General features: G+C 48.9%; 3 protein-coding genes, 1 long non-coding RNA gene and 3 pseudogenes across 9 annotated transcripts; 5 read left to right on the top strand and 2 right to left on the bottom strand.

Annotated features, from left to right (window-relative positions):
* Nucleotides 1-5,711: 5,711 nt before the first annotated feature.
* Nucleotides 5,712-9,524, top strand: LOC133628662 (uncharacterized). The gene is made up of 3 exons (XR_009820784.1): nucleotides 5,712-5,884; nucleotides 5,980-6,619; nucleotides 7,523-9,524. It is a non-coding gene; the product is annotated as an uncharacterized LOC133628662 (long non-coding RNA).
* Nucleotides 9,525-30,216: 20,692 nt separating this feature from the next.
* On the top strand, nucleotides 30,217-43,107 carry LOC133628404 (bifunctional coenzyme A synthase-like). The gene is made up of 6 exons (XM_062016566.1): nucleotides 30,217-30,232; nucleotides 30,700-30,743; nucleotides 39,630-39,749; nucleotides 39,999-40,188; nucleotides 40,649-40,713; nucleotides 42,850-43,107. Exons 1-6 carry the CDS (start codon nucleotides 30,217-30,219, stop codon nucleotides 43,105-43,107), a joined length of 693 nt encoding a protein of 230 aa, XP_061872550.1.
* A 1,973-nt stretch (nucleotides 43,108-45,080) lies between these two features.
* On the top strand, nucleotides 45,081-50,189 carry LOC133628665 (max-like protein X). Of its 2 annotated transcripts, XM_062017090.1 has the most exons (8): nucleotides 45,086-45,148; nucleotides 45,419-45,455; nucleotides 45,602-45,691; nucleotides 46,075-46,181; nucleotides 46,384-46,483; nucleotides 46,760-46,859; nucleotides 48,003-48,204; nucleotides 48,665-50,189. In XM_062017090.1, exons 1-8 carry the CDS (start codon nucleotides 45,104-45,106, stop codon nucleotides 48,719-48,721), a joined length of 738 nt encoding a protein of 245 aa, XP_061873074.1. In that variant the 5' UTR covers nucleotides 45,086-45,103; the 3' UTR covers nucleotides 48,722-50,189. The 2 variants fall into 2 exon arrangements, with proteins under 2 accessions (XP_061873075.1, XP_061873074.1); XM_062017091.1 differs by lacking the exon at nucleotides 45,419-45,455 and having other exon boundaries at nucleotides 45,081-45,148.
* Nucleotides 50,190-51,606: 1,417 nt separating this feature from the next.
* On the bottom strand, nucleotides 51,607-64,160 carry LOC133628664 (reticulophagy regulator 3-like). 5 transcript variants are annotated; one of them, XR_009820790.1, is made up of 11 exons: nucleotides 63,867-64,160; nucleotides 62,156-62,262; nucleotides 59,121-59,151; nucleotides 57,826-57,952; nucleotides 57,073-57,157; nucleotides 56,524-56,661; nucleotides 56,011-56,090; nucleotides 55,530-55,662; nucleotides 54,406-54,925; nucleotides 52,844-54,298; nucleotides 51,607-52,396 (listed from the first exon to the last, which is right to left on the bottom strand). XR_009820790.1 is itself a non-coding variant. In XM_062017089.1 (9 exons), exons 1-9 carry the CDS (start codon nucleotides 64,022-64,024, stop codon nucleotides 54,495-54,497), a joined length of 1,290 nt encoding a protein of 429 aa, XP_061873073.1. In that variant the 5' UTR covers nucleotides 64,025-64,160; the 3' UTR covers nucleotides 51,607-54,494. The 5 variants fall into 5 exon arrangements, 1 of the variants encoding a protein (XP_061873073.1); XR_009820789.1 differs by having other exon boundaries at nucleotides 51,607-52,989; nucleotides 53,118-54,298; XR_009820788.1 differs by having other exon boundaries at nucleotides 51,607-54,298.
* Nucleotides 64,161-75,265: 11,105 nt separating this feature from the next.
* Nucleotides 75,266-80,407, top strand: LOC133628572 (tubulin gamma-1 chain-like; annotated as a pseudogene).
* A 2,460-nt stretch (nucleotides 80,408-82,867) lies between these two features.
* LOC133628403 (pleckstrin homology domain-containing family H member 3-like) lies at nucleotides 82,868-90,662 on the bottom strand (annotated as a pseudogene).
* Nucleotides 90,663-107,835: 17,173 nt separating this feature from the next.
* On the top strand, nucleotides 107,836-111,320 carry LOC133628402 (contactin-associated protein 1-like; annotated as a pseudogene).
* Nucleotides 111,321-133,930: the final 22,610 nt, after the last annotated feature.

The following is a 133,930-nucleotide window of genomic DNA, read 5'->3' as shown; positions in this document are numbered from 1 at the left end:
AAAAAAAAAAAAAAAAAAAAGAAAGAAATCAGCCTTTTTGCATTTTGCTGATGCTTCTGGGAAAGGAAGACTTTGTCCTTTTGCCCTCCCTTTTGGCACTTAGTGGAGTGCAGGCTGGAGTGTGCTGCAGCACCTGGATCTTTGTAGCTCGAGTTAGTTGAGCTTCACCCAGGGATTCAGAGGTGTAGCCATTTTGTGCTGAGGGAGCCCAGGGGGGCGAAAATGGCTGCTGGATAGTGCTTTTGTTTTTCCTGGCATCCAGTCTAGAAATCTTCATACCAGTCACTTGAACTTCTTGCTGACTGGCTAGTGTTTCCTCATCCTGCTGTCACTGTACAACACAGTAGCATCAGTGTGAAAAAAAGGAGCTCTGCAGACCCTGCCTGGTGTTACTGCTAGCAGTCTGAGAGGAGCAGGGAGGGAGCAGCACTCTGGTTTTGATCTGCAATTACATGTGCATTAGTGGATTTTCAAAGTCTTGTTCTTTCTCTGCACTTACAGTGCTGCATGGCACATTTCTGAGCAATAACAGATGAACAGTTCTGAATGTCTTCTTGGCAGGCTGTGTTTTCCTTTTTACCCAAAGAAATTGGCTCAGATAAGAAAGCTTTTTTTTTTTTTTTTCCCCCCCCTGGAGATACCTGTCTCGTGTTAACAACTACAAACTGCATGTGCAGATACCACTCACAGAGCACCCTGGAACAAGTGCAAACTGGAGGCTGCAGCTCAGCCAAGAGATGGCTTTTCACACTGCCAGGCTATCTCTAAAGGACGATTAAAAATATTGTCTGGAAACATGTCAAGGGAAGATGTGTGTCACTGAAATGAAAAACAGAGAAACCCAGCTGGGCAACAGCAGTAAGCACATGGACCCCTGTTGCACTGCAAACCAGTGCAAGGCACTTCCTGGGGAACTGCAGAACTGAAGCTCTTAATGAAGTGATATTTTTCCCTAAAAATAATTTCAAACTTGTAAAACTGTTGAAGCTCAGAGTCTGAAAAGCAATTTTAAGGCAGTGTTTCAGCCTGCAAATCATCTGCTGAAATTATTTGGGTTTAGTTGGATTTTTCTTATCACAGTGGAGAGGAAGGCACCTGTAATTGTTCAGAAGAACATATTGTTAACATTCCTTCTTGCTTCTGAACATGAAATCAGGGTGTTTCTAATAGTAGATGTTCCCTTTTTAGAAGAGAGGGGGAGAGGTGTCAAATACAGCTGTCCTGGGACAAGCAGATTGGATTTTCTGGCTGTGAGAGAAGAGTCACCTATCAGGAATTCTGAAGGTGTGGGTGGTTCAGCCTTCCTGGAAAGGAGGAAGAATTTAGCATGTGTCTTACTGGTGGGTTAAAAAGCACAGATTGTTCAATGTGCTCTGCCCGTCAGTCCCAAATGAGGAAGATTTAGTTTGTGCTTCTTCAAAAAGGATGCATTTTTTCACCAGTTTGGGTTTTTCTGGGGTGGAAGAAGCACTCTTGAGTGCTGCCAAGATCGCAAGATCTGGGAGCTCAGTAGCTGTCTGTTAACTCCTTTCACTGTAACATCACTGCTCTGAAATTTTTTACCTCTCTATTTACTTTTCGGTAATGTAACTTGACATTAATGTTTAGGTTAAAGTAGATTACTTTTTTTTTTTAAAGGTCAATTCTTCTAATGTGAGCAAACAGACTATGCCCAAAAGGAGTAGTTTGTAACTTGGATTCAAGGAGTAGTTTGTAACTTGGATCATGGGTTGATGCAGGAATACGGTTCCAGTGGAGCTGTTTTCCTGTATAAAGCAGCATTTTAGGCTCAGTTTTAAGCCTGATTTGGAACCAGAAGCTATTCTCCTGTTGTGGTTTTGCCCAGCCAGCAATGAAGCACCATGACAGTCTCTTGCTCACTGTCCCCCATCCACTCCCACACTTCTTAGGATGGCAGAGGCCCCAGCGAGATGGGAGGAAAAAGATAACCAAGGATGTTGTGGATTGAGACAAGGGCAGGGAGGGCTCGCTGCCAATTACGGTTCCAGGCAAAACAGACTCCAGTACTCGACTGAGAGCAAAACCAGAGCAGGATGATGAGAAAATTACAACCAGCACTTGGATCTCCCTCCCCCATCCCTCCTTTCTTCCTGGGCCCAGCTCACTGCTATATCTCTACCTCCTTCCCCTTCAATGGCTCGGGGAGGGGGGGTGGGGGTAGGGAATGGGTGGATGTGGTCAGTCTCTCACTGATGGGCTCTGCCGCTTTTCTCAGAAGAGAATGACTCCTTGCATTCTTCACTTGCTCCAATACACAGTCCTTAACGAACTGCTCTGGTGTCGGTACTTCCCCACAGTTACAGCTTCTGTGAGTATGGGGTCCCTCCCACGGGACACAGCCTCCTCTGGCCATAGTCACTGCCCCTGATGCGGGGTCTTTTACAAAGTGCCAACAAATCACAGCTTCACCAATCCTCTCGACAGAATGCAGGGGAGTCTCTGCTCCAGCACACCTCCTTCTCTCTTTCCTCACTGAACTTGGAGTCTGCATGATTGCTTCTCTCTCTCTCTCCCAACTCCTTGCACCACCACCAGCCAGAAAAGAAGGGACAGAAGAAGGAAGGAACAGGAAGAAGCCTCCTCTTCTGGCTTCTTCTTAAAAAGTGATTGTGGAGGCGTCTAATTGGCTCAGCCTCAGAAGTGGGTCTGGCTCAGAGCTGGGGAGATATTTGAGCAACTTCTTACAGGAGCCATCTTTACAGCCCCTTCCCCCTTACCAGAAATGGCTCCACACAAAACCATGACATCTCCCTAGGATATGTCCCAAGCCCAGGTCACAGCTAGAAAGAATGGGTAGCAGCAGGCATAATACAAAGCAAATCAGGTTAATTCAGAGTTGTGAAGGTTAGAGTTTGTATTGCTCTGTAGGAGAGAGGTTGGTGCTAAATGAGTAGGGGGTTCAGTTCCAGAACTGGGAGCAGTCAAACCAGGTTGTTCAGACTTGGCCCTGCTTCCCCAAGTGCTTCTCAGCCAGTCTCCCACCCCTAGTCCACCTCCATTAGCGTGGAGAACGTGAGTCCTGGCCATACGTGACAACAGATTTGGCAAGCACAGATCACCAAAAGCTATGGTGGTCTGCTCTGGGAAAAGATTTCAGTATGTTCTCTCCTTTGGGTGTAGCATCAGTAGCTTCCTCTATTAGATAGGTGCACTTCACAGAATCATAGAATGGTAGGGGTTGGAAGGGCCCTCCAGAGCTCATCCAGCCCAACCTCCTGCTAAAGCAGGTTCCCCGCCATCAGGGGACACAGGAATGTGTCCAGGTGGGTTTGGAAACCTCCCGAGAAGGAGCCTCCACACCCTCCCTGGACAGCCTGTGCCAGTAAAGGCGTTTTTCCTTGTGTTTAAGTGGAACTTTTTGTGTTCCATCTTATGTCCATTACCCCTTGTCCCTGTACACTAGAGAAAAAAAGTGTTACCTTGTCAGACAGAGCACCACAGAGAAATGATAGACACCAATATGGTTAAGGTCATAACTCAAATTTTACTAACAAGCAACAGAGTTTTATAATCAGCAGCAAAGCTAGCATATTTACATTACTTCTAATTGTTCCTTTCTCTAAAAGCCAGCTGCGCTTTCTGAGATAAGCCTTGCAGTTTCACATACTGCTTCAGCCTCTGCCTTGCTCAAGCTTGTTATCATGTAGGAATTCTTTCTTCTTTTCTCACAGTCGAGAAGGGCTCAAGGACAATCCGCACATTAGTTCTCAAAGCATGGGTTGTTCACTGTTACCAGGCCATGGCCTCTTTCAGACAGAAATTCTTCCACATTACCTCATCCTCTTGACATTCACCCTTTAGGTACTTAGAAGAGTTGATGTGGTCCTCTCTCAACCTTCTCTTCTCCAGGCTAAACAGCCCCAAATCCCACAGCCTTTCCTCATCAGAAAGATGTTCTAGTCCCCTGATCATCTTGGTAGCCCTTCATGGGCTTGAGACAGACACAAATGTGGGTTTTTTTTATTGTGGGTTGCCTGAGCTGTTCGCCACTGGTCCATAAACATCCCTAGAAGGAGCTCAGACGTGTAGAGGCAGTGAGGTGGATCAGCAGCAGTGCTGTTAGGGGCAGCTGAAGGCAGGGAGCTCACACCATGTCTGGTTCTGAACAGCCAAGTTGGAGAGTGCTGAGGGTCTATGTGGGGACACTGAAATAGATTTCAACCACAAAAAAGGTGGTCAGTCCCCTACCACCCTGCAGAATACAGAAAAAGCAGCAATTGAGGCACTTTGTGGACAGCTGTTCTCATCTGTAAGCTGAGAATGGGCAGGCAGACCCTGCCCAGGCAGAGCTCCTGGCCTGTGGTCACCCAATGGGGAAGGCTGTTTTTCCACAGGTGTGGGCGTGCTGGACCCCCTCCCCACCTGCTTGCCAGAACTTTTCAATTGGAAAGGTCATCAGCCAGAGCTTGTCTTTAGTGCAGCCATAAGAGCATGCTGCTGCTCTAAAAGGCAGTCTCCTGTAAGCACTGGACAAGATCACTCACAGTGCTGTCCTTTTTGGGAAAGACCAACTGAAACAACCTCTGCACAAACATCCCGAATCACAGCCAACCCCTATTGTTGGCACACACTGTTCAGAACACAAGCACTGAGGAGACATTTGTATTCACGCTAAAGGAAAGTTAAAGTTCCTGCTCAGTGACTGTCTCTGCAGTTGTTTCACACAGGACTGGGTTCTGACTTGTTTTCCAGACAATGTGGGTGTTCTATGGCTCTGTTGGGTTGGAAAATCCACTGAACTACAACAAATACTTAAGCTCATTATTAATAATAATGAAAGAAAAAAAAAGCTGAAGAGAGGATTTTCTTTAATGCTGACTGGCAGAAAGCTTTCTAGACTGTTTATTTAGAGTGCAGTGCTAACTGTCTGGTAAATTCTTCTGCAGAACTTAATTCCTGATGGGTGACACACACTGCAAAGTTTAGCAGCAGAGTTGTCATAGTCAGCAATCCTGGAAAGAGCAATGTCTCACAAAAGGACCTTGGATCCTGGATGATCTTATGGCTTGAGTGTTCTGTGTTTCTGTCTATGATTATTTGGTTAAATAAGTCTTTTCACCAGTTCCCTAACTTTACAACAGCTTCTGCTTGAGCTTTAGGCATCCAGTTGTGGCCAGTTGTAACCGAGTGTGTCCAAAAGGAGCTTTCAGTTGTCAGGGCCAGCTGGAACAGTTAATCATCAGGGTTAAAATTTCATTTACAGTAGGTTCTGTGTGACTCAGATACCTAACCCTCTGCCTCTGATTTCCCTTTGCTTACAGAATAGTCACTTAATCACAGGATACTTATGGAGATTATCAGGGTTCCTGAAAAACTGGAGCATGTTGGCAAGGAGCCCATCCTCCCACACGGAAAATCCTGCTTATCCCAGGGATTCCTCTGCAGGGAAGTCTGTGTATCTGCATGGGCAAGTAGCAGAAGAGAGGAGTAGAAAGCTCTTTTTCTGAATGTCTCCCTCCTGAGCTCTTTTGGGAAATTGCTATTTTTGCCAGCTGAAATACCAGCATCTCTGGAGTTTGTCGTGATTCCTTTTTGTGCTTCATAAAACTATTTCTCCTGAATCATATTAAATTGATCTACAGATTGCTGACACTAGATTCCTACAGAGACTTTGATTTTTTTTAGTGGATCAGGCAATGGAAAGTGTTTCTTGTGAGGCTCCTGAAACACTGTGCTTGTTTGTACTGTGAATCATGGGATTATTTTTTTTTTCTTTCCTTATTTGACTGTTGCTGCCCATTGGGCAGTTCTCTAGAATGATTCTTTTTTTAAACAGAGTGTTGTAGGCGCCCAGAAGATCTCGGGCTGTAATGCGAGAGGCAGAGAGTACAGAAGAGGCAGGCACGGGGCAGAGTGAAAGGAGGTGCTTGTGTTAGCAGATAAAAGCACATGGCACAAGCAATAAAGCTGGAACAAAGCATCATCCATACTGAGTATGCATTGATCTTGTCCCCTCAGCAGTCGATGACCTGAGTGATCCATGCAGGCGGCCTGGTGATATTGCTGGTAACGGCAACATATGGTGATCCTGACGTGATTGGTGGAATGCGAGACATCCATGGCCATGACACAGATGGAACAAGTGATTAAGGTACTCAAGGCAGCAGTGCTTGAGGTGGGTGTGCAGGTTCACTGAGCACCCACGGCTGCTTGCATCCTATGGATGCGGAGGCGGAGTGTGGTACAGGCACCCATGGAGTTGTTAAGTGTCCAGATTTGGATGACGGTAGAGGAGGAGATGCTGCAGGCTACCTTGGTGGGGACCAAGGGGATGGACCAGCATCTTAGGACTCTGTCTAAGGCAGCAGAGGAGAAACAGTTCTGGTTGTCGGTGCAGGAAACTATCCATGGGGAGGGGCGGAAAGCGTGGACAGAGGAGAGAGTTTGTAGCGATCAGAAGGCTCAAACGAGTGTGGAAGTGGATAATCTGGGGGCGCAGATGGGTCCGTCGCTATGTGGGGGCTCGGAATGTGATAAACTTGACAGAGAGGAGGAGAGGGGTGTGGCCCCAGAGCAGAGCCCCTGCGGGAGAGCTGCTTCCCAGTCGAGCCCAGCCTGACAGAATACCTCTGGGATGAGTTGCGGGGGATGCCGAGCGGTAGGAGTCGGGCGGGGGTGTGCCACAGGATGGTCAGGGGAGAGTGGGGGAGCATGACCCCGTGTTAGACTGGGCACTATCGGGCATGCGGGGGGAGACAAAGAAAAAGAAAACGCAGGAGAAAGGAATGCTGACTGCGCCGCCGGCGCCGGGGATGGCGCTGGGGCGGGCGGTGCCGAGCGGGGAGAAATATCAGCTGCGCCATGAGCCACCAAAGATGGCGCCTGAAGGAAGTGGAGGCGGGGGGGGGGGTGATGCGGATACGTGGGGCCAATGGCATTCATCGTTACCAAATTTGGAATAATTGTCTGAAGAGGAGGAGGAGGGGACAGAGTACGGGGAGGATGTCGAGATGCATTCAATAGGCGAGCATGGTAGCATGCAGCCGCGAAGAGAAAAGGGGTTGGGCTATGCTGAGATGGTGTAGACAGGAGGGGGACGCGGTAGGCTGGCAGCGTTGCTAAACCAACTACAGGAAGTGATTGCTGATGCCGAGAAGGTAGTCCAGGAAACGCAGTTGATTAACGATGCAGCCAAGGGAGGGAGCCAACTGTTTACAGACTGACATCTGATAGCAAAAAATTGCCTTTTAGATGGAGTTAAATTTGAGCATGTACCAATAGTGATTCCAGTTCAAATGACCAATGGGGGGAGATATGAATGGGCTCCCCTAGAAACAACGGTTGTGAAGGAGCTGCATGGGACCGTAAAGACACATGGACTTAGCAGTCCAGAGTCCCTGGTGCTACTGGAATGCGTCTTCCAGCAGCCTATGTTGCCTCATGATTGCACACAGCGAAGGCTATTCTATCAGGGCCCTTATATTAGGGAACGCTTATCACAAAAAGGCAAGTGAGAGTGCAGAAATCGTTGGTAATTGACCAGATAACTTCGCTACAACAGGCACAACAGATAGTGGGGACCCTACAGTGGCTGCGATCATTCGTACTGATCACCCAGGATGAGATGCAGATATTTAACCCACTTCTCAGAGGTGAGCTGGTAGCGCAAGCCCAAAGGACGCTATCTGACTGCCAGAAAGCATGGCACAAGCAATAAGCTGGAATAAAGCATCATCCATACTGAGTATGTTGTGATCTTATCCCCTCAGCGTTCGGTGAGCTGAATGATCCATGCGGGCGGCCTGCTGATGTTGCCAGTAGCGGCAACAAATGGATGTCACAATTAATGAGCCCTTTCGCCCCAACAATCACCTCCATGTCACCATTGACACCTGCAGTGGCTACATACTAGCTACCCCCATGCACCGAGCCACAGAGCGCCACGCGATCAGGCACTGGCTACAATGTATAGCAGTCCTAGGATGTCCTGAACAAATCAAAACTGACAATGGGCCTTGTTACACCTCCCATGTGACAGAGGAATTCTGTCAAACTTGGCAGATTAAATTGGTGCATGGCATCCCTTACAATAGCCAGGGACAGGCAATCATTGAACGTACTCATGCTACTCTTAAAGTACAACTCAGTCAGGAAGGGGGAGAGCATGGGACATAGAACTCCCCCCGATAGGCGACAAGATATTTTAATGAGCTGTCTATACGTCCTTAACCACTTTGTTCGAGGGTCCGGACCCATACCAGCGCAAGCACACTTTAGGGAGCAAGAACCAGTAGCAGTAGATGAATTACCGTCATTCAAATTATGGCAAATTGACACTGGGGAGTGGGAGTCAGAATGGAGGCTTAGATGCCTGGGCCGAGGGTATGCTTGTGTAGAAAAGGAGGGAACCCAGCAGTGGGTCCCGGTGAAACGAATATGGCCAGAAATACAAGTCTAACAGTCTACTGAGTTTCTCTTGCAGGTTGGCGTGCTCTTCGGAGCACTTGCCGCAATGCAGATCCAGCTGGGGTCACCCAACTATCGCTGAGATTGGACAGTGGAGTGGAACATGACCAGCAGCTGTTTATCTTCCCACAATTGGCTCAGCTAGCATGTGTGCTGGGCAGACACGTTATGTAACAGCCCATGCCACAAGATGCTGGAGTCGTCGAGCTTAGGAAGGGGGAGATGTTGTAGGCACCCGGAAGATCTTGGGCTGTGATGGGAGAGGCAGAGAGTACTGAAGAGGTGGGCACGGGGCAAAGTGAAAGGAGCTGCTTGTGTTAGCAGATAAAAATGCATGGCACAAGCAATAAAGCTGGAATAAAGGGGAAATGCTGCATGCGCTCAGCTCCTGACTCAGCGGCCCTGATACCCGCACCGTTGCTGATGTTTTTGGTGGCATTAAGGGGCAATAAGTAGGTGACTGCAATTCAGAATCTGGAGCAGCTGACACCCCACTTGTATTGTCAATAGTAAGTTGCAAGATCGATTTATTAGAGTCATTAGAGTCATTATTCTTGGTAAGTTTTTCCTCCCTTGGTGGACGTTTGGGGTCAGAGGGAGATTTTAGTGTCATCGGAGGAGGAGGAGACTGCTCCATTTCTCCCAGAGAGGAAGATAACGGTGGCACCAATGATGTGGACAGAGTGGCAGCAACGACATGGGCTGCTGGTCCTGATATGCGAACCTCCTCAAATATTAACACACTCCCCTTTTTCTCCCCAGAAGTTATAGCTGCAAAGGCATCAGTGGCAGCTTTGCGTTCAGCCTTGTAAAGTCTCTTTGATTAATTGCCAAGTGGTAGCAAAGCACTGTGCCTCCCGTGATCCTAGGCTCACCTTTTCCCACAGAGCACTGTCAAGTTTTTCCCAGCTGGTGAGATCAAATGCTGTAGCTGCATCAGTTATTATTCCCTTTTCCCGACTCCACAGCAACAATCGGCATAAAGTCAGTTCGTCATATTTAAGTTCTCTCTTAGAGAGCACATGTTGGAGGAGATTTGCTACCGCTTCTTCTTCTTTACTTAATTTTGTTTCCATACTCCTCCCTCCCATCCGCTCATCTCTATTTCAGGTGTTCCTCTGTGCAGCGTTTTTCTTCTCGAGTCGCTCCCCGGCTGTTTGCCTCCGACTCCGAGACTCTGTTGGTCTGTCACCGGTTGGACTTTCCCATTTTTTCTCTCGCTCTCATCTTCTTCTTTAATTATTTAGTAAGTTCAATATGAACCTTAAAAAAGTTGGTGGGGTCCCTGTTCGGGCGCCACTTGCAGGGACCACCTTGCAGGACAGAATTCATGGACCACACATCAGACCAATATGATCAATGCAGAAGCCATTTATTTTAGCATTCAATCACATTATATGTGTTATTCTTTTCTAAATACATTATATATTCTATTATGATTGGATAGCTCAGTCTATAATGCTCTGTTCACGTACCTAATAGCAGAATATGATTTGTTAAGCTTAACTATGCTAGTATTTTGATAGTAGCAGTTTCTACATTTTTTTTACCTAATTCTTTCTCTATCTAATTTTTATTCTTAGCTTACACAGTTTCTTTCCCACATGCACAGCTGCCTTCATATCTACATTCTAATAAGCAACTTGTCCTTGACTATTCTTTAGGCCCACTGTTCACTGTCTGATATAGCTAAAGTCTGAGGCCTGTGTCTGAGCCTCATGCAGCTTACGGTTTCATATAACCAAAGTCTGGGTGGGCCACATGTCCATTTTCCTTCAGGTACATTGCTACGCTTGCTGAGGGCTGCTGCCCTGCTCCAGCCCCCCTGAGGTGGGGAATGTGGGGAGGGACCTGTTTATTTAGGCCTTTCCTGCAGGCCTGGAGCTGCCTGAGGGTTTTTTTTCCACATGTACAGGAAGGGAGATTTCTGCAGGGGTTTGGTGATTGTGTTTCTGAGATTGTTGCAGCCCACCGTTTCCCATCTCTTGATGTCCCTGGGAGGGTGAGGAGCCAGTGGGTGCTGCCCCTTGTCCTCCTGCATCCCTCTGATGAGGGGCCAGACCCCCACTGCTGTTGGTGCCAGCTGTGGCCAGGGGGCGCTCTCTCCTTTCACCCCCCTTTCCCTGCTCTCTTGCACCAATCCTGTGTGCAATCATAGTATTTCTGCCTGTTTCCATGGCTCTCCTTGGTGGCTTTCAGGGCTCTGGGGCCACACAGGCAGCCCTGGTTGCTGGCAGCAGAGCAGGACCCCCACACACACATTTCATGAGCTGTTCTGGGTGGGGAAACCCCTAAGATCACCCTTTCTTCCTGCACCCGAGGAGGTGTCAGGGCCCACCTCTGTCCTGGACAGTGGTCACAAACCCTCCTGCAGCCAAGAGATCTTGCACATCCCAGACAAGGCCCTGCCCCTTTGGAGTAGGAGGTCACGTTTGTGCCCTCCCAGCAGCTCCATGCAGGGGTCCGGCCGCACTTGCGGGACTTCTGCTGCCTCCCATTGTCGACCATTCCTATGACTGAGGCCTCCCTACCCATACCCCATCTGCCTTCACTGAGGGAGGGGAAACTCATCTGTTGGAATCCGGGGGTACAAACCAGCTGCTGGATGGGTGGATGGCGGCGAGGAGGGGAGCGGGGAGGGGGTGCAGCAGCCTCCGGTCGGGCTTCCTCCCCCAGGGGCCTGCACCTGCCTCCAACATGGACCCTGCCTGCGCCCCGGGGCCTGGGGCAGCCAGGGCGGGGCTGGGGCTGCCAGGAACTCCCGGGCCACTCCTCCCGCGCCCCCTCCTTGTACTCCTGGTGGGACTGGGCATGTTGGATGCGGGAGATAGACTGGATGGGGCTGAGTGGCATCAACCTAGCACCGGTCTTTGCAGGGCAGGAGGCAGCCTGGCAGTGGGTTGAGTATTGGAGTGGGTGGGAGCAGGCAGGGTGGCAGGGGGGCCTGTGGGGCCGGCTGAGACCCCCACCCTGTGCAAGTGTACCACTCCCTGGGGTTCAACCAGTCCGAGATCGACACATACTTCACCAGGCCGCCATTCCTGTCCTGAAACAGGATGAGAAACCTCCACCACTGGGCAGGGCCACTGCCACCGGCCTGGCACCTCAAACAGCTTTACCTGCAGATAGCAGGGGCTCCAGGGAGCCAAAATCAACTCGCTTAGAAAGGGAAAAAACTCCAATTACAAAGGGGGAGGAGGGAGAAACTGATGCAGGACCATCAAAAGGTAGGTAGAAGTTATGAACGAGACGATTACCACCTGATCCCTATCCCTGAGTGAGTTGCGAGACATACGAAAGGACTTCAGCCGTCACCCAGGGGAGCACATTGTCACCTGGCTGCTCTGATGCTGGGATAATGGGGCCAGTAGCCTGTAACTGGAGGGCAGAAAAGCCAAACAACTGGGCTCTCTGTCTAGGGAAGGAGGGATTGACAAAGCAATTGGAAAAAGGACACAAGTATGCAGCCTTTGGAAGTGACTTCTCTCGGGTGTAAGAGAAACGTATCCATTCAAGGAAGACATCACATGTCACCCAGGCAAGTGGGCTACCATGGAGAAAGGTATCCAGTACTTGAGGGAACTGGCTGTACTAGAAGTCATTTATCATGATCCAGACAATGTGCAGTTATACATCGACCCAGATGAGGCCCAGTGCACAGCCCTTGTTGTAGGCACCCGGTGGAGAATACAGAAGAGGCGGGCACGGGGTGGAGTGAAGGGAGGTGCTTGTGTTAGCAGATAAAAGTGCATGGCCTGTGAGAAACAAAACAAGCTTTCTCCCGAAAGACTCAGGTCAGACTCTGCAGTGAAGCACTTTTATTAAGTGTTCTTGCAAGAGCGGGTGTCCTAGCTAGTAGGCACACCTGACAGGTACAACATTTGGCTTTTTATTCCCTATCCCGGCCGCAAGGTCCCTCCCTTGTTTCCCCATTGATTAGGTACTCCAAGATTTACAACTTTTTAAGGCACCTAAAATCCTCCCCAGAGGATGTCTGGTTTTTGTATTCCCCCCCACAATCCTAAGATTTAAACTCTAATTAACATTACAAACAACCAGATAACAGTCTCATGGTTAGTCCACTGATTTACACTACACAGAGGCAGATAACAGTCATGGTTAGTCCACTGATTTATATTACACAGAGGCAGACAGCCGTCAAAATTCCTTGTCTTAATTTCTTTCTGATTCTGCAAAAGCAACATCAATATTTCTCACAAATTCCCCCTTTTCTTTTTTTTATTCATTTGTTGCCTTTTGCAATGACTCTTCTAGGTTAGACAACATTATTTCACAGTTATTCTTTAATTCTATCTCTTCTTGATCTTCTTCCTGCTCCTTAAGGAGAAACATTTTCTCATGGTAGGGAGGCGGGTCTAAGGGCATTTGTTTGAATATCGCAGTTTCAATTAATCTTTGTACAAGCCCCCTAACACATGGGATTATACAGCATCCAACTGCTGTTAATATCCCTGCAACTACTATTAGAGATGTAACCACAGATATTACCATTTCTTTCCATTTCCCGAACCATGATTCCAACCATCCTGTAATAGAGTTATCTATCCCTGAATTCTCAGCCAATTCCTCTGCTAGTGTGGTAAGTCCCTGTAATGCTCTGGTTACGGTTCCATCTGGTGCTGTATTGTTTGGTATGAAAGTGCAACATTTGTCTCCTAACATTACACAGACCCCTCCTTTTTCTGCCAATATCATATCTAGAACTATTCTATTCTCCCATGCCATTCTGCTAGTGGCATCTAGTTGTTCTGTGATTCCTCTGATTGCATCTCTGGTGTAATTTATAAACCGCTGCTGATTGTAATAAATATAGTTTATCCAATCCACATTCTTATTTATTGTTACCCACCAAAACAGAGAGGATTCAAACCCTGCTGCTATTTGATTCCGTGCTTTATGTTCATCAGGAACCCCCCTGGGAACTCCAATTGAATCAATATAGATCCTGTCATCAAATGACACCCCCAGATTTCTTTTCATTCTTTTCCCCGAAATACATGATTCTCTTTCAAATGCCAGGGTAAATGGAATAGTCAATTGAACAAGGGCACATGTGCCTTTCCAATTTGGAGGGAGCACAGGCCTCAGGATTTTTCCTCCACAATACCACTATAGATCTGCCCTGGGGATACTCACAGCCGAGTAATTTCCTGCTTTATCCTCAGTCACGTTCAGTGACTCAGTGCACATTTCCAGGTCTCCGAGATACCCAGTAGCCCCTCCACCCTGTCGTGAGAGACAAGCTGTGTGGTTACCGGCCACTGTAGAGAAAACAGGAGGTACTTTGCTCTGCAGAGCAGAGAATAACAGTGAGAGAGACTCGCAGCTCTCTTTTCCCCATGCAGTCTTTTCTTGGTATAGGGCAGTCATACATCTCGTTCCCTGTGGTTCTTTATCCTAAAGGAAAGGGAACCACTTGTGCAGTAGGTCTTCCTGAGGCACATGCATAGCAATTACTATGATTCAGGCTTTACACTGTATATTTAAACCCATTCAATCCAGGCATTTGCATCTCCATATCCTGCTTCAGTCTCAAATGTTTACATTAAATTATTTACTTCAGTTATAGTTACAATCTTTGGGTCATTTGGTGGGTCTCATGGTTTTATTTTAGGTAATTTAGTAGGAGTTGCTATCCTTTGGCTCAGTCCCGTCTTTGATTTCTACACTACAATCCTGAATCCCTTCCATTTATATCCACTCCAAGTTCATAGGTTCTATCTGACAAGCATTAAACTGTATAGTTTGTGGAGCCTCCCTGTTAGTTACATTTATCCATAGTTTAACCAAATACTACTTTGTCCCCATGATGCTGTCCCCTGGATTTCCAACAAACAATAGCCCATAATTACAATGATCTCCCTCATTTTCAACAATTAATGACATTTCTATTACTACCACCTCATCAGTTAGTGTCCTTGTTTCCATTGGATTCTTATTGCTTCTTTAGTTTAAGACACAAGGGGTTTGTAGTCTGACATACATGCCACTGTCCATCCTCGAGTGGAGAGTCCCATTAGTCCTCCGAGTCTGATGTAATAAATCCAGTCTTTTTTTTTTTAAGCCGTTCTTACTGCTGTCTCAGTGGTCAGTAACACCTGGAACAGGCCTTCAGGCTGGATGGTGTGGGCTGCAAACTCGAGAGGTGTTGTTTGGGCCAAAAGTCCTTTTTCCTGAGGAAAGAAAATAAAACCCCAGTATCTAATTCTTTTAATAAATATTTTTGGTTTAAAGGGCCTTAGGCCAGGTTCTCTCCTTCCTGGGGGTTATTTCCTCAGGACCTTTTTTTTTTTTTTTTTTTTTTTTTTTTTACAAATCACACATCATTCACAAATCTGTTTGGCAACTGTGTACATTCCTACACATACATATTTTCTTAAAGCTAAATCACACTTTGCTTGCATACCCCAGTGACTTCCTTGATGTAAAATAGCCATTATTTCCCTCATAGCTTGTTCATTTAACATCTCTTTTTCTGTGAACACAGGAGTTGCCTTTGGTGCAGGTACCTAGGAGGTGAGATTATACATACTCACAATCTCATGGCTTAATGTTGCCTCTTTGGCTGTTTCATTGGCCAATCTGTTTCCCCTGGCCCTAAAAGAATTCCTTTTTTGATGCCCATTCACACAGACCACAGCAATCTCATTGGAAGTGATAAATTCTTTAATACTTGTTTAATTACTTCTCCATGTACTAATACTTTTCCCTTGCTATTGAGTAATCCTCTTCTCATGCCTTTCCAAAAGTTTATACCACTTCAGAGGCATACCTTGAATCAATATAAAATGTTCATCTTTTCCTTCTCACAGTTGTAAGGTTCTGTTTAAAGCATATAATTCACATGTCTGGGCTGACCAGGTATTTGGTGATCGCCCTGCTTCTTTTGGCTCTTGACTCATTCCTTCAATAATTGCATAGCCATTATGCTTTTTGCCTTGAATTACTCTCAAGGCCTGTATGTAAAGGTATTTCTTTCAATTCAGGTCACACTGATACTCTATTATATCTTAAACAATTGTGTTCAAAGTTTTCACATGTCATGACTCCCTTCCATAGGGAAGTGGATGGATTAAGGCATGGGCTGGTAATCAAGATTAAAGTTGAGAACATTGTCTTTTATATCAGTATTCTAGAATGGGTTAGCCACCTTTCAGCTTTTTGAGTTTTCACTTATTGGGAGGTATTTATTACTAATATCACGCCAAACTTTAGTTTTCTGCTTTCCTCTACTAAGAGGGCAGTGGCAGCTTTTGCCTGTACACATTCTGGTCATCCCCTCAATATGGGATCCAGAAGTTTGGATATATATGTTCTATTGATTGTCATTCACCCCCCCCCCCCCCCCCCATTCTTGAGTTAACACTCCCTTATCTACTGTGACAAACAGAACAAGCAGTTTACCTAAGGATGACAGTGCTAACACAGGAGTGGTGATTATACTTTATTTTAATTCCTGGTTTGGCTTTTCTTCTCCTTCTGTCCAAGTTAAAACATTTGTCTCTTCATTTAGCAATTTTGAATCTAACCCATTTGTTTTCTGTGCATAAAAGTTTTACCTACAGAGGGCCATAGTTAGTTAATCACAAACATTTTCTTAATTCCTTTTTGTTTGCTTGTTTGCAAGAAGAGCAATTCCACAACTCCCTTTATTCTCTCTGGATTCATTCTGTGTTTCCCTTCACAAATAAAATGTCCAAAATATCTAACTTCCTTTTTGACAGATTGCAATTTGGATTTTGATACTTCTCGCTCTCCTAAAAAGTTTAATAATCAACAAAACAAACAAACAATCTGTGGCTTCTTTTACCACACTGTTTTCTTTGCCCAAAATTAAAAAGTCAACAATATACTGAAGTAAAATAACATCAGAAGAAGGACTATAATATTTATTTGTTCTTATATTCTTTCTTAATCTTAATAACATCAGTTTAAACATAAGGAAAGAAAATCTCTCTCCTATAATTCCCGAGAGTTTTATTTGTTGATAACTTTGCCCCATAGAGTATAAAGTTTAATGAGATTCTGGCAGTTCCCGTGCCAACAAAGAGGACCACCTCTTCTTCCTGGGATCCCACCTTTAGATTTATCAAGGGCTCCCAATGGGACTTCTAATTACGAAACCCCAGACCTCTCCATTCAGTATCTTCAAAAGACAGTAATGACATCACCTTTTCTTTTTCCTTCCACTTGGGGCATTCTCTCTCAAAGTGCCCCGCTTCCCCACACTTAAAACATCCCGCTGGGGAGGAAACATCTACATTGCCTGCCCAGGCTGTCCTTTAACTTCCCCCAACATTTCTTCCCCTGACTCCTTTCGTGCCTCTTTCTTTATTCCATTCAATACACTCCCGTCTTCCTTCACATTCCAATCACACATATCAAATTTCCAACCATTATCCAACAAACTCTATCCATTTGCTCAACTTCCATAATCCCAGCCTAAAGTCATTCTGAGGCTAAATTAAAATTTCATCCCACATTCCTGTGAATTATCTTTTCTTTCTCTTCAAACAAAATAAGTTTCACATACATTTTAACATCAACTTTAGATTATACCCTGAACATCAAAAAAAAAAAATAACACACACTGACTTCCTCACACACACATAGTATATCAAGGGGTCAAAAACCTTCCACAAAAACTCACTCACTGATTGCAAAACATTTTACACAAACACACTCCTCGTACATACAGTGCAGAGACCAGCTCTGCAGGCGCCTTTAGTTAAGAGCACACACAAAATTCCTGCAGCTTAATTTTTTTCTTTTTCCTCTAATATTTATAGCATACAACCTGAACTGCAGCTTTTTTGGCTACAGTCTGATAAGTGTTTAACTTATCAGAAAACAATTTGTTTTGAGATTGCGATATTACAATTTGACTTTACAAATCTCATTGTCATTCTATATGAGTGTTTTAATAACACCTTCTCCTTTTGTTGGAGCTGGTTTCACTATGCTGTTAACAAAATCAATTCCTGTCTTCCTCAGCCCACAAGATCCTTTTCTATTTCAATAGACAATTTTAATTTTTCTTTTTTTCCTTATTCAGGAACGTTACGTTGAACTGATGCGTTTAGTTTATAAAACAATCCTCTCTGTGACACTACATTTATTTTGTCAAATGACAGGGACAACGAGAAAGACGCAGACATCAACAAAAAGACCAGTCCCACTTTACTCTCTACGTCAAAATGTCACAGAAAACAAGACAATGCATTCAGCCACCACAAAAAGTCCACTACACTCTGAGCAACAACAACAAAAAACAAAACAAAATGACAAAACAAAACAACACACGTAATCATTTATATATTATGAAAGTTTTCAGGTGAGCTCACTCGATGTCAATAATTGGATGCTTGGAGGCAACAAAATCTAAGGTCCACAAACACTCATGCTGCCAAAACTTGTTTCCTCATCTCTTTAGACCACATAAAACAGCAGTACTGTATCCTGAGTACCCGACATGTCTTCTCAGCTTTCAACATCCTCCCAACGGACTATCTGGAGGAATGTTCCCGGGACCCTTTACCTCGTCCCTTTTATTTTCCTCAGGCCTGGCACTTCTATTTCCCATTCTGACTTCCCGAGACTTTTACTGTCACTCTATGCTTTTGCTTCGTCCTTCTCCGGCTGTTTTCCTCGCGGAACAACAGAACCGCGGATCCGGACTCTGCACTCACTTCGTACCTGTGGTACGTCTCAAGCACACACACGCACACAGAAAGTCTCTCGGAATGCCCCATCCAGGTAATACTTAATAGTCAATTTTCTTACCATGGATACCCGACCACCAAAGTAATACTTAATGGTCAATTTTCTTACCTTGGTCCGTGCACAGAGTTTCCTGGTCGATACGATTGTGCCTACTATTCCTATCCTCCCCCCTGTGGTTCACTGGGTCTGCCTTTAAAACTTGGTCTCAGGATCCGGTCGGTTTCCTCTGGAACCCCTGTCGATGATTCACGGGACCGTTGAAATCAACGGGACGCGTCTTCCCGTCCTTCAGCGACAGAGGTCCCCAAGGAAGACGACTTCATATCCTGGATGAGCCCCCAACTGTGAGAAACAAAACAAGCTTTCTCCCGAAAGACTCAGGTCAGACTCTGCAGTGAAGCATTTTTATTAAGCATTCTTGCAAGAGCGGGTGTCCTAGCTAGTAGGCACACCCGATGGATACAACATTTGGCTTTTTATTCCCTATCCCGGCTGCAAGGTCCCTCCCTTGTTTCCCCATTGATTAGGTACTCCAAGATTTACAACTTCTCCAGGCGCCTAAAATCCTCCCCAGAGGGTGTCTGGTTTTTGTATCTTATCGTGGATTTCCCCCCCCCAAATCCTAAGATTTAAACTCTAATTAACATTACAAACAAACAGATAACAGTCTCATGGTTAGTCCACTGATTTACACTACACAGAGGCAGATAACAGTCATGGTTAGTCCACTGATTTACACTACACAGAGGCAGACAGCCGTCAAAATTCCTTGTCTTAATTTCTTTCTGATTCTACAAAAGCAACATCAATATTTCTCACATGGCGCAAGCAATAAGCTGGAATAAAGCATCATCCATACTGAGTATGCAGTGATCTTGTCGGCGGTGGCGCTTGAGGTGGACGAGCAGATTCATCACGCAGGCACGTCTGCATGCATACTATGAATGCGAAGGCGAGGTGTGGTACAGGCACCCACAGAGTTATTAAGTGTCCAGATATGGACGGTGGTAGAGGAAGAGATGTTACAGGCTGCCTTAGCAGGGACCAAGAGGATGGATCAGCATCTTAAAGCGTGGGGGGAGATTAAGATTAAGAGGACTCTGTCTAAAGCAGCAGAGGAGAAACAGTTCTGGTTGTCGGTGCAGGAAGCTATACAGGGGGAGGGGCGGAAAGCGCAGACAGGAGAGTTTGTAGCGATCAGGAGGCTCAAACAAGCCTGGAAGTGGAGAGTCTGGGGTCACAGACGGGTCCGTCTCTGTGTGGGGATATGGAATGTGATAAACTTGACAGCGAGGAGAGTGAGGGGTGCGGCTCCAGAGCAGAGCCCCCACGGGAGAGCTGCTTCCCAGTTGAGCTTAGCCCGCCGGGTTACTCCGGGACGAGTTGCAGAGGATGCGGATGAGGAATGCCGAGCGGGCGGAGTCGGGCAGGGGTATGGCGCAGGATGGTCAGGGGAGAGTGGGGAGGCGCGACCCCGTTTTAGACTGGGCTCCATCGAGCACGCGGGGGAGACAAAGAAAAAGAAAACGCAGGAGAGAGTAATACTGTCTGCGCCGCCGGGGATGGCGCCAGGGCGGGCGGTGCCGAGAAAGGAGAAAAATCAGCTGCGTCACTAATCACCAAAGATGGCACCTGAAGTAAGTGGGGACAGGAGAAATAAGAGCTGGAGAACGGGGGGCGGTGCGGATACCTGGGGCCAATGGCGTTCATCAATACCAAATTTGGAAAAATTGTCTGAAGAGGAGGAGGAGGGGACAGAGTACGGAGAGGATGTTGAGATGCATTCGATAAGCAAGCGTGATAGCATGCAGCCGCGAAGAGAAAAGGGGTTGGGCTATGCCAAGACGGTGCAGACAGGAGGGGGCAACGGTAGACTGGCAATGCTGTTAAACCGACTGCAGGAAGTGATTCTCGGCTAATGCCGAGAAGGTAGTCCAGGAAACGCAGTTGATTAAGGATGCAGCCGGGGGAGGGAGCCAACCACTTACAGACTTGGCGTCTGATAACAAAAAAATGCCACTTAGATTCGAGGAAAGGCTGCGGTACTGGGGTTGTTTAGTCTAGAGAAGAAGAGACTGAGAGGAGATCTTATTAACATTTACAAATATCTAAATGGTAGGTGTCGAGAGGTTGGGGCATCTTTTTTCTATTGTAGCTAGCAACAGGAAAAAGGGTGGTGGGAAGAAGCTGGAACACAGAGTGTTCCATGTAAATAAAAAAAACCAAACCCAAAAACAAACAAACAAACAAACAAACCAAAAACCCAAAACCAAGGATGACGGAGCAGTGGCGCAGGCTGCCCAGGGGGGGTTGTGGAGCATCCTCCCTTGGAGGTCATCAGGACCCGCCTGGGCATGTTCCTATGTGACCTGATCTGGGTGAACCTGCTTCTACGGGGGGGGGGGGGGGGGGGGGATTGGACTGGGTGATCTCTGGGGGTCCCTTCCAACTCCTACCATTCTATGATTCCATGATTCTATGATACTATGATTCAATGACCGATGGGGGCAGATATGAATGGACTCCCCTAGAAACAAAGGTTGTGAAGGAGCTGCATGGGACACATGGACTTAGCAGTCCAGAGTCCCTGGTGCTAATGGAATGCATCTTCCAGCGGCCTATGTTGCCGCATGATTGCACATAATTAGCAAAGGCTATTCTATCAGGGCCCTTATTTCTGTTGTGGAAGGAAGAGTGGCATACCATAAATCAGACCATATGTACGGAAGCGCAAGGCAATCCCCAGCATCATCTGCACGGGGTAACCATCGAATGGTTAATGGGAGAGGGCCGGTGGATCAGTGGACTGTGCTACCCCAAGGCATGAAAAACTCACCAATGTTGTGCCAATTGGCAGTTGGCATTGCCCTACGACGCATTCGTCATAAATGGTTACAAGCGAAAATAGTCCACTATATGGATGATCTTGTTGAGCTTGCCCAGCAGCGGTGAGCTCCGCCAACTCCACCAGGAAATAGTGGAGGAATTAGCTAAACATGGACTAAATATTGAACCTAGTAAGACCCAGTGGGGTAGCGGGATAAAATATTTAGGGATGCTTATCACAAAAAGGCAAGTGAGAGCACAGAAATTTTTGTTAATTGACCAGATAACTTCGCTACAACAGGCGCAACAGTTAGTGGGGACCCTACAGTGGCTGTGATCATTCGTACTGATAACCCAGGATGAGATGCAGATATTTTACTCACTTCTCAGAGGCGAGCAGGCAGCACAAGCCCCAAGGACACTGTCAGACTGCCAGAAAGCATTACTGGCGAATATTATCGACCGTGTACAGAGTCATGCCTTGACCAGATGGCAACCAGGTCAGCCATTGGTCACCGCTATCCATTTGGTTCCACAAGGAGAGCACGGTTTCCTGGGGCAACTTGATGGTAGTCGTCGTCTCACCATCTTGCAGTGGATCTATCAGAGCCACGAAAAGGTGACCACACCATTTTGGACTCGAGTATGCGTGACCATGATTAGGCGGGTAAGACAGCGTACATGGCAACTGTTGGGAATGGACCCAACCGTCCTTATGTTGCCTATTTCAGTTGCACAATTGAAAAAAATGTTCGAGATGGAGTGGGAGCTCCAAAATGCCTTAGCGGATTTTACCGGTTAGCTCTCCGGTGTTGCACTTGCTGCAGAACGTTCAGTGCACACCTGACATGCAGTTGTCCATGGCACCAGTGCAAGGCCCCACTGTCTTTACGGATGCCTCATCAAAGACCAATACAGTGGCAGTGGTGTGGAAACAGGGAGACAGATGGGAGAAAATCTTGCATACTGATGCCACAAAATCGGTGCAATATCTGGAGGACATACTAGCTACCCCCATGCGCCAAGCCACAGCACGCCACGTGATTAGGCACTGACTACAATGTATAGCTGTCCTAAGATGTCCTGAACAAATCAAAACTGACAATGGGCCTTGTTACACCTCCCATATGACACAGGAATTCTGTCTAACCTGGCAGATTAAATTGGTGCACGGCATCCCTTACAATAGCCAGGGACAAGCAATCATTGAACGCGCTCACGCTACTCTTAAAGTACAGCTCAGTTGTCTTAGGGAGGGGGAGAACATGGGACATAGAACTCCCCCTGATAGGCAACACGATATTTTAATGTACTGTCTGTACATCCTTAACCATTTTGTTCAAGGGTCAGGACCCATACTGGCACAAGCACACTTTAGGGAGCAAGAACTGGTAGCAGTAGATAAATTACCAGCAGTCAAATCAATACTGGGAAGTGGGAGTCAGGATGGAGACTTAGATGCCCGGGCTGAGGGTATGCTTGTGTAGAAAAGGAGGGAACCCAGCAGTGGGTCCTGGAAAAATGAATACGACCAGAAATACGAGTCTAACGGTCTACTGAGTTTCTTTTGCAGGTTGATGTGTTCTTCGGAGTGCTCGCTGTGACACAGATCCAGCTGGGGTCACTCAACTATTGGTGAGATTGGGCAGTGATGTGGAACACAACCAGCACCTGTTTATATCTTCCCGCAACTGCCTCAGCTAGCATGTGTGCTGGGCAGACACGTTATGTATCAGCCCTTGCCACAGGATGCTGGAGTCATTGAGCATAGGGAGGGGGAGATGTTGTAGGCAGCCGGAAGATCTTGGGTTGTAATGCGAGAGGTGGATGGTATAGAAGAGGCAGGCACGGGGTGGAGTGAAAGGAGGTGCTTGTGTTAGCAGATAAAAGCGCATGGCGCAAGTAATAAGCTGGAATAAAGCATCATCCATACTGAGTATGCAGTGATCTTGTCCCCTCAGTAGTCAGTGAGCTGAGTAATCCATGCGGGCGGCCTGATGATGTTGCTGGTAGTGGCAACAACGCCTCATGTGGCAGAAGTTTCTCTGGAGTGCACCACCATCATATGCCAACTCATTGACTGTCATCTCATGGAAAGAAGGTGAGGGGAAAACCATGGATGAAGTGGTCAGCCAATTCCAGCAGTATGAAGGAAACCTTTCTTCTTCTTTACAATCCCGTGTGTCTGCTGTGGAGAAAGTATCCCATGAGTTCCAACAATTTAAGAAAGATATCTCCTGCTCTCTTCCTATATGGGCCCATATCTCCGCTATTAGGAAGAAGCGTTCTTCTGATTAAGAGAGGAGATACAGAGGGTACACACACTGGGGCAATCTGTGGTTCTATCTACGCAGTAAGGGAGAGGACATGAGGAGGTGGGATGGAAAACCTACCGTGGCCCTAGAGACAAGAGTCTGGGAACTACAAGCAAAAACAGAAAGGGACTCCTCGTGGAAAAATGCTGCCCCAGTTTCTAGTGAGCAGCTCCTCAGAGACTTGGTGCTTAATCTTGCTTCTGATCCTCTCAAAGGGACCTCTAGTTCCTTCCCACAGGAAGTGTGTGATACACATAACAATCAATATTAGAGGGGCCCTGCCTCCAGCCAGGAGGAGGACAGGGACAACAGGATCTGCTGGTCTATGTGGATCCAATGGTCTGGCACATCAGATCCACAAGAGTAGAAGGTTCTTGTGGATACTGGAGCCCAATGCACTTTGTTCCCATCAGGTTATAAAGGAGATGAACACATTTCTATTTCCGGAGTGACAGGAGGATCCCAACAGCTCACTGTGGTGGAAGCAGAAGTGAGTGTGACGGGAAACAGAAGGCAAAAGCACCCCATTGTGACAGACCCAGAAGATCCATGTATCTTGTGAATAGATTACCTAAAGAGAGGGTATTTCAAGGACCCAAAAGGGTATCAGTGGGCTTTTGGTGTAGCTGCCTTGGAGACAGAAGAAGCTGAACAGCTGTCCAGCCTGCCTGGCCTCTCAGAGGACCCTTCTGCTGTGGGGTTGCTGAGAGTTGAAGACCAACAAGTGCCAGTTGCAACCACAACAGTGCACCGGTGACAATATCGGACTAACCGTGACACTCTAATTCCTATCTACAAACTTATCTGCCAATTGGAGAGTCGAGGGGTGATCAGCAGGACTCAGTCACCCTTTAACAGCCCCATATGGCCAGTACAAAAGTCTAGTGGAGACTGACAGTAGACTATCGTGGCCTGAATGAAGTCACGCTGCTGCTGAATGTTGCTGTGCCGGACATGCTGGAACTCCAATACGAACTGGAGTCCAAGGCAGCCAGATGGCAGGCTACCATCGACATTGCTAATGCATTCTTTTCAATTCCATTGGCAGACGAGTGCAGGCCCCAGTTTGCCTTCACCTGGAAAGGCATTCAGTATACTTGGAATCGATTACCCCAGGGGTGAAAGCACAGCCCTACCATTTGCCATGGCCTGATCCAGGCTATGCTGGAAAAGGGTGGGGCCCCCAAACACCTACAATATATTGATGACATTTTTGTGTGGGACAATTCAGCAAAAGAAGTTTTTGAAAAAGGAAAGAAAATAGTTAAAATCCTACTGAATACCAGCTTTGCCATAAAACAAAGCAAAGGGCCTGCACAAGAGATCCAATTCTTAGGAATAAAATGGCAAGATGGTCGCCAGCATATCCCAATGAATATTGTCAACAAGATTACTGCAATGTCTCCACCAACCAGTAAGGGAGAAACCCAGGCTTTCTTAGGCACTGCGGGTTTTTGGAGGATGCATATTCCGAACTACAGTATGATTGTAAATCCTCTCTATCAAGTCACTCGGAAGAAAAATGACTTTAAATGGGGACCTGAACAACAGCAAAGCTTTCGACAGATAAAACAAGAAATTGCTCAGGCAGTAGCCCTTGGGCCAGTTTGAACAGGACCAGATATGAAAAATGTGCTTTACACTGCAGCAGGAGAGAATGGCCCTACCTGGAGCCTCTGGCAAAAAGGACCTGGTGAGACTCGAGGCTGACTCGAGGGGATACAAAGGATCTGAGGCCCGATACACTCCAACTGAGAAAGAGATATTGGCAGCATATGAAGGAGTCTGCGCTGCCTCAGAAGTACATCTCCTGTTAGCACCCCGACTGCCAGTACTGGGCTGGATGTTCAAAAGGAGAATCTCCTCCACACATCATGCGACTGATGCCATGTGGAGTAAGTGGGTTGCCTTGATCACATAATGAGCTCGTATAGGAAATCCCAGTTGTCCAGGTGTCCTGGAAGTGATCGCCAACTGGCCAGAGGGCAAAGACTTTGGAATATTGCCTGAAAAAGTGACACACACTGAAGAGGCCCCACCATACAATAAGCTGTCAGAAAATGACAAGCAATATGCTTTGTTCACTGATGAGTCCTGCCATATTGTGGGAAAATATTGAAGGTGGAAAGCGGCTGTGTGGAGTCCACTACAACAAGTTGCTGAAGCTGCAGAAGGAGAAGGTAAATCAAGTCAGTTTGCAGAGGTGAAAGCCATCCAGCTGGCTTTAGACATCGGCGAACGAGAAAAATGGCCAATACTATACCTCTATACTGACTCATGGATGGTGGCAAATGCTTTGTGGGGATGGCTGCAACAATGGAAGCAGAATAACTGGCAACACTGGGGCAAACCCATCTGGGCTGCTTCACTGTGGCAAGACACTGCTGCCCACCCGGAGAAGCTGGTTGTGAAGGTGCGACATGTAGATGCCCACATACCCAAGAACCGGGACAATGAAGAACATCAACACAACGAGGAGGTGGACCAAGCCACCAAAATTCAAGTGACTGAGGTGGATTTAGACTGACAGCATAAAGGTGAACTGTTTGTAGCTCGGTGGGCCCATGATGCCTCAGGATATCAAGGAAGAGATGCCACCTATAGATGGGTTCGAGATCAAGGAGTGGACTTGACCTTGGATGCTGTGGCATAGGTAATTCATGAATGTGAGATATGTGCTGCTATCAAACAGGCCAAATGGATGAAGCCTCTGTGGTATGAAGGATGATGGCTCAAGTATAAATATGTAGAGGCCTAGCAGATTGATTACATTACACTGCCACTGACTTGCCAAGGCAAGCACTACATCCTCACCATGGTGGAAGCAACCACTGGATGACTAGAAACATATCCTGTGCCTCATGCCACCACCCAGAACACCATCCTGGGCCTTGAAAGGCAAGTCCTATGGCGACATGGCACTCCAGAAAGAATCGAGTCAGACAATGGGACACATTTCAAAAACAACATTATAGATACCTGGCTGAAAGAGCACGGCACCAGCTTCTGGGAAAATTGAACAGTACAATGGACTATTAAAGACCACTTTAAGAGCGATGGGAGGTTGGACCTTCAAACACTGGGACACTCATCTAGCAAAGGCGACCTGGATAGTCAATACAAGGGGATCTGTCAATAGAGCTGGCCCTGCTGAATCAGAACTCCTACACACTGTAGAAGGGGATAAAGTCCCTGCAGTGCGTATGAAAAATCTGTTAGGTCAATCCTGCCTCAGGCAAAGGCAATCCCATCCAGGGGATCGTTTTTGCCCAAGGACCTGGATATACTTGGTGGGTGAAGCAGAAGGATGGGGAATTTTGATGTGTACCCCAGGGGGATTTGATTTTGGGTGAGACTAGCCCTTAAACTAAATGGTATTAGTCACTGAATATCTTCCTGCCTTGAGCATGCTCTTCAGGAAGAGGTGATCTCATACAAGAACATGCACCCCGAGCTGTGACCAGAGAAGCTGAAGCGGCAGGTTGATATCATCTGAGCAGAAACCTGGAAGACTGCGATGAGAGATGGAGTCCTGAAGTCATGGACTAAATTAACGGCCCATAGACTAAGGGAATAATATCTGTATCAATGACATGAAAATGTTTAAAAATGTGCCTTATCTGAGCATGACTTACATGGAATAGAATAAGGGGTGAATAATGTCCTGGGTTTAGCCAGGATAGAGTTAACTCTCCCCAGCCACCATCAGGGGGCGTGGCCAGGCTATTCAATCCCATGTGATGTCAAGCTCAGGATATAAGGGCAGCAGCTGGGCTGTGAAGGCACTATGGTCAGTGTCTGCGGCTGCATCTCTGCCATCTTTCTGAGGCCAGTGAGCAGTTACACTGGGCATTGCTTTGTTTTTCTGTGTCCTTTGGCCATCATCATAACTACCTACTTTTTGTGGTGTTCTATTAAACTGTCCTTATCTCAACCCAGAAAGTTCTAGAACTCTCTCTCTTGATTCTCCTCCCCATCCTGCTGAGTTGGGGAGGAGTGAGTAACTAGGTGGTTCAGTTATTGTCCAGCTAGGGCTAAACCACCACAGTGTTTTTGGTGCCCAACGTGGGGCTCGAAGGGTTGAGATAAAGACTGATCTGACAAAGAGTGTGTTGAGATTTGGTATACAGTTTTCTTATATTGACCATACAACTGATCACAATGCTCACTCAGTTGCTTACATGGTGGTTATTGTTCAGCTAGGGCTAAACCACCACATCATCTTGAGCTGGGGAGCCCAGAACTGGACACAGGACTCCAGATGAGGCCTCACCAGGGCAGAGTAGAGGGGGAGCAGAACCTCCCTCGACCTGCTGCCCACACTCTTCTTGATGCATCCCAAGATGCCATTGGGCTTCTTGGCCACAAGGCCACATTGCTGGCTCATGGTTTATTGTTGACTAGGACTCCCAGGTCTAATACTTTGAATTGTAGGCTATACATATTACCATGTTTATATATCTATCTATTTCCTAGTTAACTTCTGAATTAAAATATTGTCATGGTTTGACATGACAGCTGTTTTTGGTAAGGGGGAAGGGGCTGTAAAGATGGCTTCTGTAAGAAGTTGCTCAAAACTTTCCCTAGCTCTGAGCCAGACCCACTTCTGGGGATGAGCCAATTAGATGCCTCCACAATCACTTTTTAAGAAGAAGCCGGAAGAGGAGGCTTCTTCCTGTTCCTTCCTTCTTCTGTCCCTTCTTTTTTGACTGGTGGTGGTGCAAGGAGTTGGGAGAGAGAGAAGTGACCATGCGAACCCCAAGGTCAGTGATGAAAGAGAGGAGGAGGTGTGCTGGACTCCCTTGCATCCTGTGGAGAGGAGTGGTGAAACGGAGATTTGGCACTTTGTAAAAGAACCTGCATCAGGGGCAGTGACTATGGCCAGAGGAGGCCATGTCCGGTGGGAGGGACCCTGTATCGGCAGAAGCCGCAGTTTCTGGGAAGAACCCACACCAGACAAGTTCGTTAAGGACTTGTGTCCCGGGGGAGGGACCCCGTATCAGAGTAGGGGAAGAATGCCAGGAGTCGTCCTCATCTGAGAAGAGAGAAGCGGCAGAGATCATCTGTGAGAGACTGACCACATCCTCCATTCCCTACCTCCCGGAGCCGTTGAAGAGGGAGAAGGTAGAGATATCGGGAGCAGTGAGCTGGGCCAGGGAAGAAAGGAGGGATGGAGGAGGGAGATCTTCAAGTGTTGATTGTATTTTTCTCATCATCCTGCTCGGTTTTTGGCTTTTGTTCTTGTCATGGTTTAGCAAGGAGCCACTTTTGCTTGGTTACAGGGGGAAGTGATTGCAGTAAAGACCCGGTAAAGAGTTCTTGGACTCTCCCCCGGCTCTTAGGTTCAGACCCACCACCAGCCTGGCTGGGCCAATTTGGCGCCTCTGCCAGCACTATTTAAGGATGGGAATTTGAAGTGCTTGGGAGAAGGCATAAGAGTGGTACAACCACGCAGACCCCACAGTCAGAGAAGGAGGAAGGAAGGAGGAGCACCAGAACAAAAACCCCTCTGCAACCCGAGGTGAGGATGAAGCTGTACCCCTGCAACTCATGGAGGGCAATGGCAGGACTGAGCCACCAGCAGTGAGACTGTGTGAGGAGGCAGCCATGGCACTGGCCACAGAGCAGACCCACACGAGAGGCAGAGACAAGATGCAGGCTTTGGGATGAATGGACATTGGAACTGCCCACGCATAGCTGCCCAGTGTGTGAGGTATCCCGCGGAGGTGCAGGGAGGACTGATGTGGAGCCCACCTGCCCTGAGGAAAGGCAAATGGCAGAAACCATGGAAAATAGACTGAATGAAACCCCCATTCCCTGCCCCTCTGAGCCGTTCAGTGGGGGAGGAGATAAAGACACTGGGACTAGGGCTCTGAACCCAGGAAGAGGGGAGGAGTGGGGAGAAGATGTTCTTAAAGGGCTGGTTGTACTCTTCATCGTTGTACTATTCTGTGTTGTTTTGTTGGTTATGTTTTGGATTTTTATGGTTATGCTTTAGTTGATGTTGGATTAAATTATTTTCTGTTTTCTTCCCCAAGCTGAGTAGTCTGATCTGTTTTGTCCTGGACCATAAGTAGCAATTAAGCCCTCCCTGCCCTTTGGCAATTCTCAGGTCTTTGGTTCTTGAGGCTAATCGTGGTCTTTTGTTCCCCTCCCCACCCCCCCCCCCCCCCCCCCCCCGATGGACCTAAACCAGGACAGTTCTGTTCTGTTTCTTTGTAGGCTGTAGAATAAACTTACTGTAATTTACAGCGAGCCCTCCCTGCCATTGTCTCAATCCCCAGCAACCTGGGTTATCTTTTTCCTCCCATTTCACTAGGGCCTCTGACTTGGGGAAACAGACTCCATAACTCAAAGAGTTATAAAGAAGGTATAATTTATTTGGCGCCAGGTGCACAGGGGATCGCTCCACCACAAATGTGTGCACCGGACTTGACAACTTGCTTGACTTATATTTGTTACAGAATTACAAAATCATATGATGACATTATCCACCTATACAAAGACACAACCTGTCCGTGCTTTCACGTGTAAATTAGGTCTTCTCTTCCTTTCATTTGCATGATGTCTCCCAGTGATGGTTGTAGGGGGCCTTGGGGGATGAAGGCTTGATAGTCTTGAGTCTTTCTCATCCCTAATCTTTGCAACTTCAGATATCACTTGGCCCCTAGTGGAATAGATTTCACTAGCTTTTCTGCCTCCAAGGAAGTTGGAGGACCCCGGAGGTATTGTATAAGCAGATAAGTATGACCCTTTTACAGCTCATGTGTACAGATAGTTTTGTCTGTATGAGATAGAAGCTTAAACAGTTAAATTTTATACTACTGCAATAAGTTAGTATAAGGTTTATTAATACATGTCAGTATAAAGCTCCACATCACCTCCGCCATCCTAACGAGGGTGGATGGAGCGAGAGACTGGTGCTTCTTTGCTAGCTGGGCCAAACCAGGACAAAGTATGAGAGGCATGGAGTATGCTTATCTCGCTGACTAAGTCGAAAGTAATCAGGATTTAGGATGTTGCTATCTCCCTGCTGTTAAATAGATTGTTTAACCTGTCCCAAAACCTTCTAATTAAGGTAGATATTTTTGAAAGACATCTGAAATTTACTGAACATCTGCTACAGATAACAGAACTTCATTTTTCTGCTGCCAGAATCTCATTAAACTTTATACCCTGAGGGGCAAAGTTATCAAATCAACAAATAACACTCTCAGGAGTTAAAAGAGAGAGATTTTCTTTCCTTATGTTTAAACAAATAAATCTAATAGTCCTTCTTCTGATGTTATTTTACTTCAGTATATTGTTGACTTTTTAATTTTGGGCAAAGAAAACAATGTGGTTAAAGAAACCACAGATTTTTTGTTGTTGTTATTAAACTTTTTAGGAGAGCAAGTATCAAAATCCAAATTGCAATCTGTCAAAAAGGAAGTTAGATATTTTGGACATTTTATTTGTGAAGGGAAACACAGAATGAATCCAGAGAGAATAAAGGGAGTTGTGGAATTGCTCTTCTTGCAAACAAGCAAACAAAAAGGAATTAAGAAAGTGTTTGTGATTAACTAACTATGGCCCTCTGTGGGTAAACTTTTATGCACAGAAAACAAATGGGTTAGATTCAATATTACTAAATGAAGAGCCAAATGTTTTAACTTATCCTGAAGGAGAAGAAAAGCCAAACCAGGAATTAAAATAAAGTATAATCACCACTCTTGTGTTAGCACTGTCATCCTTAGGTAAACTGCTTGTTTTGTTTGTCACAGTAGATAAGGGAGTGTCAACTCAAGAATGGGAGGGGGAGATGAATGACAACCAATAGCACATATATATCTAAACTTCTGGATCCTGTATTGAGGGGATGACCAGAATGTGTACAGGCAAAAGCTGCCACTGCCCTCTTAGTAGAGGAAAGCAGAAAACTAACGTTCGGAGGGGTATTAGTAATAAATACCTCCCAATAAGTGAAAACAATTTTAGCTCAAAAAACTGAAAGGTGGCTAAACCCATTCTAGGATATTGATATAAAAGACAATGTTAAAAAAAAAAAAAAAAGAACTTTTCGAAAAATCTCAACTTTAATCTTGATTACCAGCCCATGCCTTAATCCAGACACCTCCCTATGGAAGGGAGACATGAAATGTGAAAACTTCGAACACAATTATAAAGATATAACTGAGTATCAGTGTGACCTGAATTGAAAGAAATACCTTTACATATAGGCCTTGAGAGTAATTCAAGGCAAAAAGCATAATGGCTATGCAATTATTGAAGGAATGAGTCAAGAGCCAAAAGAAGCAGGGCGATTACCAAATACCTGGTCAGCCCAGACATGTGAATTATATGCTTTAAACAGAACCTTACAACTGTGAGAAGGAAAAGATGAACATTTTATATTGATTCAAGGTATGCCTCTGAAGTGGTATAAACTTTTGGAAAGGCGTGGGAAGAGGTTTACTCAATAGCAAGGGAAAAGTATTAGTATATGAAGAATTAATTAAACAGGTATTAAAGAATCTATCACTTCCAAATGAGATTGTGGTGGTGTAGTGGGTCTGGGACGGTAGTGATTTTCCACAGCAGCTCCTGCAGTGCTGTGCTTACTGTTGATATCAATATTATGACTACCGCTTGCACAACATCGGGGCTGTCCCTCCAGCATTCCTTCCTCCACCTTCACCAATAGCTGTGAGTGGGCATGATCTTGGGAGGGACTATGGCCAGGACAGCTGACCCAGGCTGACCAAGGAGATATTCCATACCATATGACGTCAGCTCAGGAATATAAACTGGGGGAAAGGAGCAGGAAGAGGAGGCGAGATTCATTTCTGGCCTTCCCAAAGCAACCGCTACGCGTACTGAAGCCCTGCTTCTCGGGAGGTGGCCAGACATCGCTGCTGATGGGAAGTAGAGAGTAACAGCTTATCTGCTTCTGCTTTGCTTCCCGCGCGCGCGGCTTTGCTGCTTATTTATTAAACTGCTTTTATCTCAACCCACAAGATTCCCATCTTATTTTCTCCCCTTCCCTGGCTTGCTGAGGAGGTGGGGGGTAAAGCGGTGTGGTGGGCACCTGGCATCCAGCCAGGCTCAAACTACCACAGCCCTTTTGGCGCCCAACGTGGGGCGAGATAATAGCAGATTTACATTAACTGCATTGCAATTACAGTAAACCAATGAGAGCAAAGTTCCTGTGCTGGTCACGGAGCCTTGCTGTTATGCAGCTTATCTTACACTTTCTAATGTTTGGGAACATGATGCTCCTAACATTGACTCTCGGCTGTGCTTTAACCTTAATAGCTTTGCTAAGCTGGCTATATAATTTTGTGAAGAGGATGAAAGGGCCTGGGAACATGATGGCCCAAATAATAATAGCAAGTCTCATTCTGTTACTGATGAATTTAGTGTGCTGTGGGAGCTATCTTGTGGAGGCCATGGGGCAAAGCACCTCTTTCTCCTCAGCTCGGACTGATCTAGACAATTCTGTTACACAGACTTCCCAGGTCCTTAGTCACCCTTATACGAGAGTTTTAATATTACTAATTAACATGGTTGGTATATTATATATCTTGTGGAATCTGGAGTCATCTGGGTATCAGAGAGTACAAATTTGCGATGGAAACATGTTAAAATGCCCCCTGAAGCGGCCAGTCCCTGGGTGGCAGGGTATGTGGATGAATTTAGGCAAATTCCTAGGACGGTTATCACCTCCTGTAATCTGGGATTTTACATCTGAACAGATAAAAAACCCTGCTTTACTGACACGCTACCTGATAGAAGGGTGTCTTACCTACCCTAATGAGGCCCATCAGGTTCAGGCATTATACTGGGGCCTAGCCTCTGCCTACCGAGCTGCATTCCAGTCCTCTCAGAGAACTGTAATTGAAATGGAAACTCAAACGGTACCTGAGACCAACATAGTTGAGTCAGTCGCAGTCCAGCCCTCTCAGAGAACTATGGCCGAGGTGGAAATTCAAACTATACCTGAGACCAACATAGTTGAGTCAGTCGCAGTCCAGCCCTCTCAGAGAACTATGGCCGAGGTGGAAATTCAAACTATACCTGAGACTACCATGGTTGAGTCAGGGAACCAAACAACAACCACAGTGGTTGCCCCAGTAGTGAAAAAGAAGCAGTGGGATAAAAATTTAGCAGAAGCCACTTGGCTGGTCAATAGCAGAGGTTCAACTAACCGTCCTGGTCCTGCCCAAACAAAACCACTACATACTGTGGGAGGAGATAAGGTCCCCGTAGTGCACCCAGGGAAATGGCTGGGGAAGGCAGTATGGGTCGCACCTCCCATGGGAAAAGGCAAACCCATTCGTGGGATTGTCTTTGCTCAAGGGCCTGGCTGTACTTGGTGGGTGATGAGAAAGGATGGGGAAACTCGATGTGTACCTCAAGGAGACTTAACCTTGGGGGAAAAATAACCTGTTATGTGAGTTATCTGTTGTAGATGAACTTTGCAAGAAAAACCGAACAAGTGGACAAACCAAGCCGGTGCTGGTGCCCAACACTGAACATACTGTTTCCCCTGGCCTGGATATTCATCTTGATGGATGAGACAGAAGTTATGACCTGCTCCAGTGAACATCTACAGAGGATGAAAGATATAAGAATGTTGTTTGTTTGTTTGATGCAAGATGCAAGAGGGAATACAAGAATGATGTTTGTCTGTTGAAGAGTGGGGGTACGGGTTAATGAGAGTATATAAGAATGTATATGGATTGTTAAGATGGTTTGTCTGAGCATGACATAAATGGTATGGAACAAGGGGTGGAGACTGTAGTGGGTCTGGGACGGTAGTGATTTTCCACAGCAGCTCCTGCAGTGCTGTGCTTACTGTTGATATCAATATTATGACTACCGCTTGCACAACATCGGGGCTGTCCCTCCAGCATTCCTTCCTCCACCTTCACCAATAGCTGTGAGTGGGCATGATCTTGGGAGGGACTATGGCCAGGACAGCTGACCCAGGCTGACCAAGGAGATATTCCATACCATATGACGTCAGCTCAGGAATATAAACTGGGGGAAAGGAGCAGGAAGAGGAGGCGAGATTCATTTCTGGCCTTCCCAAAGCAACCGCTACCCGTACTGAAGCCCTGCTTCTCGGGAGGTGGCCGGACATCGCTGCTGATGGGAAGTAGAGAGTAACAGCTTATCTGCTTCTGCTTTGCTTCCCGCGCGCGCGGCTTTGCTGCTTATTTATTAAACTGCTTTTATCTCAACCCACAAGATTCCCATCTTATTTTCTCCCCTTCCCTGGCTTGCTGAGGAGGTGGGGGGTAAAGCGGTGTGGTGGGCACCTGGCATCCAGCCAGGCTCAAACTACCACAGGTGGTTCATGTGAATGGGCAACAAAAAGGGAATTATTTTAGGGCCAGGAGAAACAGACTGGCCGATGAAGCAGCCAAAGAGGCAACATTAAGCCATTAGATTGTGAGTATGTATAATCTCGCCCCCAGGTGCCTGCACCAAAGGCAACTCCTGTATTTACAGAAAAAGGGAATGAAACATTAAGAGTTGGGGAACATTGAGACAGAGGGGAGGTGGATTCTCCCAGATGGAAAAGAAATGTTAAATGAACAAGCTATGAGGGAAATAATGGCTATTTTACATCAAGGAAGTCACTGGGGAATGCAAGCAATGTGTGATTTAGTTTTAAGAAAATATGTATGTGTAGGAATGTATACAAATAAATTTGTGAATGATGTGTGATTTGTAAGGAAAAAAAAAAAGGTCCCAAGGAAACAGCCCCCAGGAAGGAGAGAACCTGGCCAAAGGCCCTTTAAACCAAAGATATTTATTAAAAGAATTAGATACTGGGGTTTTATTTTGTCTTTCCTCAGGAAAAAGGACTTTTGGCCCAAACACCACTTCTCGAGTTTGCAGCCCACACCATCCAGCTTGAAGGGCAAATCCTGATCAAGTCCTGAAAAGAAACTGAACTGCAACCCAAATGGGAAGGCCTGTTCCAGGTGTTACTGACCACTGAGACAGCAGTAAGAATGACTGAAAAAGACTGGACTCATTGCACCAGACTCAGAGGACCAATGGCCTCTCCACTCGAGGATAGACAATGACATGTATGTCAGACTACAAACCCCTTGTGTCTTAAACTCCTACTAAATTACCCAAAATAAAACCAAGGGACCCATCAAATGGCCCAAAGTTTGTAACTATAACTGAAGTAAATAACGCAAACATTTGAGACTGAAGCAGGATATGGAGATGCAAATGTCTGGATTGAATGGGTTAAATATACGGTTCAAAGCCTGAATCACAGTAATTGTTATGCATGTGCTTCAGGGAGACCCACTGCACAAGTGATTCCCTTTACATTAGGATGGAGTAAAGGACCACAGGGAATGAGATGTATGATTGCCTATACCAAGAAAATACTGCATGGGGAAAAGAGAGCTGTGAACCTCTCTCAGTTATTCCCTGCTCTGCAGAGCAAAGACGTCAAAGTACCTCCTGTTTTCTCTACAGTGGCCAGTAACCACACAGCTTGTCTCTCACGACAGGGTGGAGGGGCTACCGGGTATCTCAGAGACCTGGAAATGTGTACTGAGTCATTGAACGTGACTGAGGATAAAGTAGGAAATTACTCCTCTGTGAGTATCCCCAGGGCAGATCTGTGGTGGTATTGTTGAGGAAAAATCCTGAGGCCCATGCTCCCTCCAAATTGGAAAGGCACATGTTCAATTGGCTATTCCATTTACCCTGGCATTTGAAAGAGAATCATGTATTTCAGGGAAAAGAATGAAAAGAAATCTGGGGGTGTCATTCGATGACAGGATCTATATTGATTCAATTGGAGTTCCCAGGGGGGTATCTGATGAACATAAAGCACGGAATCAAATAGCAGCAGGGTTTGAATCCTCTCTGTTTTGGTGGGTAACAATAAATAAGAATGTGGATTGGATAAACTATATTTATTACAATCAGCAGCGGTTTATAAATTACACCAGAGATGCAATCAAAAGAATCGCAAAACAACTAGATGCCAGGGATCCACATCACGAAAAACTTATCTACACAAGAATGCAGATAAGGAGGCACTTCTTTATTATGCAGCGCTGGGAAAACATGGGGGGGGGGGGGATAGCTCCTCCATAGGTGCTTCGTTGTTAGTTACCATTTTCAGGGTTTTTATACAGCTCAAACAAAGAATCACATTTGCCAACACAAGCATGCGTAAAATGTCCCTCTATCAATTTAGCCCTTCACCTTGATTGGTTCCCAACAAACACAAAATTTCCAAAATCACAGTGATTGGTCAAAAAAAAGATATCAGTCCCTTTGTTTTAGTAACAACTAAGGTAACAGCTAAAGTAACCTAACACGTTACCAGGTTACCTAACTCTTGCAGTTTGATCCTTATGTGATTCAAATGAATATTTACTTAAATCAATAGGTGTTTGAGTTATTTGCAAGTGCTTAGCTAATTGATTGAACTATTACTAGGTGATTAACAAGTGCTTAACAAGTGCTTGACTACTTATTGTGATGATAAGTTGTTAAATAAAATAATTGTGTATCTGCAACACTTCCCCCCTTTGAAAGTATTGATAATCACATTCCAATACTTTCACTCTTGTATTTCTGTTGTCTCCATAACAAAACCATGATTGTCATATGGTGGTGGATCACCTTTGAACTGATCATTGTCTCTTGACAATGCTGTAAAGATTCTATTGCTTCATCACGTTCTTTGTATTATTTCTCTTTTGATGCAATGATATGCCAAATAGATTGCCAGAAACATTATAATCAATAGCAGAAGTGTTTCAATCAGTGACTTTATCCAGGATTTTAGGTCCAGGCCGAGTCTCTCAAAAACTTTATCTATCCAGGCTGTATTCATGTCTTACCTAATTTCCTGGTATTGGAATTACCTGTTCCGAGTCTATTTCTGTTTGGACTGGAGTCTAGGCCTGAACATTCAATACGAATCGATTTGACCATCCAATTTTGATCCATGTTTCCACCACTATAGACTGAAAAACCAACAAAAAACGAAAACTTAGTCATGTTTCAGAGTTAACTTCAGTATCTCAAGATCTCCTACAACTCTTCCACTTCCATGGGCTTGATGGTATCTTCTTCACTCGAGTGTAGTGGATCCAGGCATCTGATTCGGCAATCTTGATTGCAGTGAAGGTGGTCAGCAACACCTGGTACGGTCCCTTCCACCTTCCTTTCAGAGGTTCTTCATTCCAGGTCTTTATGTAGACATAATCTCCAGGCAGGATGTTGTGTACTGGATTTTTCCAAAGTCAGAGGTCAATTCTACACTACTGCACTTCGGAGCCTGTTCAGGGCTTTTCCAAGAGAAAGCAAATAGTTATACCCATCTTGTTTTCCCATCACATGCATGCTTGGATTAGGTTCAGGAACCTCATAGGGTTTTCCATACATTATCCCATAGGGCCTTCCTGACATTCCACTTCAAGGTTTCACTCTTATTTTGTAGCAATGCAAGTAGAAGTGCCTGAGGCCATTTTAATTTAGCCTCCTGACAAATTTTGCTAATTTGTCTTTTTAGGGTCCGATTAATTCTTTCCACTTTTCCACTTGATTGCAGTCTGCAAGGGTCATGTAAATCCCAGGAAATTCCTGGGACTTTGCTTACCTCTTGTACCACATTGTACCACATGTGGTCCTCTGTCTGAAGATATTCCAAATGGAACTCCAAACCTTGGAATAATTTCTTGCAGGAGCCATTTAACTGTTTCCTTAGCCTGATTGGTACGACAGAGAAAGGCTTCTGGCCATCCTGAAAAGGTGTCAACCCCAACCAACACATATTTATATCCATTGCATTTAGGTAATTCTGTAAAATCAATTTGCCAATAATCTCCTGGTTCCACTCCAGTTTTTATTTTGCTCATCTGTACCCTTTTTTTTGTACTATTGGATTGTTCTTTAAACAAATATCACATTTTGCCATTACCAATTTGGCCATTTCCAACATTTGTATTGATATTACACTTCTCAGAAGCTGAGTCATAACTTCTGCACCCCAATGACACTCCCTATGCTTTGTTTGCAAAATCTCTCTCATGATTAAGGGAGGCAATACTAGCTGACCTGTACTTGTCGTCCACCATCCTTCTGAATTTTTCTCTGCATTTAGTAACAGCCAATTTTTCATCCTCCCCTGAATATTTTGGTGGCTCCTTAGGAAGTGCTACTGTTCTGGTGGGGATGATTGCCATTTGTGAGACTGTGTGTTGTGCTATTTTACTATCTTTGAGTTCCCTGTCTGATGTGCTTTACAGTGCATGATTGCCACTTGAACTGGTTCCTGCACTGCCACTAGCAGTTGCAAGATTTCCTTTTGATGCTTAATGTTTGTTCCCTGGGAGGACAGTAGTCCTCTTTCTTTCCACAGGGTGCCATGGACATGGACTACTCCAAAAGCATATTTTGAATCAGTCCAAATATTAACTCCTTTTCCTTTACTTAAGGGGGGACATTGGTTATCCCCGAGCCAAATGATGAAATACCGGGTAATTCTCACTGAGCAGGATAATGTAGTGTTGAAAACAACTAACCTTCTAAATCCTGCAGTGTTTCTGAGTACTTCACAGGAAAAGCAACAACTGGAACACAACTGTGTTGCAACCATTGAACATACATATTCCAGCAGAGGGGACCTGAAGGATGATCCTCTTGAAATCCCTGAATGGGAACTGTTCGCAGATGGCAGCAGCTTCGTCGCGAATGGAACGTGCCACGCAGGATATGCGGTAAGAACTGAAAATTCGGTAATAGAAGCAAATGCATTGCCAAGTACAACTTCTGCATAGAAGGCAGAACTGATTGCATTGACATGTGCTTTGGAATTAAGTAAAGGAAAACGAGTTAATATTTGGACTGATTCAAAATATGCTTTTGGAGTAGCCCATGTCACATGGCCCCATGTGAGCTGCTGCAGCTGTCTTGTGCCCCAGCATAGATTTGAGGGCAGGATGCCAGTGCATGGGTCTGCTGGCACCCCTCAGATGTGTCCTTTGTGCTGAGCTGCCCCTGGCCATGTGCACTGCGATGGTAGTCTGCAACGTGGCACAACCCCAGGAAGCATTGCCAGCTCCGCACACGCAGAAGGTTAGGGTCAGATGGCAGCTCTGTGGCTCTCTTCTCCTCGAAGGAGAGCTGCCCCGTGGGGATGCTGAGGGTGGATGCAGCCTCATTTGTGCTGCTTCATTTGGGCCTTGACCTCCTGCTGAGCCCCTTTCCCTCTGCTTTGTCCCCACAGCTGCCAGGGCTGATGGCCCCGGGGCTCTCTTCTCTCATCAGGGGTTCCTTGAGCTGTCTCTCTACAAGATCCTGTTGATGAAGGATCTGGAGCACAGTCAGGATGAGGAGGAGAAGATCAGCTCCTCCAGCCTCCAGCAGAGGCTGCTGGGGATGCTACTTCAGCCCCCTCAGGTGATGGGGTGATCAGAGGCTGTGTTGGGGATGGTGTGGCTGGGAGGAGGGGTGACAGCCTCAGGAGTCAAAGGACCAGCACATTCCTCTGCTGAAGGGAGGCAGATTTTGGAGGCTTGCCTGCCTGGCTGCTTATGGCACTGGTACTGACAGGAGCGGGCTCCTGTTCTGCAGGGCTGGGACCTTTCATGTCCATCTTGTCTTGCCTGTCCTCTTGTCTATTGCCAACAGCTTTCCTTCTTCCCATAGCACAACGGTTCCTTGCCCTCGCACCTTTACATTATCAGCCTGACTGGAGGAAGTGGGAGTGGGAAAACCTCAATTGCCAACCTCCTGGGGCACCTGGGAACATTCCTCATCGATGCCGACAAGCTGGGCCACAGCATCTACGTCCCTGGTGGCCCTGCCTACGAGCAGGTGGTGGCAGCTTTTGGGGTAGGTAGAGCCACTAAAAGCTGCGGGGAAGACTGGGAGGAGGAAGAAGAGGGAGGGGAGTGCCATCGTCCTAGTATTCCAGGGAGCTGTTGCTGGCCTGTACTCCCTTCCCTCCCCATGGGTTTTGGGCTATACACCACTCAGATGGAGCTTGGTAGCTGATTCCAGTGATGACTGGGCCCAAGCAGGACAAACAACCGCTTTCCCCAGGTCCTGCATGTCCCTTGTCAGAGCCACTGAGAACTGGCTGATGTGGAAGGCTAAACCAGACTGCTGCTGGTTTAGGAAAAGCTCTTCCCTGTCCTTATCTGGAGTAAGGTGAATAGCTGCCAGGTCAGGTGTTGCAGCTCCCTTCTGGAACCCTTTGAGAGCTCTGTGCTGAAATCCTGTTCCTCTGGCCCAGACTTGCCACAGAAGCATGTTGGATTTATTCCTCCCAAGCCTGTTCTGCTTCTGTCTTGCAGAAATCTTGAATGAAGATGGGACAATTAACAGGAAAGTCCTTGGGGCCAAAGTGTTTGGAAACCAGGTAAGAGCAGCTCAGAGACTGTCAATATTTAACCTCGTGAGTGGGGAGCTCTCCATCTGTGCTGAGGCTTTTTGTTTTCAGCCTTTGAGCTGATGATCCCATCCTGACTGTACTTTGTGGCAGTGGCATATGGACAGGGCAGGGCAGGGAGATCTTGTCTCTGTTGACAAGTTGGCAGCCATGCTGGACACATTCGTTTTGCCCTAGCAGCCACTGCTGTCTCCCCATCCCCTCTGTCCCAGGGGGAGCAACAGCCCCAACATATGGAGCTGCTGCTCCAGCCCAAAGCCTCAAGGAGTTCCTCCGAGATGGGGGGATCTTGTGTGGGTGCTGCTGCAACGGGAGCTCACTGTGGTATGGGGGGAGGTCTCTGCAAAGCACCTCTTGCAGCAGAGATGGAGGTTCTGCGGTGACTGGCAGAGCAAGGGAAATAATGGGGAAAAGAGCCTCTATCTCTAACAAACAAAACATAAGCAGCAATGTGCCCTTGTGGCCAAGAAGACCAATGGCATCCTGGGGTTTCTTAGAAAGAACTGAGGGGGGTATAAGTAAAGGGGATGCTTGTACAAGAAATGATTCTGTTCCTGCAGCTTAATGGACTCTGTGCCCATAGTGCCACATACCACAACTCAGAGCCCCTGGGAATCCGCTGCTTTGGACAGCACTGTGAGTATGTGGACGGAGTGTGGATGTGTGCTGTGTGGAGTGGACAGTGATGTGGATTTGGCTGAATGACAGAGCCCAGTGGGTGGTGATCAATGGCACAGAATTGAGTTGGAGGCCTGTGGCCAGTGGAGTTCCACAGGGATCGGTTCTGGGGCCAGTCTTGTTCAACATCTCCATCAACAACCTCGATGAGGAGACAGAGTGTACCCTCAGCAAGTTCCCTGATGGCACCAAACTGGGAGGACTGGCTGATTCCCCAGAGGCTGTGCTGCCATTCAGCGGGATCTCGACCGGCTTGAGAGTTGGGCAGAGAGGAACCTCATGAGGTTCAACAAGGACAAGTGCAGAGTCCTGCACCTGGGAAGGAACAACCCCATGCACCAGTACAGACTGGGGATTGACCTGCTGGAGAGCAGCTCTGCAGAGAGAGACCTGGGAGTGCTGGTTGACAATAAGCTAACCATGAGCCAGCAATGTGGCCTTGTGGCCAAGAAGCCCAATGGCATCTTGGGATGCATCAAGAAGAGTGTGGGCAGCAGGTTGAGGGAGGTTCTGCTCCCCCTCTACTCTGCCCTGGTGAGGCCTCATCTGGAGTCCTGTGTCCAGTTCTGGGCTCCCCAGCTCAAGAGAGACAGAGAACTTCTGGAGAGAGTCCAGCGCAGGGCCACCAAGATGATCAGGGGACTGGAACATCTTCCTTATGAGGAAAGGCTGCGGGAACTGGGGCTGTTTAGTCTGAAGAAGAGGAGACTGAGGGGGGATCTCATTAATATTTACAAATATCTAAAGGGTGGGTGTCAGGAGGTTGGGACATCCCTTTTTTCAGTGATATCTAGCAACAGGACAAGGGGTAATGGAATGAAGCTGGAACACATAAAGTTCCATTTAAACATAAGAAAAAACTATTTCACTGTTGAGGTGAGGGAGCCCTGGCACAGGCTGCCCAGGGAGGGTGTGGAGTCTCCTTCTCTGGAGGTCTTCAAGACCCGCCTGGACACGTTCCTGTGTGACCTGATCTAGGTGGACCTGCAGGAGGGTTGGACTAGGTGATCTCTAAAGGTCCTTTCCAACCCCTACTATTCTATGATTCTATGATTTTCTCCCCTCTTCTCTGTTGGGCAGCTTGCTGGGATTTTCACTCATCTCAGCAAACCTCTCCACTCAGCTGGGACAGGCTTACCTCAGGCTTCCTCCTCTGAAGGAGACTGCAGGTTGCTTTCTCTTTCCCATGTGAGTCAAAGTTTGGTTTTGGTGTAATGCTGGTGTGTACTCCTTCTGGGATGAGAATTTTCCCAGCTCTTGTGGGATGCTGTTGGTAGCTCAATAGGCATTTGTCTGAGAGCATTGACTTGCCATGCCCAGGTGATCTGCCATCCCAGGTGTGCCCTTGAAGCAAAGCCAACATCTGCCTGCTGCTTTCTCTTCCACGTGAGGTTCTTTGGCTCAGCAGGAAAGTGTCTGTACTGACAGCTTGCAGGACAGTGTGATTCTCCAAACACAAGTAGACTGTCTGGGCTGGACCCCAACGAGCAGTTGTGTTTGCCAAGTAAGGAGGAATGGTATCGTTTTGTAGGAAAAGCCATTTGTGTGCTGGATGCAGCTGTGCTGCTGGAGACTGTCTGGCAGGACATGGTTCATGAGGTGTGGACAGCCATCATCCCTGAGGAGGAGGTGGGCTATACACCTTGGCCCATCGCCAAGGCTGAGTTTTGGTTTCTGAGTGCCTGAGTGTCCCCTCTGGTCCTGCCAGGCTGTGAAGCGGGTCATGGCCAGGGATGGGCTGAGCAAGGAGGCTGCCCACAGACAAGTGCAGAGACAGATGACCAACAGCCAGAGGGAAAGCGGTCACATGTGCTGTGCACACTCTGGGAGACAGATATCACCCACAAGCAGGTGAGCCCAGGGCTGGTTGCAGCTCAGATGGGCAGCGGGGAGGAGGGCAACTGCAACAGCAAGCAGAGGAGCTCAGTGCTGTGCCTAGGTGATGCCTGACGTGCCTGGGCGTGCTGCTCACCATCGAGATACAACCAGGAGGGACAAATTCAGGGATGTAAACGCAGCAGTGGAGGGACAGGAAGTATGTGTGCCACTCCTGCTCACGCCCTGGTGCTACTTGCCTGATCCCTGACTTGGCCACAGGCTCTGATGTGCCAGCTCATGTGGGTTCTCTGGTGGAGAAGGCCTGGGGCCTCCTTCAGCAGCACCTGAGACGGGAACACAGCCTGTGAAGGGTCATGCTCCTCTTCACTGGGAAACATCAGCCCTGCTAATCCCCCACTGGTGGGTCCGTGTCCTGGCAGCACCCACCATCAGTGAGCCAGCCCTGCTGGGGAGGAGCACAGTGTCTGGGCTGAACCCACATGCCACGTCCAGCCCCATGGAGGGGCTGGGGATGTCTTGCTGTCCCCTGGTGACAAGGGGGAAACTGCAGCAGCTCCTCAGGCCAAAGGTGTCTGGACCTTCTCACCTGACAGTAAAGAGGCTTCTCCCTCTGTATGTGTCCCTGTGCTAGTCCTGTCCCCTGTACCCCCTAGACTGCCCTTGTAGGGGGTTGAGCCCCACCCCAAGCAACTCTGCTGCCCAAATCCCCTGCTGTCTCCTACTGTGGGAGTTGGAGGTGGGTCCTATCCCCCTCTTGCCTCCCCCTCCCCACCTCTCACGTAGTGCTACATCTCCAAGGTCTTTCTGAGCTCCCATCAGATCTAGGTAGTCATGGTGGAGGATATCCATGTGTTCCACTGGGCGAGAGGTGTCTGGGAAACCAGAGACCACCCAACAGCTCTGTGAGGTGAGGATGCAGGGCACTGGGGCAAACACATAGAATCATAGAACTATTTTGGTTGGAAAAGACCTTTAAGATCATCAAGTCCAGATGCATAAGGGTTTTGTAGTTAGAACTAGCATTAAGATGGTACTGATCAAAATAAACACATATGGACTCAGGACAGACACCCTGTCATCACAAAGGGTGTTCTGGAATAAGTTTCTCTGCCTGAGGGGGAGAGACCAGAGAGACCATTACCAACAGGTGGATGGGGTGGGCCCAGTTACTTTATGTGTATGACTTGGGAAGGACTGTACTCTGACCATCAGCAACAGCTTGATGGGGTGGGTCTGGTTACTTTATATGCATGGCTTGTTAATGACTGTATTCTTGAAGAAGGATCAGAGCTTACCCCTTGGACCTACAGCAGGCAACAAGACCTAATTCAGGCAAGGAGGCATCACAGGAGCCTAGGACTTTGCTAGCTGGAGCAGAGCACTGGTCTGTCTTCTCTGGCACCAACACAAGCCAAAAGCAAGAGCAAGAAAAGGAATAGAAAAAGGTAAGGCTTAGGGAACTGAAGATGTTCATCCTGGAGGAGGCTGAGGAGAGACATGATCACTCTGCAACTCCCTTACAAGAGGCTGTAGCAAGGTGAGGGTTGGTCCCTTCTCTCCAGTAGAGTGATAGGACAAGAGCAAATGGGCTCAAGTTGCCCCAGGGAAGGTTTAGATTGGAGCTAAAGAACATCTTTTCCCCTGAGAGGGTTGTCAGCCCCTGTCTCAGGCTGCCCAGGGAGGTGGTGACGTCACGACATAGAAGAAAGTGCCGGGACAGGGACAGGGACAGGTCCAGCCGCTTCCCGCCTTCCCCCGGTAGTGAGTGCCCCCTGGTGGTGTGGGCGGTCTCGCGTTTCCCGTCGGTCCCTGCGGTTTGTCATATGACCAGGGTGGGCGGAAGATGGCGGAACTTTCTGGTACTACGGCTGAGGATTCGTGGGGGAAGGTGGGTTTGTTTGCTGGGACCAGGGCAGGTACCTGGGTGCCGCTAAGGGCGCTCCAGGGCCGGGACTGGGCGGGCCGGTGGAGAGCAAAGGGGTCGGGCAGAGCGCATGGGGCAGGACTGAGGGTGAACGTAAAGGGCAGAGGCCAAAAGTCGCTGAGTGCTCGGGGACCGGAGCTGGAGGGGCGAGGGTTGGGGGGCTCCGATTCGCTGCCCCAGCACGGCCTGACGTCTCTTCTCCCGGCTGCCGTGTTTCCGGCCGCCCCGCATCAGGTCGACGCAGCCTACAGCGACAATGGCCTGGACTCGGGTAGGTGCCCGGGCAGCCTCGGGTCACCCCCACGATGCCACAGCAGCCACTTGTCGTGAATGTGGCGGTGACAGCGGCTGCCCGGCGACCCCTCCACTCCTGGTCTCCCTCCCTGGGCTTGTCCTTTATGAAACATCTCCTTCCAGTGTTTTTCATGGAGAAAACCAGGAAAAGCAGCATAGTGTCACGAGCTAACAGCATCGGCTCCACCAGTGCCTCCTCGGTCCCCAACACAGGTAAGGGACAAAGCCTCAGCCCGTGGGGTTCATCCCCTGTGGCTCTGGGTCCTTCTGCTCAATGTGGTGCCCAGCTCTCACCCCTGTGAGACAGTGATGGGGAGTAGCATTGCAGTGTTTTGGTTTCCATCAGCGTTTAGAGCAGGGAATGGGGCAGGTTTTGATGCCTTCCCAAGGGAACTGCAGACATCTTCCTACCCAGCCCCACAAGGAAGGGGAGAGGCTTGGTAAGGGCCCTTTGAAGCCTCTGGAGCTGGCTGCTGCTGCGGGGTATGGGGCTGACACCTTGAGCTGTCACCCATTCCGTGTGCCTCTGCTTCTTGTGTTTTGTGAGCTCCCCATTCAAGCTGCTCCACATTCAGGCCTGAGTTCTCTCCACACAGATGATGAGGACAGTGATTATCACCAGGAGCCCTACAAGGAGTCGTACAAGGACCGGCGCAGGCGGGCACACACGCAGGCAGAGCAGAAGAGGCGGGACGCCATCAAGGTAACCAGGCACCCAGCACTCTCAAACAGCACCTTCCTCTGCCTTTTGCTGCTGGATCTGTCCTCCCCAGGCACAGGTGTGCTGGGAGCCAGCTAGGCTCTGTCTGGCTGTGTGCTGGGAGATGAGATTTGACACATTTGAAACAACAAGTCTCACACTGCTGAACTCCAACTATGTGCTTTGTGGCTCTGCTTCCCCACAGAAAGGCTATGATGATTTGCAGGCCATCGTTCCCACCTGTGAGCAGCAGGATTTTTCCATAGGCTCTCAGAAGCTGAGTAAGGCCATCGTTCTCCAGAAAAGTGAGTGGGGAGGGGGAAATGGGGATGCTATCAACATTTCCTCCCCCTCAATTGCCTCGCTGTAGCCATGTGGAGGGGAGGTTCAGCATTTTGGGACCTTCTAGTGTGAGGAGGCTCTGAGGGAGCCCAAGTGTTGGCTGCTTCCACCTACCTACCTCCCTGAGGAGACTCAGGGCAGCCAGGAGCTGCTCCTATCCATGCTCGAGCACCTTTGGTGGGGATCTCGGGGACTTGTATGTGTCCTCTCAAATCTTTACTCTGCCTTTTCCTGTTCAGCCATTGACTACATCCAGTTCCTGCACAAGGAAAAGAAGAAGCAAGAGGAGGAAGTTTCTACCCTCAGGAAAGATGTGATGGCCTTGAAGATCATGAAAGTGTAAGGGAAGAGCTATTGGGGTGCTGCCCTCTTCTTCCTGCTGTTTCCCATCCTGTCCTTGTTCAGTGCTCTGAGGGCAGCCTGGCACCCAGGGGGCCAAACCTGTCCCTGCCTGCTGTCATCACTTCTCCAGCAGCTCAGGAGTGGGGATCTGTCTCAGGTCAATTGGGGGAGTTTTGTATGAAGGTGAATCTGAGTCAGAAAATTAATCTGATCCCAATGTCAGGAGCAGCTGCAGCTTCTCAGTATTTATTTACTTGTGGGGTCTTCTGCAAAATCTTGGTCCTCCCCATCCCTGCAGTGGCTCTGCAGAGTTCTGCATCTGGGAAGGAACAACCCCATGCACCAGTACCTGCTGGAGAGCAGCTCTGCAGAGAGAGGCCTGGGAGTGTTGTTTGACAATAAACTAACCATGAGCCAGCAATGTGGCCTTGTGGCCAAGAAGCCCAATGGCATCTTGGGATGCATCAAGAAGAGTGGGGGCAGCAGGTCGAGGGAGGTTCTGCTCCCCCTCTACTCTGCCCTGGGGAGGCCTCATCTGGAGTCCTGTGTCCAGTTCTGGGCTCCTCAGCTCAAGAGGGACAGGGAGCTGCTGGAGAGAGTCCAGCACAGGGCCATCAAGATAATCAGGGGACTGGAACATCTTCCTTATGAGGAAAGGCTACAGGAACTGGGGCTGTTTAGTCTGAAGAAGAGGAGACTGAGGGGGTATCTCAGCAATGCTGAGAAATCTCTAAAGGGTGGATGTCGAGGATGAGGTGACACTTTTCTGTCATCTCCAGTGACAGGAAAAGGGGTAATGGACATAAGATGAAACACAAAAAGTTCCATTAAACACAAGCTGAAACTTGTTTGGTGTTGAGGTGAGGGAGCCCTGGCACAGGCTGCCCAGGGAGGGTGTGGAGTCTCCTTCTCGGGAGGTTTCCAAACCTGTCTGGACATGTTCCTGTGCCCCCTGATTGAGAGGAACCTGCTTTAGCAGGGGCTTGGGCTGGATGAGCTCTGGAGGGCCCTTCCAACCCCCACCATTCTGGGATTATGTGGATGGCCAGTGCTAGGCTGGGAGCTCTGTCCCGCAGCAGGGCAGGAGCTGGGTGTGGGAGTCCTTGCTGCTGCTGGACACCAGCTCTTGCTTTGTTTCAGGAACTATGAGCAGATTGTGAAAGCTCATCAGGACAACCCGAATGAGGGGAAGGACCTGGTCTCTGATGAGGTGAAGTTCAATGTGTTCCAAGGCATCATGGATTCCCTCTTCCAGTCCTTTAATGCCTCCATATCAGTAACAAGCTTTCAGGAGCTCTCGGCTTGTGTCTTCAGCTGGATTGAGGAGCACTGCAAGCCCCAGGTGAGCACAGAAGCTATGGGTGGGCTCTTGTGATGGCAGAGGGAAATGGGGCAGAGATATCTGCACCCACTGTGTGACTGGGGGCAGCCATCCCCTGTCCTGGGGCTTCTCCAAGGGTAGCATGGGATTTGGGCTGGACCCACAAGGCAGCTCCAGCCTCTCCCACTCTGGCTTGCTGGACTGGTTTGGTGCTGAAAGGTGAAACAGTTCAGGGGGGTCCTGCTTGTTGCTCATCACTCCCTCATGACACCTAAAGGTTTTCTGGGAATTAGGAAGACTCTAAGGGGGGCAGGCACTGAGCCTGAGACCCTGCAGCCCAGGAGCAGAGGTGGGAACAGTTCCTGTAGAGGTGTTGGGCCACTCTGGGGCTGGCATATGCCCCAGGCTCTTGAGGGAGTCACTCACCAGGAATGGGCCATTCCTCCACTGGAAGGACTGACTGTGTCTCCTCTGTCCTCAGACGCTGCGGAACATTGTGATTGGGGTCCTGCACCAGCTGAAGAGTCAGGTCTACTGACTGTGGGGCACCTCCTGCCAGGAAGGGCCGAGCCATCTCCCTCGAAGCTGGTTTTTAAAGCTTCTCTGATTTATTTATTGTAATAACTACAAAACCAAAAGGAGGCGGTGCAGACCCCTCTGTGCCATAGCCGATATCACCAAATACTTGTAGGGACTTGTTAAAGGGGAAAGGGAGGGGCGTGTGAAGATGTAGATTGAGTTGAGATTTTTTTTAAGGTGCCAGAGAGTCTTTAGCTGAGGCAGGCAGCTGTTTGCCTGGGCTATGGACTCTGCTGCAGAGCAGATCTGCTCTGTAATCTCATGCTTCTGATCTACCCACTTCTGATCCCAGGGGAGGGGGAGTGAAACGAGGACAAGATGCTAAAAGCAATTGTTTTCTGTTAAAACAGTCTAGGAATAGGCTTCTCCCCCAGGTTTTCTCATACCTCACTGAAGCAGCTCTTCCAGGGGCAGGGTTTTTAAGTTGTGCAGATGCTTTGTGGAAGGTGGCAGGAGGATGAGCCAGACTCAGCACCACTGTGCCCTCCCCAGTGCTGAGCTGGCAGCACACACTGGGGACTTGCTAAAACCTCTTCTGCTGTAGCTGTAGTTCCCCTGATGAGGAAATGGGAAGGAGGCTTTCTGTGCAGGCTTTTCCTGAGCAAGAGCTGAACCATGTCTGGCTTCATCGATGTTTGGGTTGCAAAGTGTAGCTGTTGCATAGCACTGCCACAAGCACCCACTGCTCCTCCTTAGAACTTTTCTATCCACACACATCTCCATACCTAGCCTGGATTGGGTTTGATTGTTGGGGTTTTTATCAATCACTGAAATCATTCTGAAGTATTTTTGGCATCAGCTTTGCAGACAGATGCTCCCCAGGACACTTAATCCCTCAGATGCTGCTGCCGTTGGTGTGGGTCATGGCTGGGGGGTAGCAGAGCTGAGGCTCCTCCCACACTGCAACACCAGCAGCAGGATTTGTCCTCTGTGATCATCTTCCTGTCCCCACACCAGGGCCCTGGATATTGATTTTACAGCTTCCTCCCCACCCCGTCTATGAGGTAGCTCCAGGTTACATGATTTGAATGCTGTAGGGTGAGAATATTGAAGCTGTTGCTTCTATTCCCAATGCAGTAGCAGAAAACCCAGTTGGGGGGGATTGAGTTTTATTCTTCAAACCCACACTTGGGTACTTTTTCCAATGCAATAGAAGTCCTTATGCTGTACATCACCAATAAAGCGCACACACAGGGTCAGCCGTGTCTCGCCTGGAAGATGTTGCTTTGTAATAAAAGGGCAAATCCTCCCTTCAGGGCTTAGCAGGTTGGAGTTCTGCAGCTGAACAGAGGCATGGAGAATGCCTGGAGATGCTCTGCCAGAAGCAGCCTCTTTCTTGCCTTGGGAGGAGGTAGAGACCTCACATGTGAAAGCAACCTATTTTTCTATTGTGAAAAGTAATTAAATTTTGCTGAGTGTTTTAGTGATATTTTTTTTTCTGCTTTCATTACTGTTGCTGAGTTCCTGGAGCCTTCCCTGAGAGCTGGGTAGAGACCAGGTTCTTTCTGGAAGCCTAGGCCACCTGTTGTGGCTCAGGTTCCCTTCTCCTAGCTTTTGCCTTTCCCACCCCTCCCTGAGGGCTGCTGCAGCCCAGAGCCCAAGCCCTACCGCGACCTGCTTTGAGCTGAGAAAACAGCAAAGCACAGCTGAACCAAAAGCCTGGGGTTTAATGGGTTAGATCCTCACACACCTCTAGGTGACACATAGAGCTTTGCAGCTACTGATTTATTCCCTCCCCTGAGGCACTGGCTTCCTTTTCTTAGTGAACACCAGGAACTCTACAATACTGGATTCCACATTCCCCTGCCCAGCCCTGAGAGGACACCCAACCTCTCCAGGTCACTGCACTGAAGGGCAGGAAGAAATAACATTCCCTCCCCATGAGACAGTGAGAGGGCCCAGGGCCAAGTCCTTCACTCCAACCACCCTTCTGTATTCAAAGCATTTTCAAACAAATGCATATAAATACACCAGACCAGCCCAAACCCTGCAAAGAGAGGGGAAAGAAAACAACAGCTGGATTTCAGCATCAGCTCCTCACTGGGGTAAAGACTCCCTCAGTGCCTCACACAGCTGCTGGCAGTGTGACATGATGGTCCTCATCTGTCTCTATCCCCACCTCCTCCTGCACAGGCAGAGGGTCTCAGAAAGGCAGCTGCCTTGGGACCATGAGGCCTTGAGCCCTTGGTACTTACAAAGAACTGCTTCTTGCTTTTGGGGTAGCCCTCCAGGATGGCCTCCAACAGCTCAGTTGCCTGGTGAGACAGGGGCAGCATGAGAACTGGGGGATGGCTGCACTGAGTGTCTGTCCCCGGGGGAGGGGCATTATAAGCCAGTGATACTCAGGTGACAGTGGCTATCTCTAAGGCCAGGAGAAGCTGCTTTACTTCCCAAAGAGAACTCGTATTTGGACACTGCAGCATATGGCCTTGTCCCAGGTAATGAATTTGGCAGCCCCAACTCCTCCCTAAACCCATGTGGTGCCAGAGGTAGCACCAAGCACAGCCCTCTGCCCCACAGCTACAGCATTTGCCTGAGGTCTCCTGGCAGCAGCAGGAAGGTGCTCAGCTGGAGTAGGGACTGCTCTCTCTGAGCTGCACAGAAGACCCCACATCCCTGTATCACTGCAGGACTGTCACCACCCCCTCCTTAGCACTCCCCCTCTGCTCCCCCTCAGTGGTACGACTCTCACCATTTGCTTCCTCCTCCTCCACTCCTTGCAGTACTGCTGCTTCTTCCCTGCAGCCTACCAACAGCACCACACAGTGAGCACCAATCAGGTAGCAGTTGCCCCACAAAGGTGCCTGTCCCGGTTTAGGCCCATCAAGGGACAAAAGACCATGATTAGCCTCAAGTACCAAAGACCTGAGAATTGCCAAAGGCAATAATTTAATCCAACACCAACTAAAGCATACCCCCAAAACATAACCAACAGAAAACAATACAGTGGTACAAGATGACAAGTACAACCAGCCTTTTAAGAACACCTTTCCCCACTCCTCCTCTCTTCCAGGCCTCAGAGCCCTGGTCCCAGTGTGTTTTTCTCCTCCCCCACTGAACGGCTGGGGGGGGGCCAGGGAATGGGGGTTTCAGTCAGTTTCAGTCAACTCTATGGTTTCTGCTGTTTGTTTCTCCTCAGGGCAGGTGGGCTCCACACCAGTCCTCCCTGCTCCTCCATGGAGTACCTCACATAACCAGCTGCTCAGCACGGGCTACTCCAGCTACTCAGCTACTCCAACGTGCATTCATCCCAAAGGCTGCAGCTTCTCTCTGCCTCTCGTGTGGGTCTGCTCTGCGGCCCGCAGGCTCTCCAGCACGGCCTGCGCCATGGCCGCCTCCTCACACAGTCTCTTGCCCATCTGGGCACACTCACACAAAGCTGCTGCCATGGCCCTCCATGGGTTGCAGGGGTACAGCTGCGTTCTCACCATGGGTTGCAGAGGGGTCTCTGGTCTGGTGCTCCTCCTTCTTTCCTCCTCTGACTGTGGGGTCCACGTGGTTGCCTCCATCTTGTACCACTCTTACACCTCCTCCAAAGCACTTCAAATTCCCATCCTTAAATAGTGCTGGCAGAGGCGCCAGATTGGCCCAGCCGGGCCGGAGGTGGGTCTGAACCCAAGAGCCTGGAGAAAGTCTGAGAACTCTTTATTGGGTCTGCACTGCAGCCCCATCCCCCTGTTACCAAAGAAAAGTTGCTCCTTGCTAAACCATGACACTGTCATAAGCCCAAAGCTGGGAAGTACCTGGTGCCAAGGACCCACCAGCCATCCCAACCACAGCCAGGGGGGTTATTCAACAACCCAAGTGGCTCACAAAGGCCCTATGGGGACAGGAAGCTCTGTACAATGGATTACATGAGGTGACTACCCAAAGGTCTGTAAGGAAGAGGCAGCTCAGGCTGTTTGCTAAAGATGCCACAAGAGTCGGTGGCGTTGTACACACAGCTGAGGCTCATGCAGAGGCTCTGTGGAGTGGCCTGGGTCCCCCACAGCCCCCTGCCTCCATTGTACTGGTATCAGTAGGACTGGGCTACCCTGTGGATGGTCTGGTGTGACTGGCTCAGCCCCTGGCAGCTCTTCACCTTCTCTTTTTCTTCTGGAGTCACACAGTTGGTGGCAGATTTAATCCTCTCCAGTTTCTCTGTGTAATTCGCACCATCTTTCTTCAACTCCTTGATCTCTCTGGCCATCTCGGGGATTGTCATGGGATTGTTCAGGTCCTTCAGCTCTGGAAAGGAAGCACAAATCACCAGCGGGACCAACAGCCTGACAGTGGTGCCCACAGGGCCCCCAGACGCTCCAGTTGCCACGGGGGGAGGGGGAAGAGGCATGGCCGGGCAGGCAGGGCATGCTCACCTCCCTCCATCTGCCAGCAGCTCTGCTGCAGTGCCTGCACCTTGGTGGAGAGAGTAGCAACCTCCCCATCTAGACCTGCGTCGCTGGCAGCCAAGAGCTGCTCCTGTAGCGGAACCCGAGGCTGGGGCTCACCTGGTCGGCGAAATAGATCTTCTGCTTCCTGTAGACCTTCTCACGGACGCAGCCCTGCTGCGCCAGCTGCTCCAACGCCTTCACCACGGCCTGCGGGACCTGCACCGGGCTCCGCCCGCCCTGCCCCACTCACCACCTTGCCCAGCCCGTGCTCCCACTGCAGATTCCCAAAGGCATCCTGAGCTGGCTCTGCTCCCGTAAGTACCGCAACAGGACGGCGGTGGCCCCGGTCAGTCTGCTGGTCACCACAGCCATCCAGGGCCATGACAGGAAGGTGGCAGCCTGGTACTTAATACCCACCGCGGAGCCCTCACAGCCTTGGCTCATCCTCCGCCTCCGTTCAGCAGCGCTCCGCTCGCCACGGCGTCACTGATGCGCTTCTGGCACGACGCCTGTTCCCTGCCCCTCGCGGAGAAGGCGCGTGTGCACACACAAACAAACAAAAAACCCAAACAAAAACCAAACCAAATAAAAACGGCGGAGTGTTAGTCTGCCAGCCAAGTGTTAGTCTGTTATTTTAGAAAAAGCCACACAAGAGCAACTGCCAGATGTAGATGTTCATTGCAGGCCTCTAGTCATCACAGTAGATGTCTTATTGCCATTAGGTCTCTTAGAAAATAGTATCAGTAGATGAGAGGAGTTGGGCAAGGCAAGTACAAACATCATGGCCATACACCATCATGTCCACGAAAGAAGGAGCAAGAGGTTTGCTTCTACTGGAACTGGATATTGCTGGGAGAGAAGACTTGGATTCTCTGTGCACATCTTAGGTGAGGGAGAATGGTTTGTCTTACAGACAGAAGAGCATTAAGTACCAGACACTAAAATCTGAGCGGAAACCAGTCCCCTTCACCTGGTTATGCATCAGCCCCATAAAGTCAGCTTCAAGGTTGTCTTTGGTGATGATGAGTCAGTCTGACCAGTGGCCTGTAGAGCTGCAGACACCAGATTTATTGTCTTAGGTGAAGGAGTTTGGAGCAAGCAGCATCCTGGCAGACAATGCAGGGCAATGCATAGGTGATTGTGGAGCTCACATCAACACCTGCTCCCTATGAATTACCAGAGTAGATTATTTCAAAATCCAAGAAAGGCTACAGAATCACAAGTCACAATGGTGTTCCCAGCCAGGGCTGGCTGTCATGTCACTCATACTCACACAGGAGACAACCTAGATAAGAGTGCAAGGCTTTTCCTTCCAGGATTCCCCTCCATGACATAACCAGAGGGCAGTGATGGGATTGCTGCTTACTGGCCCCGGGAGCCAGCAGGATCCAGCTGGTTCAGCTCAGACTGATCCAGCAGTTCAAAGTCACCCCCTTCTGCATCATTGTCCAAATCCAAGCTGGCTGTTCTGAGGTAAGTATTTGCAGCTCTCTGGAGGTTGACACTGTGCAAGGAGCCTGGCTGTGAGGCTCCTGACAGGGCAAACTGGATCATCCCTCTGGTGACAGCACCAGCCACATTGTTAGTGAGGTACTGTATGGATGGCAATGCACCAGATTCCTCCTGCTCATAAGGAAGGTGCAGATCTGTCACTTGTGAGCGGAAAGCCACGCTGGGGATCCAAATGCTGGTGTTATCTTTGTCATCTATGCCAGTTGCTTCTGGGTTTATGGATGGGAAGTCCAGGAGATCCCTGGCTAAAGATTCTTCTGGGTCACTGTGACCATCCAGGTCTAGGAGGGAAGAAAGTTCCTTAAAACAAGGTACACCCCAAACACCCTGCAGCTGGGCCATCACCTCCCCAAAACAGTCTCTTGTTATCTCATAGAACAAACACTTTGTCATCTCCCCCTCACACAGCTATTCAGGAGGTCTGCTGACCTCTGTCATGGTTTAGCGAGGAGCTGCTTTTGCTTGGTAACAGGAGGAGGGGGCTGCAGTTCAGACCTGGTAAAGAGTTCTCGGACTTTCCCCAGGCTCTTGGGTTCAGATCCACCTCCAGCCTGGCTGGGCCAATCTGGCACCTCTGAAATGCAGGTGCTGAACCAGACATCTTCTGCCAGAGGAAAGCCCCCCCCCCATCCCCATTTGGGCTGCAACCTGTATCCCTACAACCAGCAGGATCTGCCTTTGAAGAGCAGCTGCCATTGCTCTGCTAAAGTACTGCAGGAATTAAGAAGAAAGCGCAGTTGTGAAAAAGAAAACCAAACAGGTAGTTGCAGCTCATCTCAGCCAGCAACACAGACATCAGACAACTAGACTTCAAGGACAGCAGGCAATGCACTCTCCCACTCTGGCACCTGTCACACCTCCCAGAAGCTGCCCATTTTTTCTCACCTTCAGTTCCCTCTGTCAGGGGAGTCTGGCCCCTCGAAAGGTTAAACATCCCATTTTCAGCGTAGGAAACCTCAGCACCTGAATCCTCTGAGTCAGAGATTGTCAGTTCCTTGGCAATCACAGAGTCATCCAGCTTTGAAATGGGAAATAAAATTGAAAACATCAAACACTAGAAAGTTTATTCCTGTGCCTCAAGACAAAACACATGACCCAGTGGCCACCAGTTAAACCCAGTCCTCATGGGAGGCTGGTTTCTAAGGCTCATTTCACACTTTACTGCTCAGCCTAGGAGCCTGTAGCTGGCACAAGCAGCTCTGGACATGAGTCAGAAAGACCTCTGTAAAAGGAGAATATCTCCATCTGATCTTCATCACAATGCAGCTATAGCATGCTGGATGTATGACCACAGGCTGCACATGTCCATGCAACATGGCTAGTTTCTTCTGTTCAGCTGAGCTCTTCTACTGAGAGATTTCATTACCTTGGGACAGAATGCAGCAAGCTCCTCTTCACTATCACTCCCATCATCCACAGCCTCCTGATTCAGGGATTGGCTACGCACTGTTACAAACCAAAAAACAAAGCTTATTCTTGCTGCTAGTACAAGGTCTGTACAGGACCAGCTTTATGGCAAGCTTGGATGTAACAAAAGACAACATTCTTTGTTCCAGAGCACAGCAATGTGATCATTTGACTTGGGCTGCACCTGAACATGTTTAGTAGCTGCCTTGCACTGAGTCCTTCCTCTTTTTTTTTTTGGTGCAACTGTAAGAACACACAGTTCCGGCAGCTGAAACATAAAGCAGCTCTGCACCATGAAGAGCTTACACCAACTGCTCGCCAGGAGTTGCCTGCAGAGGCAGAGCCGCTGCTTCCTTTCCTTCCCAAAGCAGCTGCAAGGATTTGCCAAGGGCACTGGAGTGTGCAAGACATGCAGCCCCATCTCACCCCAAGACCAGGGGGCAGGGTCAGAAACAGGGCACAGAGAACTTACATTGCTTCTCCTGCTGCTTTGATATCATGTAGCCTCGAACACTGAAATCCAACCACTGCAGAGCTGGCTCTAGCTTCATGTACACACAGTGCCCCACTCTGTGGTACACAGCAAGGGGCCACAGCAGGATGAAGAGCACTGAGGTAAGTGGGAAGGCTTGATTAGAAGTTTGTTGGGGGATGCTGCTTGGCAAACGTCTTGCCCATTTTGTGTTGCATTATCACACACAGAGTATGCATAAGCCAAATACTGAAGGCTGTGGGAGGTTGTTGGAATTGGTGCAACCACCTTTGCCAATTTAACAAAATGGAGAGGCCTCTTAGATCTATGATCACTAAGCACTCAAATATGTTCTCTCTGGACCAGAGACCTTAGAGGCCTGGTCAAGAACCACCACATTCCAGGCAGAGTGTTTTATTTTCAATTTTTAAAGCCATTCACACAAGCTTTCCTTTTAAGCAGAAGAGCCCCATCCCTCAGACATTCATATCCTACTCATCTCTATCCCTTTTCACTCTTAAGTCTGTATCGGCACAGAAATCTACTTACATAGCAAGTATGAGAGCAAGAGTCCAGGTATATACCAGCCCAGGACAGACAGGAAAGTAAAGACTCCACACACTAGAAGGCAAAACTGAAGACATGGGAGACAGTGTGTTTCCAAGTTTAAGCAGAGGATTCATTCTGTTCTTAACCACCTTGTTCTCTGCAAATTCTAGATCAAGACAGTATTCTAAGGACAGCAAAGCCCTCTGAGCCTCCAGGACTAACACAGACACAGGAGATATCTGTCTGCAGAGCAATAGGCAGCACAGCAAAGACTCTTGTCTCAGAATATGAGGGATTTCCCAAAGCAGGTAAGCTAAAAGCAAGGAAGAGGCTAAAGACAGAACTCTTCAAGGTGAAAAGGACAGCACTACTGTGTTACATGTTCCTCTTTGCATAAGCCCCCCCAAAAAGAAGAAAATGGGAGAAAAAAAAAAAAGGGCTTGACACACTTTCTGTAACTCTTGAAATCCAATGAGGGAGTTTGACAGACACTTAAAAAGCCTACAGAATGAGCAGCTTTGTTTTCACTTCCCCAGCACAGCCAACATGCTGACACTCATTTTCTCCTCCCTCCTCCACAACCTGATTATTCTGCTTGTGTTTTCTATTCCTCTGCACCACCACATTGTTGTAGGAGACCTCCTGTGGTGATCTCCCATGTCTGAAGGCATTCAGCCAGCACTGTACAGGCCTGTGCTCAGCAGAAGCTCCACACCACATAACTTATTTGCTGAGAAGTCTGTGCATTCTTACCTTGCCAGGGTTTTGTCTCTTGAAAACGAAGAGATTACTTAAGAAGTTGGTCCCAGACACCCATGCTTCGGCCAAATGGTGGCAGAGCTCTAGCACTCCCAGCAGCTGAGGGTGAATGTATTCCCAGCTGCAGCAACGGGAAGAAGTCAGGAATATGTATCTCTGCATCAGTAGTCACTAATTACAAACACTCCTCTCAACATTGCCTCCTCTTCATCCCCAGCTGCTGAGCTCTTCCAACCACCACCTTAGCCAAAAGCAGCACTTCTGTAAGTGTCCTAGTTCTCCCACAGCAGCTGAGGAGCAGTGATTTCAGCCATTCAGTCTTTTAGCTTAGGCTACTTTCCATGCTACTGGAGGGAATGGGCAGTGCAGAAGCAAATCAAGCTAATCCCTTTGCTTTTTCAGCATTTATTTGGTCAACTGCAAGCCCCAAGAATTCAGCATGAGGGCTACAAGCAGTCTTGTACCTTACTTAATATACTGAGTGACTTGGGAAGCATTGTCTTTGGCAAGTTCTGTTAGTGCTTCTTAACTGCAAGTCACAAGCACTGAAAAGTTAGGAAAAGCAATCCCTTTTGTACTTGAACCTCTTGCAAAGAAAAAAAATTAAAAAACATTGTTATTTGGCAACAGCTCAAGTTGAGCATCAGGAATTGAGAATCCAGTGCAGCTCAACAGCACAGGCAAGCAGAAAGGTGTGCCCAGAGAAGAAGGTGTTTTTAGTAAGCCAACACCCCAGCATTTCTCAACCCATTATTAATGCTGCAGTCAGATTATAGCTATGCAGTTACAACTTCTGTAACAAGCCTGTTAAAATAGCCCCTGTCAAGTCTCAGAAGACTTCATTACTGTCAGAAGAAATTCTGTTTTCCTGCTATTGGAGGCTCATACAAAAGGAATTGCTTTCAAGGCAGCACCTCTACCTCAAGGGTACAGGGGAGGTGGCAGGGAAAGTCTTACAACACTCAGGCAAGCATTTTTGGAGGCCAGTAGGAAGGCAAACATTAAGTGTAACATAATAGCTTAGGCAAGTTAAAAACAGAGTCCAGGGCTCCAACCTCCCTCCACTAAGCAGTTCTCTCTGCCCCATTCCTTTCTTGCTCAAAGAAACCAACATAGAATCACAGAATCATTTTGGTTGGAAAAGATCTTTTAAGATCAAGTCCAACCTCTCACACTGCTAAGCCTACCACTAAAAGCCCACTACTAAACACCAACAAGCACATGCAGGTAATAATTACATCGTATCTCAGCAAAGTCCCAAACAGCAGAGGATTCAATTAGTTTCCTACCTCTCATTGTCTAAATTGTCAGGTCTCGCCACTAAAATATTAAGAACAAACACTACATTAGTTGTAAGGAATTTGCCAGGAGAATGCTTAGCTCTTAGGATTTAAGTAAAGCTTTTAATGAGCTGTGAATACCTGGAAAAGGCATTAACTGTAATTAAAAACTGGAGAGGCATCACTCCATAACACATTTGGAGCATGTACATATAACAGCATAAGATAGCAAGGGAGTCTCCTTGTTGCTCCTCAGCATTTCTGGACATTGTCTAGAAGGCTGCTCTGGTTACATTGACAGGTATTAACAGAACCCACCACTTTCACCTCCCTTCCCCTGCACACACCAGATGGTGAAGGAGGAACAGCTTGGTTACTGAGAGGCAGCACTGTTTTAAGTCTTTTGATACTTCCTCACTGTCATTGTTCGACATGACAGCCAATTCTAGTAATGGGGAAGGGGCTGTAAAGATTGCTGCTGTAAGAAGTTGCTCGAAACTCTCCCCAGCTCTGAGCCAGACCCACTTCTGGGGATGAGCCAATTAGATGCCTCCACGAGCACTTTTTAAGAAGCCAGAAGAGGCTTCTTCCTTCTGTCCTTTCTTCCTTTCTGGCTAGTGGTAATACAAGGAGTTGGAAGAGAGAGAGAAGCAACCAAGTGGACTCCAAGGTCAGTGAGGAAAGAGAGGAAGTGGTATGCTGGAGCAGAGACTCCCCTGCATTCTACGGAGAGAACTGGTGAAGCTGAGATTTGTTTGCATTTTGCTAAAGACCCTGCATCAGCAACAGAGACTCATTTTGATACAGATCCTGTGCCAGGGGCAGTGACTCACTTCGTTAAAGGCCCCGTGCCAGGGGCACTATGTCCCGTGGGAGGGACCCAATAGTCACAGAAGCTGTAACTGTAGGGAGGAATCAATGACAAAGAAGCTCATTAAACTTATGCCCAGAAGAGGCCATGTCCCAAGAGAGGGACCCTGTATCTGCAGAAACTGCAACTGTGGGGAAGAATCCACGCCAGAGATATTCACCAAGGACTGCGTCCCCTGTGAGGGAACCTGTATCGGCAGAAGCCACAGCTGTTGGGAACAACCCACACCAGACAAGTTCATTAAGGACTGTGTCCCGGGGGAGGAACCCTGTGTTGGAGCAGGGGAAGAATGCCAGGAGTCATCCTCATCTGAGAAGACAGAAGTGGCAGAGCCCATCTGTGGGAGACTGACCACATTCCGCATTCCCTGCCCCCCTGAGCCATTGAGGGGGGAGGAGGTAGAGATTTCAGGAGCAGTGAGCTGGGCCCAGGGAGAAAGGAGGGATGGGGTAGGGAGATCTTAAAGTGTTGGTTGTAATTTTCTCATCATCCTACTCCCTTTTTGCTTTTATTCCATTCTGTTTCTTGTAGGCAGTAGATTAAACTTTCCTCTCTAAGTCAAGTACTGGAGTCTGTTTTGCCCAGAACCATAACTGGCAGCGAGCCCTCCCTACCCTTGTCTCAATCCACAACAACCTTGCTTATCTTTTTACTCCCATTTCGCTGGGGCCTCCACCATCCTAACAAGGGTGGGGGTGGATGGTGGCACTGAGGGAGAGACTCGTGGTGGTGTTTTGCTAGCTGGGCCAAACCACAACACTCACCCAGATTGGGATTTGAAAAATGACCCAAGGATATAGCAATTATACAAAAAAATGCAAATCAGGGTGATGAAAGAACTGGACAGACACTCCCTAGCAAGTAGGAACACTTCAGCTACAGAGCCTGAGTCAAGCTGTTGCTGGAAACTGAGGAAAGCTTTAATGTCTTCCCAAGAACTACACAGAACACAAGGGGGAAGCAGAAAGCTGGGAGTTGTACTTGCTAATTAGCGAGGGATCCACCTTTGGGAGCATGCAAACCATAGACACTGTTTCCCAAACAGCCTGTCCATGCAAAGCCCACAAAACCTGAGTAGTGTTGTGTATATTAATATCACACAGGAAAGACAGAATTGCTTTTTTTAATGAACTTTAGTCTTAAGCTTTCAGCAACAGCAGTTAAGATGCCTCTCCTTTCAAAGAAACCTCTACTTCACAGCAAGGCTGGGACTCTTCTTCATCCTGCAACAGGAAGCTGGTTTATGACAGATTCTGAGGAGAAATCCAGAAGTATTCCACATGTGCTTCAATTTCTTCTACTGAACACTCAGAAGGTAATCACTGGAATTGGTGCAAATACCTCTGGCCAATTTAACAAAACTGAGAGGCCAACCTCTTAGTGCTTAGATCTAAGATCACTAAGCACTCAAACATGTTCTCTCTGCACCACAACATTCCAGGCAACTTTCAATTTTAAAGCCATTCACAGGAGCTTTCAAAACCTGCCCTAGTTCATGTATGTCCAGATGTTCCAAGATTATGAGGAAAAATACCAGTGTCACAAGCATGAAAAGTTCTTCTGATGTTTATATAGGTTGGGATTTTCCATCTCCAGGAAGAACATGCCTACAGTGTTCTCGCCTTCCTCTAGGCTTACAAAGCAAAGACTCCAGGATTTTAACTATTTACCTCCAGACAGGGCTGAGTCTGTACCTCTGGGGCTAAAAACAGTGCTTGATTTGCTGGTATTGTGAGAAATATTGATGTTGCTTTTGCAGAATTAGAAAGAAGTTAGGACAAGGAATTTTGACTGCTGTCTGCCTCTGTGTAATGTAAATCAGTGGACTGACCATAAGACTGTTATCTGTTTGTTTGTAATGTTAACTAGAGTTTTAAGTCTCAGGACTATGGGGAATGGGTGATAATATAAAAAAACTAGACATCCCCTGGGGGGATCGTAGGCACCTCAAGAAGTTGTAAACCTTGGAGTACCTAATCAATGGGGAAACGAGGGAGGCCAGGATAGGGAATAAAAAGCGAAATGTTGTACCTGTCAGGTGTGCCTACTAGCTAGGACACCCGCTCTTGCAAGAACGCTTAATAAAAGTCCTTCACTGCAGAGTCTGACCTGAGTCTTCCGCGAGAAAGCTTGTTTTGTTTCTCACAGTATCAACTCAAATGTTGCAACTTACCTCCAATTTCAGGCCAGATTTTGTTCTTATACTGATCTACACAAACTATTACTATGAGGGCAAATGCAACCAGGAACAGCAAGCGGAGAGAAGTCAGAGCAAAAAACCTACAGAGAAAAAAAGAGATAAATTGGTACCAACCAGATGAGAGACACACACAAAAGGGGTAACACAAACTAACCCCTAATGAATCAGTCACTCGCTAACAGTTACAGCCAGAGAAAAGCAAGCAAGTGCTGCTCAGTCAGGATCCAGCCTGCCCACACTGCTTGGTTATCAGGGCAGCTCCTGTCAGGCTGCTTTAGGGACCCTTATTGTTGCAGATACACAATTATTTTAGTTAACAACTTATCATCACAATAAGTAGTCAAGCACTTGTTAATCATCTAGAAATAGTTCGATCAATTAGCTAAGCACTTGCAAATAACTCAAACACCTATTGATTAAGTATTCATTTGAATCACATAAGGATCAAACTGCAAGAGTTACATACCACACCTGTTAGGTTACCTTAGCTGTTACCTTAACCACAAGACCCTGGTATATGTATTCGTTAGGTTACCTTGGCTGTTACCTTAGTTATTACTAAAACAAAGGGACTGGTATCTTTTTTGACCAATCACTGTGATTTTGGAAAGTTTATGATAGTTAGGAACCAATCTAAAAACCCTGAGAATGGTAACTAACAAGTTAGTTGAGCTCCTCCAAGCTAGTGTTTTCCCAGTGCTGCATAATAAAGAAGTGCCTGCTTATCTGCATTCCTGTGTAGATAAGTTTTTTGTGATGTGGATCCCTCAACATTATCTACTCATGCTGTTTCCAGAATGACAGTGCTGGAGCAGAATCTGCTATTCTTCGTCTGCTGTTCACAGAGTGCTTTGAGGTTTGCTGATGAGTTCTATGCTTTAAGATACCAAGGAAAACACACTAGGAGAGACAGAGCTTAAGTAGACATCAGCACTTCCACGTTCCTTCTTGTCTGCTCAAACAGGTCACAAACTCAAGCTCTTCACTTTACTGCTCAGATCTCACTTCCAACCACCAACTCTTCCCAGCCAGAGAAGGGGTTGGAGGCAGCCATGAAAAAATCAAATAATCATTTTGGTTGGAAAAGACCTTTAAGAATTTCAAGCCCACCCCCTGCCTTCACACTGCCCAGTCCACTACTAACCCATGACCCTCAGCACCTCAGCTCCACGGCTTTGCAATAGCTCCAGGGATGGGGACTCCCCCACCTCCCTGGGCAGCCTGGGACAGGGGCTGACAACCCTCTCGAGGAAAAAGTTCTTCCTCAGCTCCAATCTAAACCTTCCCCTAGGGCAACTTACTCATTACCAATCCCCACCTCGCCGCAACCTCCTGACAGGGAGTTGCAGAGTGATCACGTCACTTCGGAAGGTGCCATCCGCTACGACCCTCTTTTGCCGCCTGCGCCCACGCGAGACCCACTGCCACGGGAGGAAAACCCGTCAAGGCAGCGCGGCGGAAAACCAAACTTCCCGCAGTTCGAGGCGTTCTGGCGGCTTTCGTGCTACCGAGCAGCGGAGGAGGGTGAGCCGACTCAGGGCTGCCTGCACTCGCAGCCTCTCCGCCTCACTAAGGGGCCTCAGTGGCACCGGCACTGTTCCGCAGGGGAGCAACCCAAACCCCCCGAAACAGCCTGTACCCCTGCCCACCTCCCCGCCAGCCCCGTCGGCTTCCCCCCTCTCACCAGAAGAGGCCGTGTGCCACCGCCCACCACAGCGCGCTGCGGCCCGGCCGCTCCCACACCAGCGCGGCCTGCACGGCGCTCAGCAACGGCTCGTAGGGCCTCAAGCGGCCGCGCAGCGCCGCGCTCAGCGCATCGTCGGACCATGCCACCACTGCCATAACTCCCTCAAGGTATCAACATTCGTGCGTACACACAGCCGCCACCGACATGGCAACTCTCACCGCTAGAAGCAGCAAGCAGCACCACAAGCACAACCACCACCTATGTACCAAAGCACATGCGCATTACCGGGGTGCCGCGAGGGGGGGCGGTACTCTCCTGGAAGTGCACCACGCGCAGGCGCAGTACCGTTGGCGCCGGGATGGAGACGTGTCGGGACGGCGGGTGGAGGAACGGAGTGCAGTGGAGGGGCCTGGAGCACAAGTGTGATGGGGAGTAGCTGAGGGAGCTAGGGGTGTTCAGTCTGTAGAAGAGGAAGCTGAGGGGAGACATGAGCACTCTCTGCAACTCTCTGACAGGAGGCTGTAGTGAGGTGGGGGTTGGTCTCTTCTCCCAAGTAACAAGTGACAGGACAAGAGGAAATGGGCTCAAGTTGCCCCAGGGGAAGGTTTAGATGGAGCCAAGGAAGAACTTTCCCCCTGAGAGGGTTGTCAGCCCCTGTGGAGGCAGACATGTGAGGCTGAGGCTACCGTAGATACTACCTTACACAACTGCTGCCAGTGCAGGACTCATCAGGGCAGAGTCGCACCCTCCCCCGCCCCGCCTGCCCAGGATACTCTGGGGCACACAAAGATGCTTCAGTACAGACAGACCCTCCTCTTCTCAATCAGATGCCAGCTGTACCACACTTATAGCACATTCACTGGCAGTTCCTGTTGTAGTAAGAAGCAGCGCTGAGCCGCAGCTGCATCACCATCCTCCTGCTCTCTGTTGAAGGCAGATGATAAGCACTACATCCCATGGGCTGTTCTGCTGAACCTGGAGCCCCAAGTCATCCACTCCATCCTGAACTCTCCTTATGCCAACCTCTATGTCGTGGTTTTGCCCAGCCGGAGCAAAGGGGAAGAAAACCGCGACTCCTCCCCCTCCCCCTCTCGACGGAATGCAGAGGGGATCGGAGAGGGAGAAAAAAAAAAAAGTAAAAGAGCCCGCGTAAGTTGAAATAAGAACAGTTTACTGGGGAAATTGAAGAGTAACAACTATAACAAAGACAAGGGGATATTACAAAGAAAACTGGTGAGTGATACAGTTGCTCACCACCCGGGACCCGACGTGAGCGACCCCTCCGGACCAGTGACTGAGAGTCCGCCCCCCCGGAAGAGCTTATTCCGGCCAGCCCCCACCTGTACCCTGGGCATGATGGTTAGGATGGTATGGAATACCTGCTGGTCAGCCTGGGTCAGCTGTTCAGGCTGTGCCCTTTCCTGGTTCCTCACGGGAATTAACTGTATCCTGGCTCAAACCAGGACACTCTACAACCCAGAGAACATCTACCTGTCTGAGCATGGAGGGGGAGCTGATAACAACTGGGCCAGTGGCTTCTCACAAGTAATAGCTCCAGTGCTCCTGGGTTCTAACACAGCTTGTTAAGTGAGGCTTTATTGTGGCTTTTTCTTTTATCATGTTGTGGCTTTCTTGTGTCATGCTCAGTACACAATTTCTGAAGAACATCTCAGCATTCAGCAGAGACTTGCACCTGACACTTCGTGGCACCCTGTGCACAGGGTCACATTGCCCATCTGACTTGGCTTCACAGTAGGCTTGAGGAGCTTTTCTCCATTTTCCATGGTAAAGGAACAAATGTTGGTTTGGTCTCTCTCACAGGGAGAAAAAATCCACAAAGATATTTTTGACATAATAGAGAGGCTGATGGGAGCAACAGTTTGGAAGTAAGTAAACCAGGGGAATTGGATTTGGTTGCCCTGTTTGGTGTTTTCAGAGCCAGGCTACTGTTTGATAAGGTTGAACAGACTTCCTTACTTCCTTTAGTGTATATAGACTTCTTCAACTTGCTTCTGGGTGCCGAGCAGAGAACACACAGAGAGGGGTGCAGGGACCACCTCACGGGACAGGATTCATAGACTATGCATCAGACCAATATGATCAATGCAGAAGCCGTTTATTGTTCGCTTTCTACCTCTATATATATGATTGTTAGTCACGTACATGCAATCACGCAAAACTGTTCTATCTCATTCACATGCTGTGCATGCAGCACTTGCTCTTTAATAATTGGTTAAGCTACATTCTCCTCGTGCTGCTCTTGCTGCTTCTTTGATATGCTCACATCCTATTTTTGTGCCTCAGTTCTTCATCTTATCACTTCTTTCTCAGGGCTGTCTGTCTCTTTTCTCAAGGCTGTTTATCTGTGCACTTCAAGGGGAGAGCTGTGCTTCAAGGCTAAAGCTGCCTGCAGCAAAAATCCTTTCCCACAATTACCCCCTTTTTTGTTTTTAAAAGCCACATTGACCATCTTCTGCAGAGCCCTTTGCAGGAAAGAGAGCAAACAGTAAAAACACAGATAACTGCCAAGATTAACAAACCCATCTTGATTAACAATAACACCCATCCAAAAAATCCCCATCCGTTAAGCAGTTCATCTAATCCAAAAAATCTAGTATTTACCTTTAATTTTCTGGTTTGTTCTTTTAATACTTGAATGCTTTTGTGTATAGATTCAGAGTGGTCTGATAGGTTCAAGCAGCACATTCCCTCAAAATCTTCACATCCATGACCATGAGCTAACAGCAAAAAATCAATAGTAACTCTATTCTACAAAGTTGTGTGTCTGATACTGTCTACATATCTAAGCAAGTCATCTAAAGTCATTGAGGTTTGATTGCCTTGTTTGCTAAGCCAGTATCCTAATTTGCGCAATTGAGTTAATGAAGCGGCTACTCCCACATTTGGAGCAAATAAGCTAGTTGCTATCACTTCCTAAACTAAAGTTAAACATAACACAAAAATCCATTTTTATAGATCCAAATAATTCTGTTTTCCGTGGCTCTATGATCATCCTTGGTAATTGTGGAATGATTGGTTGCGTTGGCAAGTGTAACCCATATGTTTTGCTTAGGCTGTTGAAATTGCCTAAAACCATTTACCCCAATCATTATCACTAGTATGACATAACTCATTTTTACTCCTGATCAAAAATTCCTTCACCAATTAGTCCAAACACAAACCATTTTTCCTTTCGTTTCCTTCTTCGCCTCAACGCTTGTCCATGTACTACCGAAGGCGGTTCATCCCTGGTTCCTGCCAATCGCAAAAAATTCAGTACATAAATCACCTTCTGTAGTCTGTCATGAGGAGATAGTCCCGTTTCTCCCTTTTTTGTTTTTCAAGCATCTGTTTAATTGTGTGATGACTCCTCTCAACGATGGCCTGACCTGTTGGAGAATGTGGAATACCTGTTGTATGTCGAATTCCCCAGAGTTGTAAGAAACGATGAAGTTACTGACTGACATATCCAGGGCCATTATCTGTCTTTATTTATTGAGGTACTCCCATTGCTGCAAAACAACCTCTCAAATGTTTAATCACATGTTTAGCAGATTCACCTGTCAGGGCTGTAATCCATATCATAGAAGAAAAAGTATCAATAGTAACATGCACATATTTCAGTTGACCAAATTCATTAATGTGAGTAACATCTGCCATAATTGCAGTGGTCCAAGAACTCGAGGGTTGATTCCAACACCAATGCCTGTTCCTGCTTTCTGGCTGTCGTGATCTGGCCCAGCTAGCACAGCAGCACCACGACAGTCTCTCGCTTGGTGCCCCCATTCACCCCCACCCTTGTTAGGATGGCGGAGGACTCAACGAAATGGGAGTAAAAAGATAAGCAAGGTTGTTGTGGATTAAGACAAGGGCAGGGAGGGCTCGCTGCCAATTATGATTCTGGGCAAAACAGACTCCAGTACTCGACTTAGAGAGGAAAGTAGGAAAGTTTATTCTACTGCCTACAAGAAACAGAATGGAATAAAAGCAAAAAGGGAGTAGGATGATGAGAAAATTACAACCATCACTTTAAGATCTCCCTCCCCCATCCCTCCTTTCTTCCCGGGCCCAGCTCACTGCTCCCGATATCTCTACCTCCTCCCCCCTCAACGGCTCAGGGGGATAGGGAATGGGGGATGTGGTCAGTCTCTCACAGATGGGCTCTGCCACTTCTGTCTTCTCAGATGAGGACGGCTTCTGGCATTCTTCCCCTGCTCCAACACGGGATTCCTCTCCCAGGACACAGTCCTTAATGAATTTGTCTGATGTGGGTTGTTCCCAGCAGCTGCGGTTTCTGCCGATACAGGGTCCCTCACACAGGATGCAGTCCTTAGTGAATATCTCTGGCATGGATTCTTCCCCACAGTTGCAGTTTCTGCAGTTACAGGGTCCCTCTCTTGGGACAAGGCCTCTTCTGGGCATAAGTTTAATGAGCTGCTTTGTTGTGGGTTCCTCCCCACAGTTACAGCTGTGGATATTGGGTCCCTTCCTCGGGACACGACCTCCTTCAGCCATAGTCACTGTCCCTGGCTCGGGGCCTTTAATGAAGTGAATCGCTGTCCCTGGTCTGGGGCCAGCTTTAGCAAAATGAGTCTCTACTGCTGATGCAGGGTCTTTAAAGAAATGAAAATAAATCTCAGCTTCACCAGTTCTCTCCATAGAATGCAGGGGAGTCTCTGCTCCAGCACACCTCCTCCTCTCTTTCATCACTGACCTTGGAGTCCGCATGGTTGTTTCTCTCACTGTTCCTACTCCTTGCACTACCACCAGCCAGAAGGAAAAGAAGGGGCAGAAGAAGGAAGAAGGTGGAGGAAGAAACCTCCCCTTCTGGCTTCTTCTTAAAAAGTGATCGTGGAGGCGTCTAATTGGCTCAGCCCCAGAAGTGGGTCTGGCTCAGAGCTGGGGAGAGTTGCGAGCAACTTCTTACAGGAGCCATCTTTACAGCCCCTTCCCCCTTACCAGAAAAGGCTGTCATGTCAAACCATGACACTGGCAGTCAGGACAGGACTGTACAATACCAATGGCATCATTAAGAGATATTTGAAACTGTTTGTGTAGCATTTTAGCATTTTGGTGAAAAAAGGAATGAGCTTGTCAGGCTTGAGTACAACAATCTACTGGATGACCTGACCAGGCTGGAGCTACCAACCTGTCAGCTTGATCATTTATGAGCATTAAACCTCCAGGTAGTCCTGAATGACTTCTGACATGCATTATAAAATAAACATGTTGTCTGTTATTAAGTAACGATAACAAGTGTTGTAAAAGTTGCCACAAAACCTTATTGCTGACTTTTTTTAGTATAGCTCTCTCCAAGCGCTGCACAATTCCTACAACATACAAATACAATGTTAATTGGATACAGATACAATGTTAATTGGAACATTTGACCAAGTAGAAAAACCTGATATGGCCTTTCATTATCAGAAGGCCAAACGCCTCCAATCTAGTGAAAACTGTTTTTGACAATCGAGAAGCTAAAATACCCATTCCAAAATTTTCCATGGTTGAGGTTCACTTTCCACCCACTGAGCTATAAGGGCATTGGGGTACTTTCCATTTCCCCCATTGAGCTCTATAGGGACGTGATTTAAAATGACTTGCAGTGGTACTAGATATCTTGTTTGCAATAGATTGTACTGCTAGCTGTTGCTTCTGAGACAAAGCTCGAGAATCATCTGCATAATTACTGCTTCCCAGTAGAGGCATAAGTGACTCTAAATCCTCATTAGTAATTCCGCACAGAGAATGTACGCACTGTATGTCTCCCATCAGATTTTTGATATCTGCTAGGTTTTTGATATCTGTTTTGATCTGAATTTTTGGTGGCCGAATTTGAGCACCAGTAATCACCCAACCAAGGTAGGACCATGGTGCTTGTTTTTGAATTTTCTCAGGAGAAATCTGCAATCCAGATTTTTTTTTTTTTAACTCAGACTGTAAATAAGGTAAAACAACATTCACATCTAAATTTTGGGCCGCTATAAGGATATCATCCATATAGTGGTAAATTATCCAACCAGAATGTTTCTGCCTGATGGGTGCCAACGCCCAAGCCACATCTATTTGGCAAATGATTGATGAGTTTTTCATCCCTTGGGGAAGCAGTACCCAGTGATAATGTCTTGCTGGCTCCTGCTTGTTCACACATGGCACTGTAAAGGCAAATTTTTCACAATCATCAGGATGCAAAGGAATGGTAAAAAAGCAATCCTTTAAATCAATTATCAATAAGTCGCAACATTCGGGTAGCATAACTGGTGAGGGTAACCCTAGTTGTAAGGCTCCCATGTCTTTCATTACAGAAATTATGAAGGAAAACGCCATTTCCCACTTTTCTTAAGAATAGTAAAAATAGGCGTATTCCAAGGACTTGTAGATGGAACAATATGTCCCTTCTCTACTTGCTCTTCTACTAAACTGTGAATTGTGGACAACTTTTCAGATGTTAGCGACCACTGATCAATCCAAACAGGAGTATCAGTTTCCCATTGAAGTTTAAGGATTGGCTGTACCCCAATGGCCACAACTAAAAATGCTAGTTAGTCAGTCTCATTCCTAGCTGGCTCAATATATCCCGGCCAACTAAGGCAATGTTAACATTTAATACATATGGTCGTGTCTGAGCAATTGAACCATGTGACATTGTGAAGCTAATAACTGATTTACTGATTTGAATTGATTGGATGCCTCCAACTCCAAAAGTTCCTCCACCCTTATTGTCCAAGGGCCATGTCACAGGCCAAAGAGACTTTGGTACAATAGTAACATCTGCCCCAGTGTCCAAAATCATTTGTATCTTTAACTGCTGTTGATCTGGACCAGTTAGTAATACCAGATCTTCAAGCTTTGATTTACGAATATCCATTGCAAACAGGATCTGAGGATCACCCATGGATCCAAAACCTCCATTTCCTCTATGTTTCTCTCCTTTATTTGGCACCATAGATTTAAATGGTATGAGCTGAGCAATTTTAGACCCTTTTTTAATTGACACAGGTGGACATAGGGTCTGCACCATTATACCAATGACTCCTTCAAAGACTGCATCAATTACCCCAGGCAATACAAATATATCTTGTTGCGATGTTGATGACTGACCAAGTAGCAAAGCACATAAACCATACCCTAACAGGCCTCTCATTTCAGATGGAATAAATTGAGTTTCCCAGCACCCTGCCGTCTCTGTGAAATCTCAAACGACAATCTCCTACCCTGTGACCAAACTTTCCACAATGATCACAATTTCTTGCAAAGCCAGTATTTCTTGTTTCTGCTGAGTTTGAAACTTTTGCTTTCTTTTTACACTGAGCTTTGGTGTGACCAATTTCTCCACATTTAAAACACTTTAATCCTTTACCTTCACACCCTTGCTGTACTAAAGGCTTTACTGCTGCAGCAAAAGCATTGGCTAAAAGCTCTGCTTGTTCCTCATTAGACCCTACCCGTGAGCAGGCTTCTAACAACTCAGCAAGCATAGCAGATTTAGGCAATGTATAAATAATACGTTTGCAGTGTGAATTTGCATTCTCCAGTGCCAGTGATACTAAAAGTTTCTGTTTCACCTCATTATCTGTGTCTGGATGTTTTTCCAAGGCTTCTATAAGCCTGTTTAAAAAAGACTCATACGACTACTTATCTTGTTGACAGATGGCGCTATAGGGTGGAACCATCTTCCCTAGATCTGGCACACTTTTCAATGCTCATAAAGCTATTGACAGCTAGAGACAGCTGCAAAGCCTGAACAACAAGCCTAGCCTGTACTTGTTCATTTGTAAAAGGACCTCTTCCCAACATCATTTCATGTGTTATACCGAATAATGAATCATTTTGCCCCTGATTTAAATTTTCCACGGCAGCTTCATGACAAAGACGTTCCCAGTCATTAAGAAAATGAAGTCTTTGATCTGGCGACAGCAATAACTGTACTATATGATTAAGTATCTGATGGAGTTAACAACATACCCAGGAATATGTGTTGCAAAAATCCTTGAGTATAAGAAGAATTTAAACCATATTGAGTAACCGCTTGCTTAAACTCTTTTAACAATTTCCAGTCCAGATTTACCCATTGATTTGGTTGATTCTGATTCCCCATAATCACAGGAAATGCCTCAGGTAACATAACCCCTTCTATTAAAGCATCTTTAACAATCCCTCTCCATTTTTGTCCTGGTTAAGGCAAAACTGGTTCCTGTTGTAGCGGTGCTGTTGAAGGTCTCGTAGGAGCTGGAGCTGCTGGAGCAGCTTCTAATCTCCATTTTTCAATATTCTCCTGTGATTGTTGCAATTTCTTATTCACTTCTTCCACCCATCCCTCCAGAGCTCCCTTAGGGCAGGCTGCAACCGGAGTCGGTGGAGCAAAGTGGTAAAGGCACGTCAGTGTTTAAGGCTCTAGGTGGCGCTGTTGCATTAGTAAAGTGCATTGTCCGCTCTTTTGCGGCGGTTTCCTCTGAAACGGCGGCGAAACGGGACGGGGCGGGAATGGGGTGGTGGGGAGGTGTCTCGCGGAGGGGAAACGGCGCGCGCTCTCGGCTCCCGGGTTGGCGACCCTGATACCCGCACCGTTGCTGATGTTTTTGGTGGCGTTAAGGGGCAATAAGTAGGTGACTGCAATTCAGAATCTGGAGCAGCTGACGCCCCACTTGTATTGTCAATAGTATGTGGCAAGATCGATTTATTAGAGTCATTATTCTTGGCAAGTTTGTTCTCATCTGGGTGGAACTTTGGGATCAGAGGGAGATTTTAGTGCGATCGGAGGAGGAGGAGACCGCTCCGTTTCTCCCGGCGGCGAAGAGAACGGTGGCGCCGATAATGTGGAGGGAGCGGCAGCAACGACGTGGGCTGCTGGTCCTGGTATGCGAACCTCCTCAAACATTAATGCACTCCCCTTTTTCTCTCCAGAAGTTATAGCTGCAAAGGCATCAGCGGCAGCTTTGCGTTCAGTCTCTAACTCTTGTAGAGTCTCTTTGATTAATCCCCAAGTGGTAGCAAAGCACTGTGCCTCCCGTGATCCTAGGCTCACCTCTTCCCACAGAGCACTGCCAAGTTTTTCCCAGCTGGTGAGATTGTCGTGGTTTGGCCCAGCTAGCACAGCACCACCACGACAGTCTCTCGCTCGGTGCCCCCATTCACCCCCACCCTCGTTAAGATGGCAGAGGACCCAGCGAAATGGGAGTAAAAAGATAAGCAAGATTGTTGTGGATTGAGACAAGAGCAGGAAGGGCTCGCTGCCAATTATGGTTCTGGGCAAAACAGACTTAGAGAGGAAAGTAGGAAAGTTTATTCTACAAGAAACAGAACTGAATAAAAGCAGAAAAAGGGAGTAGGATGATGAGAAAATTACAACCAGCACTTTAAGATCTCCCTCCCCCATCCCTCCTTTCTTCCCGGGGCCCAGCTCACTGCTCCTGATATCTCTACCTCCCCCCCCACAACGGCTCAGGGGGGCAGGGAATGGGGAATGTGGTCAGTCTCTCACAGATGGGCTCTGCCGCTTCTCTCCTCTCAGATGAGGATGACTCCTGGCATTCTTCCCCTGCTCCAACACGGGGTTCCTCCGCCAGAACACAGTCCTTAACGAACGTATCTGGTGTGGGTTGTTCCCAACAGCTGTGGCTTCTGCCGATACAGGGTCCCTCACACAGGACACAGAATCCTCTGGCGTGGATTCTTCACCGTGGTTGCAGTTTCTGCAGTTGCGGGGTCCCTTCCTTGGGACACGGCCTGCTCCGACCATAGTGATAAAGGGTCCCTCCTTTGGGACACGGCCTCCTCCGGCCAAAATCACTGCCCCTGGCTCTGGGCCTTTAAAGAAATGAAAATAAATCTCAGCTTCACCAGTTCTCTCCATAGAATGCAGGGGAGTCTCTGCTCCAGCACACCTCCTCCTCCTCTCTTTCATCACTGACCTTGGAGTCCGTATGGTTGTTTCTCTCACCGTTCCTACTCCGTGCACCACCACCAGCCAGAAGAAAGAAGAAGGGGCAGAAGAAGGAAAGAAGATGGAGGAAGAAACCTTCCCTTCTGGCTTCTTCTCAAAAAAGTGATCGTGGAGGCGTCTAATAGGCTTAGCCCCAGAAGTGGGTCTGGCTCAGAGCTGGGGAGAGTTGCGAGCAACTTCTTACAGGAGCCATCTTTACAGCCCCTTCCCCCTTACCAGAAAAGGCTATCATGTCAAACCATGACAGAGATCAAATGCTGTAGCTGCATCAGTTATTATTCCTTTTCCCCAACTCCACAGCAACAATGGGCATAAAGCAGGGTCATCATATTTAAGTCCTCTCTTAGAGAGTATATGTTGGAGGAGATTTACTACTGCTTCTTCTTTACTTAATTGTGTTCTCATACTCCTCCCTCCCAGTCTCTCACCTTTATTTCGGGTGTTCAGCTGCACAGCGTTTTTCTTCTTGAGTCACTCCCCGGCTGTTTGCCTCCAACTCCCAGACTGTTGGTCTGTCACTGACTGGACTTTCCCGTTTTTTTCCCCCGCTCTCTTCTTCTTTTTTAATTATTTAGCAAGTTCAATATGAACCTTAAAAAAGTTGGTGGGGTCCTGTTCGGGCGCCACTTGCAGGGACCACCTCGCGGGACGGGATTCATGGACTATGCATCAGACCAATATGATCAATGCAGAAGCCGTTTATTGTTTGCTTTCTACTTCTATATATATGATTGTTAGTCACGTACACGTGATCACGCAAAGCTTAATTGGCTGCTCTATCTTATTCACACGCTGTGCATGCAGCACTTGCTCTTTAATAATTGGCTAAGCTATGTTGTTCACATGCCGCTCTTGCTGCTTCTTTGATATGCTCACATCCTATTTTTGTGCCTCAGTTCTTCATCTTATCACTTCTTTCTCAGGGCTGTCTGTCTCTTTTCTCAAGGCTGTTTATCTGTGCACTTCAAGGGAAGAGCTGTGCCTCAAGGCTAAAGCTGCCTGCAGCAAAATCCTTTCCCACAGAGGGGCACCAGGGAAAGGAGGTATTTCCCATCACTACTGCATCTGCCAGGCTTCCCCAGAAACCTTTGTGTAGTGTGTGCTCAGCAGGGCATTTTTCTGCCCTAGCTACTGTTGGGCACTTCCCAAAGGATACAGTCTGCAGGAAGAATTACAGGCAATATGGTGCTTTTTGCTTTTCCTGGTCTACTCCTGGCTCTCTCATATCAGATGAAGCAGGATACATACTTTCTGGAGAGACTCAATGACAGGTGAGCGTTTAGCCTTGTCCTCCCTGCAGAGCCTGGCCTAGCCCGGGCACTCTGCCAAAGAGGGAGCTGGAGAGTGCTGACTCAGAGCCACCACCCCACCCAAACACTGTCTTGTGCAATCCCTGGCACACTGCCCGAGGGAGGGATGGCTCCTCATATGCTTGGGGCCTTCAGAGGCTCTGAAACTGGACTGATGCTGCCTAAACTCTGTCTTCCCTCGGCCATTCTTATCAGGCAGCTGCCTTCTGACACCCTGAATGCACAGGTGAGGTTCTAGCTGTGGGCTCTGAGCTGCCATATTTCAGATTGCAGCCTCTTGAAAAGGCTTGTAAGCTGCTGCCTTGTAAGGCTGCAAGCCTTGTAAGCCTGGGATGACTCAACCTCTCCTGGGGCTCTGTACTGCTAGGGTAGGCACTGCTGGGACAAATTCTCCCTCCCTGAACTGGCCAACTCTGGCATGCAGGGCTGGTGACTCACTGCTGTCCTGAGCCCTGGAGACTGCAAAGGGAACTTGTGGGAGCTCAGTGCTGTTAACCCTTGAGATGGCTGGGCTTTCTCCCTAGGTATCCCAAGAAGCTGGTGGAGACCTACTCAGTATTCCCAAACCAGAATGAGATAAGCAATGTTGTTGTGCAGCCATACAACTCCCTGCTGATGCTAAAGAGGCTGACCCAGAATGCTGACTGCATGGTAAGAGTGCCCAGCCCTGCAGAAACAACCTCCCCTGTGATGAGTGCCATGGCTGCATGGGGTGAGGGCCGCAGTTCTGTGTGATGTGCCTGCAGAGCCCTGGTCCAGAAGGACTGAGCAGATGTGCCCCTTGTCTAGGGACAAGGACTGGGCTCTAACCCCTGCTGAGCTCTTTGGTTTGTCATTTCTGCCTCTGGGATCCAGCAGATTCTTAGAATCACAGAATCCTTTTGGTTGGAAAAGCACTTTAAGCTCACTGAGTCCAACCCCTGCCCTCACAGTGCCCAGCCCACCACTAACCCATGGCCCTCAGCACCTCAGCTCCACGGCTTTGCAATAGCTCCAGGGATGGGGACTCCCCCATCTCCCTGAGCAGCCTGGGACAGAGGCTGACAACCCTCTCAGGGAAAAATTTCTTCCTCAGCTCCATCTAAACCACCCAGGGCAATTTGAGGTTGTTCCCGCTTGTCCTGTCACTAGTTACTTGGGAGCAGAGACTAACCCCCACCTCACTACAGCCTCCTGTCAGGGAGTTGCAGAGTGCTCATGTCTCCCCTCAGCCGCCTCTTGTCCAGACTGAACATGTCCAGCTCCCTCAGCCCCTCTCCATCAGACTTGTGCTCCAGCCCCTTCCCCAGCTCTGCTGCCTGGCTCTGGCCATGCTTCAGCCCCTCAGTGTCCCTCTTGCAGTGAGGGGCCCAACACTGAACACAGCACTCGAGGTGCAGCCTCACCAGTGCCCAGTTCAGGGGAACACTCACTGCCCTGGTCCTGCTGGTCACACTACTGCTGACACAAGCCAGGATGGCCTTCTTGGCCACCTGGGCACACTGCTGGACTTCTTCCCACTGCAGTGAGGACTGGCTTTGCTTCCTCTTTGTAGTTGTAGCTGCACTATAGCCTTCTGCTTGAACTCAATTCCAGCATCACTTTTCAACACCCACAAGCCCCAGCCAGGCAGCATTTTCCACCTACACCGGGACAGGGGACTGGAGCATCTTCCATCCCATGCCTTTGGACATGTGGCTGGGCACTGCCCTTGCCCTGACTGCCTCCAAGGCTCTTCACAGAGCTAGTTTTGATCTTGCAGGCGGTTCTGGACAACACAGCCTTGAATTGCATCACGGATGGACCAGCTGCACATTCAGAATCCATCACTCTTGCAGATCAACCAGCTGGTGAGAAGGGCTCTTCCCCTTGGAAAAGCCAGTATGGGGCTTCCCTGCTGCACTGGATTGGGTCTGAACCTGCTCTATGGGCTGGGAATGGTGGTGGGCAGCCGAGAGCCACAAACAAGGGTCCTCTGCCCCTCTCCCCAGGGGTAGCCTCCATGGGCTCTGCACCTTCTTTGTGAAGTGGGTTCTGACCACACTCTGTGACAACGCTGTGACACAGACACTGACTCCATTTTCTCCCCCTCAGGTCTCCACCATCATGTCTGCCAGCACCACCACACTCAGGGACCCAGGGTACATGAACAATGACCTCATTGGGCTAATTGCCTTGCTCATCCCCATACCCTGCCTGCACTTCCTCATGACGGGCTACTTGCTGCTCACCACTGACCAGTCAGTAAGGCAGCCATCCCCTGGCACTGCTCGCCTTCCCTGAGAGCAGGAGGAGCTGCCACACTCACCTCCTAACACCCTTAGCCGGTTCCAAATCATAGGCCTGTGTGCCCACACCATGTGATGGCCATCTGTGACATGAATCGCAGAATGGTGGGGGTTGGAAGGGCCCTGCAGAGCTCATCCAGTGCCACCCCCTGCTAAAGCAGGTTCCCCTCGATCAGGGGACACAGGAACATGTCCAGGTGGGTTTGAAAACTTCCAGAGAAAGAGATCCCACACCCTCCCTGGGCAGCCTGTGCCAGGGCTCCCTCACCTCAACTCCAAACAAGTTTCTCCTTGTGTTTAATGGAACTTTTTATTCCAACTTATGTCTATTACCCCTTGTTCTGGCACTGGCCAACACAGGAAAAAGGTGTTGCCCCATCCTTCTGACATTCACCCTTTAGGGACTTAGAAGTTTTGATAAGGTCCCCCCTCAGACTCCTCCAGACTAAACAGCCCCAGATCCTGTAGCCTTTCCTCATAAGGAAGATGCTTCAGTCCCCTGATCATCTTGGTGGCCCTTCGTTGGCCTCTCTCCAGCACTTCTCTGTCCCTCTTGAGCTGAGGAGCCCAGAACTGGACACAGTACTCCAGATGAGGCCTCACCAGGGCAGAGTAGAGGGGGAGAAGAATCTCCGTTGACCTGCTGCCTACACTCTTCTTGGCCACAAGGGCACATTGCTGGCTCATGTTCAGTTTATTGTCAATCAGCACTCCCAGGTCTCTCTCTGCAGAGCTGCTCTCCAGCAGGTCAATCCCCAGCCTGTACTGGTGCATGGGATTGTTCCTTCCCAGATGCAGAACTCTGTACTTGTCCTTGTTGAATCACATGAGGTTCCTCTCTGCCCTACTCTCACCCTGTCCAAATCTAACTGAATGGCAGCACAGCCTTCTGGTAAATCATATGTAAGCAGGCAGTTGTGTTTGTGCTGGGGCACCTTCTGCATGCTTCAGTATAGCTGAGGCAGCCATGGGAGAGCTGAGAATATCTGATCTGACAATCACCATCCTTAAAGTGAACCCAGTAAAGTGTCCTTGCCACCTTGATGGGCCACTAGCCCAGGCTGTTTAGTTCATAACACTGTTGATCATTGTCATGCCAAGACTGATGGTGGGCTCCAGTCATCAACCCCTTTCCAGGGCTTGATCTGTGTTCTGGGAGGAGATTGCTACCCTTCAGCTGCACTGCTTGTGCTGAGCTCTTCCCCAAGCAGTACCCCCTCAGTGTTCCCAGTGAGAACAGGGCAGTTGTGCTTGGAAAGGCCCTCACCTGTGTTGGCTGCATGTCAGTTCTGCTGGGAGCTAACAGCTGATGTTCTCCTCTCCTGTGCATTTGCTCAGGATGTTACTCAGAGAAGTAAATCTGAAAAACTGCTGTCTCTGAAAAGGCTATCAAGTGTGTGATTTGTCCTCCCAGGGAGGAATGTGGGGAGGGCTCAGCCAGCAGCTCAGATGGGGCCTGGAGTGGGGCTGCCACATCGCTGTCCTTGCTTTGGGCACTCTTCGGGGTGCTGGCCCTGGCAGTAGCTCCCCTGGCAAGCAGCAGCTGGGCAAAGCATGGAACAGCCCTTGGGGACTACTGAGGGCTCAGTGCAGAGCAAGGTGGGGGGGGGAGGGTGCAGTGGGGAACACCCTCTCTCCTGTCCTCCAGCCCTGCTCCTTGCCTTGGCAGTGGAACAAGATGGAAGTTTGACAGCAACAACATGAAACGTGTCCCTGTCACTCTGGTCTCAGATGAGCTTTACCTCCTGCCCCTGCCATGCTGGGAGTGGGGCACAGCTCAGTGCCCTCGGGTTCTTAGCCTGGCTGTGCCTGTGGTGTGACTTTGGGATTTCCCTGTCCTGCATATGGTTTTGCATGTAGCTCCATCCCTGGGGCGAGGGCTTCTCTGTCCAGCTGCCCTCTGCTCCTGTGTGTGTGTGCAGGGCAGGGGGAGGGCAGAGGAGCAGCACACCCATTCCCACTGGCCCCCAGCTGGCAGTTGCAGGTGGCCAGCATGTGGAAAACCATGGTCCTAGATGTGAAGATTGCTGCAGCCTAAAAACATGATGGTGTCCACAGAGCAAGACACGCAGATCAACCACTGCTACATCGCCATCCTCATCATCGAGAGGGAGGTAGACCCCACACAGGTGAGCTCCCACAGCCATAGTAGTGGTTGGGGCCTGCTGGGGAAGGGGCTAGTCACTGCCTTCCTGGGGCAAGACTCAGAACTGCCTCCAAGTTGCTACTGTGTGGGCCCTGGCCTTGTGGAAGGGCCGCTAGTCCCTTGCTATGAGGAGCCTTCCTGCCTGAAATCCACCTTCCTCAGACTGTACATCCCATGAGGATGTTCCTGGGTCTGCTGCCCTTTGTGGCTCTCTTCTCACCAGATTCACAAGAGTCTGCAGCAGATTAGGGAGAGGAAACTGGCCAACTTCATCCCTTGGGGTCCTGCCAGCATCCAAGTGGCTTTGTCCTGCATGTCCCTTTACCTGCCGTCTGCACACTGCATCAAGTGGCCTCATAATGGCCAACCACACCAACATCTCCTCGGTGAGTCCCCACAGCCACAGCTCTGATCTCCTTCCTGTAGCAAACATCCTCCCTGGGGCTTTTGCAAAGCCACAGCAGGCCCTGCATCTGAGAGGAGGGTGGGCAGCTCCCAATTGGGGTACAGCAGAGCTTAGGTCTGGTCTGGGGTCCTGCTGCAGATCCTCTCCCTGGTCAAAGGCAGCTTCGGAAGCACGAACTGATCCTGGCTGGGATGCAGGCGAGCAGCTCCTGCCTGAGGTTGGGATCCCCTAGGGAGCTCTGGCCCCTCTGACCTGTCTTGATACTCTCCAGCTGTTTGAGCAGACGTGCCAGCAGTACAAGCTGTGCAAGCAAGAGGCCTTCCTGGAGCAGTTCCACGAGGAGGACATCTTCAAGGACAACTTTGATGAGCTGGATAACTCCCAGGAGATTGTGCAGCAGCTGATTGACAAATACCACACAGGCATGCAGCCCAACTACATCTCCTGGGGCACTCAGGGACAGTGAGTGCCCTTCCAGGGCCCAGGAGGGGCCCATGGCCACCTCCATGCATGCCAGGGGGAGGGGGAGAGTTCTGTTGACCATATCCACATTTAGCACCCCAGGGGGCTGCTGGGTGGCAGGAGAGGTGGCACAGGGGCCACACACACATCACATACATCCCCCCCCTCATCCTAAGCTGTGCTTAGCAGGGAGCAGCACTGCCCCTGCAGCCCCTTGTCGGGGCACAGCCTCTGCTCCCCAGCAGCCCAAGATGGGATTGGGGCAGCCGTGAGCTGTGCTGGGAGGGAACCTCTACCCCTGGGAGCAACACTTGCAAGGAAGAGTAGGAGGAGAGTGAACTTGAAGGCTTGGAACAGGCCTGGCCTGAAGCATTGGGTGCATACAACCCCTGTTGCCAAAGGCTCTGTGAGGCTGAGCTAGTCTTTGCCCTGGACAGGAGCCTTGTTCCTCCTTTGGCAGATGAGGCCTGGGGCACAGGCTCTATCTATATTTTTGTAGGTTATTTTACTTTAATAAAGGCTGTTCCTGCACTGATGCTTCCTGCATGGCTTCTGGAGTGAGCAACTGGGCACGGGAGCAGGTGCAGGGGCTGCTGGGGCCAGTGCTGGCCTTGCCCAGCTGACCAGTCCCCCTGCCCAGCCTCAGTCTGAGTGTCCCAACTTGGTGGGAACAGTAAACTGGGCACACTGCTCACCTGCATGTCCCAGCAGTGTGCTGTAAGGGCCCAGCAGCACTGGGTGACTTCTGCAGCAGAGACAGAAATACTGGAAGGACCTGCTGCCAGGGCTGACCAGAGCCTGGAGCCACCACCACCCACACTGCTCACATTTCATGGCCCCACACAGGAGGGAAAGCCCACAAGGGACTGGGGGAGCCCTCACTGCTCTGGATCCAAGGCAGAGGATGGCACTGCCAGGAAGGACACAGGCTCAGGACCTGGGGGTGGTGAGGTGTGGGGACAGACAGATGGACACAGCTGCTCTGGTCCTGCCCCACATCAGTCAGACTGGAAAGGATGGGGGCATAGGGCAGTGCTGGCTCCAGCCCAAGCCCAGGCAGTCCAAGGTGAGAATTAGCCTTTCCCTCTGACCCAGTGGTAGGGGATCCAGGGAGCTGGAAGCGGAGCCTGAGCACTGCTGGAGCTAGTGATGAAATGCCAAAGGGCACAGCAAGCAGGTAGGCTGCTGGCCGGAGGGAGGTCTCTGACCCCAAGGACATGCTGTGCTGCTCCTCCCTGCCACCACTGCCTGTCCTGTGCTCTGCTGCACTCGCTGCCCCCCGGGATCAGCTCTGGGATAGGAAACTCAACCCTTCCTTTGGGCATTTATTTAGAAAAAAAAACCAACCAACCCTCCCCTCCCCAAGATGGAAAATGGACAAAATTTTACAGAGGCAATATTGAGGGGCTGAGACCCAGCTGTACCAGCTGCCACCCCACCGGTGACTATGAGCCCTGGCCATGGGGCCATGAAGCAGCAGGGCCTGGCCCCTCGGAGTCCACTGGTCACACCAGGGCAGCTCAGGCAAAAGCCACCCACAGCTTTCCAGGAGGGGTGGGTTCAATAGACAGACAGACAGATGATGGCACAGCACCGCTGCCCAGCATCCCCTGCCCCAGGCAAAGCCCCTGGGGTGGCAGGAGTGGGGGCAGAGCTGCCGGGCAGCACAAGTGCTGGTTACAAAGGGACAGGATCAGGCCTGGGGGCAGCACAGGGAGGGGAGGGGGGTGCGCTGCCCTCCAGGGAAAGTGCTGGGGGACATGGGGGGGACAGGTGTCTCAAAATAAATTAAGGAAATAACCAGAAAGGCAATGGCGCTGTGAGGAGCGCAAGCTCCTGTGTCTCCCTGTAGTGGAAAAGGTCATGTTCGTTAATCAAATCATGAAAGAATAGTTGTGCAAGGAACTGTTTAAAGTAATTGTAAAAGTCTTGTAAAACTTTAACCGTAAACTTCCTACAATGTGAACAGGTGCAGTTGGCTAAGATACTTATAGGAGGTACAATAGGTTGCACATGAGCTGATAAGAGCCAAGAGAAGAGTTAATGAGCGGGCCACTAGAGGAAGACTACTGACTTCATCCCAGCGACCACCCTATGACCACCAGGAGGCAGAAGAAGACCCCCTAGTAACAAGACGGGCACATGCGCAGAGTACACCAGGGAGCGATGCACCCGACCGATAAGGACTGTATAAAAGAACTGTGATACGGGGGGGGGGGGGGGGGGGGGTCGCGAGCCGTTGGTGGAGCAGAGTCTCCCAGCCGCCCAGCGCTGTTTTGCTTATTTGCCTCTTGCTTAATAAATTTGATCTATGAGTCACTTAAATTGGCTAGTGAACTTTATCACAGCAATTTATAACACCTCTGTTCAGGGACCAGCACCAACCAGCTGCTTACTGCCAAGCCAGCTGCCCTCCCCATGGCAGCCATCAGGAGCACCATGAGTGGCCACACTGGCCATTGGGCTAACTGTGAAAGGAGCCCACTGGAGTCTGGTACTGCCAGGGTCTGGCCAGGGGGCAGAGCACCTGGTACAGGATGGTGGGGTCAGAGGCAGAGAGGCTGATGGCTGTCTCCTGAGGCCAGGGCAGCTGCCAGGTGCCCACAGAGGTGAAGTACATATTGAGCTGAGCGATCTGAGTGATCCCCTACCTGTAGGACAGAGAGGACACTGGGGCAGCCCAGGGTGCCCAGCACCCTGAAGCCCCTGAGGGAAGGAGGAATGGCTGCCCCTTACCTGGGAGGTTTCAAAGAGCAGGTCCTGGTCCTCCACAGAGAGGCAGAAGGTGTTGCTGTCAGAGGCACTGAAGGAGATGTGGCTGTAGCAGAAGCTGTCCAAGGGCTTGGGCTCCACAGGTTTGTAGAGTGAGATGGCCTTGGCCCCAATGCCCAGCCACAACCACTGGGCCCCAGCCCCCACTGGGAGAGAGGAAGTCAGGGCTGCCTGCTGCCCAAACCACCCACTGACCCCAGCCCGTTGGGGCCTCACCATGTGTAGGTTGAGTGTGGAGCTGAAGCCTGGCCACTCCTGCACCAGCGCCACGTAGGTGGCCATGACCTCTGGCCAGCCCATGCCCTGCAGCAGCTTCCACTTCTCTACAATGGCAGCCACAGTGCTGGCCCCCTCCTCCTGGAGGCAGTCTCACAGGCGCTGGTCCTGTTACACGCGCTGCTTGGCCAGTGCTTGCTCCCAGAGTCTGCTGGCCAGCAACCCTGCATGCAGACGGACCCCCCCGGCACTTTGCAGGGGGCTGGGGGCAAGGGGCTGGCAGATGGGTATGCAGGACATGGGGTGGGAAGAGCTCTTCCAGGCATGGGAAGTGGACGTGGGTAGAGAAGTCACTGTTGAGGCTCTGCTGGTGCAGGGCCGCCAGCGTCTGCAGCATCTCCTACGACATGGGCACTTTAGCCCCATGGCACCATCTCGTGTGCCTGTGGGAGGGTGGAGGGAGCTGGCACAGTGTGGTCACCACAGCATGGCCTGGCCACCACAGCACAGACACCCCCAGTATGGCTCTCACCTGTTCAAAGAGGAAGGTAAATTCCAGGCTGTCATGTGGGACATTGTCTGTGTCCAGGAAGCCATAGTGCTTGAAGCAGAGCCTATACAGCGGGTTCTGTTCTCACTCCTCCCCAGCCAGGCTGTGGCAGAAGGGACCAGCCCCATCAGTGTGAGAGGCACCCTGACCCCGGCCCCTCTCCCCCCTAGACAGCAGAGTAGTGGGACATTTACTTTTCAAACCTGGTGAGGACATCAGCCAACAGTGTGGTGCTGCCCACAGGCTGCTCCCGCCACTGGGACTGCTCATAGAGGGCAAAGAGATTGGGGCTCTGGGACAGCCCCACTTGTGACACCAGCTCCTGGGCCACCTGGGGTGAAATAAAGGCAACTGACGGTGACTGCATGTCCCTGGCTCCAGCACTCAAGGCTACAAAGGGATACAGACAGGTCATAGTGGGCAGAGGCAGGTGGTCCCCAGCCCCTTTCTGCCACAGGTCAAGTTGGGAGAGACCCACAGGAGCCCCTCACTTCCCACAGCACGCTGCCCACCCCGCCCCATGCATCAAAACATCCCGAGCTCCCTGCTTGGTGTGGACATGGGCCATCACTTCCTTGTCCGTGGTGTGGGAGCTGATGGCCACACTGCAGGTGGGTGCCCCAGGGCAGTGCACGGGGCAGATCATCTCCTGCCGTCACATCAGCACCAGGATCTCCTCTAGGGAGGGCACACGCTCCCATCCCTTTGTCTTCCCCAGTGACTCCAGGATGAAGCAGGCGTACTTGGCCATCTCCGAGGAGGGGAACCAGCTCTCTGTCCTGCAAGAGATGACAGGAGGGTCACAGTGGCACCAACTTGATAGGTGCCCTGGCACTGGCCGAGCTCCACTGGCACTTGTCTGTCCAGGTGGAAGCACAGAAGGCGCAGGACGGGCTTGGGAGGGCAGGAAGGTGCAGCTCATGCAGGTGAGCAGCTGCCAGTAGCGCAGGTCACCCTGTCTACCCGGTGCCAGAAGCTCTGTGGTCTGCTTCACCAGCTGGCAGTAGATCTCATCCACCAGTGGTGGCAGATCCAGGCAGGTCTGCAGGACGCCCTGCATCAGCGGCACTGGGTCCCACTCTGACTCCAGCTGCTGCAGCGAGTTGAAGAGCTTCATGGCCTTGTCGCGCAGTGTGGTGTAGCTGTGGGGGCTGGGGGCTGCAGGGCAGGATGGGTAGGGGGTTACCAGCCCCATGGGCTTTCCCAGAGCCTCCCCAGTGCTCCTGGGAGGGAAAAGCGATGGCAGCAGCTGCAGAGGGAGTGGCTGCTCAGCCAAGAGTACCTGAAACAGGCACCCACTGCCACCCCGGGACACATCCATACTGGCCCTGGGACATGCTGCAGGCGTGGGCAGCCCTGTGCTCACCTCGATGTTACGCATGAGCAGTTGACTGGGTGTCTGGACAGGCGCTTTGCTGTCTATGACCTTTTGCACCGCGCACACCCAATGCACGGCCTTGTTCAGGTGCTCTGTATACAGGCGATAGAAGTTGAGGGTGTAGAGGCCCTGTAGAGCCTTGCAGGGGCCGTGTCTGGGGACCAGCCCTGCAGTGTGTTGGTGACAGCAAAGGGCAACATCAGGAACAGCAGGAGGTCAGACAGGTGCAGGAGGCAGATGTTGGTGATGCTGTGTGTCTGGTGGTATTGGATGTGCATGAGCAGCACCAGGCCATTCCTCACCATGCCCAGCAGTGAGAGCAGCAGGTAGACAGCTGGCTAGTAGGTGTGGGCGAAGCCCTGCACTGCCTGTTTCTCACAGAGCTCAGGCAGCATGCCATCCTCCCATAAGTACTTGTCCTCCTCCCACAAGTAGAAGTTGTTGGTGGTGGTTGTCTCCTGCACCGTGGGGCTGCTGGTCGCTTGCACAGAGGGAGTTTGAGTGAGGGATGCTTGGAGGCAGAGGCCAAGCCACAGCATGCAGTACCACACCCAGGGCAGCCCTCCTCAACCCAGCCCCGCTTCAGGGAATCTGGATGTGCTGCAGCCCTACAACAGCATTGCTCCAGCTCCCGTCAGCAAGCCCAGGCAGATGAGTCTGATCACCCCACCTGCTCCAGAGCCACAGGTGGGATCTAAACCCAGTGCAGGCTGACTCCCCAGAAGATCTTTCCCTGCTCTGGGCCCTGGGGACCTGGAGCAACAGGCACTGCCCTGCATTCCCTGGGGCTTTGCCTTTTGGCCCAAACCCACACAGCTCACAGAGAGAGAAGCATTTGAAAACAGCAAGAAGAGACAGCGAGGGGGATTCCTACCTGGCCTCCAGTAAACCCCTCACTCCACAGCCCCTCACCTGCTCTTGCATCATGCAGCGGGACCTTTTCCCCTGTTTGATGGGTCTGGAGCCCATCAGTGTCTCAGCCCTCTGCAAGGTATGGTTTGACCACTTGCTGCTCCTGATACTGAGAGCAATGCAGAGCACAAGCCCAGCCCCAAGGGAGGAAGGCCAGGAGGCAGATGTGAGGAGAGTGTGGGCAACTGTGGGCTGGTGCTGAGCTGGACACAGGCAGGATGCTGATCTGGTGGACCAACAGAGCCACCTCCAGTCCAGGAACAGATCATCCCAATGGGAAACATAGCAGTTTCAGGAATTGAGGTGGCTGCTGGTGCAGGGTATACCCCTCATCCAGGGGTACCAGCCCTGCCCTGCACCCCTATGCCCCTGTGCACATGAACTTCCACACTCCTGCACCCTGTGGTGGTTTAGCCAGGTGTCCACCAAGTCATAATATCACTCCCCCTCCTAAACTGGACAGGAGAGAGAGGGAGAAAAAAAATAATGAGTGGTTTTTGAGTTAGGGACAGAGAGATCACTCAGCAATTAGCGTCACGGGCAAAAAAGACTCAACTTGGGGAGAAAAAAGCTCGATTTATTAAAGGAAAAATAAGAATAGGGAGATGAGAAATAAAACTGAATCTTAAAACACCTCTCCCCAACCCTCCCTCTTCCTGGGACTCTCCTTCCTTCCCCCGCAGCAGTGCAGGGGATGGGGGTTGCGGTCAGTTTGTTACAGATGGACTTTGCTGGTGATTCTTCTCGGGGGAGGCTTCCTCACATTTCCCACTGCTACAGTGTGAGGTCCCTCCCATGGGATACAGTCCCTCATGAACTTCTCCAGCATGGGTCCTTCCCATGGGCTCCTCATGAACTGCTCTGGCATGAGGCCTCTCACGGGGGCAGCTCCTCACACCCTGCCCCAATGTGTGTCAGCCACCAGGAGAACAGTCCCTCAGGTACCAACTGCTCCAGCCTGAGTCCCTCACAGAATCACAAGTCCTGACAGCAAACCTCCTCTGGTGTGGGCTCCTCTCTCCCCACAGACTCCAAGGTCCTGCCAGGAACTTGCTCCAGGGTGGGCTTCCCACAGAATGCCTCCTTCAGGCATCCACCTGCTCTGGCGTGGGATCCTCCACGGGCTGTGAGTGGATCTCTGCTCCCCACTGGCCTCCATGGACTGCAGGGGCACAGCTGCCTCACCATGGGCTGCGTCACAGAGGAGTCTTTCTGTCAAGGCCTAAGCACCCTCCTTCCCTCTCTTTCTCTACTGACCTTGGTGGCTGCAGAGATGTTTTCACATTCTCACTCTCTGGTGCTGCTGCAGTTTAGCAACTGTGCAGCAACTTCTCCTTCTCAAATACATTAATCACAGAGGTGTTACCTCAGTTACTAATTGACCAGGCCTTGGTCAGCTGTGGGTCCATCTTAGAATTGACTGGCCCTAACTCTATGAACTACAGGGGAAGCTTCTGCCAGCTCTTTGTTTAAAGAAACCACCCCTGTAGCTCCCCCTGCTACCAAAAAACCTGGCCCAGACAAAACCACTACATACCCCCACATCCCTGTGCCCATGTGCCCCTGCATCTCCACAGCATTGGGCAGGTGTTGCTGGTTGTTGACAACAAAATACCCAACTGCTCCTGTGGGGCAGAGGCTCTATTTTCCCCAGGAGACAGAAAATTATTCCCCAGATTTAACGGGCTTTTGGCCATTTGCTGCAGTAATCCCTCAATCCCCCTTTCTCCCTGCTACAGCCATCTTTGACGTGGCTTATCCCAGCTATGCCCTCAGCCCTCTTGCTGCCTCCAGTTGGGTGCAGGGAGGGGGCAGGATCCCTGCTGGCCCTGAGGGCCTGTGGGGCCATGGAGCTGCTGTGCCTTGGTTGGAGATTGGCTGGGCAGAGGCAGCCTAGCTCCTGGGGTCAGGACATTTGCTGGAAGGTCTCTCCCCCTCCCCTATGCTTTCTGTAGTGCCATCTTGCACCCTGCATCCTGGAGGAAGGGGAGAGAGAAGGGTCCTGGGGCAAATGCTGGCCCTACAGCCAGCTGTGGATGCAGAGCAGGGAACATGCGTGCCCCTGCTGGGGTGTTGTGGTTTGGCCCAGCTAGCACAGCAGCACCATGACAGTCTCTCGCTCGGTGCCCCCATTCACCCCCACCCTTGTTAGGATGGCGGAGGACCCAACGAAATGGGAGTAAAAAGATAAGCAAAGTTGTTGTGGATTAAGACAAGGGCAGGGAGGGCTCGCTGCCAATTATGGTTCTGGGCAAAACAGACTCCAGTATTTGACTTAGAGAGGAAAGTAGGAAAGTTTATTCTACAAGAAACAGAACTGAATAAAAGCAAAAAGGAAGTAGGATGATGAGAAAATTACAACCATCACTTTAAGATCTCCCTCCCCCATCCCTCCTTTCTTCCCGGGCCCAGCTCACTGCTCCTGATATCTCTACCTCCTCCCCCCTCAATGGCTCAGGGGGGCAGGGAATGGGGAATGTGGTCAGTCTCTAACAGATGGGCTCTGCTGCTTTTCTCATTTCAGATGAGGACGACTCCTGGCATTCTTCCCCTGCTCCAACACGGGGTTCCTCCCCCGGGACACAGTCCTTGTTGAACTTCTCTGATGTGGGTTGTTCCCAACAGCTGTGGCTTCTGCCAATACAGGGTCCCTCACATGGGACGCAGCCCTTGGTGAATATCTCTGGCATGGATTCTTCACTGTGGTTGCAGTTTCTGCAGTTGCAGGGTCCCTCTCTCGGGACAAAGCCTCTTCAGGGCATAAGTTTAATGAGCTGCTTTGTCATGGCTTCCTCCCCACAGTTACAACTGTGGATATTGGGTCCCTCCTTCGGGACACGGCCTCCTCCGGCCATAGTTTTAAAGAAGAAAATCACTGCCCCTGGCTCAGGGTCTGCAGTGAAGTGGTTGGATCCCCCCCACGGGACACGGCTTCCTCTGGCCATAGTCACTGTCCCTGGCTCGGGGCCTTTAATGAAGTGAATCGCTGCCCCTGGTCTGGGGCCAGCTTTAGCAAAATGAGTCTCTACCGCTGATGCGGTGTCTTTAAAGAAATGAAAATAAATCTCAGCTTCACCAGTTCTCTCCATAGAATGCAGGGGAGTCTCTGCTCCAGCACACCTCCTCCTCTCTTTCATCACTGACCTTGGAGTCCGCATGGTTGTTTCTCTCACTATTCCTACTCCTTGCACCACCACCAGCCAGAAGAAGAAGGGGCAGAAGAAGAAAAGAAGATGGAGGAAGAGACCTCCCCTTCCGGCTTCTTCTTAAAAAGTGATCGTGGAGGCGTCTAATTGGCTCAGCCCCAGAAGTGGGTCTGGCTCAGAGCTGGGAAGAGTTGCGAGCAACTTCTTACAGGAGCCATCTTTATACCCCCTCCCCCCTTACCAGAAAAGGCTATCATGTCAAACCATGACATGGAGCCATCACAGACCTGACCTAGCATGGGGAAAAGATGTGGGGCTGTGGCCAGAGTAGGAGTGTCAGGATAAGGCCAGGTGGGGCTGTGCCTCTCCTGGGGTCTGGGGGAGAGGAGGGACAGTGCCAGTAGCCCTAGCACATAGACAGCAGATCTCCTGGTGTGCTGCTGACAGCCTCACAGTCTCTCCACACTTTTCTATTCCGTCTTTCACCCACCAGCCCTGGCCTGGGCTCTGCTTGTGCAGGAAATAGCCTCCACACCCATAGGTGACATGGCACTGCTGTGGTGGGCACTGGTAGGCACTGCCTCTATGCCAGTGGTACAGAACTGCCTGCCCCAAGCACAATCAGGTTGGGCTCCTGCCCAGCACTGTGACCCTGCTTGGATCCAGCAGCTCCTGGCGCATCCCCATCCCTTGGGACTGATCTTGGAGTGCTGCATGGTGCTCTGGGGGACTGGGGGCAGCCCGCCCCCCCTCCCCATCTTTTCTGTGGCTGTCTGGGGATGTTTGGGAACAGACGGAGGCTAAATCCTGTCTCCTGCACTGCTGGAGAGACAGGTGACCCCCAAACCCGCAGCCCTTAATCTGTAGCTTGATTACAAACTGCCACCACATCTGCTGCCGGGCACTGCTGGGGGTGCCTGAGCCTTGTTTCCGGGGAAGAGACACGGCGAGGGCCAGGGGCTATACGGGAGCCGGTGATGCCCGGGGATCTCCCTGCACGTCCCCGCCCCACGCCCTGCGCTTCCCGTGTCCGGCTCTACCCACGCACCCCCACCTCGAACTCACCCAGACTATGGGCCGTGGCCCGGCTACAGCCCGGGGCGGCTGTAATCCCGCACTGGACCCCGCGCCGAAGACCGCGAGGACCGGGAGGCCCGGCGGCTGCATCCCTTGGGGGCGCGGCAGCATGGGAGGTTGTGGGGCGGAGCTGGAGCTCTGAGCTGCGCCCAGCCTGGGCCCGGTCCCGGTCCCCGGCCCGGTCCCGGCCCCTTTTCGCCGCCGCCATCCCCCCCCCTTCCCCACGCCCCGTGGGCGGAGCCACCGACGCCTCTCCGCCGCGCGGCTGCAGCACCGGGAGTGGTGGCGCTGAGGATGCTCCAGAATGGGCGTCCGTCGCTTCATCGGGCTCCTGCTCATCGCCTGCACCGGCCTCCTGCCCCCGGCCCCGGTTGCCTCGCACGTAAGTGGAGTCGCAGTCCCGGGAGCGGCTGCTCCTCACTGCGGGACTGCGCCTGCTGTCCCGGCCCCGCATCTCAGAGCCGCACTAGCCCCACGAGCCACTCCCGATTCTCTTGTTCTCCCGGGCATCCTCAGTTCTCCCCCGAGCATCTCCGGCACCTACCGGCACCCTGGAGCCGCCTCAAGGTCACCACCGGACATGGGCGTCCCGACTGGAGTCGTGTCTGGAGTGTCTGGGCGTCATGTCGCCCTGCCGCAGCTCCCCTCTCCCCGGGCGGCACCGCACCCGCCTGGAGCCTCCGGGGATCCGGGGCCATCCGGGTTGCCCGGGAATACCCCGGACACCTGTCCAGCTGCGCCACATCACCGCGCACGACGCGGCCCCGCGTCCGTACCGGGGAGGGGTCTCGCTCCCTGGCATCCCCGGCCCTGCTCGACCCCGTGTCCCGGCACCTCGGCGGCCGGGAAAGGCCCCGCGTGACCCGTCCGAGCTCCGCCAGCACCTCGTCCAGCGCCGGCGCCACGGGGCTGCACTAGGCTGGACCCGGGCCCGGGGCCGGGGCGGGAGGGGCCAGGGGGCGGCTGACTTGCGGAAACAGACTCTATAACTCCAAGAGTTATAAAGAAGGTATGTTTATTCGGCGCCGGGCGCACGGGGGATCGCTCCACCACAAACGTGTGCCCCGGACTCGGCAACTTGCTTGACTTATATTTGTTACAAAGTTACAAAATCATATGATGACATTATCCGCCTAGACAAAGACACAACCTGTCCCCGCTTTCGCATGTAAATTAGGTCTCCTCTTCCCTTCATTTGCGTGATGTCTCCCGGTGATAGTCGGTGATGGTCTTTGGGGCTGTGGGGGACGAAGGCTGATAAGTCTTGAGTCTTTCTCACCCCTGATCTTAGCGCAACTTCAGATATCACTTGGCCCCTCACCGAACCGGTTTCTGCCTTCAAGGAAGTTGGAGGACCCCAGAGGTATTGTGTAAGGGGATAAGCATGACATTTTTCCAGCTTGTGTGTGAATTTTGTCTGTCTGAAATAGGAGCTCTTTAACAAATAAGCTTTATACTACTGCAATAAGTTAGTATAAGGTTTATTAGTACATGTTAGTATAAAGCTCTACATCAATCCCCTCTTTTCTATAAAGTTAGTAAATTCTTTACTATTAGTACAGAGATTCCTTATCAAGCACTCTATTAAAGTACTTATTCGACTCAAGTTTATGTCTTAGCTGGTGCTTCTCCCAACTTGAGTAAGCATCTCCGGTGCTCTGACAACACCAGAGGAAACATTTGATACAGACGACAAGTAGCAAAATTATAATTATTATCAGAATTGTTGCCACAAAAAGTTGTTTCAACCAAACAGAGTTAGGTAACCATGAAGTTAATTTACTCCATAACTCTTGAAATCCCCATGATGTATCATCTTGAGTTATCTGGTGAAAAATTTTTGTTTGTTTCCACATATCTTCTAAATCTATCTCAATTTCCTTTTCTTGATTAATATATGCACAGCAACTCTGATTTATTACCATGCACACTCCTCCTTCTTTAGCCAGTATTAAATCTAATGCCATGCGGTTCTGTCAGACCACATTGCTTAAGGAAGAGACTTCTGTCTGTATCCTTCGGATAGCATCCATGGTATCATTTTGAAATGCCTCTATGCTAGCCGGTATATTGTTTATAGCCTTTTTTAATTCACTTACCCCTAACCATGGGAGGAACCATCCTGCAAAACTATGAAAGGCAGTTGGTCTTTCAACCAAGGGATTTAATTCCCTTGTATATCTCCTCCAGGAAGTTCTCAATATGCCTGGGAGTGGGTTTGAGTAGTTGAATACCTGGCTTTGGGGTATTAAATATCCTAGAGTACATTCTCCGGTCTGCCTTCTTGGTAGTGTCTTTCTAGCTTTCCCATCTCCACACAACCACCATAGTCCCTTTGGGATGCAATCAAATGTATAGTTTCTTACTAATCCTGCGAATACTGGTGGTGGGCATCCTCGTGGGATTGCATAATTCTTGCAGAGGTCCCCCTTACAAGTGTTAAAACATAGACTCCAATTCGAGGTCGTGTAATTTACATTGAAGTTTCCTAAGTCCGGGGCACCTGCATCACTTCTGGAGATAATTATGGCCTTTCCCAGACTCTATTTCAAACTTAAGATTGGTGTTATCATCAACTATTTTGTCTTTGCAGCTATGTAATTGAGTTGGAATGTTTGACATCATATTAGCTGTACCCCAACATAGTATCTGTCCATTGGGGAGTTTTGCTGGGGTTTGACTGGGTAAACATGCTTTTGTCCCTTTCCATTGAATATTTTCTCCTGTAGGGGTTGTGGAATTATTTAAAGGACTATAGGGCCAACTCCAGTTTGCATATGCCACTGGAATGCTGAAAAGGGGCATCTCCATGTTACTTCTGGGAAGGGCTGTACATATCCAGCAGTTGGATATGTTTAAGGCCTGCCCAGCTGCCTGTGTAATCTGCACATATGCATTGTCTTTCCAGGCAGCAAGGGTCCCTAAGAAAAACACTATAAAATAAACTGAATCAATACAGTTGCTCCTCATTCTGCTGTCTCTGCAGTCTCAGTTTCAACGGTCCTTGAGATTCAGATATCCATTGTCCTCCTGGAGCTTTCTTTACCCAAGAGTGATGAATCCATGCATTCCGCTCCTTGGTTTTAACTGTGGTGTATGTTGTAAGGATAACTTGGAACAGACCTTCCCACCGAAACTCCAAAGTTTTCTCTGCAAGAGACTTAACATAGATATAATCTCCAGGTTGAATGTTATGTACTGGTGCATCAAGTCCCCTACTCCTGGTTCCAGCTACATATTTTCCAATTTTGTTTAGTTGTTTGCTCAATGCTGTCATGTAGGAAGCCATGATTTCATCTCCCGCCTGTGCAGATATCCCTCTCTGGATCATATAGGGTCGTTCGTATAGGATTTTGAAAGGGCTGAGTCCTTCCTTGGCTCTTGGTTTAGTTCAAATACGTAAGAGAGTCAAAGGTAGGGCCTGAGGCCATGTTAAGTTGGCCTCTTGTCCCAATTTCACAATCTGTTGTTTAATCAAATTATTCATTTTTTTCGACCTGTCCACTTGAGGTCAATACGGGGTATGGAGCTGCCAATCTATATCCAAACATCGACTAATTTGCTGCACTATTTTAGAGATGAAATGTGGCCCCCTATCCGAGGACATGGTTGCTGGTACTCCAAAATGTGGTATTATTTCTTATGTTAATACTCTTGTTACTTCCCGTGCTTTTGCTGTCCTTGTGGGAAATGCCTCTGGCCAACCTGAAAAGGTGTCAGCTAACACCAACAGATACCGGTACCCCCCTTTTCTTGGGAGTTCTGAAAAATCAATTTGCCATTGCTGCCCAGACCCATTTCCCCTACCAATTTGGCCCAACTCTGGTTTAGGAGTGTTCTTTGGATTAGTTTGGAGGCAAAGATCGCATTGTCGAGTTACTTGTTTTACATTATGACCTGGTTTAGCAAGGAGCAGCTTTTGGCTTGGTAACAGGGGGAGCGGGTTGCAGTGAAGACCCTCCCCCGGCTCCTAGGTTCAGACCCACCTCCGGCCCGGCTGGGCCAATCTGGCGCCTCTGCGATCACTATTTAGGGGACGGGAATTTGAAATGCGAGTCGGGAGGTGGAGAGTGATACAAGATGGAGGCCACCACGCGGACCCTTCAGCCAGAGAAGGAGGAAGGAACGAGAAGCAGTAGACCGGAGACCCTTCTGCAAGCCGTGGCGAGAATACAAGCTGTGCCCCTGAAACCTATGGAGATTCGTGGCAAGACTGAGAGCCATCAACAGCTCCATGTGGGTGAGCCCGGACGGGCGGGGGACTGTGTGGGGAGATGGCCATGGCCCAGGCCGTGCTGGAGAGCCTGTGTGCCGCAGAGCAGCCCCACACGAGAGGCAGAGACGAGCTGCAGCCTTTGGAATAAGTGCGCATCGGAGCAGCCCGTGCAAGCCTGCCATGCTTGTGAGTTACCCCACGGACTTGCAGGGAGGACTGGTGTGGAGTTCACCCGTCCTGAGGAGGGACAAACGGCAGAAGCTCTCGGAAACCGACTAACTGAACCCCCCACTGCCTGCCCCCCCGAACCGTTCGGGGGGGGCAAGGTAAAAACACCGGGATCAGGGCTCTGAACCCGGGAAGAGGGGAGGGGTGGCAAGAAGGTGTTCTTAAAAAGGCTGGTTGGACTCTTCATTGATGTATTACTCTGGGTTGTTTCATTTTGGTTATGTTTTGTTTGATTTTGCATTAAATTATTTTTCTGTTTTCTTCCCCAAACCGAGTAGCCTGGTCTGTTTTGTCCTGAACCTTAAGGGGCAATTAAGCCCTCCCTGCCCTTGAGCAATCCTCAGCCTCTTCGGTACTGGAGGCTAATCGTGGCCTTTGTTCCCTGATGGGCCTAAACCACGACACATTACTATATAAATTCCTGGCTATAATTTACCTGATTAGATGTCTGTGCAGAGCCTCAGCCCCCCAGTGTCCCTTTTTGTGTTCTCTCACTAAAGGCCATAGTAAGTAAATGGGAATGACTAATTTTCCTTGTGGGGTAATGGCCCATCCTTCCTCATTATATGTTCCCTCTAGATCCATGATCAATTTCTTGTCCTCTTTAGTATAATTTGGCTTACCTTCCAGGGAGATTTGTCCATCTGGAATCAAGGCTCCCTCAAACCTTAACTCTCCTTTTGCAGCCTGTTTTGCCTCTCTGTCCACCAGCTCATTTCCTCTTTCCAACTCTGAGCTTAGTTTTTGGTGCGCCCTCATATGCATAATAGCCACCTTCTCAGGGAGTTGTATGGCATCAAGTAGTTTTAAAATTTCTTCAGCATGTTTAATGTGCTTCCCTTGAGAGGTTAAAAGACCTCTTTCCTTCCAAATTGCTCCATGAGCATGGACAACTCCAAAGGCATACTTTGAGTCTGTATAAATGTTAATAGCTCTGCCTCGTGCTAACTCCAAAGCACAAGTAAGGGCAATTATTTCTGCCTTTTGTGCAGAGGTTCCTGTAGGCAGTGATCCCGATTCTATTACCTCTTGACTGGTTGTAACTGCATACCCAGCATATCTTCTCCCTCGCAGAACATAGCTGCTCCCATCTGTAAACCAGTTTTCCACATTGTCCAGAGGAGTCTCCTTCAGGTCCAGGCAACTTGAATATACTGCTTCGATGGTCTCTAAGCAATCATGCTGCACTGGTTCCCCTGAGTTTCTGCTAAGAAATGAAACTGGATTGACTATGTTAGTGACCATAATTTCCACATCATCCTGTCATAAATTGAGACCACAATGGATCATAAGCCAATTATAATTTTATTAATTGTAGCAAGTAGAATAAGAGCAAAGACAGCGCTGGACGACAGTGGAGTCTGCGCTCCGCCAACTGCCGTACTGATTAGTTTAAACAGTCCTTTTTTATACATTTTGCATCCGTGGCCGTAAAGTAGGAGAACTGCTCTGCGCATGCTTCAGTTACTGTGAGGGGTCTTTTTTCTGTCTTTCGGTGCTTGCTGAGTAAGAAGTTTTCCTTCTTTGTTTTATAATTGATCCCTCACTTAGATAGAGTTGTTTTTCTTCTCTTCGCCAGTCCCTTAGAACATCTTGTAGTCATCCTTGAGCAGTATCTCTCCTGTTTACACAAATGGTGTCTGGTATGTGAAGGCAATTGCAGTTATCTTATCTCACATGAGTGATGTCCTGCAGCTGTTCGCATAAGTACTTTCCTTTCTTTTGTCGCTTAACCTTTACATTGAGCTTAACATAAATTTTAATAAACAATACCCTAATTCATAGTTTCTTACAATCCTGTTCCACTATTATGGCTTGATATTTTAGGAACCTCCGGGGAGAGAGCCAATGCCCCCCTTTTGCTTCTAAAACTGTGGATACTGTGTGAAACATCAGCACCATTATCTTCTGACCCATGGTAAATCTCTGGGCTTCTTGAATGTTTATTACAACAGCTGCAACTGCCTGTATACGTCCAGGCCAGCCTTTTGCTGTTGCATCCAGCTGTTTGGAAAAATAAGCAACCGCCCAACGATATGGACCCAAATCCTGGGCCAATATTCCCAAGGCAATCCCCTGTTTTTCATGTGAGAACAGGAAAAATGGTTTACTCACATCTGGAAGTTGGACTTAAAAAAAAGTTGGACTTAAATAAAGTTGAACTCACACTCTCTTAACAGTCCTAATTGCAAGATTTTTTCTATTATCAGTTTAATCCCCTCCCTGTCCTCCCTCCTCAAGGGATACTGTTTAATCCTTACCGACTGTTGTCCTTCTTTAAGTTTTTCACCCTACTGTGTACATCTGTAGTCCATACACCCGGATATATTTGGTTCATGATACCCTTGTTAATGTTTCCTTCTGTATCAATGTTAGTTAATAACAGGCTCATAATTTGTATATAATTTTGATCATTCACCTCCAAGCTAATGTGATCTTTTTTCGAATTTAATCGTAGCTTGTAACTGTTCCAGCAAATCTCTTCCCAAAAGGACTTTTTGGGGCGTTAGGCATATACAAGAACCTGTGAATTCCTACTTGCTTTCCCAATTTGTACTTTAAGGGTTCAAAAAAGTATGACTTTTCACATTGGCCAGTGGCTCCAATCACCATAACGTAGTCATTACTTAGTGGTAATAGTTCTTGGTTTAAGACCGAAAACGTCACCCCCGTATCTATTAGAAATTTGACTTGTTTTTCATTTTTTCCTAGCTTTAGTGTAACCAGTGGATCTGCTAGGGTAGACTCCCCAGGTACCCGTCAATCATCCTCCTTTAAGTGGGCTATCGCAGGTCTCCCTCTCCGTCCATCGTAGATCCCCTTGAACCCCTTGGGGCATTCTTTTTTCCAGTGTCCCTTTTTTTTTACAGTAAGCACACTGATCCCTGTCCAGTCTTGGTGGCTCTCTTCTTTGTGGTCTCTGTTCCAGAGCTGCCACAGTCGCTATTATTCTTTGTTCCATTCTCCTGTCCTTGCTACTTTCCCTATTCCTGAAGACTTTCCATGCTTCTTCGATTAACCTTTCTATATCCCGTGCATCTGCCCCTCTTAATTTTTGCAGTTTTCTTCGGATATCCTCAGATGACTGCCCCATGAACAGGGATAGTAACTTTTGCTGGCCCACTTCGGCCGACGGATACAGAGGAGTATATTTGCGCATAGCAAGTCTTATTCTGTCTAAAAATTCTGAAGGGGTTTCAAAAGGGCCTTGTCTTACAGCATATAACATTGACCAATTTATAGTTTTGGGAATCGCATTTTCCAACCCATATTTTATCCATTGTTGATATTGTTGCAACTGCTGATAATCATTGTGATCATTTGGATCCCACCCTGGGTTTGTCAAAGGCATACACTGATCAACTGTCCATCCCACTAATGTCCCTCCCGTAATTTGGGCCTGTACTTGTGTTTTTGCAGTTGTCAATACCAACAGTTTTTCCGTTTTGGTCAGTGCATCCAACATAGCATCTATGTCTCGCCAATCTGGATCTAAGGTTTTAAGAATCATATCAAATCTTTTAGCGATGCCTATAGGGTCCTCTCGGTACTCTCTTACTGTTTCCTTCCAGGAATCTAAATCATTAGTGGTAAAAGGAACCTTTAGTTTTGGGGGTCCCGCTGGGCTCATCGCCTGTCTCAGCGGGGCTTGAATTATTGGACCCACTTTACTCTGAGTCCTTGATGTAATGGGGCTGAATCCAAAGCCTTGTGACTCTGTTTCCTTTTCCACTGTTCCTTTATCTGGTATCAGTAGTGTTCCCATATTTATAGCCCCTTCTAGTCCCATGGAAGGACCAGGATCCATTGCAGGGCCAGGTAAAGTTCCTCTGTTGTACATATTTATAGTCATCATTGGAGGAAGTCCTTGGTTGCCAGAAGGCACTGGGCTAAACACATCCCCCATGTTAATAGCTCCATGAGGACCCATATTTCCCATTCTCATTTTCTGTTTTATCACTTCTGCCCCTCCTTCATTAGGAGGGGACATGGAGGGAGGTATATAGCCTTCAAGACTTTCTAAATAATTTGCCTGATACACCTTATCTCTATTGGTGCAGCATTGTCTGACACTACAGGACGAACAGCACCTCTTTAGTTTTCCCGTTTTCTCGTTCCAAGGCCAGTATCAGGGGATCTTGGGGAGGAGTTAACCCACAATCCTGCTGCCACTCTGGGTGATTTCTCAGAGTAAAAAAAAATATCTGCATAAGAAGCCTCATTGTGGAGAAAAAATGAGGGAGCATGGACATGGATCCCGGGGTATAATGTTAGGCCCGATGGGGCAAGGCAATCTGAGTTCTAGTTATATGAATTTAATGCACAATCAAGACCAGAGTCAGAGCCATGGTTAAAGCAGTTGCTGTCACATAGTTAGCGTAGACAGCAGGCCGCTTTCTGCTCCCTCAAGGTCGGGCTGTTTTCAGCTAACGAGCTAACAGCTCAAGGTGTAAAACAACTTCGGAGAAAAACAAGATGGGAAAATGTGAGGGAGCTTGCTTATCACAGAAACCGCAAGTAGGATGAACATAAGAAAGTAATCTATTAGCTGCTGTTGCTGAGCTAGCTTTGAAGCTGCTGTGTATATAAGTTAGAGCCTGCTCTCAATAAAGGAGAAGATTTCTGCTATCACTCACATTGAGTAGGACTGATTTCTTCCCACCCAGCTGAGAATCGGACCCTGGGTTGATCGCCGCATGAAGTAGGCTTGGAGCTGGTTGTTCAGGCTTCGAGCCTGGGTTTTTCAGGCTTCGAGCCTGGGTGTTTCAGGCTTTGAGCCTGGGTGTTTCAGACTTAGAGTCTGGTTTCAGGCTTCGAGCCTGGTTTCAGGCTTTGAGCCTGGGTTTTTCAGGCTTCGAGCCTGGTTTCAGGCTTCGAGCCTGGGTTTTTCAGACTTAGAGTCTGGGTTGCAGACTTCGAGTCTGGTTTTTCAGGCCAAGAGCCGAAAACTTCGCGGCATATGGCGCCCGAACAGGGACCATCACTGGGTGTTACCGGGTAAGGAGCCTGACTGAGGGGAGCTGAGACTTGAAAATCCGGAGGCAGAGGCAGTCGTCGGAGGAAGTCTGCCGGACCCCAAGCAGAGGTTGCTGTACCCGGGGGAGTGACTACAGGTTGCGGTGAGACGAGGATCCGACAACATGGATAAGGAGGTAGCACTCTCACTTTTACATCGCTTTTTAGAAAAGCGGGGGGGTGGACTTAAAACTGACCGATTTGTCTGGTCTACTTGTACATAGTAATTGTAAAGGCTTTTTTAAGGACTCTGAGAAATATTTTGATGAGAAGGAGTGGAGAGCATATGGGACTTGTCTTTGGGACTTGGTTATAGACGAAGATAAGACTGCTCGGAAACTGATGAAACAGTGGAGAGAAGTAATTAACTGTTTGAAAAATTATAAGTTGGAAAAGGATTTGGCTGCTGCTGTAACTCAGCGGCTTGATATGCCTGAGACTGTAGCCGAGCCAACAGCTGGACTGTTTGGTATCAGGAGTAATTATGTCTCACCTCCCTTTTCTGGTGAGTGGCGAGAAATTGGAAACCTTCTCTGGGAATCCACTATTAGTGGTGATAAGGACAATAGTAAGATCAGTAAAGATCTAGGTCTTGTTTGGAGAGATAAATACTTGCTAAATACTCTAAAAGAAATGCCTGCAGCCCAGGCGTTGACTGTTGCGCCGAGGCCGAAGGAGACAGACAAGGAAAGGGACAGGTTCCTGCAGGAAGTATTAAAGAAACTGGAGCGACAAGAGCCCATGGAAACACAGCCTGTCGCCACTGAAAGCCAGCCCGGTGCGCGGCCCGTCGCTGAGCGGGGCGTGCTGAGGAAAAAAAAAAAAAAAAAGTTCTTCTTTACACAAGAGTTTTTACAAAGTCAGAGAGGCGAAGGGGCTTCGGAGCAGAGCCCCCGCGGGAGAGCTGCTTCCCATTCGAGCCCAGCCCGCCGAGTTACCCCTGGGACGACTTGCAGGGGAATGCCAAGTGGGCAGAGTCGGGCGGGGGTGCAGCGCAGGACGATCAGAAGAGTGGGGGAGCACGACCCCGTGTTAGACTGGGCACCATCGGGCACGCGAGGGGAGACAAAGAAAACACGGGAGAGAGTAATACCGACTGCGCCGCCGGCGCCGGGGACGGCACGGAGTGAGCCAGACCCCCCCCGCCCCTTCCATCCGCAGCCGCCGCCGCGCAGCCGCTTCCCGCGCCCGGTCAGTGTCTCCGGAGCCCCCCCACACACACCGCGCGCCGACACCACCGGCCCCAGCCCTCATGGACCGCTGGGCTCGTCCTTTCCATCCTCAATACCTTGCCTCAACGAGTGTAAAAACTGTTGGTCGTGATGTTATGCATTTTGCTGTAAATGTGATGATGAATACTGGTTTTCTTACAGTGGAAACTTTCTAAGGTGTTTTAGGTGTCAGGAACAGAACATTTTGACATTGAGAAGCTAAAAGGTGGTTTGTGTTTTAGACTCATTGGTGAAGGATTTTTTTTTGTCAGGAGTAAAAAAAAAAAAAAAAGGATGTTGTTGTCATACTGTTGATGCTTCAAATGATTGTGGTAAATGGTTTTAGGCAATTTCAACAAACCAAGCAAAACATGTGGGTTACACTGGCCAAAGCAATCAATCAGTCTACAATATGTTTATCAATGGCCACTCCAGATAATCCTTTTTCTTCCTGTTTGATGGGGGTTCCATCAGATGTGGCACAATGGCCTGTATCAAATGCATTAAAAACAAATCCCTTAGTTAAGGGTAATGGCAAAGTTGACAGCTGGGATTTGATCATTTCATGGTTGCCAATAATGACAACAGAGCCACAGGAGTTAGAATTATTGGGATCTATAAAGATGGATTTTTGTGTTATGTTTAATTTTACAAGCAATACCAAAACATTTGGGACAGAATGTGTATCCCATCCTGGGCGTGTATAAGAACACAACATCTTGGTGCAATTATACTTCACCAAAAAGATCCAGGTCTAGTCTTGTGCCTGTACAGTCACCAAAGGGAATTTTTCTGGTCTGTGGGGACCAGGCATGGCCTGGGATACCCTCGAGATTACAAAGGGGACCACACAGTTGGGACAACTGACGATCTTGATGCCTAATCACACAATGATTTAGAAACATCATTGTCCAAAACAATTGGTGCATGCATTTACTGGTGAATGTGGTGACCATGTTACCTTTGGTCTTCCTCAGCAATAATAGCAACTAGTATATTTGCTCCAGGTGTAAGAGTATCTGCTTTATTAACTCAGCTATGCAAATTAGGATGCTGGCTTAGCAAACAAAGTAACCAAACCTCAATGACATTAGAAGGCTTGATTAGTGATGTAAGTAGTATTAGACATGCACTCGTGTATCATTGTATGCATGATATCCTCATTGCTTAGGAGGAGGCATTTACTGTAGATCAAGAGAGAGATCAAGAAACCATGTTATTTAGGGAAACTAACTTTCTTTGCTCCTCGACAGCAGGACTGGTTAAAAATTACCAAGTTATGGAAAACAAGAGATACCCACAACTTAAAAGGAGATTGTGATGGTAAAGTACAATTGTGGTCCATTACAGCGAATGTATTTGCTTCAGCATTTGTACCTGGGTTGGCTGCAGCCCAGGCCTTACGGCAGTTAGAAAAATTAGTGTGTTGGTCGGAGCAGCAAGCTAATGTTACTACTGATGTTATGGAAAAATTATTGGCAGACCAGAAAAGCCTTAGACATGCCTTATTGCAAGATCGTGCAGCTATAGATTTTTTGCTATTGGCACAAGGGCATGGATGTCAAGACATTAGAAGGCATGTGTTGTTTTAATCTTTCTGATCATAGTGAATCTATTCACAAAGCTTTGGCATATTTAAAGGTTCATGCTAAGAATATTATGGTGGGTTATAACCCTTTTGATAATTGGCTTCAATCAGCTTTTGGGGGGTTGTCACCTTGGTTGACTATGTTAATCAAAGAAGGGTTAAGATGGATTTTGGTTATTTTGCTTTTGCTTGTAATGTTTAGAATAGTATATAGTTGTATTATGAAGGCAGTACATACATTGACTGACTCAGTCTTGATCGTGCAAAAACAAAACGGGGGAATTGTGGAGAAAAAATGAGGGAGCATGGACATAGATCCCGGGGTATAATGTTAGGCCCGATGGGGCAAGGCAATCTGAGTTCTAGTTATATGAATTTAATGCACAATCAAGACCAGAGTCAGAGCCATGGTTAAAGCAGTTGCTGTCACGTAGTTAGTGTAGACAGCAGGCCGCTTTCTGCTCCCTCAAGGTCGGGCTGTTTTCAGCTAACGAGCTAACAGCTCAAGGTGGAAAACAACTTTGGAGAAAAACAAGATGGGAAAATGTGAGGGAGCTTGCTTATCGCAGAAACCGCAAGTAGGATGAACATAGGAATGTAATCTATTAGCTGCTGTTGCTGAGCTAGCTTTGAAGCTGCTGTGTATATAAGTTAGAGCCTGCTCTCAATAAAGAAGAAGATTTCTGCTATCACTCACATTGAGTAGGACTGATTTTTTCCCACCCAGCTGAGAATCGGACCCTGGGTTGATCGCCGCATGAAGTAGGCTTGGAGCTGGTTGTTCAGGCTTCGAGCCTGGGTTTTTCAGGCTTTGAGCCTGGGTGTTTCAGGCTTTGCGCCTGGGTGTTTCAGACTTAGAGTCTGGGTTGCAGACTTCGAGTCTGGTTTTTCAGGCCAAGAGCCGAAAACTTCGTGGCACCTCATCCCATTTTCCTTCCCTCCTTAAAAACAACATTAACTGTAGGAAGGTAGAGCAGTCACCATTGGTTGTGATATTTCATAAGTATTTTCTTACTTTCTGTACCTCTAATCCCCACAAGATCTTTCCAATGTGTCACTATGCATCCTAACGAACTTTTCTTGACTCTCACTTCCCATTATTTTCCTATATTCCCAAATTACTCTCTGTAATTCTTTCTCCGAAATGTTTCTCAAAATAGTTAATCCCAACTCCCAACCACAAAACACGACTGTAATCTCAGCTATGTGTTCTTCACACTCCGGACACCAGTATAGATGCTTTTCGTAGTCACTACCCCTTCTGACGCTATTACAATTATATATATATTGGCAAGAAGTACACTTCAGTTTTACCCACCCAGTGTGTTCCAAATGGGGGTGTTTTAAACAGGGAATCTCTAATAGGGCAGTGGACGGAGTTCTTTCTTCTCCACTGTATAGCTCAGACACAAAAGTTAAGTATATTTCCTGATATTTATATAGTCCCAATCCTCCTGTTTGGGGCAGGATTCTCTCCCCCCAAGGGGAATACAAAGTTCTCGTTTATGTTTTAGCACCGGGAAGCTGAAACCACCGGCAAACTTCCCGTTCTCATTCATTATTTCTACCTTGATAGTGTAAAATAGTGCTATTAAAATATATTTCTTGACTCCCTTGGTTCGCATAAAACATATGTAGACAAGTTAACAAACACAACGATCACTTAACACACTTCGTCCATCTCCAGCTGGTCTCCTTGTGGAGATATGGAACCACGGATAAGGACTCCGCACTTACTTCGCAGTCAGACTGCGCCTTATTCATTCAAACACTCAATTCACACACACATCACAACTTTAACCACTATATTGACAATATTCGTTAATCTTACAAACAAAAATAAGCCCGGGTACTTCCAACACCACGATGCTATTATTATTATACCAGTTATTATCCCTTCAGCAGCTGCAAACTAAAACCAAGATGTCATGCGAATTCGCCCTATAACCATCTGGATCTCGACTGGGGCCTCTGAGTTACGAAAACCAAATAACTCCCCCCCAATGCTGAGATTCTTCCCAACTTCTACCTATACAGGGATTTTGTCGTGGGCCAGATGTCTCTGCGCGACTTACCGATCGTCCTGACCGTGGTCCCATTTCCGTCTTTCACATACCTGTTGTAGGCGCCCGGAAGATCTCCATCTGTGACGTGAGAGGCGGACAGTACTGAAGAGGCGGGCACGGGGCGGAGCGAAAGGAAGTACTTGTGCTAGCAGATATAAGTGCATGGCGCAAGCAATAAAGCCGGAACAAAGCATCATCCATACTGAGTATGCAGTGATCTTGTCCCCTCAGCGGTCGGTGAGCTGAGTGATCCGTTTGGGCTACCTGGCAATGTTGCCAGTAATGGCAACATATGGTGACCCCAATGTGATCAGCGGAATGCAAGATGGCACAGATGGAACAAGTGGTTAAGGTACTCAAGGCAGTAGTGCTTGAGGTGGGCAAGCGGGTTCACCGCTCGCCCACAGCCGCTTGCATTCTATGGTTGCAGAGGTGGGGTGTGTTACAGGCACCCATAGAGTTATTAAGTGTCCAGATTTGGACAGCAGTAGAGGAGGAAATGCTGCAGGCTGCTTTGGCGGGGACCAAGGGGATGGACCAGCATCTTAAAACGTGATGGGAGATTAAGAGGACTCTGTCTAAGACAGCACAGGAGAAACAGGTCTGGTTGTCAGTATAGGAAACTATCCGTGGGGAGGGGCGGAAAGTGTGGACAGAGAGAGCTTGTAGCGATCAGGAGGCTCAAACGAGTGTGGTAATGGAGAGTTTGGGGGCACAGACGGGTCCATCACTATGTGGGGACGCAGAATGTGATAAACTTGACAGCGAGAAGAGTGAGGGATGCGGCCCCCGAACAGAGCCCCCACAAGAGAACTGCTTCCCAGTCAAGCCTCGCCCACCGAGTTACCCCTGGGATGAGTTGCAGAGGATGCAGACAGGGGATGCTGAGTGGGCAGAGTCGGGCAGGGGTGCAGCACAGGATGGTCAAGAGAGAGTGGGTGGGCGAGTGAGTGGGTGACCCCATGTTAGAGTGGGTACCGTCGAGCACGCTCTGTACCCGGAGATGGCGCCAGGGCGAGCGGTGCCGGAGGGGAGAAATATCAGCTGCGCCACTGGCCACCAAAGATGGCGCCTAGAGGAAGTGGGGGTGGGAGAAATAGGAGCCAGTGCAGATCCAAATTTGGAAGAATTGTCTGAAGAGGAGGAGGATGTCGAGATGCATTCGATAGGCGAGTGTGATAGCATGCAACTGCAAAGAGAAAAGGGGTTGGGCTATGCCGAGACAGTGCAAATAAGAAAGGGCGGTAGACTGGCAGCGTCTCTAAACCGAAGTGATTGCTAATGCTGAGAAGGTAGTCCAGGAAAAGCAGTTGATTAAGGATGCATCTGGAGGAGGGAGCCAACCACTTACAGACTGGCATCTGATAGCAAAAAATTGCCTCTTAGATGGAGTTAAATTTGAGCATGTACCAATAGTGATGCCAGTTTGAATGACCGATGGGGGCAGACATGAATGGGCTCCCCTAGAAACAAAGGTTGTGAAGGAGCTGCATGGGACCATAAAGACACACAAACTTAGCAGTCCAGAGTCCCTGGTGCTACTGGAATGCATCTTCCAGCAGCCTATGTTGCCGCATGATTGCACACAGTTAGCAAAGGCTATTCTATCGGGGCCCTTATTTTTGTTATGGAAGGAAGAGTGGCATACCATAAATCAGACCATATGTACGGAAGCACAAGGCAATCCCCAGCATCATATGCACAGGGTCACCATAGAACAATTAATGGGGAAGGGCTGGTGGACGATGCCACAACAACTGACAGCCCTGAGGGGGCGAGATTTTATCGCAACCACCAATATTGTGCCAATTGGCAGTCGGCGCTGCCCTACGACCCATTTGTCATAAATGGTTACAAGAGAAAATAGTCCACTATATGGATGATATCTTGTTGAGCTTGCCCAGTGGCGACGAGCTCCACCAACTCCACCGGGAGGTTGTGGAGGAGTTAGCTAAACATGGACTAATTATCGAACCTAGTAAGACCCAGTGGGGTAGTGGGATAAAATATTTAGGGACGCTTATCACAAAAAGGCAAGTGAGAGCACAGAAATTGTTGGTAATTGACCAGATAACTACACTACAACAGTTAGTGGGGACCCTACAGTGGCTGCGATATAAGCGCATGGCACAAGCAATAAAGCTGGAACAAAGCATCATCCATACTGAGTATGCAGTGGTCTTGTCCCCTCAGTGGTCGGTGAGCTGAGTGATCCGTTCAGGCGGTCTGGCAATGTTGCTGGTAACGGCAACAATACCTTGTCCATAGAATAGATGATCGTTGTCTGCTCCCGCAATGAGCGGCTGGGAGCGGAGTTTCTCTGAGAAAAAAGACTTGGGCCATGGCTAGGACGTCCATTCCTCAGTCACTCCTGCAGCCGAGCAGAGCAAGTCCTATCTGGGGTGCCAAAATGACTTGCGGAAACAGACTCTATAACTCCAAGAGTTATAAAGAAGATATGTTTATTCGGCACCGGGAGCACTTGGAATCGCTCCACCACAAGCGCGCACCCCCAGACTTGACAACTTGCTTGACTTATATTTGTTATAAAGTTACAAAATCATATGATAGTGAGTGATGGTCTTCTCTTCCTTTCATTTGCATGATATCTCCTGGTGATAGTCAGTGATGGTCTTTGGGTCTGTGGGCGACAAAGGCTGATGAGTCTCGAGTCTTTCTCACCCCTGAACTTTGCGCAACTTCAGATATCACTTGGCCCCTCACCTAACCGGCCCCTTCCCTGGAGGTCTTGTTCCTGCCATGGGAGGACTCTTTTTCTGGAGGACAGGCAGGTTCTCATCCCTGCTGTGGGATGACCCCTTCCTCAGGGCCAGGTTACCCCCCCTGCTGAGGGGTGACGTGAGGCTGAGCAGTGACCATGCTCAGCTGAGCAATGCCACGTCAACTGAGCGAGGTTGACCCTGGCCTGGGGAGCCCACCTGACTCTGCCAGGTGCTGGGATTGAGCGGGAGTGATTGGGGCTGGGACTGTGGAGACAGGAACAAGGGGAGGGCTCTTCACCATGGGATCATCCCCTTCCTCACCTCCAGCATAGCATGGGCCACTACTGCCAGGACCAGTTAAACAACCCCATCGCCTTCAGCAGCATCAACAACTATGTGCAGGTGGCGGGGATCCCGCAGAGGAATTGCTTGGCCATCAGCTTCCACTTCTGCTCCTGGGACATGGCCAGGCTCCTGCTCTACACCAGCTTCGCCGACTGCCTGGGCTCCCTCGAGATGGTGCTGAGCAAGGGGCAGGTCAATGTCTCCATCATCCAGCTGGCAAGAAGCTGGAGTTTGCTGCAGGTGGACTGGGGAGCTGGTGTGGGGCCAGGGGCTGGGCTGGCAGAGGTACCTCGCCACACACCTTCCTCTCCCCACCCAGGACATCACCTGAGTGATGGCTTCTGGAACTCAGTGCAGCTGATGGCATGGGATGGCTCAGTTGTGGTGACCATCAATGCTGATAATGATGGTGCTGAGTTTTGGGTGGCACATCCCTTCCAGCTCTGCACTGGCAGCCAGTACTTCTTCGGAGGTAGGTGATGGGGCAGGGGCCAGGGGCCACTCACTCCACTGTGCCTTGCAGACTGACCCAAGCCGGCCTCTGTCACCAGCTGCCACTTGAACCAGCCAGCCTTCCGTGGCTGCCTGCAGATGTTGAATGTAGACATGCAGTCCATGGAGTTCCTGGTGCTGCACCAGCTGGGGCAGTACCACAATGTGCTCTTCAATGTTTGTGGCATTGTGGACAGGTAGCAGTTGTGACAGGTTGGTGGCTGGGAGTGGGCAGGGGCCAGGGGGCTATACCAGTGCCAGGACAGTAATCCTCTGTGCCCTCAGGTGTACCCCCAACCTGTGTGAGCATGACAGCCACTGCATCCAGTCCTGGGACAACTTCATGTGCATCTGTGACTTAACAGGGTACAAGGGTGAGACCTGCCACAAATGTGAGCCTGTAGCCTCATGGATCAGGGGGCAAGACAGGCACCTGGAGCTCTTTCTGCTGCCTGGAACCCCCCTCATGCTGATCCCAGCCCCGTTTCCCTCTTCCAGCCCTTTACAAGGAGTCATGTGATGCTTATTGGGTCAGTGGAAATACCTCGGGGAACTACACCATTGACCAGGATGGCAGCAGGCCGCTCAAGCCCTTCATGGTGTTCATGGTTTAGGGAGGAGCTGCTTTTGCTTGGTAACAGGGGGAAGGGGTTGCAGTGAAGACCCAGTAAAGAATTCTCGGACTCTCCCCTAGCTCTTGGGTTCAGAGCCACCTCTGGCCCGGCTGGGCCAATCTGGCGCCTCTGCGATCACTATTTAAGGACCGGAATTTGAAGTGCTTGGGAGGAGGTGTAAGAGTGGTACAAGATGGAGGCAACCATGTGGACCCCACAGTCAGAGAAGGACGAAGTAAGGAGGAGCAGAGGAGCACCAGATCAGAGACGACTCTGCAACCCGTGGCGAGAATGCAGGCTGTACCCCTGCAAGCCATGGAGGGCAATGGCAGGACTGAGAGCCACCAGCAGCTCCGTGTGAGTGCACCCGGACGGACGAGAGACTGTGTGAGGAGACGGCCATGGCGCAGGCCATGCTGGAGAGCCTGTGGGCCACAGAGCAGACCCACATAAGAGGCAGAGAGGAGCTGCAGCCTTTGGGATGAACACACGTCGGAGCAGCCCATGCAGGGCTGCTGTGTGTGTGAGGTACCCGGCAGAGGAGCAGGGAGGACTGGTGCAGAGTCCACCTGCCCTGAGGAGAGACAAACAGCAGAAACCATCGAGAATAGACTGACTGAAACCCCCATTCCCTGCCCCCCTGAGCCATTCAGTGGAGGAGGAGATAAAGACACAAGGATCAGGGCTCTGAGCCCAGGAAGAGGAGAGGGGTGGGGAGAAGGTGTTCTTAAAGGGCTGGTTGTACTCTTCATTGTTGTACCATTCTGTGTTGTTTTGTGTTTTTTATATTTTGGGGTTTTATGGTTATGCTTTAGTTGGTGTTGGATTAAATTATTTTCTGTTTTCTTTCCCAAGCTGAGTAGCCTGGTCTGTTTTGTCTTGGACCATAAGTGGCAATTAAGCTCTCCCTGCCCTTTAGCAATTCTCAAGTCTTTGGTACTTGAGGCTAATCATGGTCTTTTGTTCCCTGATGGGCCTAAATCATGACATTCAAGGTGGGGGCAGCAGGAGGGCATGGGGGTCCCTCTACCTGCTACCCCCAGGGACCAAGGCCAACCACAGCCTTGACATCTCTTTCTACTTCAAGACCACCGCCCTGTCTGGAGTCTTCCTGGAGAACCCTGGCTCCCAAAACTACATTCGTGTTGACCTCAACAGTATGGGCAGGTAGAGGGAGTGTGTGTGTGGGGGCAGCAGGGCTGGGGGCTCCTGACACGGTGTCCCTGCAGCCACCAGGGGTGTGGTGTTTGCCTTCGACATCAGGAACAGGGACAAGAACTTGACAGTGCATTCAGTGGTGCCCTGGAATGACAACAAGTGGCACCAGATGAAGGCTGAACTCAACGTCAAGTTGGCACGGCTGCAGGTAGACAAGCTGCCCTGGGTGGTGCAGCAGGCCCCCTCCCAAAGCTTGGAATTTTGACAGGCCTCTCTATGTTGGTGAGAGCTCCCCCTGGGGGGCTGTAGGTTGGGCTGAGAGGAGGCATAGGCAGCGTGGCAGAAGGCAGAGGAGGCTCAGTGGGTACTGATGCCATGTGTCTGCCTCCCAGCTGGACAATAGTCATGGAGCAGCAGTTTCCCTGTTTGTGGACAGCAAGCTGGACTCACCCAAAAACCTGTTGCTGGGGCGCGTGATGGGTGAGCTAGGTCCTGCTCTTGGCTGCCCTCTCCCACACTGGGATCTCAGGGGTCTGTCTGTCCAGCACGGTCCTTACCCTCTGCAGGGGATGAGCCTTCTCCTTCTGTGTCCCCACAGAGACTGGTGTGATCAACCCTGAGATCCAGCGCTACAATACACCCAGCTTCTTGGACTGCCTCTCGGGTGAAGTTTAATAGACTCGTCCCCCTCAAAGCCATCTTCTACCCCACCAGTGTCTGGGGGGAGTTGATGGAGTCAAGCTGTGCCTCCATGCTCCCTCTCACCGCCATCCTCATCCCTCCTGAGATGGACCCCTGATACATGGACACAGGTAGGTGCCATGGTAGGACCCCAGCAGGCACAAAGCCACCCAGCAAGCAGAGGGAATGCTCCTGCTGCAGCCCTGTCCCTACTCTGTCTTTGCAGAGTTCCCCCATGTACATGATGATAGCTGGATCACGATCATTATTGGGTGTATGTAAAGCACCCATCCCATTTAACACCATAGCCCCGAGCCCCCTCCCTCAGCCCCTCACCACTACCTCTCCCCCGTAGTCATGATTTTCCTGCTTCTGCTGATCGGGGAGCTGCTGGTGCTGCTGTACTTCTACTACCACTGCTACAAGGGCTCCTACCACACCAATGAGCCCAAGGCCATCCAGGACTACAGCAGCACTGCCACACTGCTGGTGATGCACAAGATCCTAGAGGAGGCCAAAGGGGACTAGTGGGGCTGGGAAAGGGGGACTAGGATGAGCTCATAGCCCCCACAGCCCCAGGAGCCACCCAGGGCTGAGCAAGCTTCATGAGATCAAAGGGCCGAACACACCTAAACTGCCACCACTCACCTTGGAACCGGGCTGCACTCACCGACCGACAACCCACCAACTCCTCACAGCTGCCACCAACATGGCCCTGGAGCATGGCCACGACCTGCTAATCCCCATCCCTGCTCCCTCTGAGGCACACTGGCAGCCCTCCACACGAGACAGGCTGCTGCCTCCCACCAGCTGCCAAATCCTGCCCTGTCTCCATCAGGGAACCTGGAGGGGGAGTGTGCTGCTGCAGCTCTCCCTCCCTGTAGCAGGAAAGAGTGTGGGGTGCATCCAGTTGCTGCCATCCCCATAGCAATTCCCATGCGTAGATCAACTGCTGCTTTGCTCGCTTAGCCAGAGCCACCAAGGAAGCCACTTGCAATATCCATGCTGGGGAATGCCAAGCAATACCCTGCCCATGTGGGCAGATGCTACTACGTACGACACCGCTGCACTTTGCACTTTTTTTTTTTTGGTTGATGGATATATTCTACTATATTCTGATTTTTATTGGCAGTAAACAAAGCGGAGGCAAGGCTTGTTTATTCGCGGCTGTGCGGCCGATTGAGGTAATCAGGGGTTCCTGGAGCACGGCGAGTGGAGGAAAAGCGAGGAGAGCCACCAGGACCAGAAAGCTCTCTTGAGGGGGATGGTCTTGCCGGGAGGCAGAGCCACAGCGACCACGGGGGATTTAATTGTCCCCCAGGGAGTGCAAACGACCAGGAGCGCGGTGAACAGGGCTGGCAAACAGTGAGTGACGCGGCACCCAGGTTTCTTTTTCACTACTGCGTCAACCACTGTGGTGGTTGTTTGATTCCCTGACTCAACCATGGTGGTCTCAGATACAGTTTGAGTTTCCACTTCAACCATAGTTCTCTGAGAGGACTGGAGTGCAGCTCGGTAGGCAGAGGCTAGGCCCCAGTATAGTGCCTGAACCTGGACCTCATTGGGGTAGACAAGACACCCTTCTATCAGGTGGCATGCCAGTAAAGCACATTTTTTTATCTGTTCAGGTGTAAAATCCCAGGTTACAGGAGGTGATAACTGTCCTAGGAATTTGCCCAAATTCATCCACAAACTCTGCCACCCAGGGACTGGCCGCTTAAGGGGGCATTTTAACATGTTTCCTTCCCAAATTTGTCCTCTCTGATACCCAGATGAGTCGAGATTCCACAAAATATGTAATATACCAGCCCTATTAATTAGTAAAAACTGCTATTATCTCACCCCACGTTGGGCGCCAAAAAGGCTGTGGTAGTTTGATCCTGGCTGGATGCCAGGTGCCCACCACACCATTCTATCCCCCACCTCCTCAGCAAGCCAGGGAAGGGGAGAAATGAGATGGGAGTCTCGTGGGTTGAGATAAAAGCAGTTTAATAAAGAAACAGCAAAGTCACGTGCGTGGGAAGCAAAGCAAAAGCAGATAAAGCTGTTACTCTCTACTTCCCATCAGCAGCGATGTCCGGCCACCTCCCGAGAAGCAGGGCTTCAGTACGTGTAGCGGTTGCTTTTGGAAGGCCAGAAATGAATCTCGCCTCCCCTTCCTGCTCCTCTCCCCCAGTTTATATTACTGAGCTGACATCATATGGTATGGAATATCTCCTTGGTCAGCATGGGTCAGCTGTCCTGGCCATAGTCCCTCCAAAGATCATGCCCACCCACAGCTATTGGTGAAGGTGGGGAAAGGAATGCTGGAGGGACAGCCCTGATGCTGTGTGAGCAGTAGTCATAATATTGATATCAACAGTAAGCACAGCACTGCAGGAGCTGCTGTGGAAAATCACTACCATCCCAGACCCACTACACCTGCAATTAAAATTTCATCCATATAATGGTAAAATAAAACACAGGGATATTTTTTACACAGTGGTGCCAATGTCCAGGTGACATATGCTTGACAAATAGAGAATTTTTCATTCCTTGGGGCAATACTGTTGCAGATACAAAATTATTTTAGTTAATAACCTAAGACCACAATAACCAGCTAAGCACTTGTTAATAGTCTAATCAGTTAACTAAGCACTTGGAAATAGTTTAGTCACCTAATGGTTATGTAAGTACTTGTTTTAATTGCATAAGGATGTTGTGGTTTGGCCCAGCTAGCACAGCAGCACCATGACAGTCTCTCTCGGTGTCCCCATTCACCCCCACCCTTGTCAGGATGGCAGAGGACCCAGCGAAATGGGAGTAAAAAGATAAGCAAGGTTGTTGTGGATTGAGACAAGGGCAGGGAGGGCTCGCTGCCAATTATGGTTCTGGGCAAAACAGACTCCAGTACTCGACTTAGAGAGGAAAGTAGGAAAGTTTATTCTACAAGAAACAGAACAGAATAAAAGCAAAAAGGAAGTAGGATGATGAGAAAATTACAGCCATCACTTTAAGATCTCCCTCCCCCATCCCTCTTTTCTTCCTGGGCCCAGCTCACTGCTCCCAATATCTCTACCTCCTCCCCCTTCAACGGCTCAGGGGGGCAGGGAATGGGGAATGTGGTCAGTCTCTCACAGATGGGCTCTGCTGCTTCTGTCTTCTCAGATGAGGACGACTCCTGGCATTCTTCCCCTGCTCCAACACGGGGTTCCTCCCCCGGGACGCAGTCCTTGTTGAATATCTCTGGCGTGGATTCTTCACCACGGTTGCAGTTTCTGCAGTTGCAGGGTCCCTCTCTCGGGACAAGGACTCTTCTGGGCATAAGTTTAATGAACTGCTTTGTCGTGTGTTCCTACCCACAGTTACAGCTGTGGATATTGGGTCACTTTGGGACATGGCCTCCTACGGCCACAGTGATAAAGGGTCCCTCCTTCAGGACATGGCCTCTTCCAGCCATAGTTTTAAAGAAGAAAATCACTGCCCCTGTCTCGGGGTCTGCAGTGAAGTGGTTGGGTCCCTCCCACAGGACACGGCCTCCTCCTTCCATAGTCACTGTCCCTGGCTCAGGGCCTTTAATGAAGTGAATCGCTATGAGTCTCTCATATTGCTAAAGCTGACCCCAGATTAGGGACAGCAATTCACTTCATTAAAGGCCCCGAGCCAGGGACAGTGATTTTCTTCTTTAAAACTATGGCCATAGCAGGCCATGTCCCGAGGAAGGGATTCTATTCACAGAAGCTGTAACTGTGGGTAGGAACCCACGACAAAGCAGTTCATTAAACTTATGCCCAGAAGAGTCCTTGTCCCGAGAGAGGGACCCTGCAACTGCAGAAACTGCAACCGTGGTGAAGAATCCATGCCAGAGATATTCACCAAGGACTGCATCCTGTGTGAGGGACCCTGTATTGGCAGAAGCCACAGCTGCTGGGAACAACCCACACCAGAGAAGTTCATTAAGGACTGTGTCCTGGGGGAGGAATCCCGTGTTGGAGCAGGGGAAGAATGCCAGGAGTCCTCATCTAAGAAGAGAGAAGAGGCAGAGCCCATCTGTGAGAGACTGACCATTCCTTGCCCCCCCAAGCCGTTGTAGGGGGAGGAGGTAGAGATATCGGGTTCCTCCCCACAGTTACAGCTTCTGTAACCATTAGGTTTTTCCAAAAACAATAAAAGCCAGAATTGAGGCAATAGCAAAAATAATAGTTAAGGCTAGAAAACATTTGATGGAAATAGCAGGTATTGAGGCAGACATCATTTTCGTTCTTCTAACAGATGAATTTTTGAATTGGGTACTGCAGCAGTCTAATGAATTACAATGGGCTTTGTTGTCATACCTGGGGACTTACAAAAAAACATTATCCGGCTCATAAATTGTTTTCCGTTAAATTTCTAATGGAAGACAGGCTAATGAGATCAACAGTACCTGTTAAAGGGTTAACTGTATTTACTGATGCAAGCAAAACACAAGCTAAAGCAGGAGTGGTCTGATGGGAGAATGGAAAGTGGCAAAGCTTGACTGTTCACTCCCCAGGCAGGTCAGTCCAGCTGTGAGAACTAAGAGCTGTGGTCACAACTTTTGAGAAATGGCCAGATGTTCCATTGAACATCATTTCTGATTCATCATATATGATGGATGCTGTAAGTCGATTAGAGCGAGCATTATTGAAGGAGATCTCTAATCAGAATCTTTATAGTCTGTTTGTACGGCTTTGGCATAGGATAAATGAATGTCAAACTGTCTACAATATTGGGCATATTCAAAGTCATTCAGGCCTAAAAGATGGGTTATCAAGAGGCAATGAGGTAGTTGACAAAATAGTTGCAGCACCTCTATGGGTACCTGCGGGGCCAGTAATTGACAAATTTTCTCAAGCCCGCAGATCTCATGACTTTTTTCACCAAGGTGCAAAAATGTTGGCAAAACAATTTAATGTTACAATATCAGAGGCTCAGGGTATTGTCTCTACATGCCCTGCATGCCAAAATCAAATTGGAGTAGGAGTTAATCCTAGGGGTCTGACGCCACTAGGGATATGGCAGTCTGATGTTACAATTTATGCTCCCTTTGGACGCTTTAAAGGCACACATGTTACCATTGTGTAGTGGGTCTGGGATGGTAGTGATTTTCCACAGCAGCTCCTGCAGTGCTGTGCTTACTGTTGATATCAATATTATGACTACCGCTTGCACAACATCAGGGCTGTCCCTCCAGCATTCCTTTCCCCACCTTCACCAATAGCTGTGGGTGGGCATGATCTTGGGAGGGACTATGGCCAGGACAGCTGACCCAGGCTGACCAAGGAGATATTCCATACCATATGATGTCAGCTCAGTAATATAAACTGGGGGAGAGGAGCAGGAAGGGGAGGCGAGATTCACTTCTGGCCTTCCCAAAGCAACCGCTACGCGTACTGAAGCCCTGCTTCTCGGGAGGTGGCCGGACATCGCTGCTGATGGGAAGTAGAGAGTAACAGCTTATCTGCTTTTGCTTTGCTTCCAGAGCGCGCGGCTTTGCTGCTTATTTATTAAACTGCTTTTATCTCAACCCACGAGACTCCCATCTTATTTTCTCCCCTTCCCTGGCTTGCTGAGGAGGTGGGGGATAGAGTGGTGTGGTGGGCACCTGGCATCCAGCCAGGCTCAAACTACCACAGCCCTTTTGGCGCCCAACGTGGGGTGAGATAATAGCAGATTTACATTAACTGCATTGCAATTACAGTAAGCCAATGAGTGCAAAGTTCCTGTGCTGGTCACCGAGCCTTGCTGTTATGCAACTTATCTTACACTTTCTAATGTTTGGGAACACGATGCTACTAACATTGACTCTGTGCTGTGCTTTAACCTTAATAGCTTTGCTAAGCTGGCTATATAATTTTGTGAAAAGGATGAAAGGGCCTGGGAACATGATGGCCCAAATAATAATAGCAAGTCTCATTCTGTTACTGATGAATTTAGTGTGCTGTGGGAGCTATCTTGTGGAGGCCATGGGGCAAAGCACCTCTTTCTCCTCAGCTCGGACTGATCTAGACAATTTTGTTATACAGACTTCCCAGGTCCTTAGTCACCCTTATACGAGAGTTTTAATATTACTAATTAACATGGTTGGTATATTATATATCTTGTGGAATCTGGACTCATCTGGGTATCAGAGAGGACAAATTTGCGATGGAAACATGTTAAAATGCCCCCTGAAGCGGCCAGTCCCTGGGTGGCAGGGTGTGTGGATGAATTTAGGCAAATTCCTAGGACGGTTATCACCTCCTGTAACCTGGGATTTTACAACTGAACAGATAAAAACCCCTGCTTTACTGACACGCTACCTGATAGAAGGGTGTCTTACCTACCCTAAGGAGGCCCATCAGGTTCAGGCACTATACTGGGGCCTAGCCTCTGCCTACCGAGCTGCATTCCAGTCCTCTCAGAGAACTATGATTGAAGTGGAAACTCAAACGGTACCTGAGGCCAACATAGTTGAGTCAGTCGCAGTCCAGCCCTCTCAGAGAACTATGGCCGAGGTGGAAATTCAAACTATACCTGAGACTACCATGGTTGAGTCAGGGAATCAAACAACAACAACAGTGGTTGCCCCAGTAGTGAAAAAGAAGCAGTGGATAAGGAGGTCAAGTCCATATCATCAATTAGTAAGGCCAGAAGAGGAGGAAGAGGAAAGGCTAGAAGAAGAAACTGGTCCTTCGGTAAGGAGATCAGGAGAAGGAGTGAAATAAATCGAAAAGGAAATGGAAACTACTCGGTCCCTCGCCTCAACAGAACTTAGAGATATGCTCAAAGATTACAGTCGCCAGCCAGGTGAGCGGATTGGTCTGATGTTGGGATAACGGGGCTGACAGTCAGCAATTGGAAGGTAGAGAAGCCCAACAGCTAGGATCTCTTGCTAGGGACCGGGGAATTGATAGAGGCATTGGAAAGAAGACCTCAATTTGCAGTCTCTGGAAACGGCTCCTCTCAAGTGTACGGGCAAGATACCCATTCAAGGAAGACCTTGTAAATGCCCGAGGAAAGTGGACTAGAGCTGATGAAGGGATCCAATATCTAAGGGAATTAGCTGTGTTGGAAGTCATCTATGGTGATCTAGATAATGTCGAGGCCTCCACAGATCCAGACGATGTCCAGTGTACACGGGCCATGTTGAGAAAAGTGATTCAGAGTGCCCCAGCTACATATTCTAATATCCTGGCAATGGTGTATCATCCAGACATGGATATACCAACAGTGGAGAGGGTATCTTCTTGGTTACAGAACTATGAAGAGAGCCTCTGCACCTCCTCATCAGTGTGGGATGATGGCCTGACTGTCAGATCTGCCTCAAGAATTCAGTCATCCACTGTCCCGACCAGGGGAAAAGGAAGTCCCAGACACAGGAGTACACTGCGAAATGAACTCTGGCTCTTTTTGCGTGGCCAAGGAGAGGATATGAGGAAGTGGGATGGTGAACCCACTTTTAAGCTGGAAGCGCGTGTACGTGAACTAAGGGGGAAGACAGCTGTTAGAAAAGGACCACCCAAGAGGGCTGTCAGCATAGTGGCTGCCAAAACAAAAGAGGACAATCAACAATCTCCAAGACATAGAAGAACTGCAACTACTTCCTTCGATGCCAATGAGGAGACTTCAGGTCTAAAATTGCAAGGATCAGATAGCGAATACTCTGATGAAGAACAGAAATAGAGGGTCCCTGCCTCCAGCCAGGAGGAGGAAAGGGATGACCGAATCTACTGGACTGTGTGGGTTCGATGGCCTGGCACATCAAACCCACAAAGGTATAAAGCCTTAGTAGACACAGGGGCACGGTGTACATTGATGCCATCAAGGTATAGAGGCACAGATTCTGTCTGGATCTCTGGAGTGACAGGGGGATGTGAAGAATTATCTGTATTAGAGGCTGAAGTGAGCTTAACAGGGGACAAATGGAAAAAACATCCCATTGTGACTGGTCCAGAGGCCCCTTGTATTCTTGGCATAGATTACCTCAGGAGAGGGTACTTCAAAGACCCCAAGGGGTATCGATGGGCTTTTGATATAGCCACTGTAGATACAGAGAAAATCAAACAACTCTCTAATTTACCTGGCCTCTCAGAAGACCCTTTTGTTGTGGGATTGCTGCAAGTTCAAGAGCAACAGGTACCAATTGCTACCAGGACAGTGCACCGGAGGCAATATCGCACGAACCGAGATTCCCTGGCTCCCATCCGTGAGTTGATTCTTCAACTGGAGGCTCAAGGAGTAATTAGCAAAACTCATTCCCCATTTAATAGTCCCGTATGGCCTGTGAAAAAATCTGATGAAGGGTGGAGGTTAACAGTAGACTATTGTGGCCTGAACGGAGTGACACCACCACTGAGTGCTGCTGTACCAGACATGTTAGAGCTCCAGTATGAACTGGAGTCAAAAGCAGCCAAGTGGTATGCTACGATTGACATCGCTAATGCATTCTTCTCAATTCCATTGGCAGCAGAGTGCAGGCCACAATTTGCCTTCACATGGAGAGGTGTCCAATATACCTGGAATCGATTGCCCCAGGGGTGGAAACATAGTCCTACTATTTGCCATGGTCTAATCCAAACTGTGCTGGAAACGGGTGATGCCCCTGAACATTTACAGTACATTGATGACATAATTGTATGGGGCAACAAGGCAGAAGAAGTGTTTGAGAAAGGGAAAAGAATAATACAGATTCTCCTAAAAGCTGGTTTTGCTGTAAAAAGAAGCAAAGTAAAGGGACCTGCACAAGAGATACAGTTTTTGGGCATAAAATGGCAAGATGGGCGTCGGCATGTGCCTATGGATGTTGTGAATAAAATAGCTACTATGTCTCAACCAACTAATAAGAAAGAAACACAAGCTTTCCTGGGCCTTGTGGGATTCTGGAGGATGCATATCCCAGGTTATAGTCAGCTTGTGAGCCCTCTCTTTAGAGTAACCAGAAAGAAGAACTGTTTTGAGTGGGGCCTTGAGCAACAACAAGCTTTTCAACAAATTAAACAGGAAATAGCTCGTGCAGTCGCCCTTGGGCCCATCCGTACAGGATCAGATGTGCGGAATATCCTCTACACTGCCGCTGGAGAGCATGATCTCACCTGGAGCCTCTGGCAGAAAACATCTGGAGAAACCCGAGGTCGACCATTAGGGTTTTGGAGCCGAGGATATCGAGGATCGGAAGCCCACTACACCCCAACTGAAAAAGAAATACTAGCAGCATATGAGGGACTTCGAGCTGCTTTAGAAGTCATTGGCACAGAAGCTCATCTCCTCTTGGCACCACGTCTGCCTGTGTTACACTGGATGTTCAAAGGGAAAACCCCTTCTATACATCATGCAACCAGCGCTACATGGAGTAAGTGGATGGCGTTGATTACACAACGATCTCGGCTGGGGAAATCTAATCGCCCAGGAATCCTGGAAGAAATCATGGACTGGCCAGAAGGCAGAGATTTTGGAGCGTTGCCTGAGGAAGTAGCTCGCGCCCAAGAGGCACCACCATATAATGAACTATCAGAAGATGAGAGGCATTATGCTTTGTTTACTGATGGATCCTGCCGCGTGGTAGGAAATCATCGTAAGTGGAAAGCTGCTGTGTGGAGTCCCACACGACGAGTTGTTGAGGCCACTGAAGGAGAAGGTGAGTCAAGTCAGTTTGCTGAAGTGAAGGCTATCCAACTAGCTCTAAAGATTGCAGAACGAGAGAAGTGGCCAGTACTCTATCTTTATACTGACTCCTGGATGGTGGCTAATGCTCTATGGGGATGGCTACAGCAATGGAAGAAGATCAACTGGCAGCGCAAGGGTAAACCCATCTGGGCTGCTGCATTATGGCAAGACATTGCTGCTCGGGTGGAAAATATGACTCTGAAAGTACATCATGTAGATGCTCACGTGCCCAAAAGCCGTGCCAATGAAGAACAATGGAACAACCAACAGGTAGATAAAGCTGCCAAAATTGAAGTAGCTCGGGTAGATCTAGACTGGGAGCGTAAAGGTGAGCTATTTATAGCTTGATGGGCCCATGAAACATCAGGACATCTGGGAAGAGATGCAACATATAGATGGGCTCGTGATTGAGGGGTGGACTTGACCATGGAAGCCATTACACAGGTCACCCATGAATGTGATACGTGTGCTGCAATCAAGCGAGCCACACGAATCAAGTCTCCCTGGAACAGAGGCCGATGGCTGGGTTTTCAATATGGTGAGGCCTGGCAAATTGACTATGTTGGACCACTACCACGAACACATCAAGGCAAGCGTTATATACTCACCATAGTGGAAGCAACTACCGGTTGGTTGGAAACATACCCTGTAAACCACGCCACTGCCCGAAATACCGTCTTGGGCCTTGAAAGGCAAGTTTTGTGGCGACACGGCACTCCAGAAAGAATTGAATCAGATAATGGAACTCATTTTCGAAATAATCTCATAAACTCCTGGGCAAAGAAACATGGCATTGAGTGGATATACCACATCCCCTATCACCCACAAGCCTCTGGAAAGATTGAGAGATATAATGGGTTACTAAAGACCATGTTGAGAGCACTGGGCAATGGGGCATGGAAGCAGTGGGATAAAAATTTAGCAGAAGCCACTTGGCTGGTCAATAGCAGAGGTTCAACTAACCATCCTGGTCCTGCCCAAACAAAACCACTACATACTGCGGGAGGAGATAAGGTCCCTGTAGTGCACCCAGGGAAATGGCTGGGGAAGGCAGTATGGGTTGCACCTCCCATGGGAAAGGGCAAAGCCATTCGTGGGATTGTCTTTGCTCAAGGGCCTGGGTGTACTTGGTGGGTGATGAGAAAGGATGGGGAAACTCAATGTGTACCTCAAGGAGACTTAACCTGGGGGGAAAAATAACCTGTTATGTGAGTTATCTGTTGTAGATGAACTTTGCAAGAAAAACCGGACAAGTGGACAAACCAAGCCGGTGCTGGTGCCCAACACTGAACATACTGTTTCCCCTGGCCTGGATATCCATCTTGATGGATGAGACAGAAGTTATGGCCTGCTCCAGTGAACATCTACAGAGGATGAAAGATATAAGAATGTTGTTTGTGTGTTTGATGCAAGATGCAAGAGGCAATACAAGAATGATGTTTGTCTGTTGAAGAGTGGGGGTACTGGTTAATGAGAGTATATAAGAATGTATATGGGTTGTTAAGATGGTTTGTCTGAGCATGGTATGGAATAAGGGATGGAGACTGTAGTGGGTCTGGGATGGTAGTGATTTTCCACAGCAGCTCCTGCAGTGCTGTGCTTACTGTTGATATCAATATTATGACTACCGCTTGCACAACATCAGGGCTGTCCCTCCAGCATTCCTTTCCCCACCTTCACCAATAGCTGTGAGTGGGCATGATCTTGGGAGGGACTATGGCCAGGACAGCTGACCCAGGCTGACCAAGGAGATATTCCATACCATATGACGTCAGCTCAGTAATATAAACTGGGGGAGAGGAGCAGGAAGGGGAGGCGAGATTCATTTCTGGCCTTCCCAAAGCAACTGCTACGCATACTGAAGCCCTGCTTCTCGGGAGGTGGCCGGACATCGCTGCTGATGGGAAGTAGAGAGTAACAGCTTATCTGCTTTTGCTTTGCTTCCCGCGCACGCAGCTTTGCTGCTTATTTATTAAACTGCTTTTATCTCAACCCACGAGACTCCCATCTTATTTTCTCCCCTTCCCTGGCTTGCTGAGGAGGTGGGGGATAAAGCGGTGTGGTGGGCACCTGGCATCCAGCCAGGCTCAAACTACCACACATTGATACCTATTCAGCTATGGTATGTGCTCGAGATGTTATAAGACATTGGAGGAGTTGTTTTGCGGTCCTCAGTGTTCCAGAAGAGAGAAAAACTGACAATGGCTCTGGGTATGTAGCCAGTAAGACACAAAAGTTTTTGAATCTGTGGAGTGTCAAGCATGCTACTGGAATCCCAGGTAATTCTACTGGACAAGCCATTATTGAATGCACACATCAAACTCTTAAGGGACTGCTGGAAAAAAAAAAAATGGAGGAAGATGGGGTAAGCCCTCAGGATAGACTAATGAAAGTTATTTATACAGTGAATCATTTAAGAATAGTAGCAAAGTGGAATGAACCACCAGCATTAACACATTTTTATCAAATGAAACGAGATCTGGACTTTACAAATAAACCAAAGGTATGGTATAAGAACCTCACTATAGGAGAATGGCAAGGACCAGCAGATCTGTTGACATGGGGGAAGAGGTTATGCTTGTGTCATTACAGATCAAGTTCCACGGTGGATTCTGGCAAAGTGGATCAAGCCATATCAATTGCATATTAAAAGCAAGAAGAGTGGAGAAAATAACTCTGAGGAGAATGCCAACTGATCCATCCTCAATTGATTGCCCAAACAAATGTAGAAACTGTTGGTCATGGTGTTGCATATTTTATTGTAAATGTGATGATTTTTAAAAATGGATTTTTGTGTTATGTTACTTAGCGATGTAGCTGCTATTGGTCTTTTGTTGTAAACTCATGGCCATGGGTAAAAATAGTTATGTTTTCTTTCTTGATGTACCATTGATTTTGAAATGTGTAACAAGTCTGACTGGTCCAAAAAGAAAAAGGCGGAATTGTGGGTGTGTGTTTAATTGAAAAAGGATATGATTTGGACCAGACAGATATTTCCTTAGTTTGAAGAAATGTGGTGGTTGAATAAATAATAAGGGAGTTGATGCAGGGCAAGCTGTTCCCAATCATTAAGAACAGGTGTTGTGTGCTCGGCATGTGAAGTAGATAATCAATTAAGCCTTGTATGATCACATGGGTGGAAGTAGGATATATAAGGAAGTAGAAGGCAAACAAAAGGTGGCTTTGAGTCAACCTTATTGGTTGTGCTACATTGCCTATGTGCACGTACATCACTTGCCTCACTACAGCAAGGACCAAGGACGCTGTCTGACCTCCAGAAAGCATTACTGGCAAACATTATCAACTGTGTGCAGAGTCATGCCTTGACGAGATGGCAACCATGCCAGCCATTGGTTGCCGCTATCCATTTGATTCCACAAGGAGCGCACGGTTTCCTGGGGCAACTTGATGGTAGTCATCATCTCACTGTCCTGCAGTGGATCTATCAGAGCCACGAAAAGGTGGCCACACCATTTTGGACTCGAGTATGCGTGGCCATGATTAGACGGGTAAGACAGCGTGCATGGCAACTGTCGGGAATGGACCCAACTGTCCTTATGTTGCCTATTTCAGTTGCACAATGGAAAAAAATGCTTCAGATGAAGTGGGAGCTCCAAAATGCCTTAGCGGATTTTACCGGTCAGCTCTCCGGCCCGATAGAACACCCGCTGTTGCACTTCCTGCGGAACGTGCAATGTACACCTGATGTGCAGTTGTCCATGTCGCCGGTGGAAGGCCCTCCTGTCTTTACAGATGCCTCATCAAAGACCAACACAACCGCAGTGGTGTGGAAACAGGGAGCTGAGCCACAGTGCGCCACGCGATCAGGCACTGGCTACAATGTATAGCTGTCCTAGGATTTTGATTTTGACAAATCAAAACTGACAATGGGCCTTGTTACACCTCCCATGTGACATGAATTCTGTCGAACCTGGCATCCCTTACAAAGCCAGGGACAGGCAATCGTTGAACGCACTCATGCTACTCCTAAAGTACAGGTCAGCCGTCTTAGGGAGGGGGAGAGTATGGGACATAGAACTCCCCCCGATAGGCAACATGATGTTTTAATGCACTGTCTGTACATCCTTAACCATTTTGTTCAACAACCGGTAGCAGTAGATAAATTACCAGCAGTCAAATTATGGCAAATTGATTCTGGGGAGAGGGGCTCAGGATGGAGGCTTAGATGCCTGGGCCGAGGGTATGCTTGTGTAGAAAAGGAGGGAACCTAACAGTGGGTCCCGGCAAAACAAATATGGCCAGAAATACAAGTCTAACGGTCTACTGAATTTCTCTTGCAGGTTGGTGTGTTCTTCGGAGTACTCGCTGCGACGCAGATCCAGCTGGGGTCACCCAACTATTGGCAAGATTGGGCAGTGGAGTGGAACATGACCAGCACCTGTTTATATCTTCCTGCAATTGGCTCAGCTAGCATGTGTACTGGGCAGACACATTATGTATCAGCCCATGCCACAGGATGCTGGAGTCATCGAGCATAGGGAGGGGGAGATGTTGTAGGTGTCCGGACAATCTTCGGTTGTAACGTGAGAGGTGGAGGGTACAGAAGAGGCAGGCACGGGGTGGAGTGAAAGGAGGTGCTTGTGTTAGCAGATAAAAGCGCATGGCGCAAGCAATAAAGCCGGAACAAAGCATCATCCATACTGAGTATGCAGTGGTCTTGTCCCCTCAGCAATCTGTGAGCTGAGTGATCCACTCGGGTGGCCTGGCAATGTTGCCGGTAATTGCAACAGAAAAAAAGCCTGGTTTCTTGGGAGGAGTATAGGAGCATTACCAGAGCATGCAGGGGTGCAACCTGGAAGGCTAAAGCCCTTTTACAATTAAACCTGGCAAGGAAAGTAAACAAGAAGGGGTTTTTCAGGTACATCAGCAGGAAAAGGAAGATCAGGGGCAATGTGGGCCTGCTGCTGAACACAGAGGGTGCCCTGGTGACAGAGGATGCAGAGAAGGCCGGACTACTGAATGCTTTCTTTGCTTCAGTCTTTACAGCCAAGACTGGCCCTCAGGAAGCTCAGTCCAGCAGGAATAGTAGGATGGCCTGGACAGCAGAGGACTTGCCATGGGTGGAAGAGGAAGAGGTTAGACTTGTTGGCCAAACTTAACATTCATTAATCAACGGGTCCTGGTGGGATGTATTCAAGAGTGTTGAGAGACATGGCTGATGTGGTTGATACGCAGCTCTCCATCATTTTTGAACAATCATGGACAGGTGAGGTACCTGAGGACTGGAGAAATGCCGATGTCACTCCAGTCTTCAAAAAACGGCAAGAAGGAAAACCTGGGAAACTACAGGCTGGTCAGCCTCACCTCCATCCCTGCAAAGGTGATGGAACAACTCATTCAGGAATGTTGTTAATAAATATATGAAGGAAAAGATGGTTATCAGGGGGAGTCAACATGGATTCACCAAGGGGAAATCCTGTTTGACCAACCTGATAGCCTTCTACAGGGGCATAACTGGCTGGCTAGATGAGGAGAGAGCAGCGGATGTCATCTACCTTGACTTCAGCGAGGCTTTTGACAGTCTCCCATAACATCCTCATCAGAAAGCTCAGGCAGTGTGGCTTGGATGAATGGACGGTGATGTGGATCGAGAGCTGGCTGAATGACAGAGCCCAGAGGGTGGTGATCAATGGCACAGAATCGAGTTGGAGGCCTGTGGCCAGTGATCGGTTCTGGGGCCAGTCTTGTTTAACATCTTCACCTGGATGAGGGGACAGAGTGTACCCTCAGCAAGTTTGCTGATGACACCAAACTGGGAGGACTGGCTGATTCCCTAGAAGGCTGTGCTGCCTGAATGCAGTGGGATCTCCACCAGCTTAAGAGTTGGGCAGAGAGGAATCTCATGGGGTTCAACAAGGACAAGTGCAGAGTCCTGCACCTGGGGAGGAACAAACTCATGCAGCACTACAGACTGGGGATTGACCTGCTGGGGAGCAGCTCTGCAGAGAGAGACCTGGGAGTGCTGGTTGACAATAAACTAACCATGAGCCAGCAATGTGCCTGGTGGCCAAGAAGGCCAATGGCATCTTGAGATGCATTGTCATAGTTTGACATGACAGCCTTTTCTGGTAAGGGGGAAGGGGCTGTAAAGATGGTTCCTGTAAGTAGTTGCCCGAAACTCTCCCCAGCTCTGAGCCAGACCCACTTCTGGGGCTGAGCTAATGGGACGCCTCCATGATCACTTTTTAAGAGGACGTTGGAAAAGGAGGCTTCTTCCTGTTTCTTCCTTTTTCTCCCCTTCTTTTTCTTCATCTGGCTGGTGGTGGTGCAAGGAGTAGGAACAGTGAGAGAAACAATGGACTCCAAGGTCAGTGAGGAAAGAGAGAAGGAGGTGTGCTGGAGCAGAGACTCCCCTGCATTTTATGGAAATGACTGGTGAAGCTGAGATTTATTTTCATTTCTTTAAAGATCCCGCATCAGCGGTAGAGACTCATTTTGATAATGACCCCATATCAGGGGCAGAGACTCATTTTGCTAAAGCTGACCCCGTGCCAGAGGCAGAGATTCACTTCATTAAAGGCCCTGAGCCAGGGACAGTGACTATGGCTGGAGGAGGCTGTGTTTCATGGGAGGGACCCTGTAACTGCAGAAACTGCAACCATGGCGAAGAATCCATGCCAGAGATATTCACCAAGGACTGCATCCCGTATGAGGGACCCTGTATTGGCAGAAGCCGCAGCTGCTTGGAAAAATCCACACCAGAGAAGTTCGTTAAGGACTGTGTCCTGGGGGAGGAATCCCGTGTTGGAGCAGGGGAAGAATACCAGGAGTCATCCTCATCTAAGAAGAGAGAAGCAGCAGAGCCCATCTGTGACAGACTGACTCCCATTCCCTGCTCCCCTGGGCTGTTGAGGGAGGAGGACATAGAGATATTGGGAACAGTGAGCTGGGCCCTGGAAGAAAGGAGGGATGGGGTAGGGAGATCTTAAAGTGCTAGTTGTAATTTTCTCGTCATTCTACTCCCTTTTTGCTTTAATTCCTTTCTGTTTCTTGTAGGTAGTAGAATAAACTTTCCTACTTTCCTCTCTAAGTTGAGTACTGGAGTGTGTTTTGCACTGGACCGTAATTGGCAGCGAGTCTTCCCTGCCCTTGTCTTAATCCATAACAATCTTGCTTATCTTTTTACTCCTATTTCACTGGGGGCTCTGCTATCCTAACGAGGGTGGGAGTGTGTAGAGAAGTTTCTTGCTGATACAGGACATGGAGTTTTGTTAGAAGCATGTTTGCACAATCCAAGCTTTCACATAGATAGCCAGGTTAGCTTGACCTGACACATGCTAGGAAGAGGCTTCCTGAAAACAGTGAGCAGCTGAGAAGAAGTAAAAGCAGGATATTTTTAACCACAGCTGTGCTGAGATTTTGCTTAAACTAAGAGTGTGAGCTTTAGCAATTTAACCAATTAGCTTATGCGGAGTAGCATATTGCTTTGCAGATGTAACCAATAAATGTTATGTTACTATCACCTGAATTCTGTACTATTGCACTTCTGCTTTTCCCAGGGGCAGGTCCCTAGCAAAGCCTCTACCTGTTCTGCAGGAGGAAGGTGGTTGCCTGTGGGGGAGGAAGCCCTGCCAGCCAAGAAGCCTCCCCAAGCACTTCCCTGGGTCACACTGAACCCCGTGCAGGCCAGGTGATTCCCTTCTGCTTCACTCGCGGGGTCTACCGGGGCCGGGCCGGGCCCTCCATACTCAGGTCGCCGCATTGTGGGCCCACCCCCGCGCTGCCTCCTGCTCCAGCTCGTCCAGGAACCGATCTTGCAACACCTAGTAAAAGGTGGAGCCGTCTGAGGCGGGGACTTTAAGGAGGACAACTGGCGCGGCCTCACGCCCGCCCCGTCGGATACAGATGCCGATAGTCGCCCGCCGATGCCGAGCACCAGCAGCACGTTGCGGCTGTGGAGCCGCCGCTGCAGAGCGCGCTGACGCTGGGCGCTCTCCACCTGCGCCATGAGGAGCTGCTGCTGGGGACTGAGTCCCGGCTACCGCGTCTAGTCTACACGCCGCGCAAACGCCACTTCCTCACCCAGTTCCTGCACCTGTACCTACACTTGCACCACCATCTTTTCCCCGCCGCCGTTTTCCGCGCACAGCGGGAAGACTGACCAATCAGATACAGCACGGGCGGTGCAGGCTCGCAAGGGGGAGTTGGCAAGTGGTAGGGGGGCGTCGAGTGATTGGCTGAGGCTCAGGCGCGTGGCTGGAGGCACGCTCTGATTGGTGGGGAGAGTGCCCGTGACCGCGAAGGTGCCGAAGCGATGTGAGGTGGGGTACGTGTGTGAGGGTGAGTGGTGGGTCCGGGTCTGTTCTAGACACCTTCTCATCATTTGCGCGGGGTGTTGTGGCTTCCTGGTTGTACTTCAGATGCCATGGCCCCAGCACGGCCATGGGGGGGGTCTCTCAGGGCCCTTTCCCACTGGCAGTGAAGTGCTTTGGTGCCCTTGAAGTAATTACTTTGCTCTCAGGACTTGTGATCCTGTGAGGGACTCATGCAGGAGCAGGAGTGATATTATGACTTGTTGGACACTGGGCTAAACCACCAAAAGGTTTTAGGTGAAAGTAATTATAGTAGAGTGTCATGGTTTGACATGATGCTGTTTCTGGTAAGGGGGAAGGGGCTGTAAAGATGTCTCCTGTAAGAAGTTGCTCAAAACTCTACCCAGCTCTGAGCCAGACCCACTTCTGGGGCTGAACCAATTAGATGCCTCCACGATAACTTTTTAAGAAGAAGAAGCTGGAAGAGGAGGCTTCTTCCTGTTCCTTCCTGTGCTGTTCTTTCCTTCTTTTCTGGCTGGTGGTGGCGCAAGGAATTGGGAGAGAGAGAGAGAGAAGCGACCATGTAGGCCCCAATGTCACTGAGGGAAGAGAGGAGGAGGTGTGCTGGAGCAGAGACTCCCCTGCATCCCATGGAGAGGACCAGTGAAGCAGAGATTTGTTGATACTTTGTAAAAGACCCCACATCAGGGGCAGTGACTATGCTCAGAGGAGGATGTGTCCCGTGGGAGGAACCCTGTATTTGCAGAAGCCTCAGCTGCTGGGAAGAACCCACACCAGAGCAGTTTGTTAAGAACTGTCCTATGGGAGGGACCCTGTATTGGAGCAGAGGAAGAATGCCAGGAGTCGTCCTCTGATAAGAGAGAAGCAGCAGAGCCCATCTGTGAGAGACTGACCACATCTCCCATTCCCCCCCCCTGAGCTGTTGAGGGAGGAGGAGGTAGAGATATCAGGAGCAGTGAGCTGGGCCCAGGAAGAAAAGAGGAATGGGGTATTTTTCTCAATCATCCTGCTCTCTCTTTTTTTTTTTTTTTTGTTCTGTTTTATTTCTTGTAGACAGTAGAATAAACTTTCCTACTTTTGTCTCTTGAGTACTGGAGTCTGTTTTGCCCGGAACCATAATTGGCAGCGAGCCCTCCCTGCCCTTGTCTCAATCCACAACAACCTTGGTTATCTTTTTTCCACCCATCTCACTGGGGCCTCTGCCATCCTAACGAGGGTGGGGGTGGATGGGGGGCAATGAGCAAGAGGCTGTCGTGCTTCATTGCTGGCTGGGCCAAACCATGACATGGAGAAAATGGGAAAGATTTTATTTTAAAAGCCTAATAGAGCTATTACTGATCTGTACCAAAATGTCTCATATTACAGATTTTTGCATGGTCTGAAGACCCATGAAACTTTTCAGATTGTTCAGGGCTTTACTTTTCAGATGAGAAGTTTGTCCTTAGTAGAATCTGATGAATGTTGTTGGACAGATGGTCATGATAGTAAAAGATTGAGAGTTTAAAACCTCCAAAACCACATTTTCTACAATGACTTACCATTTTCTTTGCCCGAATTTCAGAATGAGGGAAAATATAGTGAGATTGGAAAGCCTATGGCACAAGAAGGCCCGTGGCATTTGGACACAAAGGGCAGCTGTCACCAGAAGTCCTCATCCCTCGCTGTGTGATTACCATTTCTTTCTAACTCAGTTATATGTCTCAAAATGCATGGCTGACTGTGTCTGGTCTCCATTCTAGGACACAATGGGTGCCTGCTTCCTGAAAAACCGTTACACCAGATGTGTATGCAACTACTGGACTTCTCCTACCTCAACAGAGATACCATCTATGACACTGTTGAAGACAGCCATCAAAAATTCCACACCAAGCAAATAGCAGGTGTAAATAGGTTACATGACTATTGCTTAAAACCACTATTTGAAATTAAATCTCTAAAAAGCCCTAAGAAATAATTTAATTCCCATTGTACCATTTTGGGGACATATTTTTAAAAAAAAATTATTTGGGGAGATTTCAATGTTCTTTATTGATCTTAATATGCTAGTTCAAAGCAACATCCTTCACCACATTTGTTTTAGGGACAAGCTAGGACAACGTTTAACTTCATTTTAAAATTCGAGCTTTAGCACTACCAGTACCTGGCTTTATTTGGGCTGAAAGCCTGGATAAGCTGACGTGTTCACAGGCTGTGTAGCTATTATAGAAGTATCATAGAATGGTAGGGGTTGGAAGGGAGATCATCTAGTCCAACCCCCCTGCAGAAGCAGGTCCACCTAGATCAGGTCGCATAGGAATGTGTCCAGGTGGGTCTTGAAGACCTCCAAGGAAAGAGACTCCACAACCTCCCTGGGCAGCCTGTAGGTGCTTTGGGATTTAAAAACTGGCATTGTTTGACACCAGGAGACACTTTTACTTCTGCGGAGCAAAGATTTTGACAGTAAAGGAAGATTCCATGGTCCTGGCTGTTGGAATCATCAGCACAAGCATGTTCATACTCAACCCTGGGCACTGGAAAGAGGTACAGTCGCCTTTGAACACAATAGCTCTACACAATAAAAATGGGAAGGTGGTTTGTATGTTCAAGCACAGCAAGACAGATACTGTCTGTACTCTGCTGGAGTGGCATCACGGGGTTTAGTAGTGTCATAGTTTGACATGACAGCCTTTTCTGGTAAGGGGGAAGGGGCTGTAAACATGGTTCCTGTAAGTAGTTGCTCAAAACTCTCCCCAGCTCTGAGCCAGACCCACTGCTGGGGCTGAGCTAATTAGACGCCTCCACGATCACTTTTTAGGAAGGAGCTGGATAAGGAGGGTTCTTCCTGTTTCTTCCCTTCTTTTTCTTCATCTGGCTGGTGGTGGTGCAAGGAGTAGGAACAGTGAGAGAAACAACCATGTGGACTCCAAGATCAGTGATGAAAGAGAGGAGGAGGTGTGCTGGAGCAGACTCCCCTACATTCTACGCAGAGGACTGGTGAAGCTGAGATTTATTTTCATTCCTTTAAAGACCCCGCATCAGTGGTAGAGACTCATTTTGATAATGACCCCGTATCAGGGGCAGAGACTCGTGTTGCTAAAGCTGGCCCTAGACCAGGGGCAGCAATGCACTTCATTAAAGGCCCCAAGCCAGGGACAGTGACTATGGCTGGAGGAGGCCATGTCCTGTGGGAGGGACACAATCACTTCACTACAGACTCTGAGCCAGGGGCAGTGATTTTCTTCTTTAAAACTATGGCCGGAAGAGGCCGTGTCCTGAGGGAGGGACCCTTTATCACTATGGCTGGAGCAGGCCATGTCCACAGCTGTAACTGTGGGAAGGAACCCACGACAAAACAGCTCATTAAACTTATGCCCAGAAGAGGCCATGTCCTGAGAGAGGGACCCTGTAACTGCAGAAACTGCAACCATGGCAAAGAATCCATGCCAGAGATATTCACCAAGGACTGCATCCTGTGTGAGGGACCCTGTATTGGCAGAAGCCACAGCTGCTGGGAACAACCCACACCAGAGAAGTTCATTAAGGACTGTGTCCTGGGGGAGGAACCCCATGTTGGAGCAGGGGAAGAATGCCAGGAGTCGTCCTCATCTAAGAAGAGAGAAGCGGCAGAGCCTATCTGTGAGAGACTGACCCCATTCCCTGCCCCCCACAAGTCGTTAAGGGGGGAGGAGGTAGAGATATCAGGAGCAGTGAGCTGGGCCCAGGAAGAAAAGAGGGATGGGGGAGGGAGATCTTAAAGTGATGGTTGTAATTTTCTCATCATCCTACTCCCTTTTTGCTTTTATTCTGTTCTGTTTCTTGTAGGTAGTAGAATAAACTTTCCTACCTTCCTCTCTAAGTCGAGTACTGGAGTCTGTTTTGCCCAGAACCGTAATTGGCAGTGAGCCCTCCCTGCCCTTGTCTTAATCCACAACAACCTTGCTTATGTTTTTACTCCCATTTTTGCTGTGTCCTCTGCCATCCTAATGAGGGTGGGGGTGAATGGGGGCACGGAGAGAGAGACTGTCATGGTGCTGCTGTGCTAGCTGGGCCAAACCACAACAGTAGGAAGCACATGTACTTCTGCAAGAGCATTAGGAGGGTACACGGGCAGTTCTGGGAGTGTTTCCTCAACCTTGAGCATCTTTACAGACAGAATCCGCCCCCCCCCTCCAGACAGTTTTTCATTCCAGGTGGAGAAGCAATCCAACTTTTTGCCCAAACTGCTGCTGAATACCATAACAGTCTATGGCAGATGGTAGCTTTTTAACTTTACTCCTTTAGTAGAAGCAATAAAAAAGAACTACAAAAAACCAAAACCCCAGACAAGCAAGCAATCAAAAATCCCAACCAAATAATTAAAAAAAAAATATACCGAGGCTTCAACTTGTGTTGAACTGTACCTGTGGAGCACAGGTTAGACTAGGAGGGTTAAAAGTCTGTCTGTAAACTAATGTCTCTTAGGCACTGCAAGTATTAATTTGTAGTTTTCTTAAGGTTATGGGGCATTTAGACTGTATCACTGGCACTTTTTCACAAAGTACTTCAGAATTTTCTTACACAGTAGTGAAATACATCATAGGCAGCACTAAGAAGCTCCAGAGAACAGGCTTATACCTCCCAAATACAATTATCTCCTACAGCCAGTAACCAGCAGTTACACTGCTGATAATGGTCCATCTTCTGACATCACACAGGGTCCCCAACAGCATTTGGACTTACTTTTGGTTTTGAACATCTGGTGTTCTGTAGCATCAGGTGTGGGTTAGAAAAGCTCCTCCTTTCAGGCAACGCATCAACACTGTGGAGGGAGGCACACTAGGGTGAGGTAGCCTTTTGAAATACCTCTTTCAGCACCAAAAGCTTTATTTGAAGAGCTACAACTTATAAATTAAGAGAAAACCTTAAGAAGAGTCATGTTTTGAAAAGGCATTAATATACGCAGTTACTCTGCTTAGAAATTTGTGTTGCTAGGAACAGCTTGCAGGCCCAGTCACTGCAACCAGAGCTGGATTTTTTCCTCCACGTGCTGCTTTTTCAACAATTAATTATTGGCTTAGGCAGCCTGCTGCAGCCAGACCCCTTGTTGCTATGTCCCCTTTGTCACTGCTCAGAGCCTGTTTGTTTGCTCTTACCCTGTGCCAGCCAGCTAGCTGACCAGAGTGGTGAAAAGGTCAGCATCCCCTCAATTCTGAAAGTGATGGAATTATCCTAACAGCAGCAGCC

This window comes from Colius striatus, chromosome W (genome assembly GCF_028858725.1).
Source record: "Colius striatus isolate bColStr4 chromosome W, bColStr4.1.hap1, whole genome shotgun sequence".
In the NCBI taxonomy this organism is placed as follows: domain Eukaryota; kingdom Metazoa; phylum Chordata; class Aves; order Coliiformes; family Coliidae; genus Colius; species Colius striatus.
This window is presented reverse-complemented; position numbering and strand designations above follow the sequence as displayed.

Coding starts and splice junctions, on each gene's coding strand:
- LOC133628404 (XM_062016566.1), top strand. Junction 30,744..39,629: donor TGCAATCTGTCAAAAAGGAA/GTTAGATATTTT, acceptor GGGTTCCTTGAG/CTGTCTCTCTACAAGATCCT. Junction 40,189..40,648: donor GGTGGCAGCTTTTGGGGTAG/GTAGAGCCACTA, acceptor TCTGTCTTGCAG/AAATCTTGAATGAAGATGGG.
- LOC133628665 (XM_062017090.1), top strand. CDS start 45,104: ATGGCGGAACTTTCTGGTACTACGGCTGAGGATTCGTGGGGGAAG. Junction 45,692..46,074: donor CTCCTCGGTCCCCAACACAG/GTAAGGGACAAA, acceptor CTCTCCACACAG/ATGATGAGGACAGTGATTAT. Junction 46,182..46,383: donor AGAGGCGGGACGCCATCAAG/GTAACCAGGCAC, acceptor GCTTCCCCACAG/AAAGGCTATGATGATTTGCA.
- LOC133628664 (XM_062017089.1), bottom strand. CDS start 64,024: ATGGCAGTGGTGGCATGGTCCGACGATGCGCTGAGCGCGGCGCTGCGC. Junction 57,953..59,120: donor GACAATTTAGACAATGAGAG/GTAGGAAACTAA, acceptor CCGTTGCTGCAG/CTGGGAATACATTCACCCTC. Junction 54,926..55,529: donor CCTGACAGAGGGAACTGAAG/GTGAGAAAAAAT, acceptor CTTCCCTCCTAG/ACCTGGATGGTCACAGTGAC.